Source organism: Amblyraja radiata, chromosome 26 (genome assembly GCF_010909765.2).
Source record: "Amblyraja radiata isolate CabotCenter1 chromosome 26, sAmbRad1.1.pri, whole genome shotgun sequence".
NCBI classification, from domain to species: Eukaryota; Metazoa; Chordata; class Chondrichthyes; order Rajiformes; family Rajidae; genus Amblyraja; species Amblyraja radiata.
In genome coordinates, this window is record NC_045981.1 from 5938669 (window position 1) to 6082847 (window position 144179).

At 41.4% G+C, this 144179-nt stretch overlaps 4 protein-coding genes across 7 annotated transcripts; 3 read left to right on the plus strand and 1 right to left on the minus strand.

The window, feature by feature from the left end:
- The first annotated feature begins 16686 nt into the window (after positions 1 to 16686).
- On the plus strand, positions 16687 to 94009 carry map2k4 (mitogen-activated protein kinase kinase 4). 3 transcript variants are annotated; one of them, XM_033044081.1, is made up of 14 exons: positions 16701 to 17479; positions 34641 to 34769; positions 39669 to 39701; positions 53556 to 53658; positions 61666 to 61764; positions 63881 to 64055; positions 65985 to 66104; positions 68436 to 68555; positions 69099 to 69150; positions 72327 to 72454; positions 87158 to 87235; positions 87414 to 87562; positions 90323 to 90368; positions 91630 to 94009. In XM_033044081.1, exons 1-14 carry the CDS (start codon positions 17392 to 17394, stop codon positions 91741 to 91743), a joined length of 1434 nt encoding a protein of 477 aa, XP_032899972.1. In that variant the 5' UTR covers positions 16701 to 17391; the 3' UTR covers positions 91744 to 94009. The 3 variants fall into 3 exon arrangements, with proteins under 3 accessions (XP_032899973.1, XP_032899972.1, XP_032899974.1); XM_033044082.1 differs by lacking the exon at positions 39669 to 39701 and having other exon boundaries at positions 16687 to 17479; positions 91630 to 93998; XM_033044083.1 differs by lacking the exons at positions 34641 to 34769; positions 39669 to 39701.
- A 3759-nt stretch (positions 94010 to 97768) lies between these two features.
- tmem220 (transmembrane protein 220) lies at positions 97769 to 106490 on the plus strand. Its single transcript, XM_033044084.1, has 6 exons — positions 97769 to 97921; positions 100253 to 100282; positions 101748 to 101808; positions 103503 to 103626; positions 104317 to 104376; positions 105752 to 106490. The coding sequence occupies exons 1-6, from the start codon at positions 97796 to 97798 to the stop codon at positions 105879 to 105881; spliced, it is 531 nt and encodes a 176-aa protein (XP_032899975.1). The 5' UTR covers positions 97769 to 97795; the 3' UTR covers positions 105882 to 106490.
- A 3943-nt stretch (positions 106491 to 110433) lies between these two features.
- adprm (ADP-ribose/CDP-alcohol diphosphatase, manganese dependent) lies at positions 110434 to 118118 on the minus strand. Its single transcript, XM_033044085.1, has 5 exons — positions 118101 to 118118; positions 116700 to 116812; positions 115289 to 115935; positions 113836 to 113958; positions 110434 to 111284 (listed from the first exon to the last, which is right to left on the minus strand). The coding sequence occupies exons 3-5, from the start codon at positions 115899 to 115901 to the stop codon at positions 110983 to 110985; spliced, it is 1038 nt and encodes a 345-aa protein (XP_032899976.1). The 5' UTR covers positions 115902 to 115935; positions 116700 to 116812; positions 118101 to 118118; the 3' UTR covers positions 110434 to 110982.
- A 3815-nt stretch (positions 118119 to 121933) lies between these two features.
- Positions 121934 to 133697, plus strand: LOC116987831 (protein SCO1 homolog, mitochondrial). Of its 2 annotated transcripts, XM_033044087.1 has the most exons (7): positions 121934 to 122101; positions 125262 to 125387; positions 126716 to 126806; positions 128215 to 128412; positions 131517 to 131609; positions 132884 to 132999; positions 133468 to 133697. In XM_033044087.1, the coding sequence occupies exons 1-7, from the start codon at positions 121958 to 121960 to the stop codon at positions 133597 to 133599; spliced, it is 900 nt and encodes a 299-aa protein (XP_032899978.1). In that variant the 5' UTR covers positions 121934 to 121957; the 3' UTR covers positions 133600 to 133697. The 2 variants fall into 2 exon arrangements, with proteins under 2 accessions (XP_032899978.1, XP_032899979.1); XM_033044088.1 differs by lacking the exon at positions 121934 to 122101 and having other exon boundaries at positions 126713 to 126806.
- The last annotated feature ends 10482 nt before the right edge of the window (positions 133698 to 144179 follow it).

The window sequence follows — 144179 nt, forward strand, 5'->3', positions numbered from 1 at the left end:
TAAAATGATGAGAGGGATAGACATAGTTGACGTGATCAAGCTTTTCCCTTTGAGAATAGGGACGATTCAAACAAGAGAACATGACTTCAGAATTAAGGGACAGAAGTTTAGGGGTAACATGAGGGGGTACTTCTTTACTCAGAGAGTGGTAGCGGTGTGGAATGAGCTTCCAGTGGAAGTGATGGCGGCAGGTTCGTTGGTTTCATTTAAAAATAAATTGGATAGGCATATGGATGAGAAAGGAATGGAGGGTTATGGTATGAGTGCAGGCAGGTGGGACTAAGGGAAAAAAGTTGTTCGGCACGGACTTGTAGGGCCGAGATGGCCTGTTTCCGTGCTGTAATTGTTATATGGTTATATGGTTATAGTAAAATAATTAATTTTGTCTTCTGATAACATCCCATTGATACATTTTCTATTCAGTTAAAAATGTGTCCATAATTGAACAGATATGGTAGCAGATGAGGAACTCAATTGTTCACAGCCAGAAATCACTGTAAGCAAGAATGTTGAATTGGAATGAGTCACTGTTCTTGAGAAGGGCCATAAAATTGGGAAGCTGAATCACACTATGTTGGCCTACTTGTGGTTGTCAATGAGGGTCAGGCACACCACCCATTGCAAAAGCCGCCCTCAATCATGCTTGCGCACCTTCCGGTAGAAGGTGTGCGCGCTCTATCCCTTTTTGCCTGTGGGTTTACAAGTTTTGGCTGCCACGTTTCGTTGGCCTGCTCGTTTTCCTTCCTCCGGTTCTGGGGGGGTCCTGTGGCATCACCTGATGGTCAGACCACTTACTGTCGAACCCTCGTCAGTGGTTATGAGGACTGTCACGTGATGTCATGGGTTAAGGGGAGTGTTGTGCTTCATCAGCAGATCTTTCCTTGAGACCATCAGTCAAGAAGAGGTAGCTGAGCTTGAGTCAACACCCTCGCTCAGCAGCAGCAGCAATGGCTCATATTGTTAGAGAGTCCCAACGCACATGTATGTCAAACTTATCTCACCAAATAAAGTAACCGTTCGATCACTAAGTTTGGACTCGCTACAATATATTTAATTGAGAAATTCCTTAATATCTATTGTTGATGAATAATCAAGTAACAATAGGTTATCAATATTTTTTGTTTGGATGAGCAAAACTGATGAATGACGTATTTATTTCCACGGCAAACTGCTCAAAGGGGAAAAGGTAAAAGGGTATTGCTAATTGGAAATCAGACAGGATGATGCAAATACTTCACTTGGAGTACATTTATGAACCATTCCCTGGATAGCTTTCAATAGTAATTTTCTGGAGAGGGCCTGTTTTTTTATGGTGTGTCCAAATGTTTGTTTTTGTGTCTCTCGGTGTGTCTTGTGTGGGGAGTGGTGGGGGGGGGGGGTGAAGGGGGAACCGCTTTTGGTCGCCTCCTCGATGGAGAGGCAACTTTTTCCATGTCACCTCCCTCGTGGCCTAACAGCATGGATTTGAGCGGCCTTTCCCGGAGTTGGGACCAGAGCAGGGGGCGCCGCGTGGACATTTTCCATCGTGGAGTGGGCAAACCCTAGCCGGGGGTCGCCAAGGAAGAGTGCTCCGATCGCTACTTAACAAGAGTAACAAGTTCAGGAATTTAAGTTAAAAGGACGTGATACGGGTTAAGACCTGGATAACAGGATTGTAGATGATTTCACGTTTAGGAAGAGTAGAACATAATGGACTATCAATGTTACAATAGTTTATTCTATATGTAAAAAGGGCATGGATGAGTGTTAATGCAAATAATGAATGAATGGGTGACATAATTGAAAATAGTAATTAGTGATCTGAATGATGGTGCACATATGTGTCCTGAAGATCATTGTGTGGTCAAATTGGACAATAAGGTTGCTAAGAATCTGATTCAACACCAGACAGATAGCAAAAAGATAAAATGTTTGGACAATATAGTTTTGGAGAGCAACTGAAGATATTGGCTATGGTCACACAAAGGGTGTTGGATGTATGGAACAAGCTGCCAGAAGAGGTCGTTGAGGCAGGGGCTATCCCAACATTTAAGAAGCAGTTTCACAGATACATGGATAGGACAGGTTTGGAGGGATTTGGATCAAATGCTGGCAGGTGGGACTAGTGTAGCTGGGACATGTTGGCCGGTGTGGGAAAGTTGGGCCCATGGGTCTGTTTTACCACACAGTATCACTCTATGACTCTATGTTCATTCGATATTTGGTTGGAGGAACTTTCTGCTTTCATTGAATGTCACTGTGACTTGCCGCATGTGACAATAAATTATTCATTCATAATAAAATATTAATTCACAAATAGGAGAGTAGTAGGGCTTCTGGCCCCCTCAAGCCTGCCCCACCATTTAATATGATCACGTCTGATCTCCCAAGGACTCAATTATTCTTATGTACCAGTTTACTTTAGCCCTTAATTCCAAGATGTTTAAAAAATTGAGCCACTTTCTCTTCAAGTACCACCAGTGCTCTAGCACACGCAGACCTCCAGGGTAGAGAATCCCTCAGGTTTACAATCTAATGAGAGAAGATAATACTGTGGCAATACCATTGTGGCATCAGTAAAAAGAAGAATACGGATCCAAACCATGAGAATCTTTGGAATTCAGGAAATCAAATAGTTGAAGATCACTCAATGTTTATATGCTATATGTCTTCTTTGCAAAGATCGGCACTTCAACTTCATGCTGATTACTCAGATTTGTCACACAACCAGACAACAGGCAAAATCATGTCATTGACTTGTCTCCGAACTAAAATTCAGATTCATATTTTCTGCTAAAAGTAATCTAAATCTACAAAAATAATAATTGATTTTGAAATGCATTTGATAAAGATGCATGCAAATCTTTTAAAATTATAATCGAATACTTTTACTAATCACTAATTAAAGTGATTGTCAGGGATGGTAGGTTTTACTTTATCTTTCTGTTAATAAATTCCATGATGCAATATATTTGAACAGATTGTTATCAAGTTGATGAACATTCTCAGGAACATGCTGTTACAAGTGCAAAATGGAAGTGATAAACCTTTTTGTCATCAATATAAGCTCTCTATTTCAGATTTAATTCCATCAAAAGGAACAGAAGTGAGGATGAATCTTGCCTCTGTTTAAGAAAGAACTGCAGATGCTGATAAAATCGAAGGTATACAAAAAATACTAGAGAAACTCAGCGGGCGAGGAAGCATCTACGGAGAGAAGGAATAGGCGACGTTTCGGGTCGAGACCCTTCTTCAGACTGATGTCACACTGCAATCAGTCTGAAGAAGGGTCTCGACCTGAAATGTCGCCTATTCCTTCTCTCCATAGATGCTGCCTCACCCGCTGAGTTTCTCTAGTATTTTTTGTATACCTTCGATTTTATCAGCATCTGCAGTTCTTTCTTAAACAGAGGCAATATCAAAGTCAGTTGTGTAAGCAGTAACTGCAAGCAGTTTATAGAGAACTATACTAGGAGTAATTGGAGGAGCGATCTTTGTTTCAATCTTGTCTCGGGCATTCTCCATCAAGTTTTTCTCCAGTATATCAACAACTGCTTTGTTGCTGCTTCTTGCACTTTTACAAAACGTTCATTTCATTTTTGTTGTTAATTTCTATCTTGCTCTCATCTTCATGTGATCTATGTCCGAACCATCCCTTCCTTTTCTGGATCTCTAGGTCCCCATATCAGTAGACAGGTGAGCCACAAACCTTATAGACTTCCACAGCTATCTTGACAATACAGGCAGTCCCCAGGTTGTTCGGGTTCCATTCCAGAGATCTGTCCATAAATCAATAACAAATACCCCCAAAGTTCAGATAAAAACACTTTGACTCTCTATTTCCCTCCACCGACGCTTCTTGACTTGCTCAGTTCTTCCAGCAGTCTGTATTCTGGTTCTATACACAGTCAGGGTTGATAGAGGGTCTCAACTCAAAACATTGGCTATCCCTTTACCTCCCCAGATGCTGCCTGACCTATTGAGTTCCTCCAGCAGTTTGTTTATCTTCTGCTTCAGAATGCAGAATCTGTAGTCACTGTGTTTCTGCATTAGACTATATAGTGATTATTATGCAGAGTTCTGTTCAGCGCCAGGTAGGAGGGATATGAGGGTGCAGAATAGATTTAGAAGGATGTTGGCAGGAAGTAAGCATTCTAGCAATGCAGAAGGACTGGATAAACTATTCATAGAACTGGATAAACCCGTCTGAAGAAGGGTTTCGGCCCGAAACGTCGCCTATTTCCTTCGCTCCATAGATGCTGCTGCACCCGCTGAGTTCCTCCAGCAATTTTGTGTACCGACTGGATAAACTAGTTTTCTGTAGAAGAGAGGTACAGTAAATTACTGCTGGTGCATATAATTATTTGAGGCTAGATCAAAACAATGGGAAAGGCCCATTTTGTAAAGAAGGATTAAATACCAAAGGTTATAGCTTTACTATTTTTTACCTTGAGGGTTGCGATGGTCAGAAATCAATTATCAGAGTGATGAAAGGAGGTGTAAACTGTAGTTGGATGGGTACATGAAGAATAATGACTTGGAGGTTCTCACACCTGGGTATCTGATGAGTTGAATAGTCTCCTGTGTTCTAAATTTTCCATGGCTCCCTTCTTCCCAATGATGGAAAGGCTATTCAAATTGAAAAAAAAATTAACAAACTCTGGACAGAGTTTCTAGCTCTCCATTTCACAAAATACCAATTTGTCAATGTTGCTTTACACAAAATAATGTTTTAAAAGTTTTGAAAAACATATAACTTAAAACTAAGTAGTATTATTCAGTAAAATGTTCAGAGTAGAATACAAAATTGTATTGAAAACCCCTGGATGATTCCAGTTTACCCCAATTGATTAACATACTTTTATTCAATTTTTTGGTGTTACAATCTATTGGATTGTCAAACAGCCAACTCTCACTAATGTTTGACTAATATTACAACATCATGGACGATGATGATCATGCACAAAATCCACAGGACTGCACATTGTGTGCTCGTGTCAGATCCCTTTTCTCCGCAAACACGACCTCTATTTCCACCTCACCCATGGTCCACGATTCTGTGCCAGTCAGAAGAAACAAAAAACCGGGGGTAGCGACATCGGACGGGCCTCCAGCACAGAGACCGGCCCTGTTGCTCCAAAAGGTAGGGAAAAAAAGAAGAGGGCAATTGTAATTGGGGACTCTATTGTTAGGGGGTCGGATAGGCGTTTCTGTGGACGCAGTCGGGAGACCAGGATGGTGGTCTGCCTCCCTGGTGCCAAGGTCTCGGACGTATCTCAACGCATCCAAGATATCCTGAAATCAGAGGGAGAGGAGCCTGAGGTCATGGTACATATTGGTACAAATGACATAGGTAAAAAAAGTGAAGAGGTCCTGAAGGGAGGATTTAGGGAGTTGGGAGGAGAGTTAAGGAAAAGGACCAAAAAGGTAACAATCTCAGGATTACTGCCTGTACCACGTGACAGTGAGAGTAGGAATGGAGCGAGGTGGAGGATAAATGCGTGGCTGAAAGACTGGTGCAGAGGGCAGGGATTCTGGATCTGGATCATTGAGACTTCTTTTGGGGAAGGTGGGACCTGTACAGAAAGGATGGGTTGCACTTGAACCCGAGGGGGACCAATATCCTGGCGGGGAAATTTGCAAAGGTCACTGGGGAGATTTTAAACTAGAATGGTTGGGGCGAGGGACTCAAATAGAGAAAGCTAGTAGACAGAATGGGAGGCAGGAAGCAGAAAAGGGAAGCACTCGGACACAAGAGGAGAAAGAAAAAAAAGGAAATAAACAGAGAAGAAGAGACGGGGGGTTTCTTAAATGTGCATATTTTAATGCTAGGAGCATTGTAAGAAAGGTGGATGAGCTTAGAGTCTGGATAGACACCTGGAAGTATGATGTTGTGGCGATCAATGAAACATGGTTGCAGGAGGGCTGTGATTGGAAACTAAATATTCCAGGATTTCGTTGCTTCAGATGTGATAGAATTGGAGGGGCAAGAGGTGGAGGTGTTGCATTGCTAGTCAAGGAAGATATTACAGCAGTGCTTTGGCAGGATAGATTGGAGGGCTCATCTAGGGAGGCTATTTGGGTGGAACTGAGAAGTGGGAAAGGTGTAGCAACACTTATAGGGGTGTATTATAGACCGCCAAATGGGGAACGAGAATTGGAAGAGCAAATATAATAATAATAATAAATTTTATTTAATGGGCGCCTTTCAAACATCTCAAGGTCACCTTACATAGTATATCGGAATAACATATAATCGGAATATAACAAGTAATAAAGACATCACAGAGACACAAATTAAGAACAGGATTCAATCCAAAAACAGAAAATCAAAAACACAGTGTGAAGAGGGAGCAGCGGCAACCAAATCGTGCCAGCGTCCACTCTCTCTTCACGGCAGCCATCTTGGACACAGACCTACAGGACTACAATTAGACAAAAAAAATCATCCCCCCACAGTGGGTAGCACTGTGGAGGAAGGCACAATGTCCAGTCCCCACCCCATGTTCACCCCAAAGTCAGGCCTATTGAGGACACCGCAATTGCCTCTACGGAGGCCCGATGTTCCTGGCCGTTCTCACCGGGTGGTCTTGCCCCGGCGTCGGGAGAGTCCTTTTGGCGGCTGGGCCACCTGGAACGCCCGCTTCCTGGTTGGAGCCCGCGGCTGCCGAAGCCGACAAGGCCGCGCCGGTTTGGAGCGCCCAGGCTCCCGTTGGTAAAGTTGGCGCCGCCTCTCCACACTGCCGCCTTGCCGCCTCTACGCTCCGCAGACCCGCAGCCCGGAGTTGTTGCTCTCGGCGGTCCAGCTCGCCAGAGCTCCAGCGCGTCGCTCCAGCGCGGCGACCCAGGCAAGGGATCGCCCGCTCCGCTCCAGCGCTCCAATGCTGTGCCGCCGCCGACGCTGAGGTGCTGGGCGGTTCCCGCCAGGAAACGGCGCTCCAAGCCCGCAGGTAGGCCACGAGGACGGGTCAACGGGCAGCCCGGAGAAAAGGCTGCCACACCGACCAGGTAGGGACCTAGAAATTAAGTTAATACCTACCCCCCACATTAAAAAGACCATATCCCCTACAAACAAAAAACAGGACTCACTAAAAACTATAAAAAAAACGGATTTAAAACGGACGGCTGCTGGCTAGCAGCCGTTCACCAAGATGGCTCCTCCTCCTCCTGATATGTAAGGAGATTGCAGATATTAGTAGTAAGCACAAGGTAGTGATTGTGGGAGATTTCAACTTTCCACACATAGACTGGGAAACACATTCTGTAAATGGGCTGGATGGTTTGGAGTTTGTAAAATGTGTGCAGGATAGTTTTTTGCAGCAATACATAGAGGTACCTACTAGAGATGGGGCAGTGCTGGACCTCCTGTTAGGAAATGAGACGGGACAGGTGGCGGAGGTATGCGTTGGGGAGCACTTCGGGTCCAGTGATCAAAATACCATTAGTTTCAATATAATTATGGAGAAGGTCAGAACTGGACCTAGGGTTGAGATTTTTGATTGGAGAAAGGCTAACTTTGATGAGATGCGAGATGATTTAAAAGGAGTGGACTGGGACATTTTGTTTTATGGGAAAGATTTAGAAGAGAAATGGTGGACATTTAAAGGGGAAATTTTAAGAGTACAGAATCTTTATGTTCCTGTTCGGTTGAAAGGAAACAGTAAAAATTGGAAAGAACCCTGGTTTTCAAGGGAAATTGGACATCTTGTTCGGAAAAAGAGGGAGATCTACAATAATTATAGGCAGCATGAAGTAAATGAGGTGCTTGTGGAGTATAAGGAATGTAAAAAGAATCTTAAGAAAGAAATTAGAAAAGCTAAAAGAAGATGTGAGGTTGCTTTGGCAAGTAAGGTGAAAGTAAATCCAAAGGGTTTCTACAGCTATATTAATAGCAAAAGGATAACGAGGGATAAAATTGGTCCATTGGAGAAACAGAGTGGGCAGCTATCTGCAGAGCCAAAAGAGATGGGGGAGATATTGAACAATTTCTTTTCTTCGGTATTCACCAAGGAGAAGGATATTGAATTATGTGAGGTAAGGGAAACGAGTAGGGTAGTTATGGATACTATGAGTTTCAAAGTAAAAGAAGTACTGACACTTTTGAAAAATATAAAAGTGGATAAGTCTCCAGGTCCTGACAGGATATTCCCTAGGACATTGAGGGAAGTTAGTGTAGAAATAGCCGGGGCTATGACAGAAATATTTCAAATGTCATTAGAAACGGGAATAGTCCCCGAGGATTGGCGTACTGCGCATGTTGTTCCATTGTTTAAAAAGGGTTCTAAGAGTAAACCTAGCAATTATAGACCTGTTAGTTTGACTTCAGCGGTGGGCAAATTAATGGAAAAGATACTTAGAGATAATATATATAAGCATCTGGATAAACAGGGTCTGATTAGGAACAGTCAACATGGATTTGTGCCTGGAAGGTCATGTTTGACTAATCTTCTTGAATTTTTTGAAGAGGTTACTAGGGAAATTGACGAGGGTAAAGCAGTGGATGTTGTCTATATGGACTTTAGTAAGGCCTTTGACAAGGTTCCTCATGGAAGGTTGGTTAAGAATGTTAAACTGTTGGGTATAAATGCAGGAATAGCAAGATGGATTCAGCAGTGGCTGAATGGGAGAAGCCAGAGGGTAATGGTGGATGGCTGTTTGTCGCGTTGGAGGCAGGTGACTAGTGGGGTGCCTCAGGGATCTGTGTTGGGTCCTTTGTTGTTTGTCATGTACATCAATGATCTGGATGAAGGGGTGGTAAATTGGATTAGTAATTATGCAGATGATACCAAGATAGGGGGTGTTGTGGATAATGAAGAGGATTTCCAACGTCTACAGAGTGATTTAGGCCATTTGGAAAAATGGGCTGAAAGATGGCAGATGGAGTTTAATGCTGATAAATGTGAGGTGTTACACCTTGGCATGACAAATCAAAATAGGACGTACATGATAAATGGTAGGGAATTGAAGAATACAGTTGAACAGAGGGATCTGGGAATAACCGTGCATAGTTCCTTGAAGGTGGAATCTCATATAGATAGGGTGGTAAAGAAAGCTTTTGGTATGCTAGCCTTTATAAATCAGAGCATTGAGTATAGAAGCTGGGATGTAATGTTAAAATTGTACAAGGCATTGGTGAGACCAAATCTCGAGTATGGTGTACAATTTTGGTCGCCCAATTATAGGAAGGATGTCAACAAAATAGAGAGAGTACAGAGGAGATTTACTAGAATGTTGCCTGGGTTTCAACAACTAAGTTACAGAGATAGGTTGAATAAGTTAGGTCTTTATTCTCTGGAGCGCAGAAGGTTAAGGGGGGACTTGATAGAGGTCTTTAAAATGATGAGAGGGATAGACAGAGTTGATGTGATCAAGCTTTTCCCTTTGAGAATAGGGAAGATTCAAACAAGAGAACATGACTTCAGAATTAAGGGACAGAAGTTTAGGGGTAACATGAGGGGGAACTTCTTTACTCAGAGAGTGGTAGCGGTGTGGAATGAGCTTCCAGTGGAAGTGGTGGCGGCAGGTTCGTTGGTATCATTTAAAAATAAATTGGATAGGCATATGGATGAGAAGGGAATGGAGGGTTATGGTATGAGTGCAGGCAGGTGGGACTAAGGGAAAAAAGTTGTTCGGCACGGACTTGTAGGGCCGAGATGGCCTGTTTCCGTGCTGTAATTGTTATATGGTTATATGGTTATAGTAAAATAATTAATTTTGTCTTCTGATAACATCCCATTGATACATTTTCTATTCAGTTAAAAATGTGTCCATAATTGAACAGATATGGTAGCAGATGAGGAACTCAATTGTTCACAGCCAGAAATCACTGTAAGCAAGAATGTTGAATTGGAATGAGTCACTGTTCTTGAGAAGGGCCATAAAATTGGGAAGCTGAATCACACTATGTTGGCCTACTTGTGGTTGTCAATGAGGGTCAGGCACACCACCCATTGCAAAAGCCGCCCTCAATCATGCTTGCGCACCTTCCGGTAGAAGGTGTGCGCGCTCTATCCCTTTTTGCCTGTGGGTTTACAAGTTTTGGCTGCCACGTTTCGTTGGCCTGCTCGTTTTCCTTCCTCCGGTTCTGGGGGGGTCCTGTGGCATCACCTGATGGTCAGACCACTTACTGTCGAACCCTCGTCAGTGGTTATGAGGACTGTCACGTGATGTCATGGGTTAAGGGGAGTGTTGTGCTTCATCAGCAGATCTTTCCTTGAGACCATCAGTCAAGAAGAGGTAGCTGAGCTTGAGTCAACACCCTCGCTCAGCAGCAGCAGCAATGGCTCATATTGTTAGAGAGTCCCAACGCACATGTATGTCAAACTTATCTCACCAAATAAAGTAACCGTTCGATCACTAAGTTTGGACTCGCTACAATATATTTAATTGAGAAATTCCTTAATATCTATTGTTGATGAATAATCAAGTAACAATAGGTTATCAATATTTTTGTTTGGATGAGCAAAACTGATGAATGACGTATTTATTTCCACGGCAAACTGCTCAAAGGGGAAAAGGTAAAAGGGTATTGCTAATTGGAAATCAGACAGGATGATGCAAATACTTCACTTGGAGTACATTTATGAACCATTCCCTGGATAGCTTTCAATAGTAATTTTCTGGAGAGGGCCTGTTTTTTTATGGTGTGTCCAAATGTTTGTTTTTGTGTCTCTCGGTGTGTCTTGTGTGGGGAGTGGTGGGGGGGGGGGGTGAAGGGGGAACCGCTTTTGGTCGCCTCCTCGATGGAGAGGCAACTTTTTCCATGTCACCTCCCTCGTGGCCTAACAGCATGGATTTGAGCGGCCTTTCCCGGAGTTGGGACCAGAGCAGGGGGCGCCGCGTGGACATTTTCCATCGTGGAGTGGGCAAACCCTAGCCGGGGGTCGCCAAGGAAGAGTGCTCCGATCGCTACTTAACAAGAGTAACAAGTTCAGGAATTTAAGTTAAAAGGACGTGATACGGGTTAAGACCTGGATAACAGGATTGTAGATGATTTCACGTTTAGGAAGAGTAGAACATAATGGACTATCAATGTTACAATAGTTTATTCTATATGTAAAAAGGGCATGGATGAGTGTTAATGCAAATAATGAATGAATGGGTGACATAATTGAAAATAGTAATTAGTGATCTGAATGATGGTGCACATATGTGTCCTGAAGATCATTGTGTGGTCAAATTGGACAATAAGGTTGCTAAGAATCTGATTCAACACCAGACAGATAGCAAAAAGATAAAATGTTTGGACAATATAGTTTTGGAGAGCAACTGAAGATATTGGCTATGGTCACACAAAGGGTGTTGGATGTATGGAACAAGCTGCCAGAAGAGGTCGTTGAGGCAGGGGCTATCCCAACATTTAAGAAGCAGTTTCACAGATACATGGATAGGACAGGTTTGGAGGGATTTGGATCAAATGCTGGCAGGTGGGACTAGTGTAGCTGGGACATGTTGGCCGGTGTGGGAAAGTTGGGCCCATGGGTCTGTTTTACCACACAGTATCACTCTATGACTCTATGTTCATTCGATATTTGGTTGGAGGAACTTTCTGCTTTCATTGAATGTCACTGTGACTTGCCGCATGTGACAATAAATTATTCATTCATAATAAAATATTAATTCACAAATAGGAGAGTAGTAGGGCTTCTGGCCCCCTCAAGCCTGCCCCACCATTTAATATGATCACGTCTGATCTCCCAAGGACTCAATTATTCTTATGTACCAGTTTACTTTAGCCCTTAATTCCAAGATGTTTAAAAAATTGAGCCACTTTCTCTTCAAGTACCACCAGTGCTCTAGCACACGCAGACCTCCAGGGTAGAGAATCCCTCAGGTTTACAATCTAATGAGAGAAGATAATACTGTGGCAATACCATTGTGGCATCAGTAAAAAGAAGAATACGGATCCAAACCATGAGAATCTTTGGAATTCAGGAAATCAAATAGTTGAAGATCACTCAATGTTTATATGCTATATGTCTTCTTTGCAAAGATCGGCACTTCAACTTCATGCTGATTACTCAGATTTGTCACACAACCAGACAACAGGCAAAATCATGTCATTGACTTGTCTCCGAACTAAAATTCAGATTCATATTTTCTGCTAAAAGTAATCTAAATCTACAAAAATAATAATTGATTTTGAAATGCATTTGATAAAGATGCATGCAAATCTTTTAAAATTATAATCGAATACTTTTACTAATCACTAATTAAAGTGATTGTCAGGGATGGTAGGTTTTACTTTATCTTTCTGTTAATAAATTCCATGATGCAATATATTTGAACAGATTGTTATCAAGTTGATGAACATTCTCAGGAACATGCTGTTACAAGTGCAAAATGGAAGTGATAAACCTTTTTGTCATCAATATAAGCTCTCTATTTCAGATTTAATTCCATCAAAAGGAACAGAAGTGAGGATGAATCTTGCCTCTGTTTAAGAAAGAACTGCAGATGCTGATAAAATCGAAGGTAGACAAAAAATGCTAGAGAAACTCAGCGGGCGAGGAAGCATCTACGGAGAGAAGGAATAGGCGACGTTTCGGGTCGAGACCCTTCTTCAGACTGATGTCACACTGCAATCAGTCTGAAGAAGGGTCTCGACCTGAAATGTCGCCTATTCCTTCTCTCCATAGATGCTGCCTCACCCGCTGAGTTTCTCTAGTATTTTTGTATACCTTCGATTTTATCAGCATCTGCAGTTCTTTCTTAAACAGAGGCAATATCAAAGTCAGTTGTGTAAGCAGTAACTGCAAGCAGTTTATAGAGAACTATACTAGGAGTAATTGGAGGAGCGATCTTTGTTTCAATCTTGTCTCGGGCATTCTCCATCAAGTTTTTCTCCAGTATATCAACAACTGCTTTGTTGCTGCTTCTTGCACTTTTACAAAACGTTCATTTCATTTTTGTTGTTAATTTCTATCTTGCTCTCATCTTCATGTGATCTATGTCCGAACCATCCCTTCCTTTTCTGGATCTCTAGGTCCCCATATCAGTAGACAGGTGAGCCACAAACCTTATAGACTTCCACAGCTATCTTGACAATACAGGCAGTCCCCAGGTTGTTCGGGTTCCATTCCAGAGATCTGTCCATAAATCAATAACAAATACCCCCAAAGTTCAGATAAAAACACTTTGACTCTCTATTTCCCTCCACCGACGCTTCTTGACTTGCTCAGTTCTTCCAGCAGTCTGTATTCTGGTTCTATACACAGTCAGGGTTGATAGAGGGTCTCAACTCAAAACATTGGCTATCCCTTTACCTCCCCAGATGCTGCCTGACCTATTGAGTTCCTCCAGCAGTTTGTTTATCTTCTGCTTCAGAATGCAGAATCTGTAGTCACTGTGTTTCTGCATTAGACTATATAGTGATTATTATGCAGAGTTCTGTTCAGCGCCAGGTAGGAGGGATATGAGGGTGCAGAATAGATTTAGAAGGATGTTGGCAGGAAGTAAGCATTCTAGCAATGCAGAAGGACTGGATAAACTATTCATAGAACTGGATAAACCCGTCTGAAGAAGGGTTTCGGCCCGAAACGTCGCCTATTTCCTTCGCTCCATAGATGCTGCTGCACCCGCTGAGTTCCTCCAGCAATTTTGTGTACCGACTGGATAAACTAGTTTTCTGTAGAAGAGAGGTACAGTAAATTACTGCTGGTGCATATAATTATTTGAGGCTAGATCAAAACAATGGGAAAGGCCCATTTTGTAAAGAAGGATTAAATACCAAAGGTTATAGCTTTACTATTTTTTACCTTGAGGGTTGCGATGGTCAGAAATCAATTATCAGAGTGATGAAAGGAGGTGTAAACTGTAGTTGGATGGGTACATGAAGAATAATGACTTGGAGGTTCTCACACCTGGGTATCTGATGAGTTGAATAGTCTCCTGTGTTCTAAATTTTCCATGGCTCCCTTCTTCCCAATGATGGAAAGGCTATTCAAATTGAAAAAAAAATTAACAAACTCTGGACAGAGTTTCTAGCTCTCCATTTCACAAAATACCAATTTGTCAATGTTGCTTTACACAAAATAATGTTTTAAAAGTTTTGAAAAACATATAACTTAAAACTAAGTAGTATTATTCAGTAAAATGTTCAGAGTAGAATACAAAATTGTATTGAAAACCCCTGGATGATTCCAGTTTACCCCAATTGATTAACATACTTTTATTCAATTTTTTGGTGTTACAATCTATTGGATTGTCAAACAGCCAACTCTCACTAATGTTTGACTAATATTACAACATCATGGACGATGATGATCATGCACAAAATCCACAGGACTGCACATTGTGTGCTCGTGTCAGATCCCTTTTCTCCGCAAACACGACCTCTATTTCCACCTCACCCATGGTCCACGATTCTGTGCCAGTCAGAAGAAACAAAAAAAGCATATCCGTGTAATCTCAGGACACGTATGTAAATTGGTGAGAGTACATATTTCTCATATCAAGGAATCAGCTGACATCACATGCACAGTCAGCTATGTATCATAAAATGGCGAAACCACTCAGCAGGTCAGGAAGCATTTGTGGAAAGAGAAAAAGTGTTACCATTTTCAGATGAAGGATATTCTGTTAACTTCCTTTTTCTTTCCACAAATTCCATCTGACCTGAGTGATTTTTTTAAAATTTCAGATTTCCATCAAATATGTCACCACAACCAGCCTGACCCATATGAAATCATTGTGAAATTCACATGATCCACATTTGCCATTTAACTATATATCAATACTCTACCTTCCACGATATCTTTGAATACCATCAGTTAGTTTCCAAAATTATCTTTGTAAAACATGGAAACATTTCAGATTTTTAAATAGGATGTGAATGAGATTGCACCTGGATTACTGTGCACATTATTAGTTTCTTTATTAAAGGAAGGAAGTTAATGTAAAAAAAGACACAAAACATCATCTAGTGCTGGAGTAACTCAGCGGGACAGGCAGCATCTCTGAAGAGAACAAATGGGTGACGTTTCAGTTCCTTCCTACACACATCATCTAGCACATCCGGTGTTCCTGATGTGGCTTCCTGAACATAAGCAAGAACAAGTGCAGGCTCTGCGACAGATTCGCTAAACACTTGTGCTCGGTCCACCAAGGCCTACAGGATCTCCTGGTTGCCAACCATTTTAACTCCTCTTCCCATTCCCTACTGGGTGAGGATACTTATCAGGAAAGATTGGATGGACAAGGCTTGGATCTGCTTGAGTTTTGAAGAATGAGAGATTAGTTGATTGAAACATAACAGATGTTGATAGGATGGACGTGGAGATGGTGTTTTCTGTTTTGGCAGAATCCAGAACTGGGAGTGGCTGTTTAAAGTTAAGAGATTACCTATTTTAAGAATGTGTAATGGTGTATTTTTTGTTGCAAAGGGTTGTGAGTTTTGGAGGCAGATGTGTCCTTGCAAAACAAGGGGATGCGAGGTCACTGCGGGGAGATAGGCAGACAGTTGAGGTTCCAACCATATCTGCAATTACCTTATTACATGATGAAGAGGAAAGTTGCTTACTCTGCCTCCAAATTCAAATGTTTGTTGATTCAAGCTTTGTAAGTGCCCAACCAGATTAGTGTAATCATGAGTTATAAACCAAAAAGACAGACCCAAAAAGCTGGAGTATCTCAGCAGGTCAGGCAACATCTCTGGAGAAAAGGGAGAGGTGACGTTTCGGGTCGAGACCCTTCTTTAGACTGAAAGTAGGGTCTCGACTCGAAATGTCACCTATTCCTTTTCTCCAGAGATGCTGCCTAACCTGCTGAGTTACTCCAGCTTTTTGTGTCTATTTTCCATTTAAACCAGCATCTGCAGTTACACAGAAACATAGAAACATAGAAAATAGGTGCAGGAGTAGGCCATTCGGCCCTTCGAGCCTGCACCGCCATTCAATATGATCATGGCTGATCATCCAACTCAGTATCCTGTACCTGCCTTCTCTCCATACCCCCTGATCCCTTTAGCCACAAGGGCCACATCTAACTCCCTCTTAAATATAGCCAATGAACTGGCCTCAACTACCTTCTGTGGCAGAGAATTCCACAGATTCACCACTCTCTGTGTGAAAAAAATTTTCCTCATCTCTGTCCTAAAAGATTTCCCCCTTATCCTTAAACTGTGACCCCTTGTTCTGGACTTCCCCAACATCGGGAACAATCTTCCTGCATCTAGCCTGTCCAACCCCTTAAGAATTTATTTTTTTCCTCCTTACTCATGAGTTGTAAAGATTTATTTTGTTGCAACATAAATAGATTTATTTTCAATGTATCCAAATAAGTTAAATAGAAATAAACAACACTTTCGCATCAAAATCATGTGAAATAAAAATTAAATGCATCTTGAAAGCCTATGGAAATTATAGGTTTAATGAAAGCCAGAAACCAGGAGGAGTGCTAAATTAAGACGGGCCTGAGGTTTTGGTTAAAGAATATATTCATGGCTTATGCAGCAGCCTGCAGGCTGTGCACACAACTTTCAACTTTGACCCAGCTCAGCTGCCGGCCTTGTGCCTCCTGCCTACGTCACAATCTGCGCATCACGAGGGGCGGCACCCGGCGTCACTCGTCCTTCCCCCCCCATCCCTGACCACCGTGCATCCTGGGAGCTGTAGTCTGCAAGCGGAAGTTCCGCCGGGATAGCGCGCGGGCCCTGTCAGCGGGCGGGACTACACAACCCACAATGCCCCCCCGCCGCGGCAGTGCGGCTGCGCGGTGCCGTCCTCGCCTCCTCCTCCCTCTCCCTTTCCCATCTTGTTCCCTCACTCACAGATGTGACTGACGCCGGGAGAGACGCATTCTTCATGGGATTTTCCCGATTTTTCCTCTGATTACATCTTCCTGGGGCCGCACACAGATCTCAGTTTTGTTGTTGAAAGCTCTCACACACAGAGGGGTTGTCTCTTGCCGTGGGGGTGGGGGGAGGGGGTTGTCCATGGCTTCTTTGTCCGGCTGCAGTGGCGGCGCCTCCAGCCACTCGGGCAGCTTCTAGTTTAAATATTGTTTTTTTTCCCCCAAGAGAAGAATTAATTCGGTTAAAAACTATTTGGACATTCCTGTGGGAACTGTTGCGCCGCGTCAATAATTTTTAACCTTGGTTCGAATATAAATTTGTGTACCATAATTTTTTTTTTGATTTTTGGAAGGGTTTTCTTTTAATTATACAGCGAAGTTTTTTTTTTAAATTGTGTATGTGTGGGGTTGTGATATGGTGCTCGAAAGAAATCTGCAAGAGGATTTTAACCGTTTGTCTTGACGGCGACGGTGGGATTTGGGTCCTGTTAAGTCATTAGGGGACTGAGTGTATGTGTTGTGTGTTTTTCACACACACATATACATATATATATATATAAAAGAAGGAAGCGAGTGACCGAGTTGCTGCATTGCAGCCCCCTTTGGAATATTATCTGTACAATGGCGACTCCCAGCTACAGCAACAACTCCAGCAGCTCGGCACAGCAGCAACAGAGTCAGCAACAAAACACAACCACCTGCATGCAGGGTAAGCCATCACACGGCACTCTTGTGTAATGCTATTTGTGTTGAATAATGTAGATTTCCTTCTTTATTGCCTTTCTGTTTTGGATGGTGTTAATACCTTGGTAAACTGGCAGCTCCAGGCAGCCTCTTCATTGTGCATAGAGATATAAGGTGTGGATGTGGGTTAGGTGGCTTTAATTTTACTGTTCTTATGTTATCATTCATGAAATCATATGTGGAAGCAAATTTTATGTCGGCAATAATTGCAAAATTATAGTTTGCCGATGTGTACAACACGTCTTGTTTTCCTCAACATTTCATTGTCATCCATCCTGCTTTTCCTTTTACTCAAATAAATTATAAATTAAGATAATTGTGCTTAAATGATGCCTATTGCACTCAATAATAAGTGTTATAAGCATTGAATTACTTTGAAATGTTAGTTTGAGTGCAGAACTCGGGGTAATCGTGTTATGTTTGAGCTACTTCCACATTTCTGCTTCTTTGGTTAAAATTAAAAAAACCCCACAAAATTAAATTTTTAAATGTAGTAATCGCTGGGAAATTTATATGGTTATTTTTCCTCGGCTGCTGTAAAACAATGTTTGTTTTGCTGAAGTAAGGTTACACTTAGTTATCAGAAAATAGTTATTTCTACCTGATATGGTTTACTTTTCAGTTCCATTTTAGTTTCCTCTAAAATTATACAGCATTTGCACTCTGGGATTCCTCAGTGTAAAAAGATGGCCTTTACAACCAACAATGCCCCTAGACCATTATATTAAAAGCAAAATTATTCGGATTAAGCCAGATAATAAAATGACGCAGACAGATATGATAACCCATTTATCGGATCTATTAATATGTAGACTAACATTTAAGTACTTGGTTAAAAATTTGTTATAATATTCAGCATAATTGGTTGTTTATAATTTGGTAGCTAGTAGAATGTTAGATAAAAGACTGGTATTTTTTCCTGGCACTGGTCAAAAATGACACAACTAAAGGAATGTATTCTTTCACCCATTTTGATTTATTAATCTCTCAACTATGTCATGGTGCCACCAGGAGAATCAACATGCTACATACATTGCAGTAATAACACTGGTAAAAATGTTTAGGCAGTACAAATACCTGTTTACAAGTTGGAAGGCAGTAGAATTTAGTTGTGCTATTATTGAACTGTTGAAGTTTGCTGTTGCGGTTCATCAGAGTTCTTAATTAATTGAGTAATTTGCAATTAATAACATTAAGGCAACCATCCATTCGTTTGGTTCACCTATGAAGCTTTGCTTCCCGTTTCCTCCTGTGGTGTCCGTGTGCTCCATAGGGTGGGTTGTATGCAGCCGGCCTATTTTTGGGTTCCAGAAAGCCAGTTTGGTGCTCTTCATAGATTTTCTGCTTTTCTCCCAGAGGTACTTGTGTCAGATTCAGATTCAAGATTCAATTTTAATTGTCATTGTCAGTGTACAGTACAGAGACAATGAAATGCATTTAGCATCTCCCTGGAAGAGCGACATAGCAAATGATTTGAATAAATAATAATAAGTGTCCGGGGGGGTGATTGGCAGTCACCGAGGTACGTTGTTGAGTAGAGTGACAGCCGCCGGGAAGAAGCTGTTCCTGGACCTGCTGGTTCGGCAACGGAGAGACCTGTAGCACCTCCCGGATGGTAGGAGGGTAAACAGTCCGTGGTTGGGGTGAGAGCAGTCCTTGGCGATGCTGAGCGCCCTCCGCAGACAACGCTTGCTTTGGACAGACTCAATGGAGGGGAGCGAGGAACCGGTGATGCGTTGGGCAATTTTCACCACCCTCTGCAATGCCTTCCGGTCGGAGACAGAGCAGTTGCCATACCATACTGTGATGCAGTTGGTAAGGATGCTCTCGATGGTGCAGCGGTAGAAGTTCACCAGGATCTGAGGAGACAGATGGACCTTCTTCAGTCTCCTCAGGAAGAAGAAACGCTGGTGAGCCTTCTTGATCAGAGTTGAGGTATTGTGGGTCCAAGAGAGGTCATCGGAGATGTTGACTCCCAGGAACCTGAAGCTAGAAACACATTCCACCTCTGTCCCGTTAATGTGGATGGGGGTGTGCGTGCCGCCCCTGGACTTCCTGAAGTCTACAATGAGCTCCTTGGTCTTCTTGGAGTTAAGGGCCAGGTTGTTGTCAGCGCACCATGCTGCTAAGTGCTGGACCTCCTCCCTGTAGGCCGACTCATCGTTGTTGCTGATGAGGCCAATCACTCCCAAACAGCATAGTTGTTGCTGATGAGGTCATCATTCCCAAACAGTGCTGTTTGGTATAAACATGTAACTGAGAGATGGATATATTGTCACAGGCTTTTCACAACTGAGCCCAATTCTTTCATGGAATCGTACAGCAGGAAAATGGGCCCTTTCAGCCCAATTTGTCCATGCTGACCATGATTTTTACCCTAGACAAATCTCATTTTCCACTCATAGGCCCTTATCCCTCTAATATTATTCAAACTCCATTTAAACATTTAAGGGGCTGTCCCACTTAGGCGACCTAATTGGTGAGTTTAGAAGAGTTTGAAAAAATGACACGTTGAAGACCTCCATCGACTATGTAGAAGACCTCCTTTGACCTACTTCGACTATGTTGAAGACCAGCTTCTACTAGCTACGACTAACTTCGGGAAAATTGGACACCGAATAGTGGAGAGTGAAGACGACCTCCTTCGACCTCCCTTCGACTATGATGAAGACTAACTACGACTACCTTCGACTACCCTCGATTACCTACGACTAACATGCCGACCTACTACGACTAAACCTACGCGTAAAAAAGTATCGATTTTTTTCCATGGCGACCTTTTTTCACTCGCGAGCATTTTTTAACATATGGAAAAAAATGCTGCGACCTAGCTGAGGCATCGAGTAGGCGGATACCACTCTCGAGCATGAAGGAGAGTTACGAAGACCTCGTACGACCTCGTGTCGACGCTGCTGCGAGTATGAGTCGAGGGCAAACTCGCCAGAACGCGCGGATTAGGTCGCCTAAGTGGGGCAGGCCCTTAAAATTGTATCCATCTTTTGCAGCTTGCTCCAGATTTTCACTGCTTTTTGTGGGGATTCGTTTCTCATATCTTTACAATCCCCCCCCACCCTCCACCTCAAAACCAGGGCTGTCCTGGGGGAAAGATTCCAACCATCTCTTGAAAATTTTAAGGTCCGCACTCTTTCCAGTGAGAATAAACCCAATCTTTCCATTATAGAATGTCAAATTTAGTGTTGACATGCACATAACTTGCACGAGATTTTGATGTTGATAAAATGATTTGTAAAGAAAATGTTTCAGAACTATTATTTTGCTACATTGTAAACTCTACACAGCAAAGAAATATTTTCGTATTCATCCGATTGTCAATTTGTAGGAGTCAGTGACTAAAATATGCTGTCATTTTAATTGTTTTTGGTGTCTGAAGGATATTTATTGAAAATTATTTCAAGTGAGGGATTTTTATTTGCTTAGTCTAATAATATTTCTGTAAATTTTGCATTTTTTTTGATAGCATAAACTTAGTTCTTAATTTGTTCTGCTAAAATTCATTGTGGTAAAAAAATGCCATAATTTGTAGAGCACACCAGTGAATGGTATCCGTCATAACATTGAATATTAGCAAAGATATGCAAACCTATTAAACCGTATCAGGTTCTATAAGTATATGAATCTCTTGGATTGTACCATGGTGATGTTAGTTTCTGCATCCACTTGAGAGATTTATGTTTTTACTCTTCTCCATCCCAAACCAATCCTCGGTCTATTTTTGAACATCTGAATATAGACTATTTGCTTTTATGGTGGTCTAGTTCCTAGATTAAATGAGTGTTACATAGAAATGAACTGAATTGGTTGGCATCTCTGATATGGATCTTCGATAGCCAAGGAGGATAATTTACTCAGGACCTTTGGATTACGACAGACTCGAACAGTTTAGACTTTTATTTTCTATGGGGCACTCATGCAGCTGCCAGTTTCCATCAATTGATTAACTGCTCCCCACCTTAATGATCTGATGTTAAGGTCTGCAGTCTTGTCCTGATCTATCTACTGCAGAATTATTCGTTGCTTTAGCATGCTGCAGTTCCACTTTGTAATTCGCCATATTATCATCTCATTTAGATGCACATCTAATGTTGCTCTGACGCACTCAACATGTTGAAATCTTCCAGGAAGTTGAAAGGTCACCTGAAATATTCAGCTTGAGTGTGAGAGAGTGAAGGAAATATTGGGTCATAAAATTGTTGACTGAGGTGCAATACAACTCTGGTGATACAGATGGTCCACAATGCCCCAGCTCCAATGTGCATTAGGATAATCACATTGCACAATTTCAAGAAATCCCAAACCAAAGTGAATTTTTGGGATCTTTTGCATCCATCATAACGGCCAGATGTGTAATCAAATCAAGATCACAAACAAAAGACACGGCCCCTGATAGTGTAAACCCCAACAAAGCAAAACAGCAGTGTCACTGCTCAATGAATGTTCTCAAATCTCCAAAGGGGATTAGGGCACACAGTTTACAAACTCAAACACAAGAGTGTTGTCCAGTGTGCTGCAACTGACACAGCTGCAGCTAGTGGCAGTTCCACAACATACAGTACTGAGTTTTCTCATGAAGATGCGACATGGTCTCCACAGGGACACGCAGATGCATCTGTGACAGATAAGATTGGCGAGGACAAGGTCAACTAGGTTAAACAACTTAGTGGGGCAGCAACAAGCAATATTGATGCTTCATGCAGGCACACGTGGGCTAGACCCAATAATGACACCAGGTTTTCATCCTTAAATTGAAGCTGACCTTTAATACAATCCAATAGCTTCCTGAGTTCATTTTACTGCAGCTACATTTTAATGCAGATTTTAATTGAAATTGGAGTCTGGTTAAAATTAAGGGCCATTCCTAAAACACGTTAAAGCACCAAAGCTTGCAGCAATCCCTATGTTAATTTTACAAATGCTAACTGAAATTAGTAAATTGGATATACCACAGATAATATGAGTAGATGGTACCCTGAACTGACTAATATCTGCTTGAGGAGCTGCAAAATGTTTCCTCCGTTATATCAACTGGACTTCACCAAGAGACTAGCCACTGGACTTAATTGATGATCGAGGCACAAAGATAAAACAGCAATTGCAGACTTCCTTGACATGTATTGATGTTCCTCAGCCTACATGCTGATAATTAGGTTATTCGGCCCATCCAGTCCATCCTGCCATTCAATCATGGCTGATCTATCTCTCCCTCCTAACTCCATTCTCCTGTCTTCTCCCCATAACCTCTGACACCCGTACTAATCAAGAATATAGTTATCTCTGCCTTAGAAATATCCATTCTTTACTTCCACAGCCTTCTGTGGCAAATAATTCCACAGATTCACCACCCTCTAACTAAAGAAATTTCTCCTCATCTCTTCCTAAAGGAATGTCCTTTAATTCTGTGGCTACGACATCTAGTCCTAGACTTTCCCACTAGTGGAAACATCCTCTCCACATCCACTCTATCCAAACCTTCCACTATTCGTTATGTTTCAATGAGGTCCTCCCTCATCCTTCTAAATTCCAGCGAGTACAGCAAGTGGAATCAAGGGGTATGGGGAGAAGGCAGGCATGGGTTACTGATTGTGGATCATCAGCCATGATCAGAATGAATGGCGGTGCTGGATCGAAGGGCCAAATGGCCTCCTCCTGCACCTATTTTCTATGTTACAGGCCCAGTACTATCAAACACTCATCATATGTTAACCCACTCTTTCTTGGACAGTGATTTATGTTGACAAAATCAGATGGATGTTGATAATTGATGTACAAAGTGTTGCCATTTATAGTCCTTCTGCTTTCCCCTGAACTGTGAAGATAAGTAAGGCCAGTTCCGTTTCGTGTCCTCTTTTTGCCCTCCTGATTGCTTAAGTGTACTCTTGAACGGTTTATAGCGTTTAGATATATTTTTGAAAATTGGCTCTCGGCCAACGGAGTCCAATGATTACCGTACACTAGTTCTGTCATATACATTAAGGATAACTTCAGAAGCCAATCAACCTACAAACATTCACAACTTTGGAATGTGGTAGGAAACCAGAGCACCCAGAGAAAACCCACGCAGTCACAGAGATAACATACACATTTTGTACAGACAGCAACCGTAGCCAGGATCGAACCCGGATCTCTGGTGCTTGTAAGATAGCAACACTATCACTGCACCACTGTGCTACCCTCAAACGTGCGGAGGTGATTCGCTTGATCCTGACTCCTAAATCTGATACATGCTGCCTCCTTTTTCCTGACCAGACCGTCAACATTTCTTGTCATCCAATGTTTCCTAAACCTGCCAGCCTTGCCCTTTACCCTAACAGGTGAATGCTACCTCTGTACTATTGCTACCTCACTTTAGAAAGCCTCCTTACTTGTCAGCTGCCCAATTGCATACAAACATTCTCCCAATGACCTCTGCAAGTTTATGCTAATACCTCAAATCAACTTTACCCCAAATTAGAACTGTGTGTACCAGTCCTCTCCACCATAACTTCTTGTGCTAATGTGCTAATCTTGTGCTAATTATTTGAGCAGATCCAACTCCACTTTCCTTTTTGAAGTCAAATCTAAAGAACATAATGTTAGGGCAGTGCTTAATCAGTTATTAGTGCCTTCCCTTATGATTGATCCTTATGCACAGTTAGTTGCTTTATCTTGTGATTCAGCTGACAGATGACTCTATTTATTTTATTCCCAGTATTGTATTCAGAGGTTTAAACAAAAATGATTCTGTTAAAGAAATTTTAGGAGCTAGTTAGGAATTTTATTTTACCAACAGACTTATTGGCTCAGGTTGGATTATTCTCTAGTTTAAATTTGTAGTGTAAGATTCTTTTTACAGAAGCTGTGTTCATGGTAAGGATGTTCACTCTTTCCCCATGACCACTCGCACCCTGCCCCATTCTTCAAAAGGCGCAGAAAGAATGAGAAAGTTCTGCGGGCGCGCATGTGCTGAAGATCTTTCTCTCTCCTCGTGGCCAGCGCAGCTTGTGAAGCCATGCCCCTCCCCAGCCCGCTCACTCCGGCTTTCCAGTCAGGCCAGTTCTCTCTCCGCTTTTCGCAGCCCATTCACTTGCCCGGGTCACCCCCACCTCCCCCCCCCCCCCCCCCCCCCTTCTCACCTCCTCCCCTCACCTCCCTCCCTCTCTCCCCTCTCCTCTCTGCTTGTAACAGGGGACGACCTCTCCTTTTCCCTGGCCCGATTGTCTCACGCTGGTAAGCCACGATTGGCAGGTGGCAGCTTTTGGCAGTCCTCAGCAAAGAGCCTATAGCTCGCTATAGGATCTTTGGTCCTCGGATTGCTCTGGGCCTCGCTCGGGCCCCTGCGAGCTGCCGCCCCGCCCCACTCCTCTCTCTTCCCCCCCCCCCCCCACTCCTCTCTCCCCCCCCCCCCCCCCACTCCTCTCCCCCCCCCCCACTCCTCTCTCCCCCCCCCACTCCTCTCTCCCCCCCCCACTCCTCTCTCCCCCCCCCACTCCTCTCTCCCCCCCCCCACTCCTCTCTCCCCCCCCCACTCCTCTCTCCCCCCCCCCACTCCTCTCTCCCCCCCCACTCCTCTCTCCCCCCCCACTCCTCTCTCCCCCCCCACTCCTCTCTCCCCCCCCCCACTCCTCTCTCCCCCCCCCCACTCCTCTCTCCCCCCCCCCCCACTCCTCTCTCCCCCCCCCCACTCCTCTCTCCCCCCCCCCACTCCTCTCTCCCCCCCCCCCACTCCTCTCTCCCCCCCCCACTCCTCTCTCCCCCCCCCACTCCTCTCTCCTCCCCCCCCCCACTCCTCTCTCCCCCCCCACTCCTCTCTCCCCCACACTCCTCTCTCGCTCTCCCCCCCCCCTCCTCTCCCCCCCCCACTCCTCTCCCCCCCCACTCCTCTCCCCCCCCCCCTCCTCTCTCCCCCCCACGTCCTCTCTCCCCCCCCACTCCTCTCTCCCCCCCCACTCCTCTCTCCCCCCCACTCCTCTCTCCCCCCCCACTCCTCTCTCCCCCCTCTCCTCTCTCCCCCCCACTCCTCTCTCCCCCCCCTCCTCTCTCCCCCCCCCTCCTCTCTCCCCCCCCCTCCTCCTCCCCCCCCCCTCTCTCCCCCCCCCCCCCCCCCCCCCCCTCTCTCCCCCCCCCCCTCCCTCTCTCTCTCTCTCCCCCCCACTCCCTCTCTCTCTCCCCCCCCCCCTCCCTCTCTCCCCCCCCCATCTCTCTCCCCCTCTCTCTCTCTCTCTCTCTCCCTCCCCCCCCCCCCCTCCCCCCCCCCCCCCCCCCCTCTCCCCCTCCCCCTCCTCTCCCCCCCCCCTCCTCTCCCCCCCCCTCCTCTCCCCCCCCCCTCCTCTCTCCCCCCCCCCCCCCCCCCCCCCCCCCCCCCTCCCTCCCCCCCCCCCCTCTCTCTCTCTGCCCCTCCTCTCTCTCTCTCCCCCCCTCCTCTCTCTCCCCCCCCCCCTCCTCTCTCCCCCCCCCCTCCTCTCTCCCCCCCCCTTCCTCTCTCCCCCCCCCCTCCTCTCCCCCCCCCCTCCTCTCTCCCCCCCACTCCTCTCCCCCCCCCTCCTCTCCCCCCCCTCTCCTCTCTCTCCCCCCCCCCCCCCCTCCTCTCTCTCCCCCCCCACTCCCTCTCTCCCCCCCCCCTCTCCTCTCTCTCCCCTCCCCCCCCCCCTCCCTCTCTCCCCCCCCCCTCTCCTCTCTCCCCCCCACTCCCTCCCTCCCCCCCCCCTCCTCTCTCCCCCCCCCACCCTCTCCCCCCCCTCTCCTCTCTCTCCCCCCCACTCCTCTCTCCCCCCCCCCTCCTCTCTCCCTCCCCCCTCTCTCTTCCCCCCTCATCTCTCTCCCCGCTCTCGGCGGCGCCCCTCTCTCTCGGTCCCCTCCTCTCTTACTCTCCCCCCTCTTCCTCTTCCCCCCCCTCTCGTCCCCCCCCTCTCTCTCCCCCCCCTCCACTCTCTCTCCCCCGTCCATCTACCCCCTACGTCTCTCCCCCCCCCCTCTCTCTCGCCCCCCCTCTCTCCCCCCTCCCCCCCCCCTCTCTCCCCCCCTCTCTCTCTCCCCCCTCTCTCCCCCCCCCCCCTCTCTCTCTCCCCCCCTCTCTCTCTCCCCCCCTCTCTCTCCCCCCCCTCTCTGTCCCCCCCTCTCTCTCCCCCCCCTCTCTCTCCCCCCCCTCTCTCTCCCCCTCTCTCTCTCCCCCCCTCTCTCTCCCCCATCACATTATGTTTGAGAATTCAAAATGTGATTTGTGATCTTGTTTATGTCATCATGGAGCTAGAATTTGTTATAATAGTATGACAGTAAAATAGATTAGTTTGAAAGCGGTCATAGTAATGTAAATGCACCATTCAAACTAAATGTTGTATTCACATCACTATTTTATGTTGAAGTTGATGTGATGTGAAGTTGTTAGGTCAGGAGGACCATTAAAGGTGCACTGCACACACTAACACAGTCTAACAGTAACAGGCCAGCAAATCAACACACAAAACATTTTCTAAAAAAAGGTTTTCTTTACTGCAAAAACGTCCAGTATTTTATTTGCAGTTTTTGCTTGCTCCTTTAACATTTTACATAATATTTTACAACAGTACAGCTTGATTATTAAAGCAAGGACAACAATTCTTGATTTAAAAAAAATGTATACACCAATGACCCCAATCATCCCATTCCACCCACTCATTACTCTTGACTCACCAAAAATTATTTCTGAAATATTGGTCATAAATTTTGTGCCAAAATGCTCCAAAATAGGGCTCAGAATGCACCAGAGATCATCTAAAACCCCAGAGCTTTCAGGGCCCTTAAGCGGTCTCTGGAACCCGGACGCGAAGGGCTTCTCACTTGTGATGTGCGCTGCATGCACATTACTACATTTTGTAATCCTGTCATGCCACCCCCCCTTTTTGAAAAGCTTTGTACGGGCCTGTTACACTTATCTCTCTCCCCTGACTCAGTCTAAAGAAGGGTCTCGATACGAAACGTCACCCATTCCTTCTATCCAGATATGCTGCCTTTCCCGCTGAGTTACTCCAGCATTTTGTGTCGATATCTAAGAAAAAGCATATATAGATTGAGGAAAGCATTCATTGGAGTGATATTCTGTTAGTAACTAGAGAACCATGCATTGCTAATGTGATGCCTTGTTACATTTGCTCAGGTTTTGGTTAAAACATGTTGCAAAATATAAGTAGCATGTTTTGTGTAAATAGAGTTTAAAACCATGTCCCAAAGAATGAGTTGTAAAGGCCGATGAGGATAATGAATGGGTTAAATGCAGATACGAGAGTGGAAGTTATTTCTGGCATCCCAATAGGAAGATAAAATGACCTGTGGTATTTTAGTCATGTTATTCTGATGTCTTTCTCAGCTTATGACACTCCTGGTCTTTTATTTTTGATAGTTAGTCTTTCTAACTTTCTACTATGATGTAACCAACAAATTGTCTTCTGAATGGGACTTGTGTAAAGTTATCTTTTGTCAATCTCAAATACGTTGCTCTATAATCGAATAGAATAAACTCTGTAGGCAAGACTGTAGTTCTAAGTCGTAGAATGTATTGTGATGGTAGTGCTTGGCTAAGACCTGAAAGAGTAAAAAAAAAATTGGGAAATTCACAGCGTGTGCAACGCAAAGATATTTGGATATTAAATTGATGTTTATTTTTGAGTCAGTTTAAATATTTCCCTCCATATTTCTCAACTCTTGTGAAGATTCTCTACAAGCTGCATTCCTCTTGCGTGTCTATCAAACTGTTGTTTGTATAATCACAAACAATGAAGAGCTTTCATGTGATTGTCTGATTTTATTTTCCTTGTATCCCTCGTATGCTTGACAGAATGGAAATCACAGGAACGGTGACTATTTTAGTTGGCTTCTCCAGCTTAGTTTTGTGCAGGCACAGAAGGTACATAGCCTTGGGGTCGGCCGTCAGAGACCAGAAATCAATTTTGAGAGTTATGTGCAGTCTTTCTAATTTCCACTACTGCCGTTTTCACAAGTGCTTCTGAAATGCAGTTTCTTAACCCTGACCTATTAGTTTCCTGATGGTTACATAATCAATAAACACATTCCAGTACTTTATCCAAGAGACTATTATTTATTTATGAGCTATCGCAAGGTGTCTTGACATGCAACTGAACCACCGAACATACAACAACTAAACCTGACTTTGACCTTGCCTGGAATGATAATCACTACAACCAAAATGCATGGTTGCTGACTTAATTTTAGAACTTAAAATCAATGAGATCAACTGAAAGCACAGTGAATCAAACGGGGAATCTCTATGCAGCATTTGTAAAATTCATGTATTACAATAGAGCATAGTCTTATTAACTGTCAGGTGCCAATTGCTCTAAATCCAGGTGAGACACCAGTTATACAATTTGTATGACAATTTCTAAAGTAATGCCTTGCTTATTTAAAAAAATTGATCAACGATTAGGTGAAAGTATTCTGACAGCATGGGGATCATGCAAATCAATTAATGGCACTGTATCTGGATTGCAAGTCCTTTATATGAAAGAATTATCTAGGAAAGGAGTAAATGCAGTGCCTTGTTTAAAGGAAGGTTTTCTTTAATGGCAAATATTTTGAAAGCTGACTTCCATCTAGCACGCTGATGTCTGAAGGTGTTGTGGCCTGGATCTGTGTCGAAGGGCATGTACGATTTTCAAGAATCAGAAGAATTAGGATTTTTTAATGTGGATTATGGGATTTGTATAAACTGAATGTTAGCGTCGGACTCACTGTTGTGTGAATTGTTCATCGGGACAAAAAAAGTATACATTTCAAAATTCCATGCCAGAAAGAGTTGATGCCATAAAGAGTATGTAGCATTCTAGGTTAGCTTATAAAGACCAGAGAGACTGGGTTGTGAAAGGTTTGGAGAACCAGTAACTGAGAGAAAACAAAAAACTGCAGTTGCTGAAATCTGAAACAAAAAACGAATTGCTGGAAACTCCTCCCTAGCTCAGAAAACTGTAAAGCCTTTATTTTTCCTATAGTTCCGAGACAGGATTATTGATCCAAAGTGTTAAATAATTTCTTGCCATTGCTGCTTGATAGATTGAGTTCTGCCAGCATTTCTAATTTTGTTTTGCAACTAAGAGAAGATTAATTTTTTTAAATCATATACCAGGCCATAAAGGAAAAAATAAATGCAGATGACTAATGCGGTAAAATTGTTGCATGCATGCTCCCAGTGAAAGGGATGGTGGAAAAAACTCTTGTGTTGATTCTGATGCACTATACGTGAGTGTGTCACAATGTGTGCAGATTGTCTTTAGGCTGATTAAATTTAACCTGTGCCTTTCATTGAGAAAGTTAGGTTTGGCCATTCTGGTAGAGGATTCTCTGACAAGCTGCATTCTGTGCAAGGTGAATAAGCTAGTGACGTTGATTCCCTTTGACTTCAAATCTATTTGTTTTGGACAGTGGAAAATGTACTTGCAGTTCTGGGAGAAACAATGGTTCCTAATGTTTTAACCATTTAGACAATCTGCCATTTGACTGAAAGTGACCAGTAGGTAACAGTGTACAGCCTTTGAACATCCTTGGAATTTCCGTACTACAGCAAGTTTACAGAGAGGACTGGGCCATCATTTGATTCGATACATAGTCTCGATGGACATGTATTTATATTGGTTTACCATCAAGACTATTTTCAGAGAAAGATTTTTTTAAAGTAGATTGATGATCTTTGCCAGTTTTGAGAACAGAATCCTCAAGTAGATTTCAGCTGCCCATCTGATTTCACGTATGCATTCAACTCTTGAAATTAGCAATTTTAAAATGTTAATTGTTACCTAAGCATTTTTGTACAAACAATTCGGGCATTCTTTCCACTTTGAACTACATCATTGGGCCTCTGCTTAAAGAAAATCAAACATGCTATCATAAGCTGCAAGAAACGAAAGGGAAAAACGAAAGGGATCTCCCTCCCATTCCGAATCCGACCTTTCGATCCTGGGGCTTCTCCAAGGATCCACCGGAAATTGGAGGAGCAGCACCTCATATTCCGCTTGGGCAGTTTACATCCCAACGGCATGAACATTGACTTCTCCAATTTCCGGTAGCCCTTATTGTCTCCTCCTCTTCTTAGCTCTCCCTCAGCCCTCTGGCTCCTCCTCTTCCTTTCTTCTTCCCACAACCCCCCCCCCCCCACCCTACATCAGTCTGAAGAAGGGTTTCGGCCCGAAACGTTGCCTATTTCCTTCGCTCCATAGATGCTGCCACTCCTGCTGAGTTTCTCTAGCATTTTTGTCAACCTGAAGATCATATTCCTTTTGATAGATGAAGGCTATCATTTGGAATTCTGAAGAAATGTAAGATTGATAAATGAAGTATGCATTTGTTCAGCATATAGCTATTCATTTGTTATCAATCTAACTTCTGTTAAATGCATTATTGCGATTGAAAAGTAATTTGTATCATTTCAGTTGCATTGTCTGTTATATGGGAAATTGATTTGTTGAGGTTTTAGTTCATGTAAAGCTTAGGAGAAAATTAAATATTTGGAGACTGACAATTTATTTTCTCAGTACAGGTGCACAACCTTTTATCCGAAAGCCTTGGGACCAGACACTTTTTGTAATTCAGAATTTGTCGGATTCGGAATGGAAATTTTTTAGCGTAGATTTTAATGGCTGGCTCAGTGGTAGAGTGCTCGGCTCATATCCGCAAGGTCGCGAGTTTGCGCCTTGATCCCGGCAGTTACTCGGTCGCGAGTTTGAGTCTTCAATGTAGTTTTTTCTTGCAGAATAAATGTTTGTATGAAATGCAGTGTAGGAGAGGTGTACTGACTGTGTGGGCAGAACTTTGGAAGTGATTGCCCACCAGTCTAAAAAGCCGCTGTGTCTCCCTGTCCCTGGGATAGCAGGGGGGCGATCAAACAGCACAATACCCCCCTCCCCCTCCAACTCCAGAGGAATCCGCTCCCCGATGGGCCGTTACGGCGACAAGTGGCAGTTTGCCCACAGCCCGAGCTGCGCGACCCCAAGAACAAGACGTACCTTGCACACCATCAGCTTCTGCCCCTACGTGTTCCTCTGGAGTTGGAGCGGGGCTGGGCTGGAGTTGCTGCTGGCTGTGGGTCTCTGGGATCTCCGTGCTTGCAGTGGGCCTGGGGGTCGGTGTCCCGTTGGCCCTGACGTCTCCGGCCACCCCCCTGGACTGGAGCTGAGACTGGGAACTGTACCGCCCTTGCCCCCTCCCTCTGCAACTGCAAACAACCCCACTCTCCTGCAAGGGCGGTACAGTTCCCGGAGGATGGCAGGTGGCCGGAGACGTCAGGACCAACAGGAACCCGCTCCCCGATGGGCCCTACGACGCCCCGAGCTGCGCCCCGTCATCCGCAACCCAGGTTCCTCTGTAGTTGGAGCAGGGCTGGGCTGGGCTGCTGTTGGCTGTGGGTCTCTGGGATCTCCATGCTTGCAGTGGGCCTGGGGGTCGGTGTCCCGATGAGGGGGTGCAGCTTGGGGAATGGCTTCTGGTGGTCCTGACGTCTCCGGCCAGTTTGCAGTTTTCCTCTGGAGTTGGAACGGGGCTGGGCTGCTGCTGGCTGTGGGTCTCTGGGATCTCCGTGCTTGCAGTGGGCCTGGGGGTCGGTGTCCCGTTGGTCCTGACGTCTCCGGTGACTGGCACTGACCTGCTGTCATCGCCGACGTGAAGACAGTGCAAAGCCCCCGCGCCGGTGCAATGAGCGGGGAGCTGGAGAGGGGAGGGAAGGGGTCACACACATGGCCGGGAAGCAGAGGGGTGTAGGTGAGGTGAAACTGAAGGGAGCGACAATCTGCTGCTGCCTGCCCGCTGAGTTAAAAAGTTCCCACGCAAGACTCACGATACACTGTGTATCGTGAGTCTACCGTGGGAACTTTTTAACTCAGCGGGCAGGCAGCAGCATATTGTCAATTATTAACCCTCCCGCGCAATATACCCTCACCTTCTCTTTTATGAATGGGGATTTAGTTCCCCTTTCTTCGAGGACCGACCGGAGGTTCCGCTGTCACCTCTGCGGGCCGCCCTCAGTGAACGTTTTCAAGGACCTTTCTTCAAGGACCGAAAAAATGTCCGCTATTCGGAGGTTTTCGTTATTTGGATCTTCGGATAAAAGGTTGTGCACCTGTACTTTGCTGGAGCATTTCATGTTGACTTCAATGGGAATTTTCAATCTTGAGCTTCTTGAAAGATAAGACCTCTTTTCAGCTAGATTTTGCAAAGGGTGATGAAGCCGAATTTTAGTTAAAAATATAAGAAGATATTAAATTGGCTTCTGGGCTAGCTTACAGCTTATATTTATTGTCAAATTAGGCTTGCCTCAGGTTGCGGTGTGTGAGATAATAAATCCTATAACATTGTCTCCCAAGTGACAAGCAGAGAGGAGAAGCTAGAGAGATCTCTTTGAAGTAAGATGCCGTAAACCAAATGGCCAATGTTATGGGGGAGGAGGCGAGAAAGGAAGAGAGAAACAGCTAGTCATATCTGTGAAGTAAGATGCCATAAACCAAATGGCCTATGTTTATGAGGAACCAAATGACAGCGAGGAAGCAGCGAAAGAGCTAGGGTGATCTCTGTGAAGATAAAATGGCATTATCCAAATGGCCAATGTTTATGAAGGACGAGAGAGGAACCAGGGAAGTAGAAAGATAAAATGTCGTAAACCAAATGGCCAATGTTATCTTGTAACGTGTAAACAAAAGGCCTTTGATGTGATGCATTCTGTGGAAACATTTTCCTGTACCTCTGACCATGACTAATGTCTGTGAAATGTGCTAAGGGGACAAAAAAACCCTATTTAAGGCAATGTAATTCTGTTGTTCAGAGAGGTGGACGGAGGACGGTCAAGTGTCTGTAATGGTCACTTGACTGGAGTTCTCCCTCCCTTCCATCGGCCGATAATAAGTAAAGTTGTGAACTGGTCTACCAAACAGTTTGTGTGGTGTCTGTTTATTAAGAAGCGAACCTGGTTTAGTAGTTGTAAAAGTAGCTTTTTCAAGGGCATTATTTTCCAAAACTACATGCAGGTTTTACATAATGTTCGTGGATCTGCATGTTTAAATTGGGTTGATTTACTCTGTAAACTCGCTGATTGAGCTAGAGTTAAACTGTGTAATTGTACCCTTGCTTCATCATCATCATAACTTACATTAATATTCATCTTTATCACAGAAAATGTCTTGTGGTACTTCAGAAACATGAGGAAATGCGATGAACTCCAAAGCGGCAATTTAGCTGAGTTAATAAAAGCTGAGATGCTTCAGATAACTAAAGATTAATTTTGTTGTATGACTCGGCAAGAATGGACAGAGGTCATAAATTTAAGAAAACATCTTTTAAAATAATTTAATGATGGCTAGAAACAAGCCAGAAATGAGGAAGAATTTTCCAGAAAATGGTTTCTGATTACATGCAGGCCAATGCTGGGAAGAGGAGAGTTGGGTGGATGATAAGTGAATGAGGTTGGGTGAGTGAGGTCAAAATGATTTATGTAAAGATCATTCAACGGACCAAGTTTATAGTGGAGCCAATGTACAGACTAAGGCAGATGATTTTATAGTGCATAAGTTTGTATTTATGATGGCTGGTGGGGTGAACGCTTTGCAAACAATAAAAAAAAAACTAAATTTTGGGCTTCATAGTGACATTTTGGACAAGTTTATCGATTAATTAATCAAAATGATCTTAGCTGCCTTGCTGTTTGGTTTACTTATGAATAAAAAATACTATGTAATTAAGAAGCTTATAGCAGATCCTATAAAACTCAATGACTTTGCAATCAAGGTTTGTAAAAATGTAAATTGCACTTTGACGTTATAATGTTCTTGCTGTGGATTTGCATTTCCATCTACCATAAATGTGGCCCAAGGCCATGGAGATGTTCCATGGTTTGACAATACCCATCTTTAAAAGCATGTTGCATCATCCCATCATGTGAGTCTCCTAATCCCTATGTTGTGCAGTGTTCCCTCAGTACCATTTAATGGTGGAGCATTTTGCTTGAGATGCAATTAACTTGTTAATTTGTCCAATGAAGGAAGTTTCCTTTGTATTTTCTGTATACAGCTGCAATTATGAAAAAGTAGGTATCCTGTTTGTCTCCCTTGGAAGGTAATGGTATCCCATCTATTACATGTTTTTATATTTTACTGTTTTAACAGAATTGAAACACAGGAATCTCAAACAGAAGCCCTTCCTCAGTCCAGACCAAGAACCTGAGGGGAGGCGGGTGGGAAAGTTGGTTTGTGGAGGAGAACTTCATTCCAAAAATGAGGACTACTGCGCTTTTGGTAAATGACCTGCATTATCTTATCGCTTATTGCTCTGCTTCAGTTAATGTAAGGTCACTGAATCTCTCAAGGTGATTGATTCATGACAGGATGTGACTAAATGGGAGTTCTAATAGAGGGAAAAAAAACGTAACTCTGCATTTTAATTAATGGATAAGTACAAATATGAGAACTAGTGGATGGAGTAAATGGCAATAAACATGTAGTCATATTCCTCTCAATCATCTATAAATGATTTGATGCACAGTGGGGAACAAGTTATTTATATTTTAATGTTGCAAGTTTTTGATTTTTGGAAGTATGAGACAAGTATCAGAATTTTCAGGTTTAACTTTTGAAATGAAATATAGAAACAAAGAAAATAGGTGCAGGAGTTGGCCATTTGGCCCTTCGAGCCAGCACCGCCATTCAATGTGATCATGGCTGATCATCCACAATCAGTACCCGTTCCTGCCTTCTCCCCATATCCCTTGATTCCGCTAGCCCAAAGAGCTCTATCTAACTCTCTTTTGATTGCATCCAGTGAATCGACCTCCTCTGCCTTCTGAGGCAGAGAATTCCACAAATTCACAACTCTGGGTGAAAAAGTTTATCATCTCAGTTCTAAATGGCCCACCCCTTAATTCTTAAACTGTGACCCCTGGTTCTAGACTCCCCCAACATCGGGAACATGTTTCCTGCATCTAGCTTGTCCAATCGCTTAATGATTTTATATGTTTCTATAAGATACCCTCTCATCCTTCTAAATTCCAGTGAATACAAGCCCAGTCGTTCCATTCTTTCATGGTAGTTGGGATAAAAGAGGAAAGAATCCTTGATGCTTGGAGATCACTTAATGAATTAAAAAATATCATTGCAACTCTTCTCGTGGTAGGGGTATTAAGTTTGAAACTACATAAAGGGAAGATGCATTAGTTCTGAATATAATAGGTTTTGAGCTTGTATAAGTGTGATTTTGTCAGAGAAATTTAAATGTGCATTTATTAATGTTAACATATGTGACACAAACATTTAAATTGCTTATTGAATGTTGGTATTTGTTTTGCGAGCGATGTCATGATTGAAAACGGAAGTGATGTTACAGTTATATAGACAAAAATACTCTGATTATATTCCACTTAAAGTAGTGCTTCAGTTTTGCCATATTGTTTGAATGCTTCAGTGACAACTATGTTTAATTTCTTTGGGCACGAAGATGGGAGTCAAATCCAAAAATGTAAATGAAGGTTAGGTAGGTTTGCAAATATATTTATTCTGCAATAGGTTTTGTTCTTTCTTGTCAATCTAAAGTCGTAGGAGACACCACCGCAGGAGTATCTCATTTGTTGTGGCAATGGTTAGTTCCTAAATGTCAAATGTCAGTTTAATGTTGGTGTGAAATGAAAAACCTAATGATGGAAATGTATCTTAAGCACTGTTCTGCTGAATCCATGTATAGTTCATTGACTTTTTAAGGGTAATACTAACATTGAATTTAAATTTCCTCGCACTGCATTAGCATTGGCAGTAATGTATCAACCTACTGTATCAACTGAAGCCATTTATTACTATTAACAAAGTATCAGTTCTCCAACTAAACTAGACATGGTGAAAGGAAAGCCAGAATTTAAATTGAGAACATGTGATTGAAAGTCTTCCTTTTCCTGTAGCAGCTGTTTATGCTTGTAATTGATGCATCACACTTGCAGTTGTTGACAATGATTTTGCTCCTTGCTACTTGGTTGTGAAATATTTCTAGTTTGTTTACTCTGCACTTGACTTACCTGTCAGGTGACGGGCATAAGAATTTCATTGTTTTATTTCGGGAGATACGACAATAAACACTCTTGATGCTCTCTATTTTAAGAATATTAAAATGTTATCTTTTATGAGCTCTTTTTTAAAAATGTGATTGATTTTGTAAGATGTTATGTGGTTGTCCTATTGGAATACATGAAAGCATGAAATTGTCAGTGTCAGAGATACTGATTTTGGCAATATCAAAACTGGACATATTTTGATTTGTGTGGATTGACATTCTACCTTGTAAAATGCAGTGACTATGTTAAGGTTGGTGTTTTTTAGATCAGAATTTCATGCAATTTTTAAATTGACCAACTTTACAGTAACCTGTAAATCAAGAATGAAGATTGGAAATATTGGGAAAAGTTCATCACTGTTTTTTTTTAAACGGGGTTTAATATGTATTTCAGACTTTTCCTGAAAATGAATTGAATATTCACTTGTCTAAAATTAAATAATAGTCAGTTTAGCCTGTGTGATATGACATTATTCCAGACTACAGATTGTACAACCTGTCTAAATGTCTACTTGAATTTGGGCTGCTTCAAATAAGACAATTCTATTCAAAGCAATTAAAAAATATATATATATATATATATATAATGGTATTGGTTGCTGACTCCAAGATGATACTGGCTCTGCACGTTTCTTCAGATTTTTTTAGTAATTGCTTCAATTGTAAATTAACTGAATAAAGTGTTTCAGTTGTCATAAATGTGCACAAAAATATAGTGAAGTCAATCAACTGTTCAAGGTAGATGGAATGAGGTAGGAGTTGGCTATCTTAATATGGTGACCTAAATTATATAACTTGCACTATGGTGCAACCAATGTTTGAAGCATTCAGCATCATTTTCTTCTTTTCAATTAGATCCCTATGGCAATAAAACCTAGTACTTAAAATACTTTGGTCACAGCCTTATTAGCCCATCTATCTACTGTGTGATGTATATATTTATTCTCTCAGATTATTTTGCTTCGCTGTCACATTTACGTTATTACTTTCAAGTTGCATGCTGTCTTTCTTTGCAGTAAAATACTATACCTTGCTTTTAACATTAGAAATATTGTCAATTCAAGAAAATTATCATTGTCTCAATTTGTTTCAGTACCACCACACTTTCTTCCTTTGCCCACAATTATTTACCACCACTCTATTGTGCATTCAATTTGAAGCTCATTCTGTAACTTTGCATGCTATAATTCCATTCATTAATGGAATGAATCAATGGCAACTTTTTGTCAGGGTTTACCGGAGCCTAGGCATAATTGCTATCGCCACCTCAAAACATTTTTCATAGGTTGGTTTAGCTAGCGTCTCCCTTTTTCATATTGACATCTAGCCATTATTTTTGATTTTCTGTTTTATTTTGCCTGTAATACTGATATTTTTCAACCTAATTTTAAATTGGTCATTGTTCCCTTTGAAAAGCTCTTGGTGTCAACAAACTGCAGATCTATTATACTTGAATCTTTTCAAATAAAGGATTAAAGATGTGTAATATGCATTCTGCTTAGTGTATTTATAAGTATTTTTTCAACATGAAGAGTTGCTGAACTTTTATTCCCCAAGTTTGATTAGTTATTGGAATAGTTCTTTCTCTTTCAAAATGATCAAGATTTCTAATCGCATCTTCTGTTCTCCATCGATCTGATTGATAGATTATTTTCCCTATCCCTACTTTCATTTGCTGCATCACCACAACCTCAGCATTTCCCTCATCCCTTCCCATCATCTTGCTCCCTCAGCACCCAGCCTGCTGCATTAAACAAAATGTGCTATGTCGGGAGTTAATCTACTGCAAACAATCAATTGGCTCAATAATTTGTGAGGATAAATTGAAATTAAATTTCTTCTAACAATGTAAATTTGTCGTGGGTTTATGCCATTTTATTAACACATGCACGCAGGACTGAAGTAGGCCTCTCCGCCCCTCAATCAAATCATTCTGTAAACTCCAGCAGATGGAAGCTTTGGCTTTTGCCATGATACAACCTGCCCATTCCAAGTATTAGTCGTAGAAACATTCTCTGAACTGCTTCCAACACATAGCTTCCTTATGCTAGAAGCTTGTTAACACTGTGCACAGCACACCATACGTTGGTTCACCAATGTCAATATAACTGAAGCACAAGCTACTCTATTTGACTTTGTAACTTCAATTGAACACCATTGAAATACATTATAGCACCTATGGTCTATTAAAGGATATTTCTAATGAAATGAATTTGCATCCATAATCAGAATAGTAAAGAATTAAATTGTCTTCTAGGTTTGTTAGGTTTATTATGGACTTCAAACTCAGAGATCCAACTCGCTTATGTTTAATTAAAACTGCAATATTTTTAGACTCTTAAAAACAGTTTCTTTATGGGGGGGGGGGGGGGGGGGGGGGGGGGCTACATTTGCATGCAAATGTCTATTCCACTTTTGCATGGCTTTCAAGAGATTATTTTTGGTTTATTTGGTACTTTAAGAACCTGAACTACTTTAAGGATTTCAGGCTGAGTGGTGACTACACAAGTGTTGATGTTGGATAAGAATTTGAGTGGTGGCCTGGAAAATATCCAATATTGTTCAGATGGAAGTTCTATAAAATGACTGCATGGCTTTTTAAGTTTCTTGTTTAGCGTGGCAATTCAATACGAATTGAATTTAAAATTGTCACTTCAGGTTAATGTCAGTTTAGTGTAAATTGGTGTTGATAGTTGGCTTGGACACGAGCCAAATGGGTCTGACTCCATTATAATGATCAGCAAAGGATTTCATTTGTCATGTCACATTGCTGTGTCATTTAACTACTGCTTAATAGTATGGGAATTGAAAATATTTGGAACATGTTAGTATTGTGATGGTGCAAGATATTGTATTTCTGTTTAGTCATTAACTTATTGTAATATGCAGGAATCATTTATGAATGAAAATAGCCTGCTGTGATTTGGCGACTGATCCCTTCTCTGTTCCAAATAATTCCAGTGGTTGTGTTTTTGTTCTAATGATAAGAATTTATGGTAAGAGGCTGCTCAGTAATCTCTCTTTAACAGGTACAGTGGTAGCTGTGGAAATTTGCTGTGTTGCAATTATTTCTAAAAAAGTTTTTGTTTTCTCTGCTTTAGGGGTTCAGCTAAGCGTCTGTGGAAAAGAGCAAAGTAAGCTCCTATTTCATGATACTGTATTCTGAAACTTATTTCTGACTCTGATAACTGGGTAGTGGGTATCTGTCTGCTGCCATTCCAACTAACAGTATGCGGGATTTTGGTCTAGCAAGTGCTTTCTTTTTACCGTGGCTTGCTTGGCCTTCTTAAATAGTGTGGTGACATGCACCGATGACCATATCTTCAGTGCAAAGTGCAAGCATAGTCTATTTATTCTTGAAATTAGTTTTATGGTAAATTGTGTACGAGTAACAAATTCCAACTTTGTATTTTTGCTTTCTTGGCAGATGGAGATTAATTCTAAAATGTATAAATTCCAGCGTTTAAAAATTGAAACAAAGGATCATTTGTTCTATGCAGTAGAACCATGGAATTATTCCTTGTAATGTCTGTTTTAACACTTTTTTTCAAAAATACTAAAGGTCTAATCAACTAACAGTGTCCTAGAGAATTACATTTGTTTCATTCAGGAATGCTGGATTGGAATATGAATTAGGTGTAGCATTGATTTGTTTATTTATTTGAGATTTGCTTAACTGAACCAGTACTAGAGCTCTTAAAGTTCATGCCTGTGATCTGGAATCCAATGCAACTGAAATAATACTTGCACTGTCATTTACAAACAAAAGTGTTCCTTCAGTGGTGGTAACAAATCCAAGCTGTTCCTTCACACCTTGCTCCCAAGTTATAGTAGAATTAGGCCATTCGGCACATTGAGTCTACTTCACCCTTCAATCATGGCTGATCTCTGCCTCCTAATCCAATTTTCCTGCCTTCTCCCCATAACCCTTGACAGCCGTTCTAATCTAGAATTTGTCTATCTCTGCCTTAAAAATATCTACTGACTTGGCCTCCACAGATTAACTACCCTCTGACTAAAGGGGTTCCTCCTCACCTCCTTTCTGATTCTAAGTCTATCACCTCTGGTCCTAGACTCTCCCACCAGTGGAAACATCCTTTCCATATCCACTCTATGCCTTTCATTATTCTGTAAGTTTCAATGTCCCCCCTCTCAACTGTCTAAACTCCAGCAAGTAGAGACCAAGTGCTGTCAAATGCTCATCTTATGCGAACACACTTATTCCTGGAATCATTCTTGTAAACTTTCTCTGGGCCCTTTCCAGAGCCAGCACATCCTTCCTCAGATATGGGGCCCAAATTTGCTCTCAGTACTCCAAATGCGGCCTGACCAGCGCCTTATAGAGCCTTAGCGTTACATGTCTACTCTTGACTCTCCTATAGAATATCAATCTATTTCAGCCTAGAGTTTTAGTGATTCAGCCTCTACAGCTCTGGAATAGGAAAGTGTAGTAGATAGTCAACAGAGAAAAAAATCTTTCTCATTGGTGTTCATAGGTTACCCATTATTCCAAAACTATAGCTTCTACTTCTAGATTCCCTCAAAGGAAAAATGCTCTTAGTATTTCCCGTGACAATACCCCCAGACTTTTATAGATCACCTTGCGTTCTTTACATATAACAATAAAACACTCTTGACCTCTTGTTTGTATAGGCATAAATCTTTGGACTTTTTAGGAAACCCCTTCATGTCACCAATCAATTCTGTGTACCTTCTGTTAATAGGGATTCAAAGGTGTGATCGAACCAATATCCAACTTAGTTTCAAGGTTTCCCTACTTTTATATTCACGTCCCTTTTGCAGTAAAGGCAAACATTTCACTTTGCTAATTAAGTGCTGTACCTATGTTATCATTTTTTGATGGGACATCCAGATCTGTCTGTAAAGCTATGATATGCAGTATTTCTCCATTAAAGTCATATTCTACCTTTTGATCCGTCCAACTGTAGTGGATAACTTTACATTTCCCCATATTATACCCCATTCGTCAAATGATTGCTCAGTCGCAAAATCTTGTGTCTTGTATTGGCAACTTATTTTGCCAATCTATCTCCACATCTGGAGCAAATTTTGAACTGCATTCTACTCAGTCACTTCATCAGTGGTTAATACAGATTGTGAATAGTTTGGGACCTGGTTCTGTTCTTGATGCCTGTCCCCCATCAGCCCACACAGGTCAACATTTGTCAAGTTGTAGATCACATAGATATCCCAATTCTGTTTTCTGTTGGTTAATTGTCTTATATTTGTGCATTGCTGTGAATGTTTGCCTCCTGTTGTAGCATTAAAGTGTTTTTTGAGATTGTAAATGGATAATGTCGGTACAGTGGTTAAGATTATTCTGAAGACGGGTCTACCCTTCTGAAGAATGTTACCCATTCCTTCTCTCCAGAGATGCTGCCAGTCCCGCTGAGTTACTCCAGCTTTTTGTGTCTATCTTCAGTTTAAACCAGCATCTGCAGTTCCATCTTACACAAGATAATATTGTAATCCAGAGTCCTTCCAAAGAAAATCACAGACCCAAGTTTAGATCCCACATTAATACTTATGGAATGTAAGTTAATTTAATATTTTGAATTTGCAAAGATCCAACTAGTTGCAGTAATGACCAGAGGAGTTATTGCATGATCATTTAAAAATCCATCTGGTGCACCAATGTGCTTCAGACAAGGAAATCTGCCATCTGATCTAGCGTAAATGTGAACTCTTAAATGGCTTCTGAAAAGGTCTAGCTAGGCACTCACTTTTAGCGATGGATAGTAAATGTTAGCATAGTGAGCTATGCCCAGATTCTGAAAAGGAATGGAATGAATAAAAAGAAAATCACAAAATCCCCTTTCCCAACCTTGCTTATTACATCCTCAAAGGGCTTTTAAGAAATTTGTCAAATATCACGTCTGTTGACCCTGCTTGAATGCATTTGATTTACGGTATGTCCAGCTAATTTCTCAATCCCAACAGTTTTCTCTATATAGCAAATTGATCTATAGTCATACAGCATGGAGACGAGCCCATCGGCCCAACTCATCCATGCTAACCAAGATCGCTGTCCAAGCTAGTCTATTTGCATGTGTTTGACCCATATCCCTCTAAATCTTTTCTGTCCAAATATATTTTAAACATAGTAATTGTACCCACCTCTACAGTCTTCTCTGGCATTGGCTAATAGTTTGTTCTTTATGAACAGACATATTTACCTTTTCATAGAAGTGTGCTTTACATCAATACAGCCCACTATTTTTTAAGGCCCTACGATGCAGGCTGTCGGGTCCAGGAAATTTAACATTTTGGAACTTTAGCTTGTTTACTACTTTCTCCAGTGACTGTAATTGTCTTGTATTCTTTCTTTACCTCTTGTATTTTCTTGTATTGTGAGGTTTTCATTGGTTTTCTTTAATAAAAACTGATTTGAAATATTTGCTTAAAATCTGTTATGTCTGGCTTTCTCTTTATTTATTCCCCAGTTTCATCATTGATAGTACTGTACTTTCACTACTCATCTTGAATTAAATTGAATTGAAAACATTTTATTAGCCAAGTATGTATACATACAAGGAATTTGCCTTGGTGCTTTGCTCACAAGTAACAACACGACACAGTAAACAATTAAGAATATAACATTATAATTTAAACATGTGAAGCATGAAATAAAATACCAGAGCAAAAGGAGGCCACAGACTTTTGGTTGTTGAGTTGAGCTACTGTTCGTGGAAAAAAGCTGTTTTTATGTCTGGCTGTGGCGGCATTGACAGTCCGGAGGGAAGTGCTTCAAAGAGTTTGTGGCCAGGGTGAGAGGGGTCAGAGATGATTTTACCCACTCGCTTCCTGGCCCTTGCAGTGTACAGTTCGTTGATGGGGAGAACCTCGGCTGACCGAACGATGCGCTGCAGCCTCTGGATGTCATGCTTGGTGGCTGAGCCAAACCAGACCATGATGGAGAAGGTGAGGACACACTCTATGATGGCAGTATAAAACTGGACCATCATTGCCTGTGGCAGATTGTGTTGTCTCAGCTGCCGCAGGAAGTACATCCTCTGTTGGGCCTTTTTGGCTGTGGAGTCGATGATGGACTCCCATTTAACGTCCCTGGAGATGATGGTTCCAAGGAACTTAAATTACTCCACAGATGTGACTCTGGTGTTGTTGATGGTGAGTGGGGGAAAGGGAGGGGGAGCTCTCCTAAAGTCTACAATCAATTCCACGGTCTTAAGAGCATTGAGCTCCAGGTTGTTGCGATGGCACCAGGACGCCAGCTGTGTCACTTCCTGTCTGTAGGCAGATTCCTCCCCATCCTGGATCAGTCCAATCAGGGTTGCGTTATCCGCAACTTGAGAAGCTTGACAGAGGAGTCAGTGGAGGTACGGTCATTGGTGTAGAGCGAGTAAAGGGGAGGGGAAAGTATGCAGCCTTGCGGTGCCCCTATGCTGGTCCTTGATGTGCTTTCCCAGCCTCACATGCTGCTTCCTGTCTGTCAGGAAGTTGGTAATCCACTGACAGAGGGGTTCAGGCACAGTCAACTGGAGGAGTTTGGTGTGTAGTAGCTTAGGCACAATGGAGTTGAATGCAGAGCTAAAATCCACAAACAAAATCCTTGCATAGATCCCCTGGCGGTCTAGGTGCTGGACGATGAAGTGCAGGCCCAGGTTGACTGTGTCATCCATTGATCTATTGGCCCGGTATGCAAACTGCAGGGGGTCCAGCAGGGTGTTTGTGATATATTTCAGGTGACCCAGCACGTCTCTCAAGGGTCTTCATGATTACAGGGTGACAGGCCTGCTGTCATTAAGACCAGTAATGCATTTCCCAGATTTGAGTTATAAAGAGCCGAATGGCCTACTCCTGCACATTTTTTTTTTTTTATTTAACCTTTATTTAACCAGGATAAGTCTCATTGAGATTAAAAATCTCTTTTACAAGAGAGTCCTGGCCAAGACAGGCAGCAGCACAGTTCCACAGTTACAGACAATAATTTAAAAAAACAACAGAGAACATATAAATAGAGTCACAGTCAGATTCAAATTCAGCAGGGGTGTTAAAATTAACAGCAGACTCAGCAGAGCCTGGGCCTGGGTTAGGTTGAACATTCCCTGAAATCATATTGTCTATTGTCTATAATCCTTGGCTTTTTGGGTACAAGAACAATAGTGGAGACTTTGAAGCAGGCAAGGACAGTGCAGGTTTGCAGGGACAGGTTGAAAATATCTGTGTAGACTGGTGCCAGTTTGGCACAGAGCTTGAGGGTAGAGGGGGAAACATTGTCCGGTTCCGCCTTTTCTGTCTCCTAAAAAGCTTCTCCTCCACCTCAATTGTGGAGTTATGGAAGCTCTTGCTATCTTTAATTTACCTGCAGGCTTACGCTCATAATCTATTTTCTCCTGTTTCAGTCTCCTTGATCTAAATAAAACACTTAAGCTTCAATTCACAAAACAAGTTATGTCCCCATCTCCCAAATACCCATTGCATTTTGACAAATTTGCTTGAGTTCTTTGAGATTATAACAAGAAACATTGGTCGTGAGGATCCTGTAGATATGTAGATCCTGTGTATTTGGAGTTCAGAAGGCCTGTGATAATGTCACATTGCTGTGTTGCTGCTGCACAAGAGCTTATGGTATTGGAGCTGTGTTGATATTAGACAAAGTGTGTCAGTGTAGATTGAAATCTTGTTATGTTGGAAACTTGGAATTTAAAAAAAAATTCAGGTTTAACGGATGTAATTTAGTACCCCAAGGATCAGTTCTTGGCCCAAAATTATTCGCTATTTTAATAACCTGGAAGAATGCGATGTTCCCAGGATTGCTAATGACACAAAAGTAATTATGAGGGTATGTTGCGATGAGGATATTTGGATTCTGTAGCAGAACATGCGTTGAGTGAATGAAAACTTGCAAAATGAAATTTAATGTAGGAAAGGAATTTTGGTAAGGAATCAACAGGTGGATTGTAATCTAAATGTGGACCTTGCAATTGAGTGAAGTTCAGAAGGATGGAAGTGTAGTTGTGCATCTCAAAAATGTGTAGCAAATAGTTTAGAAGGTAAATTGAATACTTTCAATTCAAAATTCAAGGAATGTAGAAATAATTAAGTTTTGTACTGGATTATGGTGAGGCTACACATGGATTTGAATATTTAACAAGTTCTGTTACGTTTTGGTTCCTTTCCCCAAGCGTTAATATGGAAGTACTGAATGTAGTGTGGAGGAAATTTGTCAGACTTTTTTCATGCAATGAGAGGGTTATCATTGTTTGGAGATAAGAACAAACCTGACAACCCCAGACAATGATCTGAGTTCCAGGTATTCCTGATATTTCACTACATCCCAGCGTAAGACATTATATCCACTCCAATTTATGGCAAGCATGATTCATCTGACTGCAGAAGTGAAGTCCCTTGAAGATTGTGCTATGCTTACCAATGAACCTTGTAATATACAGCTGGCGTCGCAAATACGTGGATAGCGCATAATGAGGACTCACTTTAGTTGAATGTCGTCTTTTGGTGTTCTTCACTAATCCATTTTAATTGTAAATAACATGTTATCTTTAAGTAGCAAAGTAATGAAATATGGTAGTTGTCAGTTACCCATTATTCATATATTTATTTTATTTAACCTATTTTTATGATCATAAGGAATGTATAGAAAACTATACGTAGTCAGACCTAAAAAGCATGATTTAGGAAATATAATCTGGTGTAATCTTAGTCAACTCTTGCATCAGCCCTCTAAATGCTGCTTTTATTACCTGCTCTTTTTGATCTACTTATTTCTGGTATTTTATGTTCTTATTTTAGATTTCTAACACCTGTAAATATTTTTCTATTTGATTGTTGAGAAGAATCTGTTTTTCTTTCAGGACACGCATACACATTTTTCTGTTGGAATGCCAACGTCATTCAATAGTGAAAGCCAAGAAAATAGGAATTAATTACAAATTATGGTATATTCCTCTCTACTTGTGAGTTTGAAGTTAATTATGTTGTACATCAGTACAATAATAATAATAATAATAAATTTTATTTATGGGCGCCTTTCAAGAGTCTTAAGGACACCTTACAAAAATTTAGCAGATAGAGGAAAAACATGTAAGGGGAATGAAATAAATAGAGACATGACTAGTACACAAAGTAAAGACAGAATTCAATTCAAAACACAATATGAGGCAATTAATGCACAGATGAAAAGGGAGGGGGACGTGGGGCTAAGGATAGGCAGAGGTGAAGAGATGGGTCTTGAGGCGGGACTGGAAGATGGTGAGGGACACGGAATTGCGGATCAGTTGGGGGAGGGAGTTCCAGAACCTGGGAGCTGCCCTGGAGAAGGATCTGTCCCCAAAACTGCGGAGGTTGGACTTGTGGATGGAGAGGAGACCGGCTGATGTGGATTTGAGGGACCGTGAGGGTTGGTAGGGGGGAGAGGAGGTCAGTGAGATATGGGGGGGGGGCAGATGGTGGAGGGCTTTGTAGGTGAGGATCAGGATTTTGTAGGTGATCCGGTGAGAGATGGGAAGCCAGTGAAGTTGTTTGAGGCACACAGTAGCAATAGGTGTTCTGTGATATTCCTTGTGAATATTTTTTCTATTAAAGGTTAATTGTATTGTGACTTGGTGTGATAAAGTGGAGATTGTCATTCACCAGCAGTTGGCGCATTATTATTTTGATGTTAATCTTGTGTAGGATCATCTCCTGGGTCATAAATATAATTATTTTGACTGTCAATATAATCTGGTTACAGAATGTAGGTATGTTATGTTTAAGTGCTGTTACTTGTTGGCAATCGTTTTGTTGCGTTCTTGAATGAATAAAGTCACTGTTCTGGTTGCCAGATTGAAGAGAGCATTGGGATTGAACTTTGCAAGGTTTTACGCAGCATATGAATTGGCCAACTTTAAATAATGTGCAACATTGGCCTGTCTTTGCAGGGAAAGACCTGCTGCTTGCGCTCTGGTCAGATTCTCTCTGCCTCTTATTATTTGGGATGTGGGAGGGGAAACACAGTCACAGGGAAAAAGTGCAAACTCCATACTGACAGCACCCAAGATCAGGATCGAACCTGGTTCCCTGGTGCTGTGAGGCAGCAGCTCTACCAGCTACGCCATGGTGTCGCCCAATATTTGTTTAATTTGGTTAAATGTTTGTGTCTAGCTTTGAATTCTTGATTTTTAGTTTGGAGAATGAACAGTACCAGGAGGATATATTCAGAAGGGTCTGAAGAAGGGTTTCGGCCCGAAACCTTGCCTATTTCCTTCGCTCCATAGATGCTGCCGCACCCGCTGAGTTTCTCCAGCATTTTTGTCTACCTTTACAACTATTTACCTTTCTGGTAGGTCTGATTTCAACCAGTGGAGGGTTCTTCCCAATTTAGCGGGGGACTCCTTGATGCCATTGAACTCCTTGGTTCACTTATCCTTTCCCACCCAAACCACCCCTTCCTCGGGTACTTTCCCCTGCAACTGCATGATATGTAACACTTGTACCTATAAATTCTCCCTCTCCGCCATCCAAGGACCCCAGCAACATTTCCAGGTGTGACCGAGGTTCACACGCGCCTCCTCTATCCTCATCTACAGCATCGATTGGCGAGACTGTCGACTTTGGCACATGCTCAGCCCGCCAAGGCCTACCAGATTTCCCGGTTGCCAACTATTTTAACTCTTCTCATTATGATACTGACCTTTCTGTCCTGGGCCTCCTCTCATTGCCAGAGTGAAGCCATACGCAAACTGGACGAATAGCATCTGTACAACCCAACAGTATGAACTGTGAACTTTACAATTTTAAATAACTACTATGCCACAACAACCTCCTTCCCCCTCCCCTATCACCCTCAAGATCCCTCTTCTCTAACCCCCCCCCCCCCCCCCCCCCCCCCCGGAAACATGACTGACATCACTCCGGTTTCCTCCCAACCACTCCACTTATGCCGTGAATACATAATTCACAACCTTTATATCCCTGAGTGTAACAATACATAACTCCTCTCAGGCTCACACCTGCCTTCTCATCCATGGCCTTTGACCAACAATCTGCCAATCAAATAACCCCCTTGCCTGTGTTCATCTATTACTGGCCACTTTATCCCAGCTTTCTTTCCCATGTCGTCGTCCCCCCCCCCCCCCCCCCCCCCCCCCCCCCGTCCAATCAGTCTGAAGACGGGTTCCGACCTGAAAAGTCGCATATCCATGTTCTTCAAGGCTGCTGCTTGACCTGCTGAATTGCTTCAGCATTTTGTCTTATCTCCTTGATGCCATCATTGACTAAATGCCACTGTTTATAAAGGTGGGGGAACATGGCACAAATACTTCAATGTGTCCTTTATTATCTTTTATCAAGGCAGAGGATGTAGCCAAAATCTCTTGATAATAGATATATGGGCTTGCAGAAATTTTGAATTGTTGGCAGGCTGGCTATGTTAAAAGCAAATAAGTCACATAGTTTGGGTAGGATGCATAGTGGATTGTTGGGAGAAGTAACATTTGAAGAAGAGTTTATAATAACCTTCCTATCCCCCCCCCCTAAGTATAAGTGTGGTACTACCGGTAGCAAACCTTGCACCCTTGTTTCAAGAGCGAGTTGGAACATGAAACGGTTAATCTATTCATTTTGACTTCATAAAGGAAAAAATTAACAAAGGCTTGTTTAAAGGTAAATCTTATTCAACAAAACAGATTCAATATTTTAATGAGATAAAATGGAAAGTTGATTAGAATGTAGTAAATGGCACCAGGCAATTCTGCTATAACGTGTTTCCATAAAACAAATTGGATGTAATGTGGATGATGAATTAGAGAATGTGATTAATTTTGTTTAGCGGTGCAGCGTGGAACACAGCCTTTTCCCACTACTTTTATTTTACACATATTACCTTTAGTATTTTTAACATGCGGTAACAAAATAAACCACACCTATTTTTGAAATATCATGCTGTAAGAATAATTGTTATTGCAAGCCTGAAACTCCAAGCCCCTAACCTCTTTCCTCGCCACAATTTTCTTTATAATTCAAGATTTCTTAAGAACTATTACGTTATAATGGAACTACCTGTATTTGGATTTTCAAAAAACATTTGACGAAGTCCTACATAAAAAGTTTGTCGTCAAGTCAAGATTCATGGCTCTGTGGCTGCATGGTTAAGGAATTGGCTTCATGACAAGCAGTGGTGTATTTGTATTTTGTTTTATTAACTTGAGGCAGATAGGCGATAGTGTTTCATAAGGGTTTATACCAGGAACACTATCGTTTATATGAACAACTTGGATATATGAACACAGGAGAAAAAATCAGAATGCACAGGTGACACTTAACTTGGTAGTGGGATTAACAGGGCACGTATTCGCTGCCACTGTAGGCAAATCTCATTTGATACAGAAAAGAGAGGGGTGATGCAGTTTGCCAAATATAATCAGGAAATATGGTACAGACTTTATGGCATAAGTTCTAAGCGCTGCACAAGAACAAAGGGACATGGGTGTAAATAACTCTTGAGAGCATTCTTTAATATATTTGGGATCTTGGATTTATTTACCAATGGTATTGAATACAAAGATTATGTTGAAATATAGGTTCTGTTTCTGTGTTATATCTCTCAATGACACTGTAACACATGTCAGATCACGTGAGATATTGCACTACAGTCCAACCAGGAAGGATTTGATCCTGGAGAGGGCCTAGAAAAGACTAAAAGCCCTGTCCCACGGTACGAGTTCATTCCAAGAGCTCTCCCGAGTTTAAAAAAAATCAAATTCGTAGTAAGCACGGAGAATGAGCGTAGCGGGTATGTCTGAGCTCGGGGACGTCTCTTAGCTGCTCGCACCACTAACGGCAGGTACTCGAGAAGACTCGCTAATGGCAGGTAAGCACGGGAAGATTCGTGAAGATTTTTCACCATGTTGAAAAATGTCCACGAGAGCCACGAGTACCGACGAGCGGCCATTACCGTAAATCTCCGAGTTCGAATCAGGGCAAACTCGGGAGAACTCTTGGAATGAACTCGTACCGTGGGACAGGGGTTTAACTAGAATGGTTCAAAGATCCATGGCTTTTAGCAATGTTTGGATTAAAGTTGATTATATTCTTAGAAAAATGGGAGGAGATTTGATAGGTGTACAACATTGTATTAGTTCAGCATACATTAAAATAATTTAGGAACAATTACAAGAATTTAATGGATAAAAGTTACAATCGGGATGTAAGGAAAATTATTTTAACTAGTGATTATAATCTGGAGTTACTGTTTGTTTTGTGGTGGAAACAGCCAGTTAGGGCTTTCAGCAGTAGTGGAGAAAGAATGAAAAAAAATAGACTGGTTAGCTCTCTAAGAGGATGGTCTTGATGAACTGAATGGGATTTTATACCAGAACAACTCTTTTTAAAAGCAAAATACTACCCCAATACAGCTATTTGTACTGTTGGAGATAAGAAACTGCTGGAATCTTGTGAAAATGCATTTACTGTTGACGTGGGTCTTATGGACTGCAAGAAAATGCATTTGTCTGAAATAGTCCCTCTACATCATAATGTAGCTGTTTCAGCAGGTAAACCTCTTCTGGAGGCATGATGATGATCATGCATTTTTCTCAGTGGCTGATACACCAGGTGGAATTATTGTGAATGCATTTTCTTCCACTAACTACCAGAATACTTTCAGTAAAATACGTATTTCCTAAACTTTTATTTCCCTTTAGTATTATTGGATTGGAGAATCTCTGAAGAAATATCTTGCGTATGTACTATTTTTTTTATGTGACTTGCCAACATGAAACACTGTTTGCTGTAAGCATTCACATTGTATTGGCATTCTCCAGTTATCAGTCTAACCTAGCCACAGGCCAGTTAAAACAGTTGCTTTGCAGTTTCAGCTCACCATTCAGACATTGAATATAAAAATACTGCTGTAGTTAAAGAGATGACCCTCGTAATCTGATACATAGCTCATAATGTAATTATAGTCATTATATCCAGTGTTTTAGTTAATTGCAGCTGAGGTCGAGGTGCAAACGCTAAATGTTTACTCCTTGGTGCTGTACTACATTGCTTTAGCTTTTGAAATGGCAAAATAACATTGTCCATAAAGTGAAAATGGTCGTAGGAAAGAACTGCAGATACTGGTTTAAATCGAAGGTAGACGCAAAATGCTGGAGTAACTCAGAATCTCAGGCAGCATCTGAGTTACTCCAGCATTCTGTATCTAAGTGAAAATGGTCAATGGTCTGTGCAGTTTAGTATGTTGGGAAAATATAACTAATTTCTGCAATTCCCAAGCTAAATCAAATATTGCTCAAAATAAACTGTTACCAAGTCCCCCGCTCTTGTTCAGGAGTATCCCCATCAAACAATGATCTAAAACTCAATTGGAGGGAGAGCTTAACGGGGCAAGTAGGCTTCAGGTGATTAGTCCTGACACCTCAGCAATCCTGAAAATTGCGATAACTGTTGATAGTAAATAAATGTGTATTATGTGTTTTGTATATTAGTCAAAATCTTTCTTCTCAAGTAAGTTTTTTTTTAACAAAATTACTTCCCATTGTCCAGGTCAGGAATTCATATTGAAATTAATGAGAGCTTGAATCCTGACGCAAGACCAGAGGTAAATTTTCTGGTCTAATTTGGAGGAATTCAGCAAGAAAGTAATGTCTTTCAATCTATTCCAATTCATAACTAACTGAACAGTTAAATGCTTCTAGTTCTCTTTAGAATTCCTGTCCATAGCTAGGAGGATTTGCTTAAGTAATATGGGTAGAAGAGCAAGTCAGAGGATTCATATCCTGTGGCAAGTAACCAGTCTCCAGACATCCCAAAGCCTGTCCACCATCACCAAGGTCTTGAATGTGATGAACTATTCTTCACTTGTCTCGAAGAACAAGCCCAACGTCTTTCAAATTTTGCACTATCCTGGGCAAATCAGAACATTTGATTGGTTAGACACAAAAAGCTGGAGTACCTCAGTAGGACAGGCAGCATCTGGAGAGAAGGAATGGGTGACGTTTCGGGTCGAGGCCCTTCTTCAGACTGGTCTGTTCAGATTGGCTATCTCAACCAAGCTAACTACATACTTGCTCTACAAGTGCCTTTGCTATTGTGACCTTGACTTCCAATCCCAACTACTATCAGCAAGGGAAAATGCAATGGGTACACGGTCTGAACGGAGCCACCTACATTAGAGTGGCCTCGGATTGAATTCTCAATTTAGATTTATTTGACCAAAATCTTTTGGGATTATAGGAACATAATGCTAAAGCTTGTGGGTTAGGAGAAGTAAATTCAGCTCTTATTCCTAATCACTTTTTAGTGAAATCTGTTGGGTGGGAGGTGTAGTATTGGATACCAAGAAAATTTTACTGAACTGCCTCCATGCTCATTTCTGCTTGCAGAAATGTAATTAGCAATTACATTGATCATAGGATTATATTATGTAAACAGAAAATTCCACAAAATCCATTGATAATCAGCGTGGAAATTTGTTAATCCCTTAATGTAAAAAAACAACATGAGCGAATTCCTTTATAAAAGGGCATTTTTCATTTTCTTGCAGTTAATAAATTGAAAGAAAACATTAGAATTTATTAATAATTGCAGAATTAACAAAAAACTGTCCTTCCTATCTAATTGAATCCTTGAGCAAATACTAAATATTATAATAGTATAAATACATTTCCAACAGTTATGTAATGAAAAACTGGATGTCAGTTAAATGCTTTTGTTTTGCTAATTTGAAATATTTAATGCAAATTCATACCCTGAGAATATTCATCAGACAAAAGGGTATATAGAATTTAATGCAAAAATCAGAAGAACAATTGTGTTTTCATTTTCTGCTACATGTTATTGTTTCAAAACTGGAAGAAAATCCATGAAAATATTCTGCCCTTTCAACAACTATCTCTTTGTGACATCTCCATGTTTTAATTCCCAGGTTTTGTATAGCATCTAGGGTGTAGTGATGGTATGACTTAATATTTTTGTTCCATTTTGTCATTTTTGTTTAAAAACAGTTAAACGCAAAGCGTTGAAGTTGAATTTTGCCAACCCAGCCTTCAAGACAACAGCAAGGCTCACATTAAATCCAACAGGAGTTCACTTTCAGAACCCACACATGTGAGTAGACTTGAAATAAAATCTGTTGAAATTGCCTGTCCTCTAACAAATCATAAGCCCTCAAGAACTTGGGCCACATTTGAGGAAAGAAGAAAAGTGAACAAGAGCTTGTATCAGAACATTGAAATGCTTTTGCCTTAAAAGTATCAATTCTATTTCTCTCTGCAGATGGAGCCTGGTTTGCTGAGTGTTTTCAGCATTTTTCATTTTACATATCTTTTGGTGCATATCTGAAATTTTGTTCGTAAATTTGAAGCTGTTTTAATCTTCTTTTGCGTAACTCTCGGTGTTTTTTGTTAAAGGTCTCAGTTTGTGGCTTTGATCAGGAGTAGTAGTGCAACCTGAGACCCAGTGCTCCTATTGGTTAGATACCTTTTCACTCTGCAATGCTTGATACTCAGGTGAGGGTCAGCAATTTATACCCTGGACATAACATGAGTGAGGTTGAGCGCATTAGATTACTTTATTTGCCAGGGGAAGACCTATTAATATTTTGTAGAGATAAATGGAAGAGCTGAGTGTGAATATAATTGATATTAACTTGTAAATTAATTATGGTTATGGTTTATGCATTTGCATTGTCTGGAAAATTCATGTATTTTAATTTTTTGGCTGAATCACAGAAGAAAATTCTTTTCACTTGCACTACAGAATGCATTAAGTGAGTATGACAAATATTTTTAGGTTACTTTAACATTTGTCTGTTTTATTACAAATGGACAACTTTGTTTGTGGGCTGATTCTAGACAATATTGATTCCCAGTTAAAAAGACACCAATTCAGTTTATAACAGTAGATTTCAAATACTGTTTTTGTGCTACAAAACATAGACCATGTCCCATGAGAAATGCTGCTGAATCCATGAAAGTTATAAGACCTAATAGAAAGTCTGTGCCATTAATTCTTTCTCACTGCGACTGCCTGATCAGCTGAGCGTAGTCAGACCTTTCTGTTTATAATTTTTAATTCCAGACATTCAGAGTGTGGTGCTTTTGAAAAGCTGTTCATTATTTGTCATGATTAGTTTATGTATAACCCTTTTCAAAAGATTTGAACAAAATTATGATTGTGAAAGTAAGTTTTTTTGCTAGCTGCATTGTTTTTTTCTGTCATCCACCTAAAGTCACATTGGAAGCCATGAAATCATAAACTGAAATAAAACATTGCCCATAGTTAATTTATGTTGCAAAATTGGTTTAGAGGATTTTTACTTGTTGCAGAAAGTCTATTTGTTCTATGCTGATCTTGTTTGAAAGCTTAATATATTGAAGTAAATTTATTTTGGGATTCAAGTTGCAGCACTGTTAAATGCATGACATACTAGACTAAGTGGGACCCGTTGGGTCCCAGCATCACAGGAGGGCTGGTCATCCAACGCAATATTCCACCTCTCCACCAATTCTAATATTGGTGGCCAGTTGGGGGGGGGCTTTCTGGAGCGCTAGTATGGGTGTTGTGGGCTGAAGGGACTGGTTTCTAGAGGGCTAGTATGCAAATTGTGCGCCAAATGGATTCTTGGGCTGGCGTCTCAGTCAATCAAGCCTGTTGTGCTGGCAACTCACTCACGGCTGGTGGGCTGGTAGTTGACTCACGGCTAATCCTTGAAATTCTATTTCAAGCAGGGTATAAGGCCACCAAATTCAAGTGCAGTTTCTTACCACTTCTAGCAGGGTGCAAGGCCACCAAATTCAAGTGCAGTTTCATACCATTTGAAGTAGGGTGCAAAGCCACTAAAGACAGCGAGTCGTGACCTCTCCCTCCTACATCTTGCATAGACTGAGCCACACCCACATTTCTGGGTTTTGTAACCCCTCCCTCCCCCCCACTGGAAAAGGTGTGTCTTTCATGGAGTGATTGACAGGAGAGAGATTCTCAACATTTAAAAAAAAACTAATAACACTTTTATTTTTAATTGATGGGAAGAATTCTCTGCACCTGCTCAGTGGAGGGGGGACTGAGTAAGATGGCCAAAAATCTAAAATCAATATACAGTGCAAACAGGAAGTGCATTTGCAGTAGTGCCTTTTAACTTCAAGCCAAAGTTCCCTAGCCTCCATTTGCAGTAAGTAGTGCCTTTCAACTTCAGGTCAAAGCTCCCAAGCCACCATTTGCAGTAAGTAGTGCCTTTCAACTTCATGCCACCATTTGCAGTAAGTGGTGTCTTTCAACTTCAAGCCACACCCAAGCCATCATTTGCAGTAAGTGGTGTCTTTCAACTTCAAGCCACACCCAAGCCACCATTTGCAGTAAGTGGTGCCTTTCAACTTCAAGCCAAAGCAACCAAGCCACCATTTGCAGTAAGTAGTGCTTTCAACTTCAAGCCAAAGCACCCAAGCCACCATTTGCAGTAAGTAGTGCCTTTCAACTTCATGCCACCATTTACAGTAAGTAATGCCTTTCAACTTCAAGTCAATGCAACCACGCCCCCCATTTGCAGGAAGTAGTGCCTTTCAACTTCAAGCCAAAGCAACCAAGCCACCATTTGCAGTAATAGTGCCTTTCAACTTCAAGCCAAAGCAACCAATCCACCATTTGCAGTAAGTAGTGCCTTTCAACTGCAAGCCAAAGCACCCAAGCCACCATTTGCAGTAAGTAGTGCCTTTCAACTTCATGCCACCATTTGCAGTAAGTAATGCCTTTCAACTTCAAGCTAATGCACCCACGCCCCCCATTTGCAGGAAGTAGTGCCTTTCAACTTCAAGCCAAAGCAACCAAGCCACCATTTGCAGTAATAGTGCCTTTCAACTGCAAGCCAAAGCAACCAAGCCACCATTTGCAGTAATAGTGCCTTTCAACTTCAAGCCAAAGCAACCAAGCCACCATTTGCAGTAATAGTGCCTTTCAACTTCAAGCCAAAGCTCCTAAGCCACCATTTGCAGTAAGTAGTGCCTTTCAACTTCATGCCACCATTTGCAGTAAGTAGTGCCTTTCAATTTCAAGACACACCCAGGCCAAGCCAACCAGGTGAGGAGGGGGGGGGGCGCGCTTTCTGGAGCGCTAGTATGAACCATTTTAGAACCAATAGACATTTTTTTTCCAAGCTTTAGAACCAATAGACACTTTTTTGCTAGCTTTAGAACTAATAGACATTTTTTGCAAGCTTTAGAACCAATAGACATTTTTTGCAAGCTTTAGAACCAATAGACATTTTTTGCAAGCTTTAGAACCAATAGACATTCTTTTGCAAGCTTTAGAACCAATAGACATTCTTTTGCAAGCTTTAGAACCAATAGACATTTTTTGCAAGCTTTATCACCAATAGACATTTTTTTGCAAGCTTTAGAACCAATAGACATTTTTTGAAAGCTTTAGAACCAATAGACATTTTTTTGCAAGCTTTAGAACCAATAGACACATTCTGCAAGCATTTTAGAACCACTAAGGGCACTTACATTTGAGTAGACATGTGTTCAGTGTTATTCACAGCTCAGAGAAACGTGGCCCTCTGCCTTCCTCCAGCTTGCAGACACTGGTTGAGGCACACCACTTCTTGGTTTCCGGGGGCAGCAGAGAGAATGGGGAATTTTGTAAAAACATTAATATCTCTGTCATTTTTAATCGACGGGTAAAATCCTCGGCACACATGCGGCGGAGGGGGGCTCTGAGCAAGGTGGCCAAAAATGACGGCCGTAGGTGGCGGCGTTCTCTTGGAAATCGCAGCACAGATGGCCAAAACCGGTCAAGAACAGACTTTTAGTAATATAGATATAGCATCTTTAAACATTTTCTGAGGAGCTTTGATTGGTTTCATTGTTAGTAGATAATGACACCAAGTAATAATAGCAGATGGGCAGATACACACGGCAAATGTAAAGCAGAGAAAATCTGCAGTCAAATATTCTTTAGGAAAGTTGATACAGTTAAAGAATACATTAGAGGACAAGTTACAAACCGCCTTTGAAACGTGTCATTGTGAAACTGATATGTAACTATCCCAGTTACGATTTCTGCCTTTGGATATAAATTTGTCGTACTTAGAATAATTGGGACAGTATTCTGGAATCATCTACGTGGTTGTAAAATAGAAGGGATTTGTTCAGGAAAGCTGTTCAGATTTGTTCCTGGGTGTCTTCTGCATTGCTTATTTTAAAGAAAGGAAAGCCAACCAACTTTATAAAATAGTTAAAGTATGCAACAATTTGTTAAATTGCAGGCGGATCCATGTTTATAACTAATGTGCACTTTGTTTTCAAATACAAAAAATTGATAAATTAGTCACAATCTTCTTCTTTCGTGTCCTTGTGCTATATAGTGGCTCGCCACTGCTGTACACATCGTTACGCTATTGGAGGGTTAAGTGCAAGGTCTGCAGTAGTACATGGATTATCCAGCAATGGGCATTGCAGTAGGTGTCGCAATGTTTGGGTCTGTGTGCCACAGTCACAGGTTGTTATACCCTCGATGTAGCCCCTTTTGTGCATTGTCACCCTTGACCGTCTCATAATGAACTAGCTAAAACCACCGGCTGCTTTTGAATAAAATTGTACCAGATAAAAATGTAGCCAATGTAATATCTGATCTGTTATTGATTTCTAACTGAGCAATATGTAGGGTACTGTATTCAACCACATCAAAGAAGAGAGGACGAGAATAGATATGTTTTTGGGTACTGTTCAATCACGGACAACATTGGCTAGGGTGGAAAAAGATGGGAGCCTGATGTCATTGGTATCTGAATAATCATCTAACACTCCAAACATTCTTGCCTGCTGGAGACTGGGTGGCTAATAGCAATGACATGGATAGATACACATGGAAGACAAATGTAATGCAGAGAAAATGTGCAGAAAAATATTCTTTAGGAAGGATGAGGACAAGTTACAAATCACATTTGAGACTTGTCATTGTGAAAAGTGATAATGTAACTAGCCTAGTTATGATTTCTAACCTTGGAGATAAATTTGTCATACTTGAATTGAATCAGCAACTTGCAATAATTGGGATAGCATACCTGAATCATCTACAGAAGGCATTGAAGGGAAGCTGATGTACATGTCTGTAATTATTCCATCTATAATCGAGAAATGCCATCCATTTATTGGCACATTATAAATGTGAGAAAAAAACAATAACTAGCTTGGAAGTGCAGCAGTCCATTTTGGTTTGTTCATCATGTTGGTTATTGACTTCTGATGGACCACATATTGCAATTGTTAACAGGTTCAAGTCTACATGAAATAACAGACAAGAAAAAGCTTTGAACAAATTATCCTTTGAGTTTAGAATCAAATGGGCACATAAATTACTTTAGCTTTTTCTGACTTGTTAAGGAGTAAGACTCTAGAATAGTCACTTTTCCTTTTAAGTTGATTGTATTTCTTGTAAATAACTAAGCTTTAATAATCAAATTTTAAATTGTACACCCTCTCCCCTTAAAGAAATAACAAACTTTCAGAAATAATCAACAGAGCACTGAAAATGAATTGGTTTTACTCTAGTCAGCTATTATACTGGAGCCCCACAATTTTATAAACTGGAATGCTCTGAGTATAGTAATGATGCTCTTTTAAACATGTCATCAAAATTTAGATTTCTATCATCTAGGATGCTACTTTTGTTCAACTGCCTGGTATTAGCACCACAGATACTAAATTTAAAAGAATCAATCATATGTCAATAACTATACAACATACAATTGTTTTGAATATAATTAAAACACCCACTGAATTCTGCCTCAGTGGTGACAATTATCAAAAATAATTTTGTTGTACTTACACTTTATTTTGGTGGTTAGATTCACTTTGTAAAAGCTATACTTTAATTTAGGCCGCCTGGCTCCAAATGGTTGCTTTGCAGCAAGATGGAACCCAGAGTATTGAAATGTATTTGTGCATAATAGTTTCAACATTTTTATGCTATTTTACCACATAGGGCTGGATTAGGAACTTTTTAGACCAACCTTGCACAACCTGCACCGCCACATCATTAAAACTCATTTGCAGTTTAAAATGCATGCTCTGAAGCACCTTGTACTCTATCTTAATAACAAAGCGGGTTACATCACTATATAAATTGCCTAAATATATTTTCAAAGGGTCAGTCCAATGGATCCACATTTCTTAGGACACAAACCCAATAGTTTGTATGAAAAAAATAAATGTACAAAATCTCCAACAGTAAAATTTTGGTTGACATCTTAGTGTGGGGGTATAATGGAATTTATCTTAAGCATGATTTTTTTCATCATTATACTAATATTCAGAAACCCTGTGCTGGGAGTTTTTTGTGTTTATCTATGCAACAACATAAATATTATAGCTGATTCAAGCAGTGATTCAAGCAATGTTACGTTTGTGATGGGGAGGCCAGTGTGTTGTCGCGTGTAAACTTGCTTCATGTAAGCTTGATGTTGTAATTAGTTTGACTGCTGATCAAAAATTTAATTAACAGTGCCTTTTCATGTGATTAAATGTTCCAAGGCACTCAATGGTGTTCTCAGATAAAACCGAATCTAGCTCCATGACTTAGTAAAAAAAAAAAAAGTGCTGGAGTAACTCAGTGAGTCAGGCAGCATCTCTGGAGAACATGGACAGACCCCATCCCTATCTGAAACATCATTATTCCACATTTTCCAGAGATACTGCCTGACCTGCTGAGTTACTTCAGCACTTTGACTTTTTTTTGTAAACCAGCATCTGTAGTTTCCTGTATCACCTCATGACAATAGGATCAAGGTGAGTTTTAAGGAGCACCCTGAAGGTTGGGGGGAGAATTGAAAAGGCTTGGGGTGAGATTTCCAGAGTTCAGAAGGTGAGATGGGTGAATTATGAGTTCAGAAGGTGAATTATGGATCAGATGACTTCTTGTTTTTTAAAACTAAAATTTAATTAGTAATTTTTATTGAACACGGTGGCGCGAGGGTAGAGTTGCTGCCTTTCAGCGCCCGAGACGCGGGTTCCATCCCGACTACGGGTGCTGTCTGTACGGAGTTTGTACATTCTCCCTGTGACTGCATGGGTTTTCTCCGAAATCTTCGGTTTCCTCCCACACTCCGAAGACGTAGGTTAATTGGCTCGATATAAATGTAAATTGTCCCCAGTGTGTGTAGGGTAGTGTGAATGTGCAGGGATCGCCGGTCGGTGGATTCGGTGGGCCGAAGGACTTGTTTCCTTGCTGTACCTCTAAACTAAACTAAACTAAGCTAAATTTGAAGCATTGGTCTATGTTCATTCAGGGAGTACAGATACAAAACTAATCACAATAGCAATGGCCTTTATTCTCAGACGACTTGACTAAGGAGTTCAGTTACAACTGTTACCCCAGTGACATACTATCAGGAGAGCTGTGAGCAGGCTTTAGCATCACAGTTTGGAGACTCATCATGGATGGATTGCACTGCAGATTTACTGGACAGGTTCCTTGGTTCAAAGGGTTGATGTGAGGATAGATTTTGCAAACTCTGCTTTAATTCTTTATATGTTGGGTTAGAAATACTTTAATCAAAATGTTGACAATGTTGGAAGGAGCTAATAAGGTAATGGAAGGTATATGGGGTTAAGTTATGAATTCGCCAGGAATGGTAGACAAAGCTCAAAGTATCTGGCATATTCATTAGCCGGTGTTGATCTGAGGTTTGTCACTGGTGTATTTATACAACAAGCAGAAAAAGTACATTTTCTACAATGGAAAGATTAAACAATTCTGTCCATTATTGTATGTGAAATTTCAATTTAGTAATTTTCACTTTAAATTTTCCATTTGTTTTTGGCATATTTCACTTCTAAGATGGGGCTTAATGGAGTTTGATATCTATTCATCTAAAGATGCTGTTAAGGTGCTTTGCTTTATATCTTGTGGAAATGTATAGTTCACAGAATCTTTCTCGTAGTCATATGATGTGTAAAAAAAAATATGGAGTCACAAAGCTCAGTGTTTTTATTGCAGCCATCATCTTTAACATTTGACAAGCATCCCGTTTGTTTTCTAAAAAAAAGACTAAACTTGCAGAGCTAACATATCACTTTTTTTCCATTAGTCTACAAGATTTTACACTGATATTTTCTGCAGGTCCAGGCCCACCCCAAAACAGGCCCCAGACCTTGGATCTTTGGAACTTTCACCTCCTGTGGATGAAGACTTTATATCATTGGAAATGAAACGAACAAGGTTTGTTAGGATTTGCATTGTGTGTTAAATCGAACTGTAATTCTTGGACAAATTATTAATCATCTGATTAATGTGTATTACGTTTTGTATTTGTGAAATTTAACAGCATCTATAACCATTGATATTGAGGAAAGGAGACAGCTGTGTTTTAATATGCATTAGGAAAGGGAGAAGCCATTTCACACCTCAAGCCTAATCTAATTGAAGCCTCAATGCTGAATTTCCATCTACCTGCAGTAATTTTTCTAAATCCTAATCCCTTGCTGATATTATTCAAAGACTGCTTACTATCACCCTCTGAAGAAGAGTCCCAAATACTCCTCAAACTTTCTTATCTGTCTTAAATGAGTGGCACCTTATTTATGAACAGTGACTCCCAGTTTACACACTCCTAAAAGAGAAAACATTCTTTCCACATCTGTCCTGCCGAGAGCCAAAGATCAAAATCTCTTTTTTTATGTTGCATGTTTCAATGTAGTATTTTCCCATCCCATCCAGTATTTCTAAACTTAAGTAAATTGAAGCATATGCTGACAACTTTTTCATCAGGAAGATATATGCATTCTTAGTTTTAACTTGTAAACCTTCACTGAACTACATTAACATACTTGTATAAAAAAAACAAAAAAGTAGACAAAAAGTATTCAAGGACTCAGTCTCTTGCCCTGAGTCGGGGAATCGAGAATCAGGGAGATAGGTTAGGTGAGGGGGAAAAGATTTTATAGGAATCTGAGTGAACTTTTTCACATAAAAGGTGGAGATGAGCAGCCGGAGGTGGTAGTTGGGACAGGGACTATCGCAAAAGTTTAAGAAGCAATCGGTATATGCCAGGTTCATGGGTAGATGGATATGGGCCAAGCACAGGTGTAGGGCTAGTGTTGATGGGACATGTTGGTCAGTGTAGGTAAGTTGGGCCAAAGTGCCTGTTTCCACACTCTATGGCTCTATAGATTGATACCCAAGGATGGAAATTGCCTTGCACACAACTAGGGTCCCTGGGGAGGCGGATTCACTTCAAACAAAATTACTTGCTATGATCATTAAATATTAAGTGGTTCATATGTCAAATTTGAACATAGTTGTGTTTATTCAGATGAAAATAACAAACATGGACATATATTGTTTGGATTCTGTTTTCAGATTATTTCAATTTATTTGCAAGTAATAGAATTTCACAGCACCAGCTCAATGAAAATAGATTACTGTGAGAAGTTTGTTTTGTTTCCCAAACTTAATTGATGTGTTGATGGGAGGTCATCTTTTGGGGGTTGGATGAGGCAGGATTGTAAGGTTATATAGGTTATATGATTCCTTAGAGGTACAAAGTCAACAGATATTTTGGTGATTCAAGTGTGGTGATCTGATTTAAAAACTCAAAAAGGAGATTTGCAATGGAGGAAGAGGCATACTCAAAGTGCAGCAATGGCAGTCGAATGATTGGCCAGGTGGAATACAGTGAAATTAGGAATGATGTTAAAAAAACTAGGAAGCCACAGACAAATAATGGAAGTCAGTTATTAGGGAGTTCAAAGCAACATTGAAAAGTAAAAATTGAAAAGTGAATAGGGTGCTATTGAATGGACAAAACTCACAGGCAGCACGAACAACATGCCAAATGATTTAAAGATGCTTTTGTTAAATTTAAATAGAAGCAATCCAGGCATTATGGCTGTTTTTGGTAAGATATAATGTGAGGTAGTGATAGACCTGTATTAAATCTTTTTTGGACTGTCTTTGGTGTACAGTATATAATCAAGAAACAGTATTGAAACCTGTCATGACTACACCTTTGAAAAGGTGACCACTGATTGCATTTGTTGATACTTAAGAAAATAGCCTCACTAAAACAAGAACACTGGAACAACAGCAGCTTGTTTTTATAAACTCAAAGTCTTAGTTTCTATAGAAAGAGAGAAAAAGGATGTAATAACGTATTTGTTATTTGTAGTGCACAGGCTTCTATCTGTTATTGTTTTGATTTACAGGAAGTAGAACTTAAGAAATATTTTTGAGAATAACCAGTATAGAGGAAGTTTGCTAAGTAGCGGCGTGGGTTGTATCTGATCGTGGACAAATTTCTAGAGGTTTGATGGTTATTCTTGAAATTGTTTTTCAGAGAGAGGCTGCGGACTCATAGCATTGAATCCTCGGGGAAATTGAAGATATCTCCAGAACAATTGTATGACTTCACTGCAGATGACCTCAAGGACCTTGGGGAAATAGGACGTGGCGCCTACGGTTCTGTGAACAAAATGATCCATAACCCAAGCGGACAGGTTATGGCTGTGAAAGTAAGCATTTCAATCTACATTCTGTGATAAGAAACTTGACGTACTTAAAGATCAATAGGAAATGTATTAATTTGAGCTTAACAAACCTCAAATGAAGTGGAAAACAACACAAATATTTCTTACTGGATTTTTCCGTCACTTTATCCACATTTTATGCACTGTGCATTAATGTCCTAAATGTGAGCTATGTCCAATTAATGTAAAGTAAAACCGTTTCATTCCAGTAGCTTATTTTCAGTTTCAGATTAACATACAGCAGTGATGTGTTTTTCATCCCTTCCTCACCCAATCTTCCACAATAATTACATTGACTCCTTTCTTTGGCAAATTGTACGAGTCATTGTGGGTGGAATCTTTCATTGGATTAATGGGTTGAACATTTTTTAGGAACAAAATGTCTATAGACTTCAGAATTTGTTATGCTACTACACCATCAGAAGTTGTATCATCAATGAAGATAAGTGAGCCAGTACATTCATCAGCCATACATGCCCATGCAATAACACCCCCACCACTGTGTTTCACAGATGAGGTGGTATGCTTTGGATCTTGCGCCGTTCCTTCTCTCCTCCATACTTTGCTCTTGCCATCACTCTGATATAAGTTAGTCTTCGTCACATCTGTCCACAAGATCTTTTTCCAGAACAGTGGTTGCTCTTTAAAGTACTTCTTGGCAAACTGTAACCTGGCCATCTTATTTTTGCGGCTAACCAGTGGTTTGCATCTTGCACTGCAACCTCTGTATTTCTGTTCATGAAGTCTTCTGCAGACAGTGGTCATTGACAAATCCATACCTGAAGAGTGTCTCTGATCTGTCGGACAGGTGTTGGGGATTGTTCTTTATTATAGAGAGAATTCTTCTGTCATCAGCTGTTGAGGTCTTACTTGGCCTGCCAGTCCCTTTGTGATTAGTAAGCTCACCAGTGCTCTCTTTCTTCTTAATGATGTTCCAAACAGTTGATTTTGGTAAGCCTAAGATTTGCCTGACGTCTCTAACAGTTTTATTCTTCTTTCTCCGTCTCATAATGGCTTCTTTGACTTTCATTGGCACTACCTTGGTCCTCATGTTGATAAACAGCAATAACGGTTTCCAGGTAATAGGAAGACTGGGGGAAAGACTAGGTGCTGAGAGCTCACTTGTACCCGCATTAAGGAGGTATTTAAACACACCTAAGCAATTACAAACACCTGTGAAGCCATGCCTCCCAAACATTATGGTGCCCTGAAATGGGGGGAACTATGTATAAACACAGCTGAAATTTCTACATGGTGAAACCAAAATGTATAAAAATACCCTTTAATAAAATCTGACAATGTGCACTTTAACCACATGTGATTTTGTTCTATTACAAATCTCAAATTGTGGAGTACAGAGGCAAATAAATAAAGGATGGGTCTTTGTCACAAACATTATGGAGGGCACTGTAAATCTGTCAACTTAGCTAGCTTGTACATTTCCCTTAATTACATATATCTGGTGTTCCCTTAAATTCACCTGTTTCTTTCCATATTATGAATTGGAGTGCATGATATAATTAACCTTGTAACCTTTTCGCTGGTGAAGCAATTACAAACATGCTACCTAAAAGAATATTTAAACCAGTACAGAATTATTTTATCATTTCAAAGATAATATGTATTCAAAGATAAGAAAACATTATGTAGATTGTTTTGAATAATACTGGTGAATGTATTATGATTATTTTCTGTAAAATTTTCCACCTCTAATTAATAATTTGGCTTAAAATGTCAAACCTTTGGCATATGTTGCTGATAAAGCAACCAGAAGTATGCAGAAAAAAACAATTTGTCAATTCATAAGGTTTGATGTTAAGCTACAGTATATTTATTTTGTAGAAAAAAATGAGTCAATTCAAGCTGCATAAAAAGCTTTGATGCGTTATTTTTAATGTATACTCTTACTTCTAGCGAATTCGATCAACGGTCGATGAGAAGGAACAGAAACAACTTTTGATGGATTTAGATGTTGTAATGAGGAGTAGTGATTGTCCATATATTGTTCAGTTTTATGGCGCACTCTTCAGAGAGGTGAGAAAATTGAGAAAAGGTGTTTGATCTCTGAACTTTCGGGATGGAATCATTTTGGATAGTTTTGGTAAAATCCAAGTGAATTCATGTTCAAATAGGAAATCTTTGTAGTTACTAGAAAAACCTGTACAATATATAATTAAATGGAACCCAGATTTTACAGTTGAGACTGATTATGACGTAAATAAAAATAGAAAGTGATCTGAACTATCTTATTAGCTTAATCTTTGTTGGGAATTTGAAATGTATGTTAGACAATCACAGCAACTGTCAAAGGAATAAGACAGGATAATGTCAGTCGAACAGCGGGATACATCAACATTTAAATGGTTTTTGGACCAAAGGAGGCAGCAGATTATTGGTTGAAATAAAAGAATACTTCATTGAATCAGTAGAAGTGCATTTGAATAACAAAAACATTGATAGATAACTAATTGAAGAGAAGTAAAGGTATGAAAAGGTGGTGTGAACTGAGGAGAGAAGAGAAAGTAACTCTGACACTTGACAATAAAATGACTTGGGATCCTCCTACAGAATAGCATTGTTGCTTTTCTCCCTCTAACATTTTTTGGGATATCACCCAATGCTAAGAACCACCCGTTGAGAACATAAATGGTGAGTGAGAGACCAAATTTGGGCAAGTTTGAAAATGAGCATTTGAACAAGTGGGTTGCCAGAACACCAGGAGAAAGATGGAAAAACTTTCCTGAACCTACTTAAGAATTGTTGAAATTGTATTGCAACAAAAATAATGAAATGGGGAGATAAATGCAAGTATCAATCCATGGTGAAACAGGATTAAAATACAGACAAAATGGAAAGGCTTGGATTTCCTTCATATTGCTGCTCATTCTGAGAGAAATCTAATCCCATAATACTTTCAGAATAAATACAGCAATGGTTTTTTAATCAGAGTAGGCATATTTGGCTTAATTGAAATATTAAAACTGCAGAGATCAGAAGTTGGAAAATCCTGCAAAACACCCTTTATCTTCTGTCTGAGACATGAACTCTGTGTTTGTATTTCAGCAAATGCTGCCTAACCTGTTGAGCATTCCCAACATTTTTAGTTTTTATATTGGAATTATATCCTATGATTTTGTTACAAATTGATGATTGGACAATCCAGTCACCGCCCCCCCCCCCCCCCCCCCCCCCCATTGTCTATAGCCACATGTGACTCACTGCTCAATAACAAGATCCCAATGGGCACACCAAGCCACTTGTCAATCTTCAGCACACAGGGAAATCAGCCCTTGTGCTGGCTGATGATGTCACTACTTTTTTCTCATAGATGATCAGCGTGGAAGACTAGAAACAAAGAGAAATAGGTGCAGGAGTGGGCTATTCCTTACTGGCTTCAATCATCTAAAATCAGTACCCCGTTCTTGCTTTTTCCCCATATCCCTTGATTCTTTTAGCCCTAGGAGTTAGACCTAACTCTCTCTTGAAAACATCCAGTGAATTAGCCTCCACTGCCTTCTGCAGCAGAGAATTCCACAGATTCAAAAATCTCTGGATGAAGACATTTTTCCTCATTGAAACAAAAGTTTTAGAATAAGGCCTACCCCTTATTCTAAAACTGTGTCCCCTGGTTCTGGACTCTCCCAACATCGGGAATGCTTTTCCTGCATCTAGCCTGACCAATCCTTTAAGAATGTTACATGTCTCTTTAAGGTGATATCTCATGGCTGTATTCTTTCATGCTGGGGAGAGCAGCCTCAAACCTAACCCTTGCCACAAAAGAGGGCACCGCTGAGATATATTACCCAGATTGTAGAAGAAAAGGTAGTTTGAGAAATGTTTTAATAATTAAAGCCTGGCATTTATCTAATGGCTTGCCTTGAGTGCTTTGTGTGGTATTTGGATAGATTATATGGGCAATGTTAACCAGATTCATTCTCATCCCCAACATCTCAACCAGCCTATGGCAATTGTGATTATGTATTCCAGCCAGATTTCTTGTAATAATTAGTATGACACTAAGATGAAAAAATGACTATTTTGTTCTGCACTTTGTTTCAATGTCAGCTAATTCTTGTTACTAAGTTATATTTTTAAGCTAGGTACTGATTTTTATTCTGAAGATGTTATGTAAAATAGGTGATCATGACAGAAATTACGATAACTGAATATAATAATTGTTTTGCAGCATCTTTTGAGAGATATTCATGTACTGTAACACTGCAGCAAAACATACCCTGACATGTGTGACTTTGAAGGCAGACATTTTACCTCAGTTGATTCCTAAATCCAAAAAATATTCTTCTGTGTGCCAAATCGCCACTTTTCAAGAGGTTAAATTTGATCATTGATTTTGTTTCTTTGCAGGGCGATTGTTGGATATGTATGGAGCTCATGTCTACCTCTTTTGACAAATTCTACAAATATGTATATGGTGCATTAGATGATGTTATCCCAGAGGAAATCTTAGGCAAAATCACGTTAGCTGTGAGTTTTAATCTCTGCAATTAATGATCCGTAATGACATACATAACCGCAATGTATTTCTTTTTAAATGTCAACCTACATCATAGTTTGCCAGAAAATTAGTATATACATTTTAAAGATAAATCTATTGCATATAGAACTGTGGTAAAACAGCAGTTTGCCTTTCTTTAGTACCTTTCACAGCAAAATCCTCCAATGGACTAAATACTCAATTTTATTTAAAAATCAACATATAATCAAAAGTTTGCTTACTTTGAGGAGCTTTTTGAAGAGGAATGGGGATTGGGTAGACAATTCTGAAACCAGAGGCTTTTACAGCTGGCTTGGCTATTTTGAAAGTGGTCTTTTGATTCTTAAAAGCATTCTGGAGAAATGCAAATGGCACATTTTGGTATTGGTAGGTTTAAGAACAGTGATTATATTTCTTTGCTGTTTTCACTTGAACAATTGAATATTTATGTTTGATAATTGGGATAGTGATCAATATAAATGCAATATTATAATGATCCAGCACAATGCTAATATTCATCTGCTCTCTTCCAGACTGTGAAAGCACTTAACTATTTAAAAGAAAACTTGAAAATTATTCACCGAGGTAAGTGTTAAGTTATAGTTCAAAGGAAAGACAACTATAACTCTCTCAAATACAATTTTTTGTCAGCAACTGTTGGACAGTAGCTGGTGGAGCTGCAGTCAAACTCTATCAGAGAACCACCCACGTCCAACACTGACCTTGGTTGCTTTCTGTGAGGAGTTTGCACATGCTCTCTGTGACCCCATAGGTTTCCTTCAAGTCCTCTGGTTCCTCCCACATCCTAAAGATGTGCAGATCATCAGGCCACTGCAAATTGCCGCTGGTATGTGGGTGAATAGTGCAATCTGGTAGGGGATGGAGCAAAGTTCTAGTTGATAGAACAGGATTGGTGTAAATTGGTGGTCAATGTGGAAGCAATGGGCCAAAGTTGCTGTCTCCATGCTGTGTCTCTCAAACACAGGCTTCGAAGGGTGCAGTTTTTATTTATATTTAAATCGTATATTGAATTAGGAAAAATAACAGCTTCAAGAATCAAATGTTTAATCGTCATATGAACCGCTAACTGAACAATGAAATTTTTGGTTACTGTGGCTTAATATGCCCGTAAATGCAGTAGCACACAGATCATCAAAATACAATAAATGAATGGCCTTAATACTACGTAATCATTATAGTGTTATAACTGTAGTTCGTAGTGCAGCCAAAGACACGGTCAGTAGAAGATCACAGTCGCTGAGGTTAGTGTTGTGGAGTGTTCAAGCGCCTGCCTGATGGTTACAGGGAAGAAAGTTCTTGAACTTAATAGTCACGGTTTTTCAGGCTCCTCTACGAACTACATGATGGTAGTCGGGAAATGAATGCATGGCTGAGGTGCTGTGGGTCTGATATAAACTGCCTTTTTGAGGCAGCGACTCCTATTGATCACTTTGATGGTGGGAACGTCAGTATCTGTGTTAGACTGACCAGGCATTGTCTACCATTCGCTATAGTATCGTTCATTCCTGGACATTAGAGTTGCAAGTCAGGCCGAATTTTCTGTATATTTGCTGTTTAATGCTCCCATTAAGATGCAGCAAGAAGGAATTTCATTATTCCAGTCAGTGCACTTTTCCTACCATGATGACTAACCTCATTTTTTGTCTTTATGGACCCATCTGATACTCTGTTAGCTACTCGTGTCATTTTCTTAATTCCTTTATAGACAGGTTAGTTAATGTTTGGACACCTCAGCATTAAAACTTCCAAAGCTAAAATTATCTATGATTGGTTTCTGCCCTTTATCTAATCTTTTGTCTTTGCTCAAATTGCCTTTAACCCTCTGTTATCTTTTTTAATCAATATTTTGCATAACACTTGATCAGATGTTTGAGATTCTACATTTCTACAAATATTCTACATTTGTAGTTCTTCTTTATCAACTTGGCCCTGAACAAACCTCAGATTTGTCCATAACTATTGCCTTCACATAAAAGTGTGTTGATTCTATCTAATGATATTATGATTTTCTAAATGCCCTGTCATCATGACCGTAACGTTTTCTAGTATTTTCCAAACAACTAATGTCAAGCCTACATTTGATTTCTTGCAATGCACTGTCATTGTTCCAGAATCCTGAAGAATTTGGGAGCTCCGTTCCAGTCCGCATGATATCTGCAGCCATTCCATCAGAACTAGGATATTGGGCATTTAATCAATTATATTTACTGGTCTTCAGTTGATTAATGATTCAGACTGCTGGCTGTGAAAAGAAATTCAATTGAAATTTTTTGTGAAATATTAAAATTAGGGTGCGTCTCCTGCAATCGATTCTTATTAATGCAAAATAAATGTTTTAAGTTGATTTCTGGCTGAATGGGTTGAAGGTTCTGGTTCAAATCTGCTATTTTTATTGTGGTTCGACTGAGTGGACGGAAGCTGTACATTCCTGCCCGCATGCTATTTATGGAATGATGCCAAGCATGTGGGGGGTTGAACCTTTTCATCACACGTTAAGTCTACCATTCCAATTACCCCGGAGAATCACTATTTAAAGATCCAAAACTCCAAATTTTTTTAACAGAAATGTGCTTCACAAATTATGAGTAGAATTGCGAGGATAGAGGAATCTTGATGTGCTAGTTTTTAGAATATTGTACAAGTATTTTATGCAGTTCGATAGCAAATCGTATGTTGAACTTTATTGCAAGGGTTAATAGAGTATGAGTGTAATGAATTCTTCTTGCAAAAATTCAAGTCTTTGGCGCCTTCTCCCATTCCTTCTCCCCAGAGATGCTGCCTGTCCCGCTGAGTTACTCCAGCTTTTTGTGTCTACCTTTGGGGATTAACCTGGAATAAAGAGTATCAAAGATGTTTATTTGAGTGGAGTTTTAATCTTGATTTCTCATTGAAGTTTTCTTGTTTTAGATGCTTAAAGAAATTGAGGGCCCTAACAATGAGATGAGAAAGTGGACATGATATGCGATTAAAAGTTAATCTTTAGACTAGAGAAACAGGCCCGTTGGGACACCAAGGTCATGCCGCACTGTCCTACACACCAGGGACAATTTATAATTTTACCAAAGCCATTTAACACTTCTTTGGAGTGTGGAAGGAAACCGGAGCATCCGGAGAAAACCCACGCAGTCACAGGGAGAACGTACAAACTCTGTCCAGCCAGCACCCCGGAGTCAGGATCAAACTCTGATCCCTGGTGCTGTAAGCAGCAACTCTATCACTGTTTTGGCCCTAATCGTGTTGAATGATTGAGCAGGGTTGGGGCCATGTGTCTTGTTCCTAATCCTATTTCTTAAATTCTGGTATTCATTAGTGGAACTCCTCTGACCAGTGGTTTGTGCAAACTGATTAGCTGTCATTCACCACCCAAGACTTGTAACAAATATTACACAGGTCAAAAGAGGGAACAAACAACTGCTTTTGGTTTAGATCACACAATTAAGTGCAGTTCTTGGATTCAAGATGGCCAATACTTTACAGTTTACATATTTTGAATGGATAAACATTTTACCTTTATCCACTGATCCTTGGAAAAGCAGTGTTTCACTGAGTAATCGGTTCTGTGTTGTGATGAGCAGTATTTCAAGTAGTTGTTGGATATTTGCACATTGTTGTATTTATCCTCTGCAGTGAAATGCCTCTGCTGTGAAAGATTTTAATTCTGGCTTAATTTTAAAGAAACCCTTGTGTATTTTAAAACGCAGCAATTTTATTTCTTTATGCAAACAATGTTTGTTTTGCAGATATCAAACCTTCCAATATTCTTATGGATAGAAATGGCAATATTAAACTCTGCGATTTTGGTATTAGTGGACAACTAGTCGATTCTATTGCCAAAACGAGGGATGCAGGATGTCGACCATACATGGCAGTAAGGCAAAATAATGTGTTTTTCAATTATGTTATCCCCTAATCATCTGTGTCTTTTATTGATAATTTGTTTTTTTTTATTCACAAACCCCTGTTGTATGGGAAGTGGGTCCTCCCTGTCAACTTATGAATAGCAATTAGTTGGGCAAATTACTTGGAAGTTTTGTTGATTCACCTTGTTTGGATTGTTTCAGATTTTTGCAGAAACGAACTTTTCTAAAATTAGAAGGTAGACAAAAATGCTGGAGAAACTCAGCGGGTGAGGCAGCATCTATAGAGAGAAGGAATAGGTGACGTTTCGGGTCGAGACCCTTCTGACTGATGTGGGGGTGGGGGGGGGGGGGGGGGTGAGAAGAAAAAAGGAAGAGGCAGAGACAGTGGGCTGTGGGGAGCTGGGAAGGGGACGGGAAGGAGGGAGAAAGCAAGGACTACCTGAAATTGGAGATGTCAATGTTCATACTGCTGTGATGTAAACTGCCCAAGTGAAATATGAGGTGCTGTTCCTCCAATTTGCAGTGGGACTCACTCTGGCCATGGAGGAGGCCTAGGACAGAAAGGTTGGATTCGGAATGGGAGGGGGAGGTGAAGTGCTGAGCCACCGGGAGATCAGGTTGGTTAGTACGAACTGAGCGGAGGTGTTGGGCGAAGTAATCGGCAAGCCTGCGCTTGGTCTCACCGATGTAGAGCAGTTGACACCTAGAACAGCGGATGCAATAGGTGAGGTTGGAGGAGGTGCAGGTGAACCTCTGCCTCACCTGGAAAGACTGCTTGGGTCCTTGGTTGTAGTCGAAGAGGGAGGTAAAGCGACATTACAAATTAGATGTATTTTATTACACTCGATTCATTTGTTATTTAACTGGATAGAGTCTGCAAAAAGATCTATGTATCATAGTGTATGAATCACAAAATGTTTACACCAAAAACCCAGCAGCACAAAAAATCTATTTACAACCTATGAAAAGCCATCAGGGATATCAAGAGGAAAGCTTAATACAGTGCATCCCTCCCCGATGACATCAGTGAATTCTATGCTGGCTTTGATCAGAAGGTCTGTGAAATGATGTAATCTGTGTCGACCATCGGGTGCACCTGCACCTGTGATCACTGATTCAGATGTGAGATCAGCTTTGCTGCGAATGAACCCACGGAAAGCGTCTAGTTCAGATTGATCCCCAGCCGTGCCCTCGGGACCTGTGCAGACCAACTGACAGGAGGATTCACGGACCCTTTAACCTCTCACTGCTCCATTCTGAGGTTCCCATCTGCTTTAAGACCACCATCATCCCAGTGTCAATTGGGATGCATCACAGCCTGGTTTGGCAAAAGCTCTATCCAAGACTGCAAGAAATTGCGGAGTGTCGTGGATATAGTCGTCTGCCGCACATATGAGGCCCATCTTCCCCCAAAAATGCTATTTCAGGAAACTAGCCAACATAATCAAGAACCATTTACACTCTAGTCATTCCTTTTTCTCCTTCCCCATCGGTAAATTCACAATAAAAATATTGTCATATCTCAAAGTTACAGTGCCCTAATGTTTGGGGGAAAAAGACTCATCATTTATTTATTTGCCTCTGTACTCCACAATTTGAGATTTGTAATAGAAAGAAAATCACATGTGGTTAAAGTGCACATTGTCACATTTTATTAAAGGCCATTTTTATGTATTTTGGTTTCATCATGTAGAAACTACAGCTGTGTTTGTACGTGGTCCCCCAATTTCAGGGCACCATAATGTTTGGGACACATGGCTTCACAGGCATTTGTAATTGCTCAGGTGTGATTAATGGCCTCCTTAGTGCAGGTATAAGAGAGCTCTCAGCACCTCGTCTTTCCTCCAGTCTTTCCATCATCTTTGGAAAAAGTTAAAGAAATGGTCAATTCTTTAGTGGCCAACTCAACCACCCGATCTGAACCCAGTTGAGCATGTCTTTTATATGCTACAGAGAAAACAGAAGGGGACTAGCCCCCAAAACAAACATAAGCTAATGATGGCTGAAATACAGGCCTGGCAGAGCATCACCAGAGAAGACACCCAGCAACTGGTGATGTCCATGAATCGCAGACTTCAAGCAGTAGTTCCATGCAAAGGATATGCAACAAACTACTAAACATGACTACTTTAATTTACATGACATTGCTGTGTCCCAAACATTATGTTGCCCTGAAATGGATGAACTATGTATAAACACTGCTGTAATTTGTACGTGGTGAAACCAAACGTATAAACATGGCCTTTATTAAAATCTGACAATGTGCACTTTAGCCAGATGTGATTTTTTTCTATTACATATCTCAAATTGTGGAGTACAGAGGCAAATCAATAAATAATGGGTCTTTGTCACAAACATTATGGAGGGCACTGTTTCTCTGTTTCTTCGGAATTCATATCATATTTCATGTGTACTGCACATTGCTTGAAATTATCTTCCAAGAAACATCATAGATGACTAGAGGTTTTGAACAGTTGGTATTTAATCTTTGTATTTACATTAAGTGCATATTAAGCAATATTGGAAGTGAGCATGAAAAGGAATTTCTGTACTGTTATCTAGGTAAGATGTACAGCATTCTCATGTTCATTGTTTGATATGTGTGCTGAGTTACCAATCTTGTCTTGGGTTGTTTTTGTTGTATTTAGCTTCCGTTTTGTTCTTCGAGGCAGTGTAATATGCTAAGATTTATGCTGCTGATTTCCTGACTGCCTCTTTCTTGAAACTCCTTGTTAGTGCTAATATTGATTGAAGTACATTTACTGAAGTGCATTTATGTCAATGTTTATTATGCGACTTGGTCTTTCCTAGTCAAGTGAACTCTGGAAAGAGGCATGTGTCCCCTATCGTAATATTCTGCTTCCTTTTTGATACAATAATCTATCCTGGATTAAACTTTGTTTTAAAATAAAACCAAGTGGGGAAAATATTTTGCATGTGAACCTGACGCTTCCTGTTATTATTTTAACTTTATGTAAATAATAAAATATAATTCGAAATATCTAGACTTGAGCTGAAACATTTAATGGTGTCTGTTAATTGTAAGGCATTTTTTAATTTGTAGTAAGCACAATACTGATATTTTCATCTTTACTGGAAGAATCTTGAAGCCAAGTCGGCTTTGTATTTACTAAGTGTAGACATGACCTAAGCTTTGGAACCAAGTACTTTATTGTTGGCTCAGTATCAACTGATGTAATGTTCTAAATTTGGGCAGTAGAAGCCCTAAAATGAGATGACATCATTCACTCGATTCAACTTCTGAATGAGTGAGCAAAGGTATTTTTTCATCTTGAACTACTCAAGTATTCAGATGACATCATTGGCATCTCTTTGATAAAGTAGATTTTGGTCACAGCATTAACATTTCAGGAATTGCTCTGTGTTGTGGTGATGTCAGCAGTCTGGATTATAGCCATGCTGCCTCAGTTGCTGTGGAAAGATCATGCAGTATTGACTGGTTATAGATGTCTATGTATTCACTTTTCTGAAGATATGCAGTTTATTCAAAATGTATTTAATGACTATTTAAATGTTTAACAAACATGTGAAATAATAATGGCACTGAGAAATATGGAACACAGAGTTCAATTTTAAAGCTATCAATGGCAAGTTTGCAAACATTATAAGATAAGCAAGGAATGTAATCAATGACTGGATGAAATACCCTACATTTTTAGTACTGTAAAATTCCTTTAATAAAGAGCTCTTTGACCATTTGGAAATCCCGACTGGTTTAGCATCTGGGTCACCAGTAATTTTGCAATGCGCACTGGATCTCTTGTCGTGCTCTCCTTGGCTCTCTATATATTTAATGCGTCCTTTCCCTTTACTCCCACTTCTTAGATGAATAAAAACATCAGTTATGACATTCCATGAGTATTTACATAGTTCAATCCCTCTAGCTAATTTTTTTTTTCTGCACTCTTTAAGGTAATTTTTAATGTTGCCCAGTGTTGTCCTACACTGCTGTTTGTTAATATTGTTGCCAGATTTATATTGGCAAGTCCTATCTTTGTTCTATTTCTCATCTCTCCGCTGTTCATTGGGGCGGCACTGTGGTAGAGTTGCTGGCTTTGAGCACCAAGGACCCGGGTTCGATCCTGACTACAGGTGCTGTCTGTACATTCTCCCTGTGACCGCGAGGGTTTTCTCCGAGATCTTTGGTTTCCTCCCACACTCCAAAGACATGCAGGTTTGTAGGTTAATTGGCTTCTGTAAATTGTCCCTAGTGTGTACATTAAAACTAGTTACGAGGATCGCTGGTAGGTGCGGACTAGGTGGGCTGATTGACCTGTTTCCACAATGTATCTCTAAAACTATACATTCCACGCTGCTTGATAAAAAATGAACTGCTTTCATGGTCATATGTATTGGATAGGTGCGTGATGTGTTGGTAACATTATTATTTGATAAAAATTTGCATTTGTGTGTTGTACATGTCAAGGCATACATGATGGTCTGCTGTTAAAAAAAATGGCTAATGTTATTCAACTGTGGAAGGTATGTTAATTGATGTGCATTAGTCAAAGTTTTATTGGTGTTAGCTGAGAGAGAGGTTGCCCAGCATATCAGAAGAACTCTTTGCTCCTGGGAATTTTATTAAACTACACATTTGCAATGTGATAATTCGGCATTGAACTAATATGTTAACATGCTTCGTATGCAAAATTCTGTTGTATCAAAGGTATCAAAGGTATTTTATTGGTCACATTCACATACACCTAGGTGTGAAGTGAAATGCTTCTTGCCATTTTGCAGCACATAAAGAAGGAATACAGACATAACATTAATAAGAGTTTTAAACATAAAGAACATCCCCCCACAATGGTTCCCATTATGAGGGAAGGCACATAGTCCAGTCCCCAACCCCAGTTCACTCATAGTCGGGCCTATTGAGGCCTCCACAGTTGCCTCTACGGAGGCCCGATGTTCCAGGCCGTTCTCGCCGGGTGATGTTGCTCGGCGTCGGGAGAGTCCTCTCAGCGGCTTGGGAACCCTGAAATGGCCGCTTCCGTACTGGAGGCCGCGGCTTCCAAAGCCAACAAGGCCGTGCCGGTTGGAGCTCCACAACTGGCGATCTCATCTAGAGATCCCAGGCTCCCGGTGTAAAGTTCAGCGCTGCCGCCCGCAGCTGGTCGCTCCACAGTCCCGCAGCTCCGCGATGTTTTCCTCAGCGATCTTCAGCTCACCGGAGCTCCAGCGCGGCGACCCAGGCAAGGCATCGCCCGCTCCGCGATAGCGCTCCAGCGCTGTGCCGCCGCCGAAGCCGAGGTTCTGGGCGGTCCCCAACAGAAAGCGCCGCTCCAGGCCCGCTGGTAGGCCGCAAGGACGGGTCGAAGCTGCAGCCCGGAGAAAAGCTGCCTCTCCGACCAGGTAGGGACCCTGAAAGGTAGTTTCCCCCTTCCCCCCCCCCACCCCCCACATAAAAAAGTCTAGACCTCCAAACAAAACACTTAACTAGCTAAAATAAAAATAAAAAGATGAAAAGACAGACAGCTGCTGGCTGGGCAGCCGTGCACAGGACAGCGCCCCCTTTTTCCTTGTGCGTTTATGTGTAAATTTCAAAATGGCTGAATGCTGAGGATCTGTTCCATTCATTCAATTGCATAGGGTATACCAGATGCGGTATTCTGATGGTATCAACAGCCCATATGCTCAGTTAATTCTGCTCTGAGTACCCCAGGTATGCAAAATCAAGTGTTGGCTTAATTATCTGATAAATTATCTGAGTGTGTATTAATTAAGCTCCCAGTGTTTTCTCTACTCTGTTTACTGGTGTAACCCAATAATGTTGATGTGTTTTTAAGTTTAAATAACAGTTAGGATACCGAGCTGCTTTTATTTATGTCGGAGAAGTTGTAGACAATGCTAAATTAGAAAAATAGTTATACAATTGTAAAATTAGCATAGCTGAATCGGTTTGCACAGGAAATTGCAGTCATTAACTTTTGGAATGAATTGTGAACTTTATGCCATACTGGACTACTATAAATATTCTACATTAGGAATTTTTAATGTAGTTCTGAAAAACGTGCCTGTTTTGAAGTTAAGAAAATTACTTTTCAAAGTTTAGTTCCCACGTGAAAAATCACCACCTATACATCTAAAATAACTTGCATGAAATGTGCAGTTAAGGTGCAATACAAGAGGAAAAAGAGGGGTGTGGTGGGAACTAATCAGTTAAAATGATCTTTTTTTGGCATTCAGAGTGCCAAATAAAACAAAAGCTTCTGAATTGGTGGAGGGGAAAGGAAGTCTTGTGCACGATCCATCAACTATAAAATATGAGTTTATGATGGGAATGGGACTGTTGATGAAGGTACACAGAATAAAGTAATCTAAATGTGACAAGGGTTTTTCCTTCAAAAATTTAAAGGAAATTAATATGTTTAGAATTGACCTTGGTTGGAAAGGGGAACAAAACGCGAGGGTGAATTTTATATAAAGTATTTCCTCATTTTCAAATCAATGTTCGTTTAAAACAAAAGGCTTGTTTTTTTTTTAGAAATGTCACATTTATCTTTTTACTGAAGTGCATTATAAGAACAAGTAAACCGAAAGATGAGTTGGCCCAATGGTGCCTCCAGGTCTTGCCTGATACTTACAACTCTAGTGAATTGTTAGACTTTAACTTTGCCCTTGCTTAAATTGCTTGGGAATTTTAAGATAAATTACCTGTGCTTCCGAAACGTAAACCTATTCTACAATATTTTAAATATTGATAGAAAATGAATTCAAAAACTTGTATCTGTCCGCTCAACTGGAAGCCAAGCTGGCAAAGAGGCATGGCATTGTTGCATATTAGGTTTAAATGGATCAAACCGTGATGCATAATCACATCTATACCGAAAACTAAATTGCCCTACAAAGTTTTTATAATATCTAGCCAAACCGCATATGTATAGGAATGATGGTTATCTATCTATATATTACTAATACTCTCATCTTGTTTGTTTCTATGTCTATCTGTCTGTGTATCTGTGATAACCTGAATTATGCCAAAACGGTACACGATAGTGCTTCAATTTTTGGCCCGCCTTACTCGCCATTGTCCTATGGTGTGTTGTGTCAAGTTTCGACCAAATTACACGTTATTGACATTTTAAACTTTTCAAAACCCCACTTTGAAAGAATCTCTTCCGTCTGCACTGGCAGTTAGCAGCGTATGACGTCACAATGGGATATGACGCCACAATGGGATCTCATTTACATAAACTGCCCATCAGCAGTGTTCCACCCCACAATGACAGCACAATGGGATGGCATTTACACTAAAAGTAAATCTGTTTTAAAAAACACAGCAACTTCCACCACACCATGACGTCAAGGGCGGGTAGGGGAAAGGTAAAGGAGGGAGAGATGGGGGAGGGAAGGAGGAGAGGAAAAGAGGGAGGGTGAGGAGGGGGAGGAAGTGTTGGGGATGAGGGGGAATGGAGGAGGATAGGGGTAGGAAGAGGGATGGATGGCAAGGCGCCCTTGGGGAGGTTTGCCATGACTCGCGTCACAACGGGATCTCTGGCGTCACAATGGGAACCCGTCAGCCACGTGGGACAGGAGGGGGTAGGGAAGATAGAGGGGGTTATGGAGGGAAGGAGGGGGTGACGGTAGGGGAGAGGTGAGGGAAGGGAGTGGGGCAGATGGCCAGAGATGGCAGACCAGTGCTATCCAATCCAATCCAACTTTATTTGTTAAGCACTTTAAAACATCCAATGTTGACCAAAGTGCTGTACAGAAGAATAAACAAGACATCATAAACAGACAACATAACAGCTCACATGAGGCGCAAAAATTACATATGAAGTACAACAATAAATTAAAAGACATAAAACATGAGTAAAAATAATAGCCACGCAATAAAAGCAATCAAAATAAGAAATTAAAGAGTGCTTTACATAGAAAAAAATAATTAAGCTTCCGTACATCCACAGAAAAATTAAAATTAAGAAAAATGACACAACATATTGTATAATTCAACACAAACGTCCCCCCACAACAGAATAAAAAATTTCCACTGTGGGGAAAGGCATCAGAAAGTTCAGTCCTCTCCCTCTGTGATCACCCGAGGTCGGGGCCTATTTGTGGCCTCCGCAGCCAGTCCGATGTTTTCAGGCCCTCTTGCCAGAAAGCTGGAATGCCGGCATCGGGTGAACACTCCTCGGCAGCTTGGAAATGTCTGGAGCGGCCGCTTCCTCCCCGGAGACCGCGGCACCCGAAGTCTTCAGACCGCGCTGGCCGGAGCTCCGACTCTGGTGATCTCGAATCCCAGGCTCCGCGGTGTTTAAATCCAGCGCCGCCTGCGACTGGACACTCCGCAGCCACAGCTCCTCGGATGTTGGTCGTCAGGTCACAGTACTCCGGAGCTTACCGCACGGTGACCCGGTAAGGCATCACCCACTCCGTGTTGGTGTCCCAGCGCTGCACCGCCGCCGAAGCTGTAGTCCCGGCCGATCCCGACAGGAAACGCTGCAACAGTCTGATAGTAGGCCGCGAGGAAGGGGCGAAGAAGCAGCTCGAAGGGAAACCGCCTCTCCGACCAGGTAGGGACCAGGAAAAGTTTCCCCCTTCCCCTCCCCCCATCCACCACATAAAAGAAGACCTCCAACAAACATTTTGTAGTAACAGGACTAAAAATAAAAATAAAAAAGGGTGAAAGGACGGACTGCAGGCAGAGCAGCCATACACAACGGCGCCCCACTCCTGCAGTCCTGCAGCTATATAGAAGGGAGGGGGAGGGGGAGAGCAACAATAGTTGTTGCAATCCTCTGCATTAACTCCAAACTTAATGAAATCTTAGCAACAGTACCATTTTCAACTAATTTTCTCGTATTTGGAGTCATAGAGTGGAACTTTTAGTCCACCTTTATTTTCTAGTAGTTTCAAAATAAGATGTAAACGGGGATTGGTAACTGAAGCAAAGAATAGGTCCACCATCCAAGACCTTAAAGCAGGACTTTATTTAATATATTCTTTACATGTATTTTTAGCGACTTGTTCCATGCTACTCTTAATTTGTTGAAATCCTGGATTTTGCTCTGAGGTGTGTAAAACAAATAGTCAATTATTTTTAAATTATTAACCGGCTGATAGCATTTGTATTCATTTGAAGATCAAACTTCCAAGAATGACAGATGTATAGGTTTTAACCCAGGTACCGTTTGCCTTAAGATTGAAAACTGAGGTCACAGTGCTTGGTCCTTTATAACAATTCAAGGAAAGATAAGGAGGAACTTTGAATGGTACAGTTTCATTTTTTTGAAGGTGTAAATTCTAAACTCATTGTTACAGTTGAGTTTTGATTTTAAGTAACATTTCACCTTTTCGATCCTGGAATTTTGCCAAAAAAGCGGAACATTGGGGCTTTTCAGATGTACATGCATAAATCATTAATATTTTTTCATTACAATTATTCCATCACCATCAGAATAGGTTTAAAGTTGCTTTGTTTATGCACAAAATGGTGATGTGATCAGTCTGAAAGAGACAAATAGATGAAGACATTAACATACTATTTTGAAACAAATGAAATCTGGAGAGTCTGCGCACTCCGCCAGTTGTATAATTACTTTGTTACTCGCTCCATGGTTTAGTTTCTACTCAGCCTCTTGCAGCCACTGTCTGTAATTTTAGAAGTGATAACAGATTCTTAATTGTGTTAATCTACAATGCCTTAAGTATGAACTTAGTTTTGACCACCGAAAAAAATCTGAACAATGTGTGATTGATTCAATGAGTAACATTTTATGCATGACTAGGTCAGAATTATGTGGCATTGTTTCTGCCAGTTTGGAAGTGCTTAAGGCATGTTCCATAAGTCCCTGCTTCAATGGACAGAGGTTACCATTGAGCATGAAACACTTTTCACTGAAATAACCTCAATCTGGAGTTTCTGCTTAAAATATGAAAGCATTAACAGTCCCATCAAGGGCAAAGTTGAGATTGTTGTTAGAATTCGAAGCCAAATTTTTTTAATGCTCTCAACATCTTGCAATTTTGTATCTCATAAAGGGAAAGGGCAGAAAGTTACAAATTAGCTCGCAGAGGCTGAATGTTGCTTTCTTTCTTTGTTCGAGTGTATGAAATCAATGCAAAGAAGTAATACTTAAAATCCACACAATGGCTAAACTAACTGGTAATAAAATTTAGCACAGAAATCATTGTACGAGCCATGATCAGGTAATGAAAGCTAGCCTTCTGAAATTGAATGGTGAAATGGATTTTAGTTCCAGTTTATTGAAAAGGATTGTTGTCAGTTAATATTTCATAAACTTATACATACCTGCTCAATAGTATACCAATAAATGTCATCGTATTTTAAGATTGGTGAAATTCTGCTCAGTTGTACATTTGTGTTTAAGGTAACATTTTAAGTTATTTTTTAAATATTTAAATTGAAGAGCACATTGATTTGCACAGAATATAATGTGGAAAGTTTAAAAGATTAATTTCCCTAGTCCTTGATTGTGATTTGATTGAAAGAAACAGGGAGAAAAGAAAACATCTGTTTAAGATGAAAAAGTTTGTCAAAGATTGGGTTGGCAAAACTGAAGATTCGTGCTTCAGTTTTGACTGAATCAAGTCAAGTAAAGTCAAGAGATTTTATTGTCATGTGTCCCAGATAGGACAATGAAATTCTTGCTTGCTGCAGCACAACAGAATGTTGTAAGCATAAATACAGAACACTTCAGTGTATCTATATAGCATAGACCACACATATACACGTAAATAAACAGATAAAGTGCAATAGGCTGTTACAGTTCAGAGTCTGTTTGTTGGCGAGTTTAATAGCCTGATGGCTGTGGGAAAGAAGCTGTTCCTGAACCTGGATGTACCAGATTTCAGCCTCCTGTACCTTCTACCCGATCGATGGTAGCTGAGAGATGAGTGCGTGGCCAGGATGGTGTGGCTCCTTGATGATGTTGGCAGCCTTTTTGAGGCAGCGACTGCGATAGATCCCTTCAATGGTGGGGAGGTCAGAGCCGATGATGGACTGGGCAGTGGTCACAACTTTCTGCATTCTTTTCCGCTCCAGGACGCTGTTGCCAAACCAAGCCATGATGCAACCAGTCAGCATGCTCTCTACTGTGCACCTGTAGAAGTTCGAGAGAGCCCTTTCTGACAAACCGACTCTCCGTATTCTTCTCAGGAAGTAGAGGCGCTGATGTGCTTTCTTTATAATTGCATCAGTGTGCTGGGACCAGGAAAGATCTTCGGAAATGTGCAGGAATTTGAAGTTCTTGACCCTTTCCACCATCATTCCGTTGATATAAACGGGATTGTGGGTCTCTATCCTACCCCTTCCAAAGTCCACAATCAGATCCTTGTTTTTGCTGCTGTTGTTCACAACTGTTTGAAACATCAATAAAAAGAAAGAGAGCACTGGTGAGTTTACTAATCGCAAAGTGGCTGGCAGGTCAATGAAGACCTCCACAGCTGATGACAGAAGAATTCTCTCTTAAAAAAAAAAAAATCACCAATCAGATCAGAAACGCTCTCAGGAATCAGGTGTGGAGTTGTCAATGACCACTGTCTGCAGAAGACTTCATGAACAGAAATACAGAAGCTACACTGCAAGATGCAAACGACTGGATAGCCGCAAAAATAGGATGGCCGGGTTACAGTTTGCCAAGAAGTACTTAAAATAGCAACCACCCTTCTGGACCGATGATATGAAGATTAACTTATATCAGAGTGATGGCAAGAGCAAAGTATGGAGGAGCGAAGGAACTGCCCAAGATCCAAAGCATACCACCTCATCTGTGAAACACAGTGGTGGGGGGGTTATGGCCTGGGCATGTATGGCTGCTGAAGGAACTGGCTCACTTATCTTCATTGATGATACAACTGTGATGGTAGTAACATAATGAATTCTGAAGTGATAGACACATCCTATGTGCCCAGGTTCAACCAAATGCCTCCAAACTCATTGGCCAGCGGTTCATTCTACAGCAAGACAATGATCCCAAACATACTGCTAAAGCAACAAAGGAGTTTTTCAAAGTTAAAAAATGGTAATTTCTTGTGGCCAAGTCAATCACCCGATCTGAACCCAATTGAACATGCCTTTTATATGCTGAAGAGAAAACCGAAGGGGACTGGCTCCCAAAACATGCATATGCTGCCACACAGGCCTAGCAGAGCATCATCAGAAAAGACACCCAGCAACTGGTGATGTCCACGAATCACAGACTTCAAGCAGTCATTGCATGCAAAGATATGCAACAAAATACTAAATATGACTACTTTCATTTACATGACATTGCTGTGTCCCAAACATTATGGTGCCCTGAAATAGGGGGACTGTATAAACACAGCTGTAATTTCTACATGGTGAAACCAAAATGTATAAAAATGGTCTTTATTAAAATCTGACTCTGCATTTTAACCACATGTGATTTTTTTTCTTCTATTACAAATCTCAAATTGTGGAGTACAGAGGCATATAACTAAATGCTGTGTCTTTGTCCCATACATTATGGACGGCACTGTCGCTTCTTTACACTTGCTCCTTGAAGTAAACCAACATTTTGAAGTAATTCTCACTCTTTAAATCCTTTCAATGCCTTGCTCCTCAATCCATTTAATACCTCTACACTGGTTGTTTATGCATCTTCACTTGTTGCCACTCTTTTGGTGTCTTTGCTCTTGACCACCCAACATCTAAATTCAGGACATGTTTTCATGTTCTCATGTTCTCTTTCCTTCTCCAAGACGCTGCTCAAATGTTACCTCAGACCAAGAGCTTAGTTATCTGTTTTAAAATCACTTGAGCAATGTTAATTGGTGTCCCTGTGAAACACCTTGAAGCATTTTAAAATGGCAGAAATGCCTTGTAAATATCTATTCTGGATGATGGTGACAAGGTTATTGCAATTTCAGTTGGTCTGTGGTTATTGTAGTATCCAGTATTTTTAGATTTCAACTTTTTATTATAATGAATATTTATTTTATATGCATCCTGTTCTCAACTTGCATTCTAATTTCCCATCATTGGTATCTTGGAGTCAGCAAAACCGTAGAAACCATCCGCTAAAATTGATCTCATCTTTTACCTCGCCATACCCTGATCCATAAGTCTGAAGAAGGGTCTTGACCCGAAACATCACCTATTCCTTCTCTCCAGAGATGCTGCCTGACCCGCTGAGTTACTCCAGCATTTTGTGTCTATCTTTGGTTTAAACCAGCATCTGCAGTTCCTTCTTAACCAGATTTTTGAACCTGATTACTGGCAAAGTCCTCTTCACAGTAAAACCTCAGTAATATTTCATGTTATTTATGATATTTCAAAAGGATTGAGGCATTCCAGGACTGCCAGCTTGTGGAATAATAGAAGATGGCCTCTGGCCATTCAGAAACAGCTTTACATGCATTGATTTTATTAAAACATTCTTGGACTACAACATTTAGATTAAAAAAAATTACGAAAGTTTAGTGGGGGGTTTTGAAATTAACCCTCCATTTTGAAACGGTTTTAATTATTTTCAAGTTTGGCGTGTTTTTTGATGTATGCAAAAATGGAGTGGACTCTAAAATAAAAATCCATGAAGTCTGCCAACTTTTGTTTTAATCGCTCAGGTACAAAAGTGTAATATTTCTTTCTGTTTTTGGTGAGCACTAAGCTGCAGCAAGTTTATAATATTTGTTTATAAAAAGTTGATATTTTTCTATTTAATATCTGTGAAATCTGTGTGCTTGGTCAATAATGTAACCATGTTGTAATTGCATTGATTATGAAAAAAAATCTTAATATGATTAAGCTTGAAATGCCAAAATTCATTTAATGCCCCCAAGTTTTGAGAATGGCTTTGCATGCATGGTTTTCAATTTATTTTCTATGCAAGATATACTAGCTTTATTGGTCGTCGCCGTACAAAAACAAATCTACTTTATAGACTGTTGGGACATAAGCTTCAATTACAGTTGGAAGGATTCTGCAGAAATTATATGTTTGCAGATTTGGAATGACAAATGGAAGTAAATTAATGGACATCATCATAGTTGGCGCAAGGACTGAAAATATTAACATGTAGACTAAATGTCACTTTACATATGTTGCAGTCGGATAGAGGAAGATTTTAATTTTTTAAATGTATGTCCTTGATTTATGATTTTTGTGTCGGACATGGGAAAATGTATTGAATGTGCTTGAGCTTTATTCCATTGAGACTTTCATGGTGCACAAGTGTAATGCACTGCATGTAGTGGTTAATTTGATCTACAGTAGGTGATAGATTAAGTTCTGTGGGGTTGGATTATCTATAAATTATACCTCAATCATCTTCAAAATATGTGCTGCGTAGATACTGCTTATTGAACCAAGCCTGTTCAAAAATGTCTACTAGTTATTGGATTCCGGTAACATCCTGATTTAACTTTATTGAGCCAACAAAAGCTGCAATCAGGTTTTTCTGTAACGATGCTGAGCTTCAGATCTCTGGGGAAGTATGATCATCTCCACTGATGGGATCATAACCAGAGAAAAAGTCAATCCTAGTCTTCTGAATATTCTTTGTGAACATCTAGCCAAAAGTGTTTTTCTAAACATCAACATTTCTCAAATCAGAGAAAGTACAGTTTAAGAAACAAAATACAATTTACATTTTTGGAATATTGTATGCTCATTTTAATTGATTTCTGCTTGGGAGTGAATGGTTGATACTCTTGATTTCTCAAAAAAATATTTTTTGTTTCTGTTCCACCCTTCCCCAAAGCCTGAAAGAATAGATCCAAGTGCTTCAAGACAAGGCTATGATGTGCGGTCAGATGTTTGGAGTTTGGGAATCACTTTAGTAAGTACTGTTTCTATATATTCACAAGTAAATGGTGTGGAAGTGAGACAACACAAACATAGTAATATGTAGAATTTAAATTTCCTCGATTTAACTTTCAAAATAATAGTGTGGAACAAATAATGACAATGTCAGTCAATTAAGATTTTTAAAAAAAAAATTATATTCTGTTCTTTAGTATGAGCTAGCCACTGGACGATTCCCATATCCAAAATGGAACAGTGTGTTTGATCAGCTAACCCAAGTAGTGAAAGGTGAACCCCCACAACTCAGCAATTCTGAAGAGAGAGAGTTTTCTCCCAGTTTCATCAACTTTGTTAATTTGTGGTAAGCATTATTCACATTTAGTTACAAATAACGTCGTATCTTTGTTGGCACATCAATCATTTCACTTATTTTCCTCTTCTATTTTTGTTACAGTTTAACTTAACGTTTGTCGATTTGCCTCCAAGGTCACGCTCTAACATTGGTGCAAGCACTCATGTGCCGAATATCATGGAGCAGCATCTTCTTAGCTCCATCTATCTTGAAGTTCCTTAACTGCAGCTGAAATTAATTTCATTCTTGTCTTCCTGCTGCAACCAGATTAATATCCATACCTCTAGAACAACATTCACACTTTGACTGTGATAAGAGTCATAGACATTCAGCATGGACACAGGCTCTTTGGCCAAACTTGTTCATGCTGACCAAGATGCCTCATCAAAGCTAGTCCCGCTTGCCTGCGTTTGGCCCATATTGCGTTATATTGAAGCGTTTTTGATTTGGAAAGCAGTAAAAGCTACTTTAATAAAACATTCATTTTTCTAGACTGTTGAATTCGATTTGGAAGGATTCGGAATGTGTTTTTTTTTCCAGTTTTCTCAACTATGTATGTGCATTTCAATGACATTTCCTTTGCTCTGACCAGCCCTGTTTTAGACATCTAAATTGTTCACACCTGTTTTACACTAAACTGATGTGAAACATTCTTTAATATGAATTTACTCAAATTTTACTAACTTTATTATCTGTGCTCATCTCTGTGTCCCATAATCTAAACCTGGAGCTTCACTTTAGATGATAACTGCTGTTTTACTCTTCACACAAGTTCATTTCTTTAATTCTACTCATGGAACGTGTGAAGATTAATGCAGTTTAGTTTAGAGATACAGTGTGGAAACATGTCTATCGGCCCACCAGCGATTCCTGTACACTGGTTATATCACACAGACTAGGGACAATTAGAAGCCAATAAAGCCAAGCCAACATGCAAGCGTGTCTTTGGAATGTGGGAGGAAACCAGAGCACTGGAAGAAAACCAACCTGGCCACAGGGAGAATGTGCAAAATCCATACAGACAAGAATCTGTAGTTAGGATTGAACCTGGTCCTCTGCTGCTGTAAGGCAGCAACTCTCGCACTGTGCCACCCCAAAATGTAACTGCCATGTTGTCATCTAACCCTTCTGTAAATCAAATAATCAAATGCTAGTAGTTGGGCATTGATGGACTCTTTGAATCCAAATGACAAATTTCTGTATTAACGTAATTAAATATTTATTTGACACAAACCTCCAGATACTAACAATGTAGAACTTCTTTACATCCTTGGGGCCTAGCAAGAAATGGTTTGCTTTCTTCATGGAGTATCTATTCTAGTACATTACAGTCAATACCTAGGAGTTCATCTTAACCCATCCAATAAATGTAGACATTGTAGTATGTGCATGTGTTAGATTGTTGATGCTGATCTGGTGTGCATGTGAGGCTTCAAATAGGATTTGGAATTCATTTGCGCAAAAGTAGAAGCATGTGATTCAAATAGCCCTTACAAAGTGTGCATTTCATTACTCGATATACTTTCATAGATCTTCCACTAGTTTTCTTGAGAATTTAAATGAAGACGCACTGTACTGAAGTAACTCGGCAGGTTAGGCAGCACGTCTGGAGAACATGAATAGGCAACGTTTAGGCCAGATCGGAAACAGCCTGTTCATGTTCTCAGGAGATGCTGCCTGACCCACCGAGTTACTCCAGCACTGTCTTTTTTTGTAAATCAGCATTTGAAGTTCTTTGTTTCTCCTGAGAATTAAAATAAATTGAAATCACACAATATCTACTCTAGTTCATTACTTTCCAGTCAATACCTAGGGGTTCATCTTAATCCATCCAATAAATGTGTGCATGCACTGTCAATAGAAGCGTTTCAATAGGACATTTGATAAATTACTTGTCACTGTGGAATATAATTTAATAATTTCCTAAATCTGCTCGGGTCTTGTTGTTTAAAATAAATAACTGTTTTGGAACTGAATGGTACTTTTCTAAATCTGCATTTTCAAACACTGTTCTTATTAAACATCACTGACCAACTATATTTAATGTAAAATTTATATCCTTGGAAACCCATTTGTTTCTATACTCTTAATTGTGTGTGTGTTTTTGGACCTATTTCAAATCTCGTCTTCATGGAGAAGAGTTAAAGTTCAAACCAATAAGATGGTTTTTGCTACAATTTTTTTGATACTAGACAATAGGTGCAGGAGTAGGCCATTCAGCCCTTCAAGCCTTTAAGGGGGGGGGGCGGGGAGAAGAAAGGAAAAAGGAAGAGGAGGAGCCCGAGGGCTGAGGGAGAGCTGAGAAGGGGAGGAGACAGCAAGGGCTACCGGAAATGGGAGAATTCAATGTATATGCCACTAGGGTGCAGACTGCCCAAGCGGAATATTAAACGTTGCCTATTTCCTTCGCTCCATAGATGCTGCTGCACCCGCTGAGTTTCTCCAGCATTTTTGTCTACCTTCGATTTTCCAGCATCTGCAGTTCCATCTTAAACACTGGTGGTGTTGCCAAAGAAGCCACTTTGTTCCTGAATAACCTGCTAACATATTCTGGGCCATCACAATTGAAGCCAGTTTACTTGGCAAGCTTCTATAACAATGTTGGCTTATTAATCCTGATATATGGAGTTGTTATCTTCAGAAGGGAAGTTAGTTTTGAGTGAGAGAGGACAAACTATCGAATTCAGTCAAAACTCTGTTACAAAACCTCCATTTGAAATTAAGTTCACACCACCCCTCTGAATATCTAATGGTTTGTATTTCTTTCAGCCTTACAAAGGATGAGTCCAAAAGGCCAAAGTATAAAGAGCTTCTGGTAAGTAACGAAGTAACATACTGAACTTTTATCGTACATTTTTGTTTGTTTTAACTGTACATAGCATTTGTTCGCATTTATTTTCAAAATGGTCAATGAACTCCACGAATAACAGCAAAGCACAAGCATCTCCATCAGTGTTTGTCCATCAACATTTCACAGGGACATCAATTAACATTGCTCAAGAGATTTTAAAACAGTTAAAACTAAGCTCTTGGTCTGAGGAAATATTTGAGCAGCATCTTAGAGAAGGAAAGAGACCATGAAAACATGTCCTGAATTTAGATGTTGGGTGGTCAAGAGCAAAGCCACCAAAAGAGGGGCAGCAAGTAAAGATGCATAAACAACTAGTGTAGAGGTATTAAATGGACGGAGGAGCAAGGCATTGAAAGGATTTAAAGAGATTGAGAGTTACTTCAAAATGTTGGTGTACTTCAAGGAGCAAGTGTAAAGAAGCGACAGTGCCGTCCATAATGTTTGGGACAAAGACACATTTGCCTCTGTACTCCACAATTTGAGATTTGTAATAGAAAAAATTTGCATGTGGTTAAAATGCAGTCAGATTTTAATAAAAGCCTTGTACATTTTGGTTTCACCATGTAGAAATTACAGTGTGTACAGTTACATAGTGCACTTTAACCACATGTGATTTTTACTATTACAAATCTCATATTGTGGAGTACAGAGGCAAATAAATAAATGATGGGTCTTTATCACAAATGTTATGGAGGGCACTGTAAAACTGAAACCAGTTGGGTTAAATGAGTGGATACAAGATTAAAGAACAGAAACAGATTACTTATTTGTGGCCTTTTTTAATGGCAGAGTATAGTATAAATTATTCTAATATTGATCCTGCACATTAGTCCTCGGGATCAGTATTCAGACAATGTCTCCCATATGGAGGAAAGGAATTCATTGTCATGGACTGAAATTTTAATAGTGTGTAGCAAAGAAGGGATTTATATGATCAAATCTGGGAAAATTGCATGACATGTTGCTCAGGTTTGTTTAGAAAGCAATGTGCAAAGAAAGCAAAGATAAATGACCATCAAAGTAAAACTGCGGTACGATGGCTCGATAAAGTTGATGTTAGATACTTGATGGTGATGTTTTACAAGGAGCTTCCGATTGGTCTTTTTTTTTTTTACAAACTAACATCGTAATAAAGTAAGTTTGCTGAGAAATCAAATAAGAAATGGATATACTTCAGGAGAAATGTTATTTCTGTATCCAAACCATCCTGCTGTTGTCATTTCAGAAACATTCTTTCATCTCGATGTACGAAGAGCGCAGGGTGGACGTTGCAAGTTATGTTGGCAAAATCTTGGATCAAATGCCCCCAACTCCCGTTTCCCCAATGTACGTCGATTAATTTTGCTGCTGAAAAGATGGCCTTAAATTGGCTTAGAGAAATCAAGGTGTAAAGATTTGTTTTATGACACATTGCAGTGTTTCTATTTTTAACTTGCTCAAACAGTGCAATAAAAATTGGTGTTCCATTTTCCTTGTGTCTGCCCGCAATGTCCATTCGAAGCATCCTTCTCATTGTACCCAAGTCATCACAAGAATGTTACTGGACCTGAAATATTTATTGCCTTTTTGGGATAAACATTGGAGGTGCCGTTGATTTCATTTAAATCTAAATATTGCTGGAATACTGTGCACCCAGTGCTGGGAGGAGATGATCGAAGCAGGAGTCCACTGAGTACCAGTCTCAGAACAGAAAATACTGGAAATGCTTCGCAAGTCAGGCACAGTACAATTCTGGAGAGACTGTCTTGGACTAGTTTTTCCCTCCATTGCATAAAATATTTTAGGTAGCACCTTCAAGGCCGCCTAGATATCTGCTTTGTCTTCAATGAAAGAAAAGCTCCACGTGAACAGGATACTTCGAACAATATTCCAGTGCAGTCAAGCAACTTTGAATTTTGCTCAACAAAGTGCAATAGATTTACTGATTTTAATTCTGTTGCTTTATAGTTAGTGTATATCATGGAGGAATGAAATCATCTGTATTTTACTGTTAATAAAGTTGAAATGATTTTTTTTAAATAAGCGCAAAATTGAACAGCATGTCTTTCACCAAAAAAAAGTGTGGACTGAGGTTTGTAATGAAAACAAATTTGATACAGGAAAGGTTTGATGCAAAAAAAAAAGGAGATATTCCCTTAAAGTTGAACTTTTGTATAAGTTTAATGATATTCACTATATATTATCTTTAACCATTGGGAAAATTGGACAACTAATCTGAGATAAATTGACTATTAAAATCTAGATTAAAGATACTGGGCTCGGTGTAACTTTGAGCAGCATGCTTTGAATAAAGCATGTTGGGGGAAAATTAAGCTTGTGTTGAAGCAACAAATGTTTTCCTGTTTATCAGTCTGTAAATGTACACATTGATGTCTTAGGATTTTAGACAAAAGCAGGCTATATATGGATTATGCAGTGAGCACCTGGCAGTGATGTACTTAAATGTTGCCCACCGACAGCTCATACTGTGGCTCAATGTGCTCTTTTATACCAGGAATTATTTATGCAAAAGTAAATGTATACCCGTGACTGCTGAAAACCTGGAGAAACCAAAAGCTTTCCAGGTTTATCAGTGGTGTATCGACACCATTTGACTATTTGTTTAATTATTGGTTGTACTTGTCTGCTGAAGCAAAACAGTTTAGGGATAAGAGAAACAGATGGAACAGTTTGGATGTTGGGTGCAATGTCTTCCATTTAGTTTAACACCACAGTGATTGCCCATCTCCACAGGTGCTTCAAATCAGGAAGAATTGCTTCAGATCATGATAGGAATTTTAGCTGCATATCAGGATTTGTGTGCTGCACAAACAAGGATTCTTTGTGAGATTCTATTTTTCATACCAACATCTGTGGAAAGAACGGTAGTTTTTTTTTGGGGAGCAGGTGATAGTTTTTGTAATGGACAAGTAAATCCAATATATCTCCTTTGTACATCAAAATGTCACTGAAGTTTTTTTTTAAATATGCAAAATTTGTGTTCCTCTATCCTGCTTTCACAACGTAAGACATGCTTCCTCTTTCCCAAACCCATCACAGATCATTGTGTTGAATTCTACTGGTGGAGAAATGAACTTGATAAAGTCAAGAGACTTCTTCAAACTTCTCGAGTGGAATGCCTGTAAAATTGGCCGTTTATACGTATATTAATCTTAGATTATAATCTATTATGGGTGAGGAATATATTACAGTGTATCTTTAAAAAGGTGTAAAATGGTCACAAACTGTGAAAATAGAATAAGAACTGTACATTGTGAACTTTGGTTAATTTTTCTTTCCTGTATCATAGAAAATGTATAAAAAATATCAAAGCTGATGTGCAGGGATATCGCCTTACTTGTCTGTGAAAATAGAGCTCGCCGAGTAATATCACCATAGCATTATTTTACAGAGCTCATGGATATTTCTTATCCTGTATACTGGTTTGACTTCTTCCTATATTTAAAACATTATAAATGGAATCTTAAATATTCATATAATAGTTCTATACTCTTGCCTGCAGGTCAGTTGTAATAAAACTAGAACGTGACTGTGACCTTGTTCTTGTTTTGTAAGGTCTGAAACACAATTGCAAAAATAAACTCCAAATTGAAATACTGGAAAAAGTGTACAACTTGATGTGTTTTTAGGACAACATATCAATCTGATCTTTTAATAATTACCATAATTTGAGATGTATCAACAAATTTGCAGTCAGCCTGATCATTGGGTTCATATTTGGGTTGAATTGTATAACAACACCAATCACCCACATGAGAAAGAAACGTTGCTGTGCTTTAACACGTCTGTTTTTCACCAATATATCCCATAGTGGCGAATATATTTGAAACCTTCCAACCTTAATGTAAAATTGCCTTTTCAAATAACCGATGTTCAGCTTTATGCAGATTCTGATTCAATTGGCCATTTTTTTTTTAATTAGACGCTTGTAAATCCGACATTGGTGTTTTGACTGTTAGAATATTATGGATTGTTTCCATAGTACTTACCCATGCAAGAAGAAAGTTGTAAAACAGTAAACCCTCATTATAACGGACCATGCTGGGTGGGGTGGTGGTGGGGGTGGATGGAATGACGGAATGACGCCCGTTATTGCCGATTTGTCCACTATTACCAAGTAAGGGATTACAGAGTAAGAGAGTATCATTGTATAGTGTGGTAGAAACACAGAACTGCAGAGATACACAATACACAACAGTACACTAAGTGCTTAAGTAACTCGGAAGTTCATGCCACATCTTTGTAGAACAGGGATAGGTGAGGTTTTGGATCGAGACCTTTGATCAGACTCTCAGTCTGGAGCTGGGTCTGGAATCCAGGTGAGTTGAGGCGAGAGTCAGTGGAGTCATAACTCGCTGCCCACAGGCAGTCGGAGTGCAGGTAAGGGTTGGGGGCGGTAGGTATGGCCTGGAAGCGGCCGAGGAAGCTGTGCACCGTTGGTATTGGCAGTAGATCTGGCCTGCAAGTGGCCGGGCCGGCTGTGTGAGCCGGGGAAGGAGTCGACAGCCCGGCCTGGGAGCGGCCAAGGATACGGTGTGGGCCTAAGGTGGTGTCGGCAGCCCAGCCTAGTAGGGATGGATTGCGGGCTTCGGGTGAAGTCTGCTTGCTGCCTGGAAATGACTAGGGACCAGAGTGGGTCAGGGCTAGCTTCAACAGAACGGCTGGGTGGTGTGGCTTCCAGGCCTGGCAGTGAAAGTTGCTAGATAACCAAATACTGCTGGTAGGATAATGCCTCACCGCTATTCTAGACTCAACATATTGATCTGCATGAAGCATCAATTCACTTGCACAGTACACTCCTGGCATTAGTTTTGCTGAATGCCACTGTTCAGATCACAAACATGATTCTAAACTATCAAAACAAAAAAATATGGTGGAAGTCTGAAATAAAATTTGAATGCTGAAAATTTCCATTTGCTTTTTGGACTGGAGTAGTGGTGTGCCTCAGGGATTGATGCCAAGCCCATTGCTGTTTGTGGTTTATATCAATGATTTGGATGAGAATGGAGAAGGCATGATGACTCTCAGTCTGAAGAAGGGTCTCGCCCTGAAACGTCATCCATTCCTTCTCTCCACAGATGCTGCCTGTCCCGCTGATTTACTCCATTTTGTATGCCTCTGATTAGTACATTTGTAAATAGCACTAATGTAGGTGGTATAGATAGCAAAGATGGTTATCAAAAATTACAACATGATCTTGATCAGTTGAGCAAGTGGGTTGAGGAAAGGTCAATTAAGTTTAAAGCAGATAAGTGTGAGGTGTTGCATTTTGGGAAGTCAAACCAGGGCAAGACCATGGTGAAAAGCAGGGGCTTGGGAGTGTTGTAGAGCAGAGGGATCCAGGAATGCAGGTGCTTATCCTTGAAAGTGGGTTCACAGGTAAATGAAGTCAAGAAGGCTTTTGATACATTCCCTTCGTCAGTCAGGGTATTGAGTATTGAGGCAGTCGGAGTGCAGGTAAGGGTTGGGGGCGGTAGGTATGGCCTGGAAGCGGCCATACGTTGGTAAGGCCGCATTTGGAGTATTGTGTTGTTTTGGTCACCTCGTTATAAGAACGATGTTAAGCTGGAACGGGTGCAGTGAAGATTTATGAGGAAGTTGCCAGGACTTGAGGGCCTGAGCTACAGGGAGAGGCTTGGCAGGCTAGGACTTTATTGCTTGGAGTGTAGGAGGTTGAGGGGTTATCTAATAGAGGTGTATGATAATGAGAGGGATATATATGGTGAATGCAGTCCTTTTCCCAAGAACTAGAGAACATAGCTTTAAGCTGAGGGGAAAGATTTATTCAGAACCCGAGGGGCAGTTTGTTTTTTCCCCCATGGAGGATGGTAGGTATATAGAACAAGCAGCTTGAGGTGGTAGTTTACTCTTAAGAGACTCTTAACAACACTTAAATTGCATTTTGACAGGTACAGTGCCCTCCATAATTTTGGGGACAAAGACCCATCATTTATTTATTGGCCTCGGTACTCCACAATTTGACATTTGTAAAAGAAAAAGTCACATGTGGTTAAAGAGCACATTATCAGATTTTATTAAAGGCCATTTCTCTACATATTGGTTTCACCATGTAGAAATTGCAGCTATGTTTAAACACTGTCCCCCCATTTCAGGGCACCATAATGTTTGGGACATGTGGCTTCACAGGTTTCTTGTAAAATACCCTTCTTTATTTCAAGCAAATTTTCCACCATTAATTACCAAACTAAATGCCCTTATTCAATTTTGGAAAACGCTCCCGATCTCCCTTATAGGTAGAATAAATGCCATAAAGATGATCTTCCTTCCACAAATCCTGATCCTCTTTCAATCAATACCGATTTTTCTCCCTAAAATTTTTTTTTTTAACTCGATTCTGTGATCACAAACATTATTTGGGATTACAAAACTCACAGAATTCATAAACGACATTTATGTAAACCCAAAGAAATCGGCAGACTGGCTCTCCCAACTTTTTTTTTTTACTATTACTGGACAACGAATATTAAAAATGTAATTATTGGATGGATGATACATGCCAACAGGTAAACTGGCTAATAATGGAGAGAGTTAATAGAATAGGGGGTTCCGTCCAGTTGGGTATGGCTGCCCAGCCTGTATTCTTAAATTGAAGCTGCACAATAATCGGATAATTTTAGATGCCGAATGTTTTATCCTGTACAATTGCTTCTAATAAAAATAATAAATTAAAAAATAAAAAAGAAATACAAAAAAAGAGAATATTGCTGCCACCACTTTACCTGGGATCAGTTCACGTGGAGGATGGAGGTGATTCACATCCAGCTCAAGTGCTGGCCCATCTCAATGATGCGTTCGGAAAATCAGCTTGACTTCACCTGAGCTCCAGGTTGTCTCGACTAGTGCAGCTTGTCCTTTCCCCAGCTTGACCACTGACTTAGTCGGGATGTTCTAGTGTTGCCTTTCCCCCATTTCTGCTTTACATACACAATGTTATCAATAGGCCAGTGATCAACATTAAACAATCTTCATGGAGCAAGAAACAAGATACATTTTTTTAAATACGAGGTAGAAATAAAAATTGTTTCATCCCGAATGATTTTGCTCAACCTCGTTTAAGCGACGAGTTGCCATTGGCAAGATGTCTGAATGTTAAAGTTCCTCTTAGTACCAGTAATGTCATGTCAAGGTAAAGTTTGCCTGAAGTTCTTGCATATTTTGTTATACTGATATTATTTGACTGTTTCCTGGATTTATTACTATTGTGAAAGCTCAGGACTTTCATCCAAACTGCACTTATCTGAGTGCAGCACATTTTAGTATTAAGGTTACATTTTAATGCGATGGAACCGCAGCAAAGTCCATCTCCCCGCAGGGGCACGTCAAGCGTAAGGGGCGGCCTCGCCAACACGTCAGCGACGGTAAACACTGCGATGGAGCGGAAGGGAGATGGACGTACAGTCTGGGCCAAACCTCTGCATCTCCTCTCCTCTCCTTCGTGCTGGAGAGTTTGCAACCTCTGCATGGCTTTCTTTTTCGCGCTTGCCGCCTACGTGCAGGTAAGTTTCCTGTTCACCGCACACACAGGCTACATACAGGCTAAAGTCCAGCCTGGTTATGTGTACACGGCATGAAGTTTCAGACTAATGGGACTCGTGTGCTCATCAGTCTGGGTAACAGCAGTGTGTGTGTGTGAGAGAGAGCTCTCTGTTTGAGCAATTGGCAACTGCCAGAGGTTTGTCTCAACACTGTGAACAGATCTATGGTCCCAGTGGAGACGTGGAATTGTAGCCTCACCCGCTGAGTTTGTTTTTTTAGATGTATAAGCACAGTATGTTGCAAAGTAGCCGCAGTTGCACACAGGATTTAACATTGAAGTGCTGGAAATATGAAGTTAACATTCCCTTTTTAATACATGCTTAGAGAACTTGCTTATTTTCAGTGAAATAAATGGCCAGTTGTGTACTTGTGGAAGCCCTGAGTGCGAGGCGCCAGAGTGGCACGACACTGTCCGAGTGAGTTGTGTGGAGTCCAGGGCAGTTATCACACACATTGCCTACTGAACACTAATCCAGTGTCCATTTCCCCGCCGGTTTGCGAGCTTTCACTTTAAAGTAGCCCATCGTCATGCCACCATTCCAAGATTCATTCCAGTATTCCAGGCAGTTTACAACCCAGCGGTATGAATGTTGATTTCTCTAACTTCAAGTAAGCCCTGCTCCCATCTCTATCTGTCTCCCACCCAAGCCTCAACCCGAAGCATCACCTATTCCTTTTCTCCAGAGATGCTGTCTGACCTGCTGAGTTACTCCAGCTTTTTGTGTCTATCTTTGGTTTAAACCAGCATCTGCAGTTCCTTCCTGTACAACCCAAGAATCAAGCTCTGTCTCACCGGAAAATAATCTGTCCCAATCCAAACTTGTGCCACGTCTCATTTCAATATCCTTCCCTTAATTTCCTGACTTGACTCTTACTCTGACTGCCTGTAATTCTTATGTTCAAGGCTCTCCCAAGGCCAAGCCTGTCCCTATCAAGTCAATCATCATGTACAAGTGTGGTAAGGCAGAGATACAATGAAACCCTTGCTTGTAGCACCATCACATCAATGTGGACAACATGTGAATACATCAGTAGTACAAGACTAATGCAAAAACAAGACGTTAATACACCACTCAATTAGAAAGATAAGTCCATGATAGTGCAAGAGGTGGTACGTAGTGTTCTAATGCTGAGATAGAGTTAGAGATTTGCGGGTGGGTTTAAGAAGCTGATAGTTTAGATACAGCGCAGAAACAGGCCATACGGCCCACCATGTCTGCGCTGATCAGCGATCCCCGTACACACTAGGGACAGTTTTACAGACTGAAATTAGGGGGGGGGGGGGTAGCGTTGTTGAAGAGCTGGAGTCGAGAAAAGATCAGGGCCGGCCTCAAATGACCCCTGGCAGAGGGGTGCCTGGTGGGTCCATACTGGTGGACGTAGAAGAACCTGTGTCCCCCCCCATGTTTTAAAGGTGGGGAACAATCCCCCCTCCCATGTTTTGTGATCTGGGCGCTACAGTCATTCCCAGGCAGGCTCGCCTGCCCCACAATCCAAAGACGTGCAGGTTTGTAGGTTAAGTGCTTCGGTAAATTGTAAATTGTCCCTAGTGTGTCGGATGGTGCTCGTCTGCGGGATGATTGCTGGTTGGCGCGGACACGGTGGGCCAAAGGACCTGCAGTTCCCGGGTCGCCTGCGCGCCCAGGTCAGCTCGCCTGCCCTGGGACTGACTGTACCGCCCAACTCAGCTAGCTTGCCCCAGGAATCAGGGGCGGAAATCCCGGGGGGGGGACAGGGGGGATACGTTCTACCCCCTGTTTTGAAAGGTGGGGGATTTCCACCCGATAAAAGAGTGACCGTTTCAGACCAGGATGATAAGGTACTTGTCCTTATCATCCTCTTTGAGGGGAACAGGCATCTAGAAGTTCTGTAAAATTCCTGAAGGCAGCATTAATGCAGCAGTTTGACCGGTAATACCAATGATACCAGCAAACTGGTTCCTTGCATGTAATAGGGATTCTAAACTGAGGAGAAGAGTGCACTTTATTGACTCCCATTGTGTCTGATCTACATCCTTGATTGTTCAAAATTATATAATCTTATGCATATAGAAAGTCTGCAGTCAGCAGAAATTTTGGAAAGTGATACATTTCTCAGTTTAAGCCACACTCATGCAACCATCCAAATAGTAAGGCTCCTTGGTGTTGCCTGTGAAAGGAAATATCAACAGGTTTTCTGAAGAACTCACCATCAATGTAAATGCCACTGACATCTCTTCACTTGATATTCTATGAAGAAATGAAGTTGCTTGATCAGCAAACCAATTCTGATTTTGTTTTAATTGTCCACAGGTTAATGATCCAGATGCAGGAATTTGGATTGTAAGTATGTTTTAACACAGAATACATTCCCCAAACCAATTTTAGAACATTTAACTGAATTGTCAAAATTTGTGCAAACGCATTTTTTTTATAACACAAATAGACTTTTAGAAGACCTTGGGATAATGAATTATTCAATATCTTATTGAATAAAATTAAAGTGCATGGTATTATGGATAATATATTGGCATGCATTGCAAATTGGTTCATTGGCAGAGAAAACATAGTAGGAATAAACTCTGTTCATTATTGTGTTGGAAGACTGAATAATGTGGTCCTGCTGAGATTGGTGGTAGCAATCCAACTAGTCACAATCCGTATCTGTGATTTTGATGTGATTTCATGAATGATAGGAGGAGAATTAGGCCATTCGGCCCAACAAGTCTACAACATTCAATTATGGCTGATCTAACTCTCCCCCTCAACCCCATTCTCCTGCCTTCTCCCTTCTCCCTGACACCTGTACTAATCAAGAATCTTATCTATCTCCGCCTTAAAAATATCCATTGACCTGGCCTCCACGGTCATCTGTGGCAATGAATTCCACAGATTCACCACCCTCTGACTAAAGAAATTCCATGCGGTATGTCCACGTTTGCTGATGATACAGCAAACAATGAGGAAGTAATCCTTAATTGCATGCGGAAACCATGAAGTGCATTAAGAAATCAGCGGGTCAGACAGCATCTGTGAACGAACGGACAGGCGATACTTCAGGTCAGAACCCTTCTTTAGACTGATTGTAGTGTGGGGGAAGAAACGTGGAAAAGAGAGGTGGGGACAGATCCAAGCCTGGCAAGTGCCAGGGGAATTGAGTAGAAGAGTAGAGATGTCTCATTCCGCTCTTTAAGGTCCTGCTGAGACTACATCTTGAATGGTGCAAAAAGGTCTGGTATCCCTGTCTAAGGAAGGATGTAATGTGTTTGAGAGGGTGCAATGAAGATTGACAAGATTGGCATCTGGAATGATGGGTTTGCTGTATAGGAACACTAAGCCCATAATATTTTGTGCTGTGAAGAATTGGAGGTGATGTTATTGAAATATATAGAATTGACTGGGCACACATGAAGATGATGAGTCGTCTGACTGGGGCATCAAATATCAGGGATGACTTTCTAAAAGTTAGGGATCAAATATCCAAGACTAGGAAGGTCTACGGAGACTCAGTTGCGAGAGAGAAATTGATGAATATTTTGATATAATACGATCAGGGTGCAAGTGATTAGTCCAGGAAATTTGTACGGGTGTCAGGGATTATGGGTAGAAGGCAGGAGAATGGGGTTGAGAGGAAAAGATAGACCAGCCACGATTGAATGGTAGAGTAGACTTGATGGGCCGAATGGCCTAATTCTGTTCCTGGAACTTATGAACGTGAAATTTCAGCCACAATCGTTTGAATGGCCGACTTCTGGTTCTGGTCCTTAAGTTTGTACGTCTCCTTTAATTGATCTCCTTCCTTTCGCAGGTTGCTTACTTAATTCCTGCTGCATTATCCTTCCTTGTTGGCTTGAATCCACCAGTCACAGGTACAAAGCACATTGTCATTGCACTGAATTATACTAGTACAATTAGGGCAGACCTTGTCACCCATGTTTTCATAGGGGATGATAATGTGATGTGAGTAAAGGGTGCAAGATGATCAGTATGACACGTTCGCAGGAAACATTTGCTTGTACCTTGTGTCCTTGTACCTTGGCAGTCACCCAGAAAAGATGCGGCAAGAGCCCAAGAGTGTTTAATTGTCAAATGAAGCAATTCCTTCTTTCGCAACAGGTTTGCAAACACAGTATGCACAAAAACCAATATGGTGCAAAACAAAGAGATCAAAATCCCTGCAGTTCATATTTCAGAGTTTAGTTGGAGTTCATAGTGTTTACTAGCCAGATGATTGTTGGGAAGAAACATAGAAAGTAGAAGCAGGAGTAGGCTAATTTCATGGCTAATCATCCAGAATCAGTACCATGTTCTTGCTTTTTCCCCATAGCCCTTGATTCCGTTGGCCCTAAGAGCTATATCTAACTGTCTCTTGAATACATCCAGTGAATTGGCCTCCACTGCCTTCTGCGCAGAGAATTCACAGATTCACTACTCTCTGGATGAAAAAGTTTTTCCTCATCTCAGTCCTACTATTATGCCTACCCCTTATTCATAAACTGTGACCCCTGGTTCTGGACTCTGGAATTAACCTGGTGTGCCTATGCTGCGCTCCCTCAATAGCAAGAATGTTCTTCCGCAAATTAGGAACTTGAAGCTGTTGACTCTCTCCACCACTAACTTGTCGATGAAGACAGGTTTGTGAAGCCTTGCCATCCTCTTCTAAAGTAAACAACCAGCTCCTTGGTTTTACTGATATTGAGAGCATGTTATTCTGGCACCTAATCAGATGATCGATCTCCCTCCTTTTCTCTGACACATCATTATCCATAATTAGTCCAATAGCGGCAATGTCATTGGCAAATTTAATGATGGAATTAGAACAGTGTCTGGCTACACAGCCATGGGTATAGAGTGTGTAGTACAGACCACTGAGCACACAGGCCTGAGGTGCTCCAGTACTGATGGTTATTGAGGAGGAAGAGTTGTCATTTCATACCAAATGTTTTCTATTCAGATTCAGATTCAGATTCAATCTTTATTGACATTGTGCAGTGTACAGTACAGAGACAACGAAAAACAGTGAGTTGTAACAGCCTCTTGGTGGACAGTTTCACCTCCAATCATTGCCATTGAGTTGATAACTGAATGGGCACTGACTGTTTTTAGCTCAAGGAAATAGGGTTGCTGAGTCTCAGTGCATGGGGAAAGTACATGGTCGTACTGACTGCCTTGTCTCAAAAACTCACATCTTGGCCAGAAGATGTAGCTTCAACCTGCATTCCACAACCCTGACCACAGTGCTGACTCCATTAACTTCATGGAAATTGACTGTCTGGATGCTTATCTCATTCCATTGTTTGGGGGCTTTTAAGCAAACCTTTTATCTGCATTTTCCTTTTTTACAGTGGTAATCCAGAAGTGATGGGTTGGTGAAGTGTTTTTGAATATCCTGAATAACTATAAATACACTCCATTGTTACATTCATTTACCATCTGTAAGAAATGGGGTAAAATATATAAACCAGTTGAGTGTTTCAGAAAATCCTGTGGAACAGAGTCGCTTGATGTTTTTTGTCAGAATGGTTTTACTCTCTTTTTGAACACTTTCAACCTTTGTTTTCAGAAAACTTCATCTGGAAACATCTGTCATTGATGCACATCTGCATGTGTTTCGTGGTGGCCACACTGTGGGGTTGGTACCTCCATCAAAATGCAAAGAGCAGTATTTTTCATGAAGAGGAGGGCCGGTATGCAGGTTTAATGATGCACGCGTTTCTTAATTGTGCTAAAAGCTTGCGCGTTTTCTTTATTTTTTGTATTAATCATACTTTGTGCTAATATTTTAACTTTTCACTGTTTGTGTGGTTTCGTACCACTCATTATTCGCCATCCATGAAGTTGGATGGAGTTAGATGCTGCCAGGCCTTGCACCCTGGCTAATTTTGGTCAACATACCTGTGAGTTTATGAAGTAGACTGTAGGTTCTGTTTGACTTGAACCTCTGGGTCAGAATGGGCCTGAAACCTCATTCAATCCAGTTTAAGCTATCAACGCAGGATGACAGAGCCATACTGTCTGATGTTGCCTTTCAGGCAAGATACTGAACCACTTACCAGGGCCAGGCTAATGTGAAAGATCCAGTGGCTATCTGTGAGACTTTCCTATGTTTTTAAATCAGTATTGAGATAATTACAAATAAGATCAGTTATCATTATCATTATCAACCTTTATTGTCATCTTGCAAAGCAACAGTGCAAAATGAGAAGACGTTTCCCAGGGAATACCAGAGCATCGCACATAAAAACTTAAACATTTCACGCATAAAAGAAAAACGATTAAAAAAAACAATCCAGTTCCTGATGAAACAGTACGAATAGTTAAAAAAACAAAAACTTATTGCAGTTAAAGAAGTTGACCTTGCATTGTTTGTTTTGCAGGGAATTTTTAGGATTAGTAATAATCATTATATGGATGCTGTTATGCCGAAATTCAGGAAAGTGAGTATTGAACAGTATTTCTCAAACTATCTTGGGTATTTAATGAAAACAATGTTGCAAATAATTCAGGCTTAAATCTGCTTTCTGCAACGCAGCAAGAACATGTTTTAGATACAGGAATTGGTTGACAAAAAAAGACAAAATGCTGGAGTAACTCAGCGGGTCAGACAGCATATCTGGAGAACATGGATAGGCGACTTTTAGGGTTGGGACACTTCTTCAGACTGATTGTGGTGGTGGGCGGGGAAGAAAGCTGGATGTGGGGAGGGGCAGGACAAAGCCTGGCAATAAGAGGTAGATGCAAATGAGGGGGGGGGGGGGGGGGGGAAGAGGGGTTAATAGACAGGTGGTTGGAAAAGGCCACAGATGAAAGGGCAGAAGTCATGAGGCAAATAGATTGAAGAGTTGCAAACTGTAAAGCGAGAGAGGTAAGACCTTCCACTGCCTGCAACCTCCGGCAACCACCTGCAACCTCCGGCAACCACCTTCAATTAGCATCGCAACCAGCTTTGACTAAAAAATGACCGATTTTTAAAACAGCAACCTATTTTTAGTCGCGTCCGGTTTTGAATTTTTTGAAATAATCGCCGGAACATAGAAGAAGCGGAAACCACTTTTGACCATTAGGGAGACTGACAAAAACCTCCGGGAACCGCACGGAAACCTTGGGTGGGGCGCAGTCTCCAGAGGTTTCCGTTCAGGTTTCCCAAGTGGGACAGGGGCATTTCACTTGGGCAGTTTACACCCCAGCAGTATGAACATTGACTTCTCCAATTTCAGGTAGTCCCTGCTTTCTCCTCCCCTTCCCAGCTCTCCCTCAGCCCACTGTCTACACCTCTTCCTTTCTTCTTCCCGGCCACCCCCCTCCCCCACCCTCACATCAGTATGAAGAAGGGTCTCGACCCAAAACGTCGACTATTTCCTTCGCTCCATAGATGCTGCCTCACCCGCTGTGTTTCTCCAGCATTTTTGTTTACCTTAAATATTTATTTCTATACTGCAGTTTAAGAAGTGCATGCATGGTGGCGCAGAGGTAGAGTTGCTGCCTTACAGCGCCAGAGACCCAGTTTCAATCCTGACAATGGGTGCTGTCTATACGGAGTTTGTACGTTCTCCCTGTGACCGCGTGGGTTTTCTCGGGGTGCTCTGGTTTCCTCCCACACTCCAAAGACGTACAAGTTTGTCTTTGTTAAAATTGGATTCAGTAAAATTGTAAGTTGTCCCCCATGTGTGTAGGATTGCACTAGTGTACGGGGATCGCTGGTCGGTGCGGACCCGGTGGGCTGAAGGGCCTGTTATGCTACTTTAAGCCTTTCGTAGTACTATTCCATTGCACAATCTCAATTAGTTATTAATTTAAATTTTTTTTTTTCAGGTATCTCAGTGGTTTTAGAATTTCTGCCGCCGTTTTTATTACTGTTTTTCCATTCATTACTTGGTTCTATTACTACATCAATAAAGAGCTACGAACATCGTGGCCAGAACACTGTAAGAACACAATTTAAGCCGGATGTAAGCGAAGAGTGGGACCCGGAGAAGGGCCTTGACCTAAAATGAATTGATAAGAGTAGCTATTTAAAGTTACTCGCCATTTAGAACTGCTATTGCAGATAATCTGTGGCTGTGTGAGAAAGTTGTGATTCACACACATTTTCTGTCTTTGTATAATTTTTTATGACATAATTTTTGAATAATTATGTTGATTGTATATATAATGAATGTATCATTTTAACATCTGAGAGAGATTGCAAATTGAAGTCCCGGTTTCGGTGTAGAAGATTTAATTTAAATTGAAACATGAGCTGAGTATTATGGACCAAATGCATTAACTTGGTTTATGGATGGAGAGTCTGACTGCAATCATGATGCAGAAATTCTGAGCACTATTATGCCTGAAAAGCGCTAGATATGAAGGAAAGGATATTGTATGAATGGGATGTGGCTCAAGTTTGGATTGGGATAGATCATTTTCCAGTGAGATAGAGCTTGATACTTGGAATGTGCAGGAAGGAGCTGCAGATGCTGGTTTAAACCAAAGATAGACACAAAATGCTGGAGTAACCCAGTGGGTCAGGCAGCATCTCAGATGAAAAGGAATATGTGATGTTTTGGGTTGAGACCTTTCTTCAGACTGAGAGTCAGGGGAAAGAGAGACGAGAGATATAGACTGTGATATAGAGAGAGAGATAGAACAGATGAATGGAAGATCAGCAAAAAAGTAACGATCCATTGTTGCCTCTGGGCTAGGTGATAACGAGTAATAAAATGAAACTTGATAGGACAACAGTGAAACTCGTACAGCGACTAGGGTGGGGGAGGGACAGAGAGGGGATGCAAGGGTCACTTCAAGTTAGAGAAATCAATATCCATACCGCTGGGTTGTAAGCTGCCAAAGCAAAACTTGAGGTGCTTTCCTCCAATATCCATTTTGTCCTCACTCTGACAATTGAGGCGGACCAGGATGGAAAGATTAGTGTGGGAATGGAATGGGAAGGGGAGTTAAAGCGTTTGGCAACCGGGAGATCATGTGGACACTGTGGACTGAGCGGAGGTGTTCAGCGAAACAATCACCCAGTCTATGCTTGGTCTCGCCGATATAAAGGAATCTGCACCTGGAACAACGGATACAGTAGATGAGGTTGGAGGAGGTGCAAATGAACCTCTGCCTCACCTGAAAGGACTGCTGGGGTCCCTGGACAGAGTCGAGGGTGGAAGTATAGGGACAGGTGTTGCATCTTCTGCGGTTGCAGGGGAAGGTACCTGGGGAAGGGTTGGTTTGGATGGGAAGGCCTGAATTAACCAAGGAGTTGCTGAGGGAACGGTCTCTGCGGAAAGGGGTGGAGATGGGAAGATGTGGCTAGTGGTGGAATCCCGTTAGAGATTGTGAAAATGTTGGAGGATTATGTGTTGTATGATGGAGTGAAAGGAAAAATAATTTAGTAGAATACAAACTTTCCAGTCGGGAAACAAGTCTTGCTTTGAGTTAAAGGGAACTCATTGATATGGTGATACCACATTGTCTTCACAAAGCCTTGCTGGTTCCATACTGATTGACTTGGCATAATTTATGTCAACACTTGAGTATGTCTCAAGTTTAATTCAAATTGCACAAAATATGAAGTTTATATACTACGACTGGGTTAGTAAATACAGTAAACCCTCGCTATTATGGGCCTCTTTAACAGATTTCAATTATAATGGACTGTCTCTTTAAGAACACAGAGGCCATAGCAACTGACAAGCCATTGAAACCTGTACAAGGGACCAGATGCTGGTTTAAACAGAAGATAGGCACAAAAAGTTGGAGTAACTCATAGGCCACGCAACAGCCCTGGTGAGAAGGAATGGGTGACGTTTTGGGTCGAGACTCATTTTTAGCCAGAGAAATTAACAAGCCATCGCTTGGATCGACACTTAACACTGTTAGTAACAGTCTTCAGTATTTTTAGCTGTTAAAAAGAACCTTCTACACTCAGTAGGTGAGGCAGCGTCTTTGGAAGGAGAAATGGAGTTAATGTTAAAGATCGATGTTTTTAGACCAGAAAACAGGTGCAGGAGGAGGCCATTCTGCCCTTCGAGCCAGCACCGCCATTCATTGTGATCATGGCTGATCATCCCCAATCAATAACCCATGCCTTCTCCCCATATCCCTTGATTCCACAAGCCCCTAGACCTCTATCTAACTCTCTCTTAAATCCATCCAGTGACTTGGCCTCCACTGCCCTCTGTTGCAGGGAATTCCACAAATTCACAACTCTCTGGGTGAAAAAGTTTTTTCTCACCTCAGTCTTAAATGGCTTCCCCTTTATTCTAAGACTGTGGCCCTTGGTTCTGGACTCGCCCAAAATTGGGAACATTTTTCCTGCATCTAGCTTGTCCAGTCCTTTTATAATTTTATATGTTTCTATAAAATACCCCCTCATCCTTCTAAACTCCAGTGAATACAAGCCTAGACTTTTCAGTCTTTCCTCATTTAACAGTCCCACCATCCCAGGGATCAATCTCATGAACCTACGCTGCACTGCCTCAATCACAAGGATGTCCTTCCTCAAATTAGGAGACAAAAACTGTACACAATACTCCAGATGTGGTCTCACCAGAGCCCTATACGACTGCAGAAGAACCTTTTTACTCCTATACTGAAATCCTCTTGTTATGAAGACCAACATTCCATTAGCTTTCTTCACTGCCTGCTGTACCTGCACGCCAACTTTCAGTGACTGGTGTACAAGGACGCCCAGGTCTCGCTGCACCTCCCCCTTACCTAACCTTACCCCATTGAGATAATAATCTGCCCCTTTGTGTTTGCCGCCAAAGTGGATAACCTCACATTTATCTATATTATACTGCATCTGCCACGCATCTGCCCACTCACTCAACCTGTCCAGGTCACCCTGCAACCTCGTAACATTCAGTTCTGGACACCATGTTATAGGAAAGATATTGTCAAGCTTGAAAGGGTTCAGAGAAGATTTATGAGGATTTTGCCTGCCAGGACTAGAGGGAGAGGTTGAGTAAGCTGGAACTCTATTCCTTGGAGCACAGGAGGATGAGGGGTGATCTTATAGAGGTGTATAAAATCATGAGAGGAATAGATCGGGTAGATGCACAGAACCTCTTGCCAAGAATAGGGGAATCCCAGAGGACATAAGTTCAAGGTGAGTGACTATCCCAACGTTTAAGAAACAGTTAGACAGGTACATGGATTGGACAAGTTCAAGATCAACTTCAAGAATGTTTATTGTCATGTGTCCCAGAAAGGACAATTAAATTCTTGCTTTGCTTCAGCACAACAGAATATAGTAGGCATGAATAAATACACAACAGATCAGTATGTCCATATGCCATTGAATATATATACACACAAATAAGCATATAAAGTGCAATAGGCTATTAAAGTTCAGATTTTTGCTTGAGTTGAGTTTAATAGTCTGGTGGCTGTGGGGAAGAAGCTGTTCCTGAACCTGGATGTTGCAGATTTCAGGCTCCTGTACCTTCTACCTGAAGGCAGCGGAGAGATGAGTGTGTGGCCAGGATGGTGTGGGTCCTTGATGGATATGGACCAAGCGCAGGCAGTTGGGACTAGTGTAGCTGGGACAAAGGGTTTGTTTCCACACTGTATCACTATGACCTAATGAGATCAATGTCAAAGATCCCATGTAACCACTTTCTTTTTTTTAATTATTTGTATTTTTATTAGAAGCAACGTATAGACCACGGCATATGACAAAATACATTTAATGTACATCTTCTATTAACAAGAGAGAAGTAGAACAAGAGAAATAGCGAGAAAGTGAGAGAAATAGTGATGTGTAAACCCCTAGACTAGCAGATAGTGCAGTCCAGGAGTGAACAAGTAAAAGCCAATAGAAGAGTAAGAAGACAAGAACCAAATATAATAAAGAAAAAGAAAAAAAGAGACCCTTATGTGTTGATATACCTGCTTCATTTCTCATCACACCCATCACCCTGTTCGTAAATCGGTTTAATTCCAGAGTTGTGTTGTACCATACTATACTTGTAATGAATCAATAAAAGGAGACCATATCTTTAAAAATTGCTCTGATTTTCCTGCTAAGACATGTTTCATATCTTCAAGAAGTAGCGTCTCAGACATGCTTGTGATCCACATTTTAAGTGTTGGGGTGGATGCATTTTTCCAAAATTTAAGTATACGTTTTTTTGCCATTATCAAGCCGTAGTTAAGGAAACGTCTTTGAAATATTGATAACTCAGAGCAGGCACCAGTTGTTCCAAAAATAATCAATTCTGTATTGGGGTCCAGTTTGTTTTTAATAATTTTGAGAACATTTCAAAGATTTATTTCCAAAATTTATGGAGTTTAATGCAAGAGGCGAAGGAGTGTGTTATAGTTGCTTCTTGGAATAAACATTTGTCGCAGATGGGAGATAAATTTGGGAAAATTTTGTTCAATTTAGTTTTTGAGTAATATAGTCTATGTAGTATTATAAATTGGATTAGAATATCTTACGTTAATCGAACAGTTATGTACATATAGAAGATATTTTTCCCATCTGTCTTTGGGAATTTTAAAACTTAATTCCAGTTCCCTCTCTTCTAATTACCCATGTTACCATTTTCAAAGCAAACTACTAGATATTGGTTGGTTCAGGTATTCTAGCCAATATCTAGCCCAACTTTAACATCAGAAATTAATAGAACAGCTGATCTTTAACCCATTGCTGCTTGTGAGAAATGAATGGGTGGAATCTGATTCTTCTGTTTCCTAAATTACACTGAAAATATTTCATGGGCCAAAACACATTTTTGATGTAATATAATAATTGCATTGAACAATCCAGAATAACACCTAGAATTGATTTCAGATTCCATTGTTCCTGAAATGACAAAAGGTGCAAATACACAGGTTTTCCTTTCAGTTAATAACATGGAAATACAAGGACCCTTTCTCTCATTTGCAGAATATTTCCTCTGGAGAATGTCCTCAACTCCTCCTGCAGTGCTGGGCATTTGTATTTGGTTGGTAAAATTGCAGCCATCGAAGGCAAATGTTATGCAACTGATTGTCAGATGTACAAAGGTTGCAGAGGTCTCTCTGTTGTTCTACATGAATTCACAAATCCATTAATTTATCTTTTCTCTGTACCGCAAAACTCTACTAGGAGTCCTGCCCCTTCCCTTTAGGATCATTCTGTCTTCATAGACATAAACAGTACCAAATGCTTGACTCTCTGGTGATGTTTCAATCACACCTTCAAAGGTAAGATGATGAATTCCGTGGTCATCCAAGTGGTAGCCACCATCATGATCATGTCCTGCTAGAAAACATATCACACTACTGTGTGTGTGGAGCATTGAAAGCATCTCATTATAGTTCCAGGCAACACATACTGGGTCTGTAGAGTCTGGGTGAACAGGAAGATGGCCTGCAGTAAGGAAATAGTTCACTGTTATGCATTGTTATCATTTTTAATCAATTTTAACAGCTAAATTGCTCAATAATTGAACTATGAAAGGAACAATCCTATTATGTCCATGTTTCAGTGCCTCAGCCAAAGCTAATGGTGTGAGATGAAACTGTAACCACATGACAAGTACCAAGTTGAGAATGGTACAGCAATGCAGAGTTGACAATTCTTGTATGTTGACTCCTTAAAGCAAAGCAAGCTAAATTCGAGTAATTCCCATCCAAAACATGTAAAGCCTGATTTAATTATAACATTTGTGCAAACTATAGGAATAATCTCTCTCTGATAATAAAAAACACCACATCAAACCCAATTTCATTCTATTTACATACTGTTTCTAGCTAAAACAATTAAGCAATCTACGTGACATCATACTTAACATTTTTGACCTGTTCTGCATCGATGAGGCTCTGAATGTTTGATGTGACGTTGAAATCACAGATTACAAATCTACTGCAGTAAATTAATTAACGGTGTCCATACCCCAGAAAAGACCTTGCATTAATCATACCTCCCAGCTGCCAAACTAGAAATATTGAGTGCTTGGCTACATCAACTATTTGCACGTTCTTTTCAAAGTGTGGAGCAGGTTTCAGACTTCCACCACTTTCAGTCAGCGAGTTTCCCAACCACAAATGAAAAATCTCACATCACCTCTGAAACGTTGAATTCCCTTAACTCTATGTCCTCTGATTATTGATGTCTCTGGAAAGTGAGAAAGCATCAAGAAATACGATCATGAATGTATTCTGACAAAGACAATTTGGATGAAATCTTGGATGAACAAAGTAATTAACTCTGCTCAAGTCCAGATCCAAGGCTTTCAAGAAGGATTATTCCGTACTTTACAACAAGGCCAACTATGATCTCAGTAAGTCTCCTATGCGAGGTAAAGCTTAATTTGGTCATGTGGTTGCTAGGCAACTGTGGCAGGGCCTGAATACCATCTTAGTTTATAAGCTGAAATTGGAAGATATCTTGAGCAACAAAATATCTTTACTGGATTTTATGGATTCAATGCATTTTAGTCCCATTTTGAACAGGTAAATAAAGCTCCAGCTAGGCACATCCCCACCCCTCCCCTGGTCTCTGCCCCACACATCTCGGTAACAGATCTCACATCTGCTTTTCCTAACCCTAACCCAGCCCAGATGGACATCTGGGGGCGCTGTATGATGGCTGCCTCTGCCTACAGTCTGTTTGTTTTTCTATCTTTTTAGTTTGTTTGGAGTATGTTTTGGAGGATTTTTTTTGGTGTATTATGTGGGGAGAGGGTAGGGTAAGGGGGAAACCGTTTTTCAGTCACTTCCTGGCGAGGATGCGACTATTCTCCACGTTGCGCCCTCGCCCCCCTCCTCGCGGCCTACCAACTGGGAGCCGCGGACTTCGGTAGGAAGTAGCCGATTCGGAGGTCCAAGCCGCTGAGGATAGCATCAACGAGGAGGTTGACTGAACTTTGGTGCCTTCCCTCACAGTGGGAAACTTTGATACTGCTGTGGGCATGATTATGTTATAAACTATCGTGTCCGATGCTTTAATCTACCCAGTCGACTGGGTAGCGGTCAAAGCCACTGCCGACAGCAGGAAACAGCAGCAGGTGAGAGGGGAGGGAACCCCATGGTGACCGAGTGTGTTCTGTCAGTGACGCCGGCCTGAAGAAAGCACCGTTCCCAGGAACAACAACGTGAGCCTCAACAACCGTGTCATCCAACGGTGTGGTGGGTGAAGAAGGGCTTGCTGGTGCACCTTACAAGTCGGGAGTGGGGTTGGAAGCTGGGGCTCCAAACAGCCGGCGAGACGGTGGGAGCCGGGGATGGGTCGGCAGGTCATTCTATTCATGTTCAGCTTGCATTTTATATTTGTTTTATTTATGTTTCTGGCACTCCATGGTGCTTTAGAGACACGGGAGGAGTGTGATTAGCAGGCCAGGGGTGGATTGTTGTTTCATTATCACGCAACCTGCTTGTCCGGAACAACAGAAAATCCAGAAAAGCTCTGGAACGGAGTGTGCCGGAAAATCAGTGTTCAACCTGTATTTCAGGATTCTTTTGCATGAAAAGTTTGCCCTGTTCTGCTTTCTTGCACTCGTATTTATTGTTGTATTTATCATTAATATATGTATACTGTTAACTCTGCGAGCTTCACATGAACAAGGAATTTCATTTCATTACATTTGACAATAAACTAAATAAAAAATGAACATTAATCTGGTCCTTTCTGTTCACTCTCTCTCAGATTTTCTTATTATTGGACCTTAATTAAATTTCCCCCGTGCCAATATTGTTCCAAACAAATAAACCCAATTTAGACAATCATCCATCAGAACTAATTCATCAACCCAGGCAGCATTCTCCCCTTGAATGCTCGCATGAATCTCCTTTGCACTTGTGTGTGTGATTATATCCTTCCTGTATGCAGAAATGTTGTTGCGTCTTAGCTTGCATTTTACCCTTTTTTTTGGCATGGATATTCTTGCTCCTCTATGTGGGATTGATGGTAAATTACTTACCAATGACGGTAACCTTTTCCTGATTACAATCAGAGAAATTTAATATATTGTTTAGCCATTCAAGTTGGTCTTGACTAAAACCTCCATTAAATCCCAAAAAGTGTAAATTCGGTTCAGCAAGGCCTGCGGATTAAAATAATGATGGCATAGATTGATACAAAAGATATCTCTGTATGAGTATTTACATACTTAAACTTTGTAGCACTTTAATTTGTTTTGACCTGACCATTTTATACTTTTCCATGGAAATTGAATTCTTACAAAAAAATTACCAACAGCATTTCCCTTTGAATTATGCACGATTTGTCAAAACATGTGGTCGTAGAAAATGTATATTTAAATGATTATTCTCTGAAAGTAAATTTGTCCCACAGATCAATTAATATTGCTACAGCAACGTTGGGTTTAGAAATAAATTCTTCAATCATCTAACTTTGTTTATGGTTTATAGTAAAATAAATCTTTCAATGAGTTTTTAAGATAATTATCATTGCAGAAAAGTTTGAAAAATGTTATAACATACTCGCTTTACAAAACACATTATTACCAGCCATGTATGACTGCAAGAATCATAAAAACTACACAGCTATGAGAAAATAAAACAGATTAGCAGTGTGAAGTCCACGGAAAAATCTTGTACAAAAATCAAAGGAAAATACAAAAAAGTGGGATCTTAAGTATAAAGATTGGGAAAATTGATATAGGGGGGTTGCACATAAGGTCATCGGGTCAAAGGGCGTGACGCACGGAGCGGCTCAATCCATGTGGAGGACATGGCAGCTTCCGGCACAGACTGTCATCACACGGAACGCGTACCTTCTTACCTGTTAAAAACCGCTGAAATTATCATTTTTTGCACTATAAATATTTGTGGCTGCTGTCATTGAAAGCGGGAAGGTTTGCTCTGAACCCGAGCACCAAGGTGTAAGCGGCCGAAGGAGCGCATCCCTCGGGACAGCCCCCACCTCCGACCGGGGTCAGCGCTGTACGGCCATGGCTGCCCCCTGCCCCGTCTCCCCCTGTGGGCCGCACTGTCACGGGCTGTGGGTCGGCAGCGCACACGCACGGGGCCTTCAGTACCAACTTGCACATTGGGAAATAGGTAATTAACTGCTACATCTCACAGATTGAGATTAAACTGGTGCTAGCACTGGTGCTGTTGCAAACAGAAGGATACAACAGTATATGATACCAGAGGAAATCAAGATAATTTGATCAAAGTGTGCATTTTCCTCTGACATTTGTATCTCCCATTTAAACTGTCGTATAAATGATTCAGTGTAAATATGCTCACCTTCCACTACTACAATGTAGCAGCTTCAATAGTAGACATTTTTCATCTAATTGTCCCCTTTCAATATGGCCAAACAATTGAAATGGGGAAAATAGGCAGGCAGCATATACAAGATAAAATAAAGGTTACACAGGTTAAATATAAGCTAATGATTTTTACCTTTAGGACTATTGGTATCTTCATTTTTGTTGTTTGATTTCAGTATCTGAACTGAATCATTGTGTTTTTTACTGCTCTTTTTCCTTCCATGAATGCTAAGATCATATGCATCAGTTATTATGAATCGAAACTTTGGAAAAGGACTAAAATGGTAGCCATAAAATGCTTCAGAATCATCATTGTTAATCTCAGGCTTAACATTGAAACTAGACATGTTGCCAGAAACAATGTCACCTTCCAGGTGCTTGCTGTTGAGAGCCGATTGCTGTAATTGTGTCCTGTCAAAGTTGTAAAATTCGTGATTTCCCCAGATATGATGCACTGGAGCCACACAGTTTGTAAAATCATTAATTACTGTTTCAAGAGCTTCTTCAGAGGCCTTTATCTGGGAATTGCATCCGTCAATTACATCACCAAGCTGCAGAATAAACTTGGGAGCGACACACTCTTCATTCCACTCATTGATAGCACCACGCAACAGACACAGACTGTTTCTATAGTAACGTTTTCTAGTCCTTGAGTAGTTAAGGCCATTCGGTACATTTGCATATTGAATGTCGGCGATCACCCCAAAGGTGAAGTACAGATTACTTTCAGCTGCTTCTGTCTCCATTCTTTTAAATAATTCACTTCCACATGTCCACCACCTAATTAAAAAAAGAGGTAAAGTGGAGAGAGTGATTGGGATTTAACATGAAACAGGGTGTCAGTTGTACGCAAGGTCACAGCAGGCTGGAGAACTTCATAAGCAAATACATCAAAACACAAAGTGCTGGAGGAACTCAGCGAGTCAGGCAGAATCTGAGGATGAAGAAAGGTCCTGACCCGAAATGTCATTTGTCCATTCCCTCCCTTGTGGCTGCCTCATTCGCTGAGTTCCTCTACCACCTTGTGCTCTGCTCAAAATTTCACCAGCTGCAGTCTCTTGTGTCTTCAAAATGCTACAATATGGATTTCTGCTGATTGTGTGATCCTGGTGAGGCAGTTGTGCTTTCTTGATACTGCTCAGATAGGATTTTTTTTTTTTAAATACCAGCCGCAATTGGGTGGTGAATCTGTGGAATTCTTTGCCACAGCAGGCTGTAGAGGTCAAGTCAGTGGATATTTTTAAGGCAGAAAGATGCGTGATTAGCACAGGCGTCAGAGGTTAAGCGGAGAAGGCAGAAGAATGGGGTTAGGAGGGAGAGATAGATAGATCAGCAATGATTGAATGGTGGAGTAGACATGATGGGCCAAATGACCTAATTTTACTATTCCATATAACCTTATGACTATTGCCACTGGGGATAAATGTGAAATTTATCAGAAGATTTCCAAAAGATGAACTTGTCATTTAGAAATCATGTTCCCCCTCAGGTACACCCACTTCATTAGGTGAATAAAACAGTAAGTAACAAAGCACAATCCTAACCTTGTCTATCCCTTAGCGATGTCAGTGAAGATGTCAGTGGTTGCTGAGAGCTTCCCTGATGACCTGAGCAGGAAGTTACATCTTTTGACTAAAATAATCTTTCTGAACTCCTCCTGTAGACAAAAAATCCCAGGACATTATTCAAAGAACTGCAACATTCCCACAAGTATGCTTGGTGACAATTTCTGTCCATAAACTGCAGAGACAGGCTATTTGGCATTTATCAATGTTCTGAGGACATGCCATGCATAAGATGGCTTACATGGAATATAGAAGAGTCAGTGTAGCACAAGAACACGGCCTTCCGCCCACAATGTCAGTGCCCAACATGATGCCAAGACCGGCCCTTATTTGCCAACAGATAATCTACCTCCACATGTTTATCCAAAAGTCTCTTAAATGCTGCCATTCAGGGGGAAATTAGAGATATGGAAGGAGACAGAGAATGTAAGGCGTGAAAACGGCACATCAAAGCAGACGGTGATAAAGGAAACGTAGAATGGTTAAACCAAAGATCTTTGGGCTAAACGTGGTCGCAGAGGGGGAAGAATCACAGAGAGAGGATGTGGCAGAACTCTGGCCCGAGAGAGGAGGAGAACTTCTTCAGGGATAGACACAGAATGCTGGAGTAACTGAGTGGGACAGGCGGCGTCTCTGGAGAGAAGGAATGGGTGACGTGTCTGGTCGAGACCCTTCATCAGACTCAACCCGAAGCGTCATCCATTCAGGTGGGTGGTGAGGAGGGGTGTGTGTGAGGGGGGGAGGTGGAGAGGGGTGAGAGGGGGCGTGTGGGGGGGGGGGTGAGGGGGAGGGGGGGGGGGGGGGGGGGGGGGTTGGGGGGGGGGGGGGGGGGGGGGGGGGGGGGGGGGGGGGGGGGGGGGGGGGGGGGGGGGGGGGGGGGGGGGGGGTGGTGTAGGGGGGGGGGGGGGGGGGGGGGGGGGGGGGGGGGGGGGGGGGGGTGGGGAGGGGGGGGGGGGGGGGGGGGGGGGGGGGTGGGTGGGGGGGGGGGGGGGGGGGGGGTGTGGGGGGGGGGGGGGGGGGTCGGGTGAGGGGGGGGGGGGGGGGGGGGGGGGGTGGGGGGGGGGGGGGGGGGGGGGGGGGGGGGGGGGGGTGGGGGGGGGGTGGGGGGGTGGGGGGGTGGGGGGGGGGGGGGGGAGGGGGGGTGAGGGGGGGGGGAGGGGAGGGGGGGTGAGGAGTGTGTGAGGGTGAGTGAGGGGTGAGGGGGTGTGAGGGGAGGGGGAGGTGAGGGGGGGGTGAGGGTGAGGGGGGGTGAGGAGTGTGTGAGGGGTGAGTGAGGGGTGAGGGGGGGTGAGGAGTGTGGGGGGGGGTGAGGGGGGGGGTGAGGAGTGTGGGGAGGGGGGGTGAGGAGGGGGGCGGCCCCCGGGCCCGGCTCCGCTTCACTCACCATCACTCCCACCGTCACTTCCGCAGCACGCCGCGCCCCCGCGTGACGTCACTCGCGCAATGCCTCTCTGGGTACAACCAAAGATCATAGAAGTCGCGTGTCGCATTAAGAAATGGCGGCCGTGACGTTCCGTGACGTACTACACGTCTGTCCATTGGATTTGGGAGGCGTGGTCTATCTTGCTCCTCTATGATCTCTGGGTACAACTGGCCCCATGGGGACTGCTTCCGGGTGGAGCTGGGCCTTGGCGTCTGTGTCAGCGCGCTGTCCCATTGGTAGACGGAGGCAAAGGTTTTGTGGAAATAACGAGTCACTGCCTATTTTTTTGAATGTTTGATTCATTATATCTGTGGGATCATTTGTTAATTGATGGGATTAGATGGTTCACGACAATCAGCAACATTCTGGAGTAATGTACCGGGTCAGGCAGCGTCTATGGTTCCTTAGCACGTAATATATTCTGTTTTTGTTTATTTTACGGGAAGGAGTCATTAGTGCTTTTGGTGTGGCCGGTTTCTGCAGATGTGCCTGAGAAGCTCATATTTCAATTTTGACTATAGTTAATGTTACTCCTGGTGAAAGCTGGTATTATTTCTGAGCTAAACGATTTAGAGTCAAGAGTGTTTTATTGTCATGTGTCTCAGATAGAGCAATGAAATTATTACTTGTTGCAGCACAACAGTATATGTAAACATAGTACACTATAAACAATATGATAAACGAGAGAGAAAAGTTCAGTGTGTTTATATATACACATACTTACAAGTACACACACATATATACATACAGCTATTTACAATATACATCAATGATTTAGATGAAGGAATTCAAAGTAACATTTGCAAATTTGCAGATGACACAAAGCTGGGTGGCAGTGTGAATTCTGAGGAGGATGCTATGAGAATGCAGGGTGACGTGGACAGGTTGGGTGAGCAGGCAGATGCATGGCAGATGCAGTTTAATGTGGATAAATGGGAGGCTATCAGTGCCGGATTTAGATGAAGAGAGGCCCTAGGCTGTTCCACTTGTGAGGCCCCTCCCAATGCCCTCACCCCCACGACTAGAGGAAGATGGTCCAACAGATTGACACCAATTTGCAGCCGAGAATGGCCAATGAGATAAGGGGCTGGAAAACTGCGTATTTTTATTTATTTATTTATTGCCCGTGCTAGTGTCGAGTTATCGGCTTAAAACACTATTATTCTGAAATGGAGGGAAAGGAAAATTACTGAAGGGTTGTTTAGAGACTACAGTGCGTTGTGACAGCATATGTAAGAAAGGCCTAATACAGTGTAAAAAAAATTATACACCTTGCAGGGCTCTCACTTAACTTTTTTTCTCTGTCATCAGCCGGGCAACCTTGGCAGCTTTTTAGGTTTAAGACCGTTTAAGTGGTCATTTAAGACGGCTTGCATGACGCGTGCGATAATGTGCTCGGGCGAAGTGCATAGTTACCAGTCGGAATTATGCTCAATGAAGCATTCACATATTATTTCTGCTTCAAATAAAGTGACAAACTAAACATATTCACCAATCAAGACATGATATATACCACAATGATATGCAGCAAAATTATGATACAGTATCTCAACTCTTTTTACACGTTGCAAAGAATGCAATTTCTATTATTTCTTTCCATTTCCAAACAAAAATGGGGTTGGATTATTCAGCCTCGATCAACCTCGGTACGACCAAGCGCAGGCTTGGCGATCGCTTCGCACAACACCTCCACTCAGTTCACAATAACCAACCTGATCTCCTGGTGGCTCAACACTTCAACTCCCCCTCCCATTCCGAATCCGACCTTTCTGTCCTGGGCCTCTTCCATGGCCAGAGTGAGGCCCACCATAAATTAGAGGAGCAGCACCTCATATTTCACTTGGGCAGTTTACACCCCAGCGGTAGTCCCTGCTTTCTCCTCCCCTTCCCAGCTCTCCCTCAGCCCACTGTTTCCGCCTCTTCCTTTCTTCTTCCCGTCCCCCCCACCCTCACACAAGTCTGAAGAAGGGTCTTGACCCGAAACGTCACCTATTTCCTTCGCTCCATAGATGCTGCCTCACCCGCTGAGTTTCTCCAGCATTTTTGTCTACCCATGCACACCAGTTCTGTTATTCCACTTTCCTCACCCAATCCCTACACATTAGGGGCAATTTTACAGAGACAAGTTAACTACAAAGCTGATGCATCTGGGATGTGGAAGGAAACCCACACGCTTGTAGGGAGAATGTGCAAATTCAACACACAGTGCCCGAGGACAGGATCGAACACAGATCTCTGGCGTGTGAGGCAGCAAGTCTACCAGCTGTGCCGCTATATTTTGTTTTCCAACACACAAAAAAATTATACGTTGATAACTTTGGTTACTAAAAAAAAGAAAATATCCATTTTCAGTCTTAAATATCCAAGTGACGATATGTCCCCTTTTACAGATACTGTATGTTTTAATTCAGTTCAAGACTATGGGGCAGTACATTGGCCATAAAGTTGCTGCCTAAAAGTACCAGAGACCCGGAATTGATCCTGAATATGGGTGCTGTCTGTATGGAGTTTGCTCCTTTTCTCTTTGATCGCATGGGTTTTCTCCGGGTGCTCTTGTTTCCTTCCACATTCCAAAGGTGTGCAGGAACCTATTTCAGACCCAACTCAAAGCGTAATATTTTCCTTTTGTCCAGAGATTCTGTCTGAACTGTTGAGTTATTGCAGCTTTTTGTGTCTATCTTCAATTTAAACCAGCATCTGCAGTTCCTTCCTACACACACGATACTATACGATATCACTTTATTAGTCCCAGGAGGGAAATTGTGTGTGGTATATATATTATACACACACACACACACACACACACACATATACTATATATATATATATATATATATATATATATATATATAGTTATATATTCATATATAAATATACACCATTTTGTTTTCTCGTTTATAACATTGTTTACAGAGTACTATGTTTACATATTCTGTTGTGCTGCTGCAAGTAAGGATTTTATTGTTCTAACTGGGACGTGAGAGAATAAAACACTCTTGACTCTTGACTTACGTCGCTAATGTGTGGGATAGAACTAGTGTACGGGTGATCGGTGGTTGGCGTGGACTCGGTGGGCCGAAGGGCCTGTTTCCACGCTGTTTCTTTAAATTAAACTAAAAACACTAAAACCAGAGGGAGTCTAAAGGGTCTCTACTTGAAACGTCACCCAATTACTTCTATCCAGAGTTGCTGGCTGCTCCATGGAGTTCCCCCGCACAATTAAAGCATGGAATAGTCTTCACCCTACCATAGTTACCCAACCAGGCGCAACTAAATTTAAGGTAGCTCTTTTTTCCCCCAAGAACTCTTTTTTGCTTAAGTCCAAGGCAAGAGTCGGTTCTCTGGATACTTTCAAGAGAGAGCTAGATAGAGCTCTTAAAGGCAGCGGAGTCAAGGGGATATGGGGAGAAGGCAGGAACGGGGTACTGATTGTGGATGAATAGCCATGATCACATTGAATGGCGGTGCTGGCTCGAAGGGCCAAATGGCCTACTCCTGCACCTATTGATTATTGTTATATATACACACAAATATATACGCACACACTCAAAAAATAAACAATAGTAGTGTAATAATAACAATAATGTCTATTATAGTTCAGAGCTTATTTGAGGTCGTAGTGTTTAATAGCCTGATGGCTGTAGGGAAGTAGCTTTTCCTGAACCTGGACATACACGTCAGCATACATTGCATTTAGCAGGAGTGGTCTATTTTGCTCCGCTATAGGATATTTGGTGATGAGCGTTTGCAGGAGGCGGAGTTGGGCTGTGTTACCGGATGTATTCAGGGAAGGTCAGACGTCGCTTTGCTTTCAATGGCGCTGCTGGTGCAGTTGTGTAGGGGGACCGCTGCTTTCCCCAGGGGGCTGAGCCGGGGGCTATGGTGCGGGGTGGCCGGGGCGGGGTTGATCCTCAGCCCTATCCCCGTCCGGGCAGTCACAGTAACAGCAACAGCAGCGGTGAGTTGTGGAGCTGGGGGAGCGATCACTGAACCCTGTACCGGTTCCCGGGACACGGGCTGGTCAAGGCGGACTGAGTCAAAGATCTTATAGCGAAGCTGAGTTACTGCAGCATTTTGTGTCTCTCTCTTCGGCACAAGAGGGGCTGCAAATGCTGGAGTCTACAGCAGAGAGCAAACTACAGAAGGAGGGTCCGACTCCCGACCCAGAAGGTCACTCCTCCCACAGATGCTGGCTGCCTCGCCCACTGAGTTACTCCAGCCCTTTGTGTTTTGTGCAGGAAGAACCAAAGATCTTTGGGAAGAACTCAGCGGGTCGAGCAGTATCGGTGGAGGCAAGAGGTCCAGATGCATGGTCTCGACGCGAATGTCCACCACCCTTTAGTCTCCACGTTGGATCCTGATCCTTTGAACCAAAGATCTTAGAGCAGAGCTCTAAGATCTTTGCTTTGAACATCTGGCAAGAGACTTTAATTGCTCATGTGCCCACGCCGGATGTTAGACAAAACTGATGTTTAGACAACAATTAACGAGCTCTTAAAGCATTTTTTAGGGATTTCCGCACGGGTTTCTGAAAAGGCTTGAGTGGTGGTGACAAGTTGGAGGTGGCTTGTTCCTGCCATGTGGTTTCAGCAATTTTAGGGTTGCAAAATGAAAGGATGAGCCGCTAACTTTGAAGTTGGGTACAGAATGTACTGAACCCTGCAGAGTACGTGCTTGGTTGGAGGTTTTAAGCTTCAGTTTTCCACTAACAGTAAAAGGTGTTCTGGAGCTGGTAGTGAATTTTGTCATGCATGTCTGCCTTCACTCAGGTGGTACTAAGAGATTGTTCATGTTTTCCATAGGCCTGTTGTGTACCTTCAATTGCAGATGGGAGGTTGATGATGTTCAGTGGGGATGTGTTACTGTAGGCCTTTGCCATGCCACTGTTTCAGACAGGCCATTGATCTTTGAATGAGTTTAGTTTAATATACAGCATGGAAACAGGCCCTTTGGCCAGCTGAGTGTGTGCTGACCAACGATCGAGTTCTACGCTATATCTTAATTTCACATCCTACACACGAGGCAATTTACTGAAACCAATTATCCTACAAAGTGCATGTCTTTGGAATGTGGGAAGGAACTGGAGCACCTGGAGAAACCCACACTGTCACTGGGAGAACATACAAATTCCACGTGGCCAGCAGCACCCATAATGAGGATCGAACCCGGGTCTCTGGCGCTGTAAGGCAGCAACACTACCGCTGCGCCTCTGCCATTTTTCAAAAATGTTAGTGTTGTTGTACTCAACTCTGAACAAAATTGGAGTGGCCTTGCTTCTAGAGTGTACAGGCTGGAGGTTGAACCATTTCCCATTCCTCCTGTAGAATAGCTCCACTCAGTGGGCAGTTTACAACATTACAGCGAGAGAGATTGAGAAGAGGGTTGCAACAAGAATGTCTGCCTCGTTTAATTAATCATTTAAGATTCAAAGCCTGGAGGTGAATTTCAGAGTGCAGCTGGGATTGAGGAAGAATTTCATAGCTGCTCCATGGTCAACAGGATTAAATGTTTTTGTAAATTGTCTCCCCGCTTTTCTCTTGGTAGTTGTCAGGCAGTGAAGATCATGTTTGTTATGTGACTTGATAAGTGGAAGCAAGAGTGTGGGGAGCAGCTCTTCAGCAAGAGTACCCTGGAGATTTGCGACACTGTGGGGAGATTGCCCCATAGTTACCACAATAATTTTCCACCTAGCATTTATTTCGAGAGGACTAGAATAGAAAAACAGGGATGTAATGCTGATGTTCTATGACACACTGGTCAGACCAGATTTTTTTTGTTTATAAATTATGATCAGGACACTGGGCTCTTTGAACTTGATCTTCATTTAGATTGTTGGTGATCTTTGACTTTCGCACCATTTTCCAGTACTATCCCCATAATCCTTGATTCCATTAATGTCAAGAAATCTGTTGATCTTAGTGTTGAATGAACATAACAACTGAAAACCATAGCTCTCTAGAAATAGAAAATTGCAAATGGTCATGACACTGAGAGAAGAAGGATTTCCTCATCTCGGTCCTAAAATGGTCTACCTATTATTTTCAAACTTTTCTAGTCTCAGCCTCAATCAGGGATGATGCCTTCCCTGCTTCTAACTGTTAAGCTCTGTTAAGACACAGCGCTCGAGTAACTCAGCGGGCCCAGAGATGCTGCCTAACCTGCTGAGTAAACCAGCATCTGCAGTTCCTTGTTTCTACAAGGCCTTTTAAGAATTTTGTAAAGTTGCAAGGAGATCTCTTGTTCTAACCATTAAAGAATGCAGTCTAATCAAACTATTCTCATCTGGAAACCCACCAGCTCCAGAACAAGTCTAGTGAATCTTTGTTGTACTTTTATGGCAGGTGCATTTTTTCTTGAATATGAAAACTAAAATTTTACAGGGTTGTCAGCATGCAGACCCACAAAGACTGTCCACAACTGACCTAAAACATCCTTTATTTTGTAATCAAACACTTTTAATAAAGCATAATGTACCATTTGTCCTCAATCACTTGTTTCACTTGCATTTTACCCCTCATCTATGTCCTTTTGAATATTCGTTACTTCCCAATCCGTCACCATTTAACAAATAGTTTGCTTTTTTAGTCCATCTAAATGGATGACCTCATATTTTTCCACAACGTACATCATGTTCTTTCCCACCTGTTCAGCTTGTCCAAATACCCTTCATGTCTTTTTGCATCCTCCATTGTACTCACAACCCCGCGTGGTTTAGTATGGTCAGCAAATTTGGGGGAAATGGCATTTAATTCTCTCGGCCAAATTATTGATTTGGAAGTGAACGTCAGGTTTCCAAGCTCCAGATCACCTGATTATTCTCCACTAAGCAAAAATTGTATAGCTGCTGTCTCTCATACAAGGTTCAAACTGAATCCCCGTCTTTCTGGTAAAGTGAATTGAAAAGGTTTTCAATGCACTCTTTGCAAAATCATTCGCTCAGTGTCTTTTAGCATTTAAAAATAGTTAACACCGTGTCCTTCTTTTGTAGGATTGATTAGATGCATTTGAATGCAGAACTGTAAGAACTTAATTTCAAAGTAATTTATTGATGGTGCTTTATTGAGTATATGAGTGACGCTGATTAATTGTATGTTTGCTTTTGTTTTGTATTGGAACAGTTCAGAAGTCATCTTTGCCCATTATGGCAGCACACAAAATACTCCATTTGCAGTCTGCATTATTTCAGTACAATGCCTCCACCACCAACTGGAGGGGAAAAAAACCCGAGGACTAAAAAGTATGGGGTAAGTAATTTAATCTTGGTAGGTAAGGTGGAAATGTTCTTATAATAACACACGATGAGGCCTTTCATTCCATCAGGTCCATGCCAGCTCCCAGGGAAGCAATCTCACGACGCATTTACCCCATATATTTTTGTACCTCTGACATTTTATTCTCTCGTAAGCATGCCCATTAACTGTTTTGGCTCTCGTTCCACTAACCTCCTGGTGGTTAATAAACCTAGCAACGCATCTTTGGTTTATGGGAGTACTTGGAAAGCTCAGAGAGTTGGAGCACATGCAAAGCCCACGTAGTCTGCACCTGAGTTCCTGATGAAACTCGGGTCCCTGGAGATGAGAGACAGCAGTGTTTTCAATGCCGACTACCATGCTGTTTGTATATGTGTGGTCAAATAATCCTGTAGACTATGTGGTAGTTGCACTGTACCTGCCCAGGTCCTTGCTTACCCACTTCTCCCTCTCTAATAGAAACATAGAAAATAGGTGCAGGAGTAGGCCATTCGGCCCTTCGAGCCTGCACCGCCATTCAATATGATCATGGCTGATCATCCAACTCAGTATCCTGTACCTGCCTTCTCTCCATACCCCCTGATCCCTTTAGCCACAAGGGCCACATCTAACTCCCTCTTAAATATAGCCAATGAACTGGCCTCAACTACCTTCTGTGGCAGAGAATTCCAGAGATTCACCACTCTCTGTGTGGAAAATGTTTTCCTCATCTCGGTCCTAAAGGATTTCTCCCTTATCCTTAAACTGTGACCCCTTGTTCTGGACTTCCCCAACATCGGGAACAATCTTCCTGCATCTAGCCTGTCCAACCCCTTAAGAATTTTGTAAGTTTCTATAAGATCCCCCCTCAATCTTCTAAATTCTAGCGAGTACAAGCCGAGTCTATCCAATCTTTCTTCATATGAAAGTCCTGACATCCATAATAAGACCAAACAATTCAAGGTGTCTTTTGTCAATGCAACAAGACATCTTCACATGTTGTGCAAGGTCTGGCTATTTCATAATGTTGTTAGAGTGGAAGTTATCAAATATTTGAAAGAAACAGTTTATCCATTGATTAAGATCTGATGAGTAAATATCTTTGGGATGATGTCAAACAAAACATTAACAGTTTTCCATATTACTATTAAACTATAGAAACATTAAAAATGGGTACCTGCTCTTGGTTCTAAGTGAACCTTAAGAAATAACTTCTACTTTCCAATGTTTGGTGTTTAATAGCATTTACCATTACATGTTTTACAGAAACAATTTAAAAATTTGGTTATTTTTAATTTGTTAACGTTTGGTTTATCTAAGGCACTTTTTCTCTTTCTTAGTAGCCTGTCACATGGAAGTCTTTAGCGGTCACCTTTGCTATAGGAGGAGCACTGCTAGTCGTCATGAAATACTTTAAGAAGGAAAAAGAAGAAAGTAAGCCTTTGCATTCAACGTACTTTTGTTGAAGGGTTAAATCAGGGCACTTCCAGAATGGTGGGGATAAAAAAACAATGGAGGTGGGAAGAGACAAGGTCTGTGCACAAAAGTCATTAATTACCATGGGTATATGCAAAGATTAATCAAATGGTTAATGGAATAGTCAATTTTATGTGAACCAGTTAGCTTAATCTTGTCACACTTTGTTCAATGAGCATTACTCCTGAAGGGGGACAGTGTTCATTGTGGATAGATTGGACCATAGGATTTAGTGTCAGGGGTTATGGGGAGCAGGCAGGAGAATGGGCTTTGGAGAGAAAGATCAGCCATGATTGAATGGCGGAGTAGACTGGATGGGCCAAATGGTCTAATTCTGCTCCTATCACTTATGAGGTGAGAAGAGTGATACATGGAGGCAAAAGGTTAAATTATATGTAGCGATCACTTAATTGGTCTTGGTCCGTATTGGTTTATTTTTGTCAAGTTTGCAGAAATACGGTGAAAAACGTTTTTGTTTTGCGTGCTATCCAGGCAAATAAGGATTCTGTGCCTGAAAATTCAAGATAAAAATAACTCGCGTTTCCGACTGATAGAGAATTTTTTCTGGTGGCAGCAAAGTATACGCTGGGGACATAATCTGCGGATTACAATGCAAACTTTCAGGGATGAAGTAACGCACCAGCTCTTCTCTCAACAGGCGGTGGACAAATGGTGTGAATCACCTTTTGCAAATGGTTAATCACACTAGGTCAATGCTGGCATGTAAATCTAAGGACGATAGACTTTTTACCACCAGGGGGATTCAGATATTAGACGCATACGATGGATTTAGAGGTAGATGCCAAGATCCCATTGACATGCAACGTAAAGTCTCACATTGAAAGTATTTCAGCATCACAAATTAGAACAGAAGAAATTCCAATTTTTCTGGCAATACAGTTTTGCTAGCACAAGTGGGAAGTTGGCCACCGCAATCAAACATGTACTGATGTTAGAGATCTGGGATTGATTGCTTCAGCCAAACAATGTGACCAGGTACTGTAGTGAAGCACAGTGTTGCACAAGCAGCTTTGTTGTGTAGAAATTCCTTGCCTTGTGCGCCTTCTAATGTTGCAATGCTGAGCGTACACCTGACCCACTGCATAGAAAACATTCCTATTGAATGCTCAGTGCGATGTAAAGGTGATGTAAAGGTGCAACGTCTCCAGCATTGCCGATAATTGTCTAGAGATTTTTCTATCTCAAACGTTTTTGTTTTGTTTGCTATTACATTAATTACATTACAATTTATCTAAAGAGAATGGTTTTGAAATTGTTAATGAAAATGTATAAACTTGACAAACACCTTTTGAAGTTATGAGATATATATCAAGCTGTTGACCATTCTCCGATTGACTTTGTCTAGAGCTTGAGAAGGAGCGGACCCGTAGCTTTGGAAAGGCAGCACTTGGAGGACCCTTTTCATTAATTGATCACAGAGGGCATCCCAAGACAGACAAAGACTACCTTGGACAGTGGGTCTTGATATACTTTGGATTCACACACTGTCCAGACATTTGCCCTGAAGAAGTGGAGAAAATGATTGCCGTTGTGGATGAAATTGGTAAAACATTTATACAAAGGATGCAATACAAAATAATTTAACATGTATATCAGAGTCTGTAAAAAGTCTCTGCATTTCCAAATGATTTTATTTTATCTGCTGATGCTATTCCATGAAGAACGATTTTGCAATTCCATTGTTCTTCAAGCTTGCTGTAGAGATCGCCTTGAGTTTGACGCAAATAATTGGTATTTCACTATTCTGCTTTTGCAGTATTTTATTGGTAAGTTTGTCAGGGGAAGTTGCTACAATTTACAGTTCTGCTTTCCTCTTTTTAAGTAGACACTTTTGGCTTTGTTTGGTGTTGGTCTGGACACCTGATTCATTCACTGACAATGTGTAATTAAAAACTAGCTGATTCACAATGTTCAGTAGGATATGGAAAATATTTCTGTCCGACTAATATTAATGCATCATTGCAGGTTTACATTGCTGCACAGTGAATCTGTAAATAATAGTCCCCAAGAACTTATTTAGCATACTATTTACTATTTCACAGCAAAAGGATTTGAGTATAGGAGCAGGGAGGTTCTACTGCAGTTTGTACAGGGCCTTGGTGAGACCACACCTGGAGTATTGCGTGCAGTTTTGCTCTCCTAATCTGAGGAAAGATATTCTTGCCATAGAGGGAGTACAGAGAAGGTTCACCAGACTGATGCCTGGGATGTCAGGACTTTCAGATGAAGAAAGACTGGATAGACTTGGCTTGTACTCGCTAGAATTTAGAAGATTGAGGGGGGATCTTATAGAAACTTACAAAATTCTTAAGGGGTTGGACAGGCTAGATGCAGGAAGATTGTTCCCGATGTTGGGGAAGTCCAGAACAAGGGGTCACAGTTTAAGGATAAGGGGGAAATCCTTTAGGACCGAGATGAGAAAAACATTTTTCACACAGAGAGTGGTGAATCTCTGGAATTCTCTGCCACAGAAGGTAGTTGAGGCCAGTTCATTGGCTATATTTAAGAGGGAGCTAGATGTGGCCCTTGTGGCTAAAGGGATCAGAGGGTATGGAGAGAAGGCAGGTACAGGATACTGAGTTGGATGATCAGCCATGATCATATTGAATGGCGGTGCAGGCTCGAAGGGCTGAATGGCCTACTCCTGCACCTATTTTCTATGTTTCTATATTACCAAATTATTTAGCATACTACCAAACAGCATACTATATGGAGGACTTCTCCAGTTAACAAGTTATTACGTTCCTTAAGATAAAGGATTATTAAATATAGATTCAGATAATGTATATCCTGTTATGACAAAGAAGGGGAAGTCAGGAGTGTTTAATTGTCATATGTACCGACAATGAAAATATAAGTGCAACCGAAGACAGTGAATGGAAGTTGATAGTTGAGGTTTGATTTGTGTAGTGTTCAAATCTTGATGTGAAGAAGCTATTCTTGAGCCCGGTGGTCACAGTTTTCAGACTCCTACACTACCTTCTGAATGGTGGGAGTGAAATGAGTGGATGGCCAGGGTAATGACAGCCTTTGACTTCCCTTTTGAGGCAGAGGCCCACCATGGATGCCTTCAATACGAATCAAAAATAGAAAATGCTGGAAACACGCAGGAGGTCAGGTAGCATCTGTGGATAAAGAGGCACGGTTAGTATTTTGGGTTGAACTGACTGTCACTGATAAGGTAGACACAAAATGCTGGAGTAACTCGGCGGATGAGGCAGCAATTCTGGAGAGGAGGAATGGGCGATGTTTCGGGTCGAAGCCCTTCTTCAGACTGATGTCAGGAGGGGGCGGGACAAAGATAGAATGTAGGCGGAGACAGTAAGACTAGTGGGAGAACTGGGAAGGGGGAGGGGATGGAGAGAGAAAGCAAGGGCTATCTGAAGTTAGAGAAGTCAATATTCATACCTCTGAGGTGTAAAGTACCTAAGCGAAATATGAGGTGCTGATCCTCCAATTTGCGCTGGGCCTCAATCTGACAATGGAGGAGGCTCAGGACAGAAAGGTCAGATTGGGAATGGGAGGGGGATTTGAAGAGCTGGGCCACTTCAACTCCCCCTCAGTGGCTTTTTTTTATTGAGGTCAAGAAAGGTAGCACAGGCAATCTGTTTCTAGGAGGCCAATCTCACAATTTAATAGGATAATGAGGCTGGAAGAGTCTGATTAAACTGGCATTGCATATTTTGCTATTGCTAGTATTTAGTGAGGCCTCGTTTCAGCAGGCGTGGTAGGCAGTGGGGCTTGGTGGGGGTGAGAACATTAATAGCACTCCTTGCAGACCCTGAGTGATGGAAACACCACCTGCAGCACCTCTCAGACTTCATCAACCCCCATCCATGGTGGGAATCTTTCTTCAGTTGTTCCTCCTTGCCATGAGCCTGACTGTGTGTTATTAGGACTAGAAGTTTGAATTGGCAATCAGGTGCAGGTCCTGTTGGAGCCAATCCACGTCCTTTTCCAAACCATCTGATTCCTACTATTATCTCCGACCATGATTTAATGATACGTCATTGTCACTTGCACCTAGGTACAGTGTTTGTTTCCGAATACAATACATAAAGTACACAAAGAGTCGCCATGCATCTGGCACCAGCAAAATGACAAAAATCATTAGAGTCCCGCTGATCCCTCTTTGTTCTCAGCGTCTCCCTTTCATACGGTTTGTCAGCAAGCCGTCCCTCTCCTCTCCATTAGGGGGGGGGGGGGGGCAGGTTGTCCTTTGGTTCATGATTCCCCTAAGGGTAAAAGTGCATTCATCCTATCTATTCCCCTCATGATTTTGTACGCCTCTACAAGATCACCGCAGATCCTCCTGCTCTCCAAGGAATAAAGTCCTAGCGTATGCAACTTCTTCCTATCGCAGCCTACGTTGAAGGAAGGTTAGAACCTTTCCTACCTGCCCACCATCTGGTTCCAGGTCTTTGGGGGTGAGGGGGGCGAGCAGGAGATTCAGACCCACTCCAGGCAGGTTCTGCGGTTGGGGTTTTGCAAACGCCCGCACAGCCTTGTGTCTGTCGACGCCGGTGCCTCAGGGCCGAGTTCGGAGACGGCTCCCTCGATAGGCCACGGCCCGATTGTTCTCTACCTTTCCTAACCAAATAAAAGGCATTTCAGTGATCTTATCTTTTTTTGTATTGTATCTTGCAGACAGAATCCGCTCTTTATCAAATCTGACGCCTCTTTTGATCACAATTGATCCAGAACGGGATAATATCGAAGCCATGGCAAGATATGTCCAAGGTAGGATGGTTAAAATATTGTTTGAAGAAATTAAAATCCTGGAATTACAATTATGAACAAACCAGTCTTTAATATTTCTGATTTCTGGTCTGTGATCCAAACACTTGTTCCCTTTCCTGATTCCTCAAACTTGCTAGGTGTTTCTTTGTACCTGACTGATTTGCTACTCTGGAAAATCAATAATAAAATCTAAAAAATCTTTAAAAATCTGCCATAAAGCAAGAGATCTAAAAAATAACTGTAGGTGCTTTTAATCTGAAATATGCAAGAAACACTCCGCGGATCAGGCAGCATCTGTGAAAAGGCAAACAATTAATGTTTCTGGTCTGAGCCCTTTGACATAACAGTGAAGGAGAAGTAGCAGGGTGGTTTTCAGTTGTAGTGAAGATATTGGTGAGAAGGGTAGAATGTAGGGATTTTATATCCAAGTTTAATACTTTAAGTTTCTATATTTTCTTTCAACTGAACTCTAAGAATCTGAAATATCAGTTACTTTCCATAAATGAGAATTATTGATGAACCAGAAATGCTTATCTTCTGCAAATGTATTACGGATGCAACTCATTAAGTTTTATTCATATATAGATGCTGATTGCGTAATTTAGCATTTTCAGCTCCAACTTAGGGTACATTGTGGTCCACTTTTGTAAGAAAGTATGGTTTCTCAACATTGACAGTATCTCTATAGTCATGATCGAATTTTAAAAGAAAGCACTTTGGGTCAGTGTTTCCACTTTGAAGGAAATTAGCTGAAATTCGGGTAATTCTGGTTGTCTTCGGGTACTTTTAGGGAAATGAAATCATTTCGGGAAATTTCCAGGCCCAGTAAGTCTTCCCCAACTGCGCATGCGCGGAATCCGGGCCCACTGCGCACGCGAGGGGAGACGCCAAACGGTCCAATCAGGCCCGCGGGATGATTTGCGGAAATAAAGTATGTACATGTATATTTACGACCATCCTCGCCTGCGCAGTTGGGGGAGGCCCGTCAACCGTGTCACAACTGAAAATGGTGCAGTTGGGGCGGTAGTCTCACGGGCGCAGTTGGGGAAGGCTCACTGGGCTGGGAAATACCATCAAATTCCAGGTCATTTGGAATTCTATTTCAAGAATTGTTTTGTTTTTTTGAGGTTTGGAAGCACTGCATTGGGTTATCCTGTGATGTAAAAAGCACGTATAAGTACAAGTTCCTAGTTTCAATTTGCTAGATTTTATTTTTTTTAAATTAAAAAAAAATTTGTTTTGTGGTACAAATAAATATTTGATTCTTTCTGTAGAGTTTTCTCCAAAATTAATCGGTCTGACGGGCTCGCAAGATCAAATAAACCAGGTATCGAAAGCATACCGAGTCTATTATAGCCAAGGACCCAAAGATGATGACAATGATTACATTGTAAGTAAATTCATTTCTACGCGCCTACTGAGTCTGTGCCATCCAGCAATCCCCGCACAATAGCGAATATTTTTAAGGCAGAGATAGATAGATTTTTGATTGGTACAGTTGTCAGAGATTATGGGGAGAAGGCAGGAGATTGGGGTTAGGGGGACAGAGATAAATCAGCCATGATTGAATGGCAGAGTAGACTTGATGGACTGAATGGCCTATTTCCGCTCCTATCACTTACTATGACTATCCTACACACTCTAGGGACAATTTACAATTTTACCAAGGCAATTGATCTACAAATCTGTACGACTTCTAGTCCTGTCTCAAAACACGATTCTTCAAATAGTGTTGACACTGGAGCCTATGCAAATGAGCAAGATCATTTTATCTTTTTTTCTTGGCACTATTTAAGAAATAAACTTCTACATCTGTTAAAATATTTCAATGTATAATTCTGTTGTCTATTTGTTTCAGGTTGACCATACAATAATCATGTATCTTGTTGGCCCCAGTGGAGAATTCTTGGACTACTATGGTCAGAACAAGACGAGTGCAGAGATTTCTGCATCTATAGCTTCACATATGAGAAAAGCTAAAAAACGGTAGTGAAAATAAGTAACTGCACAAAATACCTACCAAAGCCTGGCTGATCATTTTGGATAAAAGTGTACATTACTACAAATAAAAATAAATTGGTACAATTATTATTGGCTGGGAAAGTTATCTTGCTGCTTCTGGCAATTGTAAATATATGTCAAAGATAAAGACATATAAAGGACCAATAAATGTATAACAATTCTGCGAATACAACATAAGTAAAGGAAAATATTTGTTATAATGTTTGATACATGTTCTCTTCGTTAAGACTAGGGGTGTTAAGAATATTCTTAAGAATAAGGAGTAGGCCATTTAGGACTGAGATGAGGAAAAGCTTTCACCCAGAGAGCTGTGAATCTGGAATTCTCTGTCCACAGAAGGCAGTGGAGGCCATTTCACTTGGTGTTTTCAAGAGAAAGTTAGATTTTGCTCTTGGGGCTAAGGGAATCTAGGGACACATGGGAAAAAGCCGGAACAGGGTACTGGTTTTGGATGATCAGCCATGTTCATATTGAATGGTGGTGCTGGCTCAAAGGGCCGAATGGCCTACTCCACCTATTTGCTATGTTTCTGTGTGACTCCAAATGATTGCAGCTCATATGCCTCAACAAATGTTCACCAGTGTCCCTCCAGTCAGTATATCATTTAGTTCCTTTCTTCATTGTTGTCTGCACCATCTTGTTGCTTTGTGACCGTGGGTTCGACAGAGAATTCCCACGTTCTTAATTCCATGTATGAACTTGTTCCCACTTGTTATCTCTTCAGCGAGCAGAACCAATTACTATTTCTGTTACTTTACCCTTGAAGACACTGTCACGCTGCTGGGTTCCCCTTGACTAATGAAAAGATTTCATTTGAAAAACAAAATGCTGGAGTAACTCAGCAGGACAGGCAGCATCTCTGGAGAGAAGGAATTGGTGATGTTTTGTGTCGAGACCCTTCAGACTGAGACAGGAGTGAGGGAACAAGATATGGACTGGTACAAAGAATGAAGGCGTGAAAAGAACAGATCAAAACAGATGAGGCCCAAGGAAATGTACAATAGTTCATTGTTGAATGAGGATAAGGTGACAAGGCATGTGGACCATTTATATAATGGTCTATGGACACACTGATCTGTTTTGTAGTCAATGCCTACTATGTTCTGTTGTACTGAAGCAAAGCAAGAATTTCATTGTCCCATCAGGGACACATGACAATAAACTCTTGAACTGGAACTTGAAGGCATACAAACAATAAAATTAATCAGGAGGACAGTGAAACTAGTAGAACTAGTGTGGGGGAGGGATGGAAAGCAAGGGTTACATGAAATTCGAAATACGTATTTTCACCAACTGAACTGGTTATTTACAGGGATTTTCTAAAGTGGCCTTGGATTGATCTCAGGAAACACCTCAGGAACTACATTAGTTTTGCACCTGGGCTCCAGCATTAGACCGGTAGATCAGGTTAAACTATTTTACATTGCCCCTTCAACTGACCCCACCCCCCTGCTGGGATGAAGTGTTTCTGGTTTGCATGGACTCATTCTGCTGATCAAATAATTTTTACACCAGAGCTTCTCAGGTCTGGAGTGAAAGTCGCTGCAGACCACCGCCTGAACCTAGTTTTTCCCTCCCAACCCACATTCCATCCTCTAGCTTCACAATTTGCATCTCTTCCAACCTTTTGTCTCACACCTATTTTAATCTCTGACCTTTGTTCCAACCATCTACCTATCAACCCCTCCCCCCCCCCCCCTTATCTATTGTATCCACTGTTCCAGGTGTGGTCTCCTGTATATCGGCGAGACCAAGCGCGGGCTCGGTGATCGGGTCGCTGAAAACACGCTCAGTCCGCTTGTTGCTTGTGGAGATGCAGTTTGACTATTGACCACCAGGAGGTAAGGCTGCCCTTACCAAACGTCCACTACATGCATCGCCCAGCAGGGGTCACTGGAGATCGAATAGACATCTCCCAATTAAAAATGTTATCTCTCCACAAGGCTGACCAGAAGAAACCCATAACTGTAGTTAGTATGGCTAAGAATTTTCTATAACGTGCTTGGACTACGTCTGTGGGACATGGTAAATGAGGGTAGTGTACTACACCTGGTAAAACCCTGGTCTTGTTAAGTTTATGACTACAGCTATATATATACAACATAAGGCAAGAAAGCATTAGGGGAAACTCTAAGATCTGGACAGTGTAACCCACAGAAAAAATGGTCAGTTTTGATTCAGCCGGAGAATATACATAACCTGTAGAATTCAATGGAGAAACAAGGAAATTCAGAAGCTGAATTACAAAAAAAAGACATGAAGTGGTTGAGCATCTCAGCGGGTCAGGCAGCATCTCTGGAGAACATGATAGGTGACGTTTTGGGTTGGGACCCTTCTTCAGACTGATTATGATGTGCGGTTGAATATGTGTAGGGAGTATAAGATGAAGACGAGAGCTGCGTTTTCTGTCCAGAAAGAGAGTGTGTGAGAGCAGACGTGTTGGAAGTAGATGAAATGGTGGAGGGGATGCCACAGTTCAGGAAGGATGAGGACAATTTTGGTACAATCAGCTAAACCTTTTCTTGCAACCTTCTCCATCAAGCCCTTATGTCATTGAAGTGGGAAACTTCAAAGCAAAGGAGCTCGCACTGAGCCCAGCTAAACCCTTGTACACAGCTTCCTTGGCAACCATTTCCTCTTTCATTGCCGGCACGGATGCAAGTTTGGGCTTTTACTTTTCCGCTCAGCCTAAAGTGCAGTATTTTCTCAAATGCTTTGCTAAAATCAGTTCACAATACAACAAAAATATATGCTTACAAAATTAATTTAGTTGAGTGTATATGTCCATGCCTTTTTCATTAACTTCATTATCATCGTTGTTTGTGTTACTTTTCTCTTTTGTAAGCAAACACAAAGGATTTAAAAGTGTATCCAAATCCTTCATCTTCACATTCATTTCTCTTTTGGTAGCCATTCACCTGATCTGTGGATCCCTCAGCCCAATCTCCGTGATTTCAGAGATGCTGTCTAACCCACTGAGTTACTCCAGCTTTTTGTGTCTATTTCCTTGAATACACTTCAGTCCAGGACATTTAATTAATAATAACTTTATGGATGTCATTGCTAGGCGTGATATTTCAGTATGACTTGGAACATTAATGTGTTGACCATCTGTTACGGCACACAGATCAGACACAGGTCAATGTAACACTCTTCATCTGTGCTAATCTATTTATGAAACCATGCATGTCAGCTACAAATTGTAATCTGATAATTTGCTAAATGCCAGATTGAGTCAATGATTACAAAATTGCCATCATAAAAATCTGTACAAGAACCTATGAAATAGTCGTCAACTTTTCAAAATTAGCACAGATTGGATTACGCTTGTATAAAACTACTAACACAAATTACATATAACCCATAATTTATTATTCCTTCCGTGGGAGAAAGGAAAATTGCTTTTGGAGCAATTGATAATTCTGGTTTACTGTTGAACGGTAGGGTACAATTCACCTCATTTTCAAAAAAATTAAACTAATTACATTTTAATTTACTTGAAAATGTGATGAATTGTAGTCTACAGTTTAACAGTGAAATCAAAATGTAGACACGAGGAACTGTAGATGTTGAATTACAACCAAAAAAAACACAAAGTGCGCTAGAGTAATTCAGTGGGTCAGGAAGCATCTCTGGAAGACAAGGATAGGTGACGGTTCAGGCTGGGACCCTTATTCAGATTAATTGTAGTGGAGGGAAGGAAGCTGGAAAAGAGGTGGGAGCGGGGCAAAGCCTGGAAAGTGATCGGTAGGTACAGGTGAGCGGTTGATTGGCAGATGGGTAGACAAAGGCTGGAGATGAAAAGAAGTAAAAAGGGTGTAGGATAAGGCGAGAAGAGGAGTGAAGTATGAAGCCAGAGGAACGAATATAGTTGTAAGGGCTCAGGGGAAAGGTGACGGGATAGTGGGATAAATGGGTGCACACCAAGGAGGGACACAGGGAAGACAGGGGGGAGAAAGGAGAAGGGGGATTAGGTTGTTACCTAAACTTGGAGAGTTCAATATTCATACTGTGAGTTGTAAGCTACCCAAGTTAAATATGAGGTGCTGTTTCTTCAGGTTGCATGTGGTCTCAGACTGGCAATGGAGGAAGTCTTGGTCGGTATAGGAAAGGGAGTTAAAATGGTTTGCAACTGGGAGATCCCGCAGGGCTAAGTGGACAGAGCAAAAGGGGCCTAGTCTATGCTTGGTAGACAAAAGTGCTGGAGAAACTCAACGGGTGGAGCAGCATCTATGGAGCAAAGGAAATAGGCAATGTTTTGGGCCGAAACCCTTCCTCAGACTGATGGAGGGTGGGGGGGGGGGGGGGGGAGAAGAAAGGCAAAAGAAAGTGGAGGAGCCCGAGGGCTGAGGGAGAGCTGAGAAGCGGAGGAGACAGCAAGGGCTACTGGAAATTGGAGAATTCAATGTTTATGTCACTAGGGTGCAGACTGCCCAAGTGGAATATGAGGTGCTGCTCCTCCAATTTCCGGTGGTGCTCACTCTGGCCATGCAGGAGGCCCAGGACAGAGAAGTCGGATTCAGAATGGGGGGGGGGGGGGTAGTTGAAGTGCTGAACCACCGGGAGGTCAGGTTGGTTAATGTGGACCGAGCGGAGATGTTTGGCGAAACGATCGCCGAGCCTACCTTGGTGTTGTTTGGTGTAAAGGAGGTCACATTGGGAGCACCAAATGCAGTAGACGAGGTTAGAGTCGCTGTCTCAGCTGGAAGGAATGCTGGCGTTCCTGTAAGGTTGTGAGGGATGAAGTGGAGGGCCAGGTGTTTCATCACCTGCAGGTGCTGGGGAAAGTACCTGGGGAGGGAGTAATTTGGGCAGGAGGGTATGAGACTGAGGTTCGCTCACTGAAGGAGACTACCAGGTGAATGGGGGAGAAGATTCAAGGATGTTCCTAGGGCAGGGTGGAAGGATCTAACCTGCAAAACTGCTGCATCCTTGGATCCAGTGAGGTGAGATGAATGACCATTGAGCAGCTGCATCATGGTGTTGAGATTTCACTTGGGCCTTCTCAGAGAGGCCCTTATAGTCAGCAAAATCAGGGGTGGGGTTCAGCCGGCTGTGATTGCAATGAATTATTTAAATAATTCTTAAATGTGTCTGACTATTAACAAAGCGATTTCTATTTTTGGATGAAAAGATTGGAAAGTCATCCACTGATGCTGGAAACCCCTGTTCCGTGATTGCCCAACTCACACACTCCTACTGGCTCACTCCACCAAGCACCTCCGGCCACACATGCCAGAGAATGTGGCTCCTACTATCAGTCACCTCAGAACCCATAGAACTAAAACTCTACTCAATCTCTTTGACCCATCTAAGGAGAAAATGAGACGCTTAATATCCGTCAAAGAGATGTCAATAGCTCGTCAAGGTTTCCTCAAAAGAAGATAGACACAAAAAGCTGGAGTTACTCAGCGGGTCAGACAGCATCTTTGGAGAAAAGGAATAGGTGATCCAAATGTCACCTATTCCTTTTTCTCCAGAGATGCTGTATGTCCCGCTGAGTAACTCCAGTGATTTGTGTCTATCTTCGGTTTAAACTAACATCTGCAGTTCAATCCTACACATGGACAATGTTCACCAGCATCCAAAAAAAATCCAAATTATGTTATAAAGTTTTCATGTAGCCTTTTATTAACTTTTTATTAACATTGTAGGTCAAGGTCTTGGCATTTTCAAAAAAAATGAATGAGAAATATCTATGATCAAAAATCATTGGCTTCATCCATCATTGGAGATTTTAACTATAATTGGTCTAAAATCATTTGCCAAATGCTTGTCATGTTGAAGCATTAGGATGGAATACTCACAGGATTGTAGATACATGTTTCAAGGAAATATGGGACTGCAAGCTGAATAATATTCAACAACATTTTCAGCAACATTTTCATGGCACATCTGCAAATCTGCTCCCATGGTGCTGCTGACAAGTATTTTGTTCACAGAATGAAACCTCTTGCCAATTACCAGCCTTATAGTTTACAATTGTATCTTTGGGGAAAAAAGAACAATAAATACAACACAAACGTTTGGATATGTTCCAATATTTGTAGTAAACCTAATGTTTTACTGACAAGTGTCCAAGCAAAACATTGCAAATCTGATTGATTTTGAAGTGTGGTTTCCTTTTCTCTTCCAACTACAGTTGAAACCACCAAAAATCAGATCATTTGACTCCAGTAAAATAAACCAACTGGTACATATGGCCCTTTAATTCTTAGAGAGATTAATATAAAGGGGGGGGGGGGGGGGGGGGGATGTGGGGGAGGGGCACTCTAGTTTAGAACCCCATGCCCAGGGGATAAGTCTGTGTTCATTTGTTTGTTCGTTCGATCGTTCCGGTGAAGGCGCTGTGCTCACGACAGCCAGCCAACAGGCGCTTGTCTTTTTCTTTTTGTTTTCACTTTTAATTTCATGTTTTCGTGTACCGTGTTGTGTGTTGTGACTGTTGGCAGACCAATTTCCCTCCGGGGATGAATAAAGTTTTATCCTATCGTATCATACATAACTTTATATGTGAAATTATAATCTGTCTACTTAATAATTTAACATTACATACAATACAATACAATACAATACAATACCATTTACTTGTCATTTGAACCTCACATGAGGTTCAAATGAAATTTGGTTTCTGCAGTCATACAAGAAAAGAACCAAGACACACACCAACACAATTTACACAAACATCCATCACAGTGAATCTCCTCCTCACTGTGATGGAAGGCAAAGTCTTGTCTCTCCCCTGCTCTCCATTCTTCTCCCGATGTCAAAGTCAAAGCCCCCAGCGGGCGCTAGCAAGTCTGCGGCCATTTGAAGCCGCGCCGGGCGATGTTAGGCCCTGCTCCGGGTCTTGATGTTGGAGCCCCCGGCAGGCGCTAGCAAGTCCCGCAGCTGTTTAAGTCGCGCCGGGCGATGTAAGGCCCTGCTCCAGGTCACTTTCAACCCCGCAATTCGGGCGGGAGAAGTCGCCATTGCCGGTGCCCCGCAAAGCGGTCTCCCACCGGGGATCCGCGAGCTCCCGGTGTCACCATCCACCGGAGTCGTGTCGCAGCCGCACGCCACCGCAGCTCTCCACGTTCCAAACTCTCCACGCTCCAAAGCCGGCCAGCTCCACGATGGTAGGTCTGCAGCTCCGCAGGCTCCGTGACTTGAGCCCCCAGGTCGTTCCGGTTGGAGGCCGCTCCATGGTGCTAGGCCCCAACGACAACGGAGACCCAACAGGGAAAAGATCGGGTCCCCGTGCAGGGAAGAGATTTAAAAGTTTCCCCCACGCCCCCCACACATACACATTTAAAAGCCCACTACAAACTATACCCTCAACGGGACAAAAAAATTAAAAAAAAGACAGACAGACTGCAGAGGCCGCTGCAACGTCGGTCGCGCCGCCCACCCACTCACATTGGTGATTCCAAAGAAAATTATATATTTCTACCTTATCTATAGAAAGAAAAAGATAACTGAAATAGGTACAATCTTCTCATAAATTAGTATTTTAATCTATTGTGCATGAACATTAAATTTCCATTGAATTTGCAAGAAATTCCTTTTCCATTTAAATGATTTTGTCACCTACAATGTTAGTTCAACGCGACCAAAATACAATAAAGACTTTGATGGAAACTGTCCATGTTCATTATAGATACAGTAACTTATGGAATATGACTAGGTGTTGTAGGATGGAGTTTAAATGTAGAAATCCAGAAGATGATATTAACTCCTCCATATTGTACACTGTTGTGCAGCCATCTATAGAAATCGGAGTTGTCAAGAGCTTACAGCTTACCTACTCCGTCCAATTTGTATGTTCATATCACTGGGCTGAATAGCAAGAATCCATTAGAACTGATGCTTGACACTGACCTATACTGCAAGGGAAAGCTAATGCCATAGAGATTGCTTGGATTTTATGTGGAGCTTTCATTAAGGTCATCGGTGAGTACTAGTGCTCAGTTGGTGATCATGAGAACCAGGCCAATGTTACCCGAACAAAGAGTCTGCTGTGACAGTCCTATTTTATATGCTAACCAATAAAAACATGCAAAGGTATTATTGTAAGAGGATGAATTAATTAAGGATACATTAACAACAACTACCCAGGTAGTATTTTTAAATGTATTAGGTCATCCCAAGGTGCATGAGATTAACAGTTACTTAGTCATATGGATTTATGAATGGCTTACTGACAGAAGACAGAGGGGTGGGTGGAAGGACACTATTCAGACTGGGGAACTGTGACCATTGGAGTTCTGCCGGGATCTGTGCTGGGAATTGTGTTGTTTGTGATATACATAAATGACCTGAACATAAATATAGAAGGGTTGGTTATTAAATTTGCAGATGATACCAAGGTTGTTGGGGTTGCGGACTGAGAGGAAGCTGTCCAAGTATAAAACAGGATATACTGTAGATCAGTGGCTGAAATGGGCGATAAATGGTCATTAGCATTTAATCTGAGCAAGTGTGAGGTGTTGCACATTGGGAGGTCTAAAGTAAGGAGGAAATATACTATTAATGGCAAATTCCTTAACAGCATTGATGTACAGAGGGATGTTGTGGTACAAGTCCATAGCTCCCCGAAAATGTGGCAACACAAATAGATAGAGTGGTAAAGAAGGCACATGGTTTGCTTGCATTCATTGGTCAGGGATTGAGTAAAGGGACTTAAAAAGGGAGATTTATCAGAATAATGTCTGCTATAGGGGGTTACTAGCAACAAAGGTTGGACAGACTTGGAGTGTTTCCTCTGGAACACCGAAGGTTGAGGGGAGACCTGTTAGATATATATATATAGAATTGTGAGAGGCATAGATAGGGTTGACAGTCAGAACCGTTTTCCTAATGTGGAAATGTCAGTCTGGAGGGCATAGCTTTAAGGTGAGAGAGGAAAAGTTCAAAGGAGATGTGTTGGGGAAGGTTTTTAAATGGAGGGTGGTGAGTGCCTGGAATGCACTGCCAGGTGTGGGGGTGGAGGTAGATATGATAGCGGCATTTAAGAGACTGGTGGATAGATACATGGATACGCAGGGAATGGAAACATATGGATTGTGTGCAGGCAGATGAGAACTGGTCTTGGCATCATGTTCAGCATAGACAATATGGGCCAAAGGGCCTGTTGCAGTGTTGTACTGTTCTATGTTCAATTAACTTTATCACATAAAGAAAATGACCCATCCCAGTCAAGGATGACAAAAAAATTGAATAGTCTCATCTCCAAGGCCAAAAAACATTATAGCGAGATTTAAAGGATTGTGCTAGGACTTTTGGACATTTATAAGTTGGAGAAGATTAGTGCAATAGGGAGTGGTAACAAATATTGGAGTGCCTTTAAATATATTAACTGCAGTGTAAAGTTAAATTGCAAGCAAAGTACGCTAAGATGAATAACACTGAATGCTAGAAAACATAGCTCAAAAATATCTTGGCTCAATTAGATTATTGAAAATAAATAGTATTAGAGGTTTTTGAGATGCTAAAGTTTGTAAGTATTGATGTAGTAAAATGCTACTTTATGTTTATTTAAAGTTTTAATGCAATTAATTGTATAAAATCTCAAATAATCTGTCTATATTTTGGAGTCACTGAAGTATTCCTTTCTTACATTTAGTTCTAGCTGCAATCAATGAATGTTATTATTAATAATCTTTGATATGTATCATATTTCAAAGACCGGTGATTTTTTTGTCTAACACACTGCTCATTTTACATTCATTTGCTCCTACAGGTATTAAATAAATAATGTGATAATATAAATGGGGGGAAAACATAGCCTTTAAACATCTGCAGACGTTTTTAATTTACTTTGTTTTAATTAGCAAGAACAGCTCTTATTACTGATACCAATTTGGCGATTAGAATAAAGCTATTCCTTTAGGAGGGCCTAAATATCAAAATAACAATCAGCACGGGAGCACCTCAAGGCTGCGTGCTCAGCCCCCTGCTGTACTCACTCTATACCCATGACTGCGTAGCCAACCACAGTGCGAACTCCATCATCAAGTTCGCTGATGACACCACTATTGTGGGGCGTATCACTGATGGGGATGAGTCAGAATATAGAAGGGAGATCGAGCAACTGTCCATATGGTGCCAGCGCAATAACCTGGCCCTCAACACCAGCAAAACCAAGGAACTGATTGTGGACTTTGGAAAGAGTAGGAGGGGGACCCACAGCCCCATTTATATCAACGGGTCGATGGTTGAAAGGGTCAAGAACTTCAAATTCCTGGGCGTGCACATCTCTGAAGATCTTTCCTGGTCCGAGAACATTAACGCAATTATCAAAAAAGCTCATCAGCACCTCTACTTCCTGAGAAGATTACGGAGAGTCGGTTTGTCAAGGAAGACTCTCTCTAACTTCTACAGGTGCACAGTAGAGAGCATGCTGACCGATTGCATCGTGGCTTGGTTCAGCAGAGCGCCCTGGAGAGGAAAAGTCTACAAAAAGTAGTAAACACTGCCCAGTCCATCATCGGCTCTGACCTTCCTTCCATCGAGGGGATTTATCGCAGTCGCTGCCTCAAAAAGGCTGGCAGTATCATCAAAGACCCA

Coding starts and splice junctions, on each gene's coding strand:
- map2k4 (XM_033044081.1), top strand. CDS start 17,392: ATGGCGACTCCCAGCTACAGCAACAACTCCAGCAGCTCGGCACAGCAG. Junction 72,455..87,157: donor GATGTCGACCATACATGGCA/GTAAGGCAAAAT, acceptor CCTTCCCCAAAG/CCTGAAAGAATAGATCCAAG. Junction 90,369..91,629: donor CAAAGTATAAAGAGCTTCTG/GTAAGTAACGAA, acceptor TTGTCATTTCAG/AAACATTCTTTCATCTCGAT.
- tmem220 (XM_033044084.1), top strand. CDS start 97,796: ATGGAGCGGAAGGGAGATGGACGTACAGTCTGGGCCAAACCTCTGCAT. Junction 100,283..101,747: donor CAGATGCAGGAATTTGGATT/GTAAGTATGTTT, acceptor TTCCTTTCGCAG/GTTGCTTACTTAATTCCTGC. Junction 101,809..103,502: donor CTTGAATCCACCAGTCACAG/GTACAAAGCACA, acceptor CTTTGTTTTCAG/AAAACTTCATCTGGAAACAT.
- adprm (XM_033044085.1), bottom strand. CDS start 115,901: ATGGAGACAGAAGCAGCTGAAAGTAATCTGTACTTCACCTTTGGGGTG. Junction 113,959..115,288: donor AGATACCAATAGTCCTAAAG/GTAAAAATCATT, acceptor TTTAATCCGCAG/GCCTTGCTGAACCGAATTTA. Junction 111,285..113,835: donor GGAAAAGGTTACCGTCATTG/GTAAGTAATTTA, acceptor TCCTTACTGCAG/GCCATCTTCCTGTTCACCCA.
- LOC116987831 (XM_033044087.1), top strand. CDS start 121,958: ATGGCGCTGCTGGTGCAGTTGTGTAGGGGGACCGCTGCTTTCCCCAGG. Junction 122,102..125,261: donor CAGTAACAGCAACAGCAGCG/GTGAGTTGTGGA, acceptor GTATTGGAACAG/TTCAGAAGTCATCTTTGCCC. Junction 126,807..128,214: donor TAAGAAGGAAAAAGAAGAAA/GTAAGCCTTTGC, acceptor GACTTTGTCTAG/AGCTTGAGAAGGAGCGGACC.